The 144,179-nt window shown below is 40.2% G+C and overlaps 1 protein-coding gene across 2 annotated transcripts; it reads right to left on the bottom strand.

Moving 5' to 3' along the window:
* Nucleotides 1-43,707: 43,707 nt before the first annotated feature.
* EVA1A (eva-1 homolog A, regulator of programmed cell death) lies at nt 43,708-110,540 on the bottom strand. 2 transcript variants are annotated; one of them, XM_081265487.1, is made up of 5 exons: nt 110,412-110,540; nt 110,021-110,157; nt 86,740-86,825; nt 79,687-79,857; nt 43,709-45,104 (listed from the first exon to the last, which is right to left on the bottom strand). In XM_081265487.1, the coding sequence occupies exons 4-5, from the start codon at nt 79,784-79,786 to the stop codon at nt 44,731-44,733; spliced, it is 474 nt and encodes a 157-aa protein (XP_081121613.1). In that variant the 5' UTR covers nt 79,787-79,857; nt 86,740-86,825; nt 110,021-110,157; nt 110,412-110,540; the 3' UTR covers nt 43,709-44,730. The 2 variants fall into 2 exon arrangements, with proteins under 2 accessions (XP_081121614.1, XP_081121613.1); XM_081265488.1 differs by lacking the exon at nt 110,412-110,540 and having other exon boundaries at nt 43,708-45,104; nt 79,687-79,854; nt 110,021-110,380.
* Nucleotides 110,541-144,179: the final 33,639 nt, after the last annotated feature.

The raw sequence follows: 144,179 nt of genomic DNA, 5'->3' as shown, positions 1-144,179 counted from the left end.
ACCCACTAAGTCCTAACCACTGCTAAGAAGTCTTTCTCCCTACAGTTGCTGCATAATGCTATAAGTGCTCATTAAATCTAAGAAATTTTTAAGTGGCATGGCATTCATATACAGTTTAGCTGATCTTATGGGGAAGTTTCCACAGAGCATGCCGGGAAAAGTTCCATGAGACTAGCCTGCTAGTAAAGTTTCCTTCCAGAGTAGGGTTGGCACTAAGGGAGGTCTAATGTAGAAACCCTTTGTTTTTTTTCTTTGCTTTGCTTTTTAAAAATATTATTTGATTGATAAATCTTATTGGTACACACTATGGGGTATGATATTTTCAAATATGTGTACAATGTGGAATGATTTAATCAAACTAATTTTTGTTTGATACCAGGGATTGAACTCAGGGACACTCAACCACTGAGCCACATCCCCAGCCCTATTTGGTATTTTATTTAGAGACAGGATCTCACTGAGTTGCTTAGGACCTTGCCGTTGCTGAGGCTGGCTTTGAACTGGAGATCCTCCTGCCTCAGCCCCTGGAGCCACTGGGATTACAGGTGTGTGCCCCCATGCCCAGCTAATTAACATTTTTACCTCATTTTTTTAAATAGTGAAACATCTGAAATTTACTCTGTTCTTTTGAAATAGGTAATACTTTTTATTGATTATAGTTGCCCACTTTGAAGTAGATCTCAAAACGTGTTCCTCCTATTTAAAACTGTGTACTCTTTGAACAACTCTCATTTCCTCCCTCCCCACACCCCCCAGCCTTGGTGACCACCATTCAGCTTCTATGAGCTCAACTTTTTAGACTTTACACTGAAATGAGATGGTGCAGTATTTGTCTTTCTGCATCTTATTTTACTTGGCATGACAACCTCTAGATTCATCCATGTTAACACAAATAACAGGATGCCCTCATTTTTTAAGGCTGAATTGTAGTCCATTGCGTATATGCGGGTATACATATATATGTGTGTACACACACACTTGAGTGCACACACACACACACACACACACACACACACACACATTTTCTTTATCCATTGATCTGTTGATGGACCCTCAGGTTGATCCCATCTTTTGCTATTGTGACTACTGAAGCAATGAACATGGGAGTACAAAATCTCTTTGACATTTTAATTTTAGTTCCTGGATCTAGTTCCAGCACTGAGATGACTAAATCATAGGATACTTTTATTTTAGTTTTTTGAGGAAATGTCAGTTCATCTTTTTCTGATAACTAAAGAGGTAAGCATTAGAACTCTCCTCTGTCAGTGTGGGGATGTAACTTTGCCATATAGCAATATAGTGATGCATAGTTCATCACTATATTATGAATGGATAAACTCTGATATGTTTGTACAATGGAATATCATACAGTTGCAAAAAGGAAGACACCGTGTGTGAGTCACATGAGAGCTTGCATTGTTCCCAAAGACACTGTACTGATGGAGAGAAGTCAGTATCAAAAGGTTATAACATACACCCCCACTAAAACGTACAAGAATTGCCTTTTCTCCACATCTTTGCTAATACTTTCTCTTTTGTTTTTTTTTTTTTATAAACACCATTCTAGCAGGTGGTTTTAATTTGCATTTTCCTAATGATTAGTGATACTGAGCATTTCCCCCCAAATGACAAATATCTGAGGTATCCTATTTATTTTATTCCTCATGAAGATATATTCCACCCAGGGCCAGATTTTGAGAGCATCTCATTTATTCAGGACTATACTTCTCCCCACTAGTACACAAGATTAAAGAGGGAACTACCCTAGGGGTGTTCATTCATTTGCTTACTAATTTATACACCAAAAATAATAAATTTTAAAATTTTCTTCAGTGCAGCCAACATTTGCTGAGAAACCAAGTGAGAGAGAGAGAGAGAGCTACAGGACTTAAGGAGTCCACAGCCACATCAGGGAAACAGATTTTCCAATAAATACCATAAATTAGAGGCAGATCATTATTGGGAAATGACACCGAGGAAGGAGTGAAGGACAGAAATGGTATGAGGCAGCTTTGGGGGGGGATAAAACACGGGTTTTAAAAGATGAGAAGGAGTTTTCCATGTTTCCAATCAGGGACGAGCCATCTAGACTGAGGGGACACACGTAGTGCTCAGAGGTATTACATTGTGCAGCGGATTTGGGGAACCTACGAATTCTGAAGAGGCAAGCAGGAGAAGGTAAGCAGGTTGGGCTTTGCTCTGAAAGGGTCTGAGCATCTGGGTGGAGTTTTAAACAGACAGATGCCACACCTGCACAAATCTGTGTTTCAGAAACGTCAGTCTGGTGGCAACAGGGATGACTGATTACAGCTGGGTAAAATCTGATGGGAAAGAGGTAAATGAGGAGCCCAAAGCTGGAACCCAGGTGAGACGATTAAGCAGCAGTGAGGGTAAAGTCCAGAAGACACATTTAGAAGGGAAAATTGATTTCTTGGGAGGTTTAATGAAAGAGACCAGGATGCTACTCACATTTGCAATTTGGTATTCCAGATGCATAATAGAATAATGGTGTCAAGAGAAGGAGGAACATGAAGAGAGGAAGAGAAGAAATATTGAATTCAAGAGGGAAATGGGTTTTTTTTTCTATCAAAAAGACGAAGGAAATCAGCAGGATTACCTATTCTTGGAACAAGAATTTTATTTTGTCAACCTAGCAATGCCCTGATAATCTTGATTTATCTCTTTTAGTTTATGTGAAAGAAATAAGGATTAGAGAGGCAGGATGAGGAAACTGGAGACTTTTTAGGAGACTGGGAAATAAGACCTCTTCTAAAATATTCATGGTCAGTGTGAGATGGAGAGGTGAAGCCACATTGATAATGAACAGCCCTCAAAATGAAATGAAGACTGCTGAAAGAGGCCCTTGACTCTAAGCTCAAAGAAATGACTTAGGAAGTCAGCAATCTAATCACCATCTGTACATACGAGTAGGTTTGGGAGATTTTCGAAAATTTAAGAAACAAATGTCCTTTTGATTATGAAATTTCTGCTTGACCTCCAAGACTTGGTGTAGCATTAAGATCATCATTGTAATATGGAGTTCTATTTTTCATTTGGAAAATAAGGAAGGCTTAAGCCTTACTGCTCCTATAATAAGCAAAAAGACAAGAATGGCAAATCTGTAAGACTGAGTGGTAGAAATTTTATTTTAAAAGATGATTTTGCAATTTAGAATTTAAAAGGAAATATTGCTGCATTTATATTCATAAAATTTCTATTATATAAGCTGTCTTAAACAGTCTCAATTCATCAGCTGATATATATACATTTCTCATCCTTTCTATAAAAGTTCTGACCTATGCTCTAGATGTTGGGTAAATGCCCTGTCCCACTAGTTGAGGTGTATATTTGCCAATAATGTTAGTTTCTTATATAAATTCTATTTTATATGCACTATAATTAAATATTAAATAATCTGATAAAATGTGATTGCAAAAAAAAGAGTTGAATGTTTTAGAAAGACTATAGAGTCAAATTGTTTTAAAAAAGAATTAGAGGAGTGTGGGTGGGTGAGAGGGAGAGTGGACTCTCACCTCCTAGAACCTTCGCACCTGCGAAGTACTCTCTGACTACACTGCTACTCTTCCAGGTTCAGCATCAGGGCTCTCCTGGATTACCGCCAACAAGCTCCTAATTGATCCCTTCTTACCACAAAGTGACCTTTCTAAAATATGAGATCATGTGAGCCTCTTGGTGAGTTTCTTGATTCAAATTCTGTAGTTTCCCTTTGTCTTAAAATAACATCCAGCAGGGGTGGGGGCGCACCCCTGTAATCCCAGCGGCTCCAGAGGCTGAGGCCGGAGGATCACAAGTTCAAAGCCAGCCTCAGTGAAACCCTGTCTCTAAATAGAATACATAGCACCCCTGAGTTCAATCCCCATTACCAAAAATAAATAAAATAACATCCATACTCCTTAATGTAGTTTAAGGGTCCTGCAGGATTACCATCTAATTATGGCTCCAGCCTCATATCCCTAATCTCCTTTTAGGCTGTCAACCCTCATTCCGGGGCCACCCTAGGCTAGCTCTTACCTCCTGGGCTTGAGTACACTTTATTTTTCTTGGTACGTTCCCCTGCCCATTTCCATTTCCTCCTACCCACCAAAAAGTAGCTTCTTGTGGATTTCTCCCACTTATCCTATGATTCCCAACAGGGACACTGTTTCTACAAATCACCTTCATGAGCCCCCATCCTGCCCGGCTGGTTTAGATGCCCTTCTAAGCGTTTCCAAAATACCCCATGCCTACCTATCTATGGCACATTTCCATCTTGTGTTGTTATCTTCTTATAAGGGCAATGTCTTCTTCACTGCTATACCCCCAGTGCCTGATAAAGAGCCATTTCTTAATAAAGATATAGGGAGTGAGTGAATGAAGGAAGGGGTTCCTGCAAGCAGCCTGAGTCTAACAATGGAAGCTTTTTTGAAGGGCAACTTCATTACATTATTTATTATTTATTGCCTTCTTTTGTACTAGAGTGTTTAATACTCTGAAGCTTAAACTTTATTCCTGAGGCCTTGCAGAGGTATCGTATCCTGGAACTTCTCAGGATCTATTCCTTCTTCCTACATAAAAATAATGTGCTCCAGCACCCTCAGTTGGCTTATCATTAGTTCAGTCATGAGGTAACTTGTTTTTTATTTTATTGCCCTATCACAAAGCCATCTGTCATCAGTATTGTAGGGCATAGGATTTCATCTGACCTGAAAAGCTGTATTTTGTGAGAGGAAATGAAACATTCTTGCATTAATTTATTTAGCATGTACTAAGCACTTACTGTGTACAGCCATACAAAAGTGAGGTCTGTCATAAATGCTTTACTTATTTCTAAGGGTTAGGTATGGCATATGGAGAAGATGCTAAACAGTCTTTTGTCAGCTGGAAACTCAACCTTATTCTGAAATTTTTTCCATAAAGAGAGCAAATCAGCTAATCATGACTCCAGAGATAAAACAGCAGAGATGGGTGAGTTTTCATTGACCATACCTTAGTTCAGGTCCCCACCACTTGGCTGCTCCAGTAGCTCAGTAACCTATCCCACCAGGTGGTCTAAGCTGAGGATGCTGATGCTGATGATGCTGATGATGTTGATTATTATTATTTGATTAATTGCCAAAATGTAAAAATACAGATTTGCTTGGAATAAAAGCATTCCATGTAGCAATCACAGCTGAGTAAAACATGGTTGCTCCCTTTGGACAGGTCATATTCTTTCCTGTCCCCAGCCAACTGTTTCAGTCACTTACATACCTCCCTGTTGACTTTCAAGATTATGATCCTTTATGTATGATAAAATCTAGACTCACTTAAAAGTCCTATTCCACCTGTTTTCTGGTCATCTTTCCAGCATCTTTTCTTCTGTATTCCAATATTCTAGTTACTCTGACATGATGGAAAATGGTCACAATATACCCTACGTGTTCCTATCTCTCAATCCACATGCTGTTTCACTGTCTGGCCAATGCCTTTAATTAAGGACGTAAAAAAGAGCCACAGTGGAGAGAGAACATGCTGCAGGAAAGCTACAGAGTTTCTCACCTGACAAAGCATTAGAGAGACAACCCTGCATTAGGAAGCCACAGAAATGATCACCCATCTGTGCCAAACCTGTGCTTAGTCTGAATCTGTCATTGAATTTGCTTTAGAAAAACTTCTTTATTAGGAAACCAAGTGAAGGGCCCTGTAATCCTGCCTGGTCCTCAGGTTTTCACACCACAGCAATGAGAACACCTGGTGTCACGTTGGTCGTTACCACAATGGGTCATGGCAACACTTAGCTGATCACTCTGGCAAAGGAAAGCAGAGAAGGGGCAAGGTTGGTGAAAGTTCATCCTAGGGAAAGATCAACTGTATTGTAAAGCTTTTTTCACTTCAAAGAAGTAAATTATTTTCTTCTTCCAGGTAGAATGTAAAAACTAGTTTTCTTCATCCTAGGGTGGGCAGCAGTTCAGTGTCTGTCCAGTAGAGGGAGTGCTCCTACCTGCTTACAAAGAAAACACTCAATACATAGGAATATTTAGAGTTAGAAAAAAGAATAAGAGCTTGAAAAATGGTTTGACATAAAATCATGCCAACTAGGGGTGTTAGTGTCTTGAGGCCCATCTAAGATAACAGAAAAGTAGAACATCACCCAACAGGGAAGCTCCTAGAGATCCATCCAAAGTTCACTTTGGACCCAACTGCCTGGGTCACAGAAAGACAGTAACACATAGCCAGCCCAGTCTGGGGCAGAATGGCTACAGAAGGACCCAAGATCTCGTAAGCAGTTCAAACTAGTGAGATATAGATTTCTACCTACAGGAATGATAATGATGATAATGGTCAATCACATTATTTTGCTGTAGAATATATCCTGTGCAAACACACACACACACACACACACACACACACACACACACACACCCCAAAACGATTTATAGTGATAATGTCTTACCAGAACCTAGGTTTCTGAACAGGCATGACCTACAGAACACCACATCCAGTTTAAAGGAGGGACCCAAGTAAATACAGGCTCTTTCTACTCCAACCATAAGACTTCTTTAACACAGTTTCCGGATGAATTAAGCTAACCTCAAGGTGTCCCAAGCTAAGGTTTAGAATAAAAATAGGCTAGTGTTTTCCTAGTCCTTTCCTCCAAGGGGTTTAAGCCCTCATTTCAGCCTTCTAGGTCTTGCTTCTCTGATGCTGAATACAAGTGAACCATTAAGGAGGATGTCCAAGGAAAACATGCCCCAGAATAGCAAAGAGATCAATGCACCCACAAAGGTGGAACAGAGCTTGTCTACACTGTTGGGGCTACAGACACAATGCTTGAGGCTTACTGGGCTTTTCAAGGGCTTATGAAGACATAAGAAAAAACTGGATAGGATGGGGATGGGGTTGTAGTTCAGTGGTTGAGTGCTTGCCAAGCACATGTGAGGCACTGGGTTCAATCCTCAGCATCACATGAAAATTAAAAACAAACAAATAAAAAACCTGTGTAAACTCCCCAATGGCTCAGGAGGCTGAGGCAGGAGGATCATAAGTTCAAAGCCAGCCTCAGCAACTAAGCAAGGCCCTAAGCAACACAGTGAGACCCTGTCTCACTGTAAAATATTTTTTTTAAAAAAAATGGGGGGCTGGGATATGGCTCAGTGGTTAAGCAAGCCTGGGTTCAATCCCTGGTACCAAAGAAAAACAAACTGTACAGATGCTAAATTAGGGGGAAAAATGCCTGTGCAGTATTTGGCATGGCCCAGGATCTGTTCTAAGAGCTTCTCTTACACCAACTCATTTGCTCTTTAGCATAGTTCTGAAACTGTTATTTCCGTCTCCACATTACAGCTTGGGAAACTGAGGCACAAGGTAGCTAATTTCTCTGCTGGTAAATGGTAAGGTCAGGATTTGAATTTAAGCAACTGTTTCCTGAGTCCTTGATTCTGATCTCTAAGCCAGGACCCCTCTCTAAACAATATATCTTTTTTCAGAATCTGTAAGATGTAACATTTGGCCAAATAGAAAACTGTACTGCAACTCTACTCTTAAAGTTGCATATAAATTGCATTTATTAGGGATGTAGTACACTTTAGTAAAATTTAAATTGAAAGTCGAAAAGGTCAGGCCCTGAAAAGATTTTAAAGTGGCTCTGATCCTAGGTCTTCAGAGCTCCAAGGTTTTTGTTGAAGAACTTGAGAAAGTGCCAGAGAATCACAGGAAAGAACTCACTGCTGAGACTGAGGGCCTCTATGAAAATGCCATCTCTTCCTTCACAGCCTAATAACGTCCTTTCTGACCACTCTAGGCCAAGCATTGCCTAACTATTTCTACAAAAGATCATATAGTAAATAGTTCAGGTTTTGCAGATCATTAGCTGTTCATTGTAGCTACTGAACTCTGCCATCCTAGCGCTAAAGCACCCATGGCTAACACATAAATGAACTGGTATAAAACTTCATTCATGGGCTGAGGTTGTAGCTCAGTGGTAGAGCACTTTCCTAGTGCTCATGAGGTACTGGGTTCAATTCTCAGCACCACATAAAAAACAAACAGATAAACAAAATAAATGTATTATGTCCATCTACAACTAAAAATATTTTTTTAAAAAAACTTCCATTTATGAACACTGAAATTTGAATTTCTGTAATGTTCATATGTTAGAGAATATATTCTTCTTTTGATTAGTTTTAATAATTTCAAATTATAAAACCATTCTCAGCACACAGGCAGGCAGGCAGGCAGGCAGGTACCTGGGGCCTTGGTGTGCCTGGCTCCATCTCCTTGAAATCTGAAGGGGTGAGGACATAAAAACCAGGAGGGAGAAGCCTGAGCGCCACCTAGGGCCAGAAAGTCTACTTTCACTCCTAGAATAATGAGACATTTTGGTAAACTAAATTAACTGGCCTTATGGTTCTTAATCTAGAAGTAAAACAGAATTATCCAAGGTAGTTATTAAAAATAAAAATTTTCAGTCTGTACCACCAGAGAGTTGTGATTCAGTCACAGGCTTCGGTGAGTAATCTTTTATTTTAAAAGCATACCATTCATTGATTCAAGATGTCTTCAAGATGTGACTGGCGTACCAGGAAAGTATTAAGGTTTTGTACTAAAGTTTAAGAAGAAAACAATAGAATTGCTTTCTGAATTATTTTCCCTCAAAAAGAAAGAGCAAAACAGACAAAACAAGATTATTGGACTAGGAGGTATATGTATGTATTCAGTGGCAGAGCGCTTACCTAGCATGCATGAGGTCCTGAGTTTGATTCTTAGAGGGAAGGAGGAGGAAGAGAAATCAGTTTGTCCTATGAATTGTTACCAGCTCCCTCACTTGGACTATGTGTCAGAGGTGATGGATCACAAGCAATCCTTTAAGTTTCCTGAAAAAAAGAAAAAGTGGAAATCCTACAATGTGGAGGATCTGATGGAGGCACTTTTGCTTCTGTGTTTATTTTCAGCATGTTGAATAAAGAAGGGGCCATACCACCAGGCACAGGGGTGCATGCCTGCAATTCCAGCAGCTTGGGAGTCTGAGGCAGGAGAATCACAAGTTCAAGGTCAGCTCTAATTTAACAAGTCTGTAAGCAACTTAGTGAGATCTTTTCTCAAAATTAAAAATTAAAAGGGTTTCGGATGTAGTACAGTGGTAAAGCATCCCTGGGTTCAATCCATGGTATTAAAAAAAAAAAAGGAAAGAAAAGACCAATACCAAGAATAACTAAGACAATTTTGAAAAAGAAAAAAAAAGGAAACTCATTTACCATATTTCAAAGCTCATTGTAAAACTATCTAATTAAGACTGTGATAATAACACAAAATAGACAAATAGGTTAACAGAATAAAATAAAAGTATAAGATAGCACATAAGGGACACACATGAACCTGGAGAGTGGTATAAAGAAGCCTGGACCATTAGTAAATTATCCTGTGACAATCCTAGGGAAAAATTAAAATTATATCTTTATCTCATTTCATCAGTCAGTTCCAAGACGAGTAAAGTATGAAGAACAAAATTTTACAACTTTTAGAAGAAAATATAGAGTAATATCTTCTTGGTTTCAGAGTAGGGTAGGATTTCTTCATTATGACCCAAGAAAGCATGAACCCTAGGGGAAAGATTGATAAATCTGGCTTCTCCAAAATAAAAAAATAACTTACATTCAACATGAGATACCATGAACAAAATTAAAATTCAGCCCACAGACTGGGAGGTTTACAAAGCACATATCCAACAAAAGATTGTATCCAAAATTTGTAAATAACTACCACAAATCAGTCAGAACAAAACAAATCAATGGGGAGAAAGGGCAAGGAATATGAATGTGTGAAATATGAGATGGCTAATAAATAAATACGTAAAAAGAGGCTCAACTCACTAGTAAACAGGGAAATGCAATTTAAAATAACTGTGTTATTTCATATACCAGAGTGACAAGATTAAAATAGCTGATAAAACCAAGTGTTGGCAGGAAACAGGGGGACTAGGGAAAACTTTTGTTTGTGAATGTTGAAAATGTAAACTACAATCATTTTAGAGAAAGTATAGTAACATTTGGTAAAATTGAAGAGGCAAACACACAACAACCCCGAATTCAATTTATTTTTCTTCCTTTTTTTCTTATTTTTTAATTTGTTTTAATTAGTTATACATGACAATAGAATGCATTTATGCACTTTGATATATCATTCATAGGTGGGATATAATTTCTCATCTTTCCAAGTGTACATGTTACAGAATCATATTGGTCATGCAGTCACATATATACATACAGTAATAATGTCTGTTTCATTCTACTATCTTTCCTATCCCTACATTCCCTCCCCTCCCCTCCCATCACTTCCCTTTACCTAATCTGAGGTAACCCTATCCTTCTCTAGTGCCCCCTGCCTTATTGTGAATTAGCATTGCATATTAGAGAAAACATTCAGCCTTTGGTTTTGTGGGATTGGCTTATTTTGCTTAGCATGATATCCTCCAACTCCATCCATTTACTGGTGAATGCCATAATTTCACTCTTCCTTAAAGATGGGTAATATTTCATTGAGTATATATATATATATATATATATTTTTCTTTATCCATTCATCTATTGAGGGACACCTAGATTGGTTCCATATTCTAACTATAGTGAATTGAGCTGCTATAACCATTGATGTGATTATGTCCCTATAGTACAATGTTTTAAAGTTCTTTGGGTATAGACCAAGGAGTGGGATAGCTGGGTCAAATGGTGGTTCCGTTCCCAGTTTTCTGAGGAATGTCGATAGTGCTTTCCATAGTGGTTTAAACAATTTGCAGTCCCACTAGCAATGTATGAGTGTACCCTTTTCCCCCACATCCTCCCCAACATTTTTTGTTGTTATATTCTTGATGATTGCATTCTGACAGTAGTGAGATGAAATCTTAGTGTAGTTTTGATTTGCATTTCTCTAGTTGCTAGAGATGTTGAACACCTTTTCATATATTTGTTGATTTATTGTATTTATTCTTCTGTGAAGTCTCTGTTATGTTCCTTAGCCCATTTATTGAATAGCTTTTTTTTTTTTTTGGTGTTACGTTTTTTGCATTCTTTATATATCCTAGAGATTAATGTTTTATTGGAGGTGCATGTGGTAAAGATTTTCTCCCAATCTGTAGGTGTCCTCCTCATGGTATTGATTGTTTCCTTTGCTGAGAAGAAGCTTTTGAATTTGAATCGACCCCATTTATTGATTCTTGGTTTTATTTCTTGAGCTTTAGGAGTCTTGTTAAGGAAATCAGATCCTAGGCTGACATGGTGAAGATTTGGGCCTGTTTTTTCTTCTATAGGTGCAGGGTCTCTGTTCTAGTGTCTAAGTCTTTAATCCACTTTGAGTTGATTTTTGTACAGGGTGAGAGATAGAGGTTTAATTTCATTTTGCTACACATAGATTTCCAGTTTTGCCAGCACCATTTGTTGAATAAGCTATCTTTTCACCAGTGAATATTTTTGACAGTTTTGTCTAGTATGACATAACCATAATTATGTGGGTTTGTCTCTGTGTCCTCTATTCTGTACCATTGGTCTACAAGTCTGTGTTGGTTCCAATACCATGCCATTTTTGCTACTGTAGCTCTGTAGTATAGTTTAAGTTCTGGTATTTATGATGTCTCCTGCTTCACTTTTCTTGCTAAGGATTGTTTTAGCAATCTGGGCCTTTTATTTTTCCAAATACATTTTATGATTGCTTTTTCTATTTCTAAGAAGAATGTCATTGGCATTTTAATAGGAATTGCATTAAATCTGCATAACGTTTTTGGTAATATGACCATTTTGACAATATTAATTCTGCCTCTGCAGAAACATGGAAGATCTTTTCATCATCTGAGGTTTTCTTCAATTTATTTCTTTAGTGTTCTGTAGTTTTCATTATAGAGGTCTTTCACCTATTTTGTTACGTTGATTCCCAGGTTGTCTTTTTTTTTTGAGGCTATTGTGAATGGGGTAGTTTTCTTAATTTCTCTTTCAGTGGATTCATCGCTAATATAAAGGAATATGTTTGATTTATGGGTATTTATTTTATATTCTGCTACTTTGATGAATTCATTTCTTAGTTCTAGATATTTTCTTGTATAATTTTTTGGATCTTCTAGATATAAAATTATGTCATCAAGCAAATAGTGACAGTTTGAGTTCTTCTTTACCTATTTGTTTCCCTTTAATTTCTTTCTTTTGTCTAATTGCTGTGGCTAGAGTTTCAGGGATGATGTTGAATAGAAGTGGTCAAAGAGTACATCCTTGTCTTGTTCCAGTTTTTAGTGGGAACGCTTTCAAATTTTCTCCATTTAAAATGATGCTGGCGGGGCGTGAGAGCGAGGCGGCGGCTGCGAATGAGGAGCTGCGGTCACTGGGACCGTGTCTTCAGGTTTTCTTCACTTCATCGTGAATTGTAGCACATCAGACTACACAAGGTGTCTTAGTTGAAGTTTCATCAGTTGTAAAATTAGAGGATCACTAGGCAATGCTGAGCTGACGTGGATCTGGGGCGAACAGTCTGGGCCTCTCAGAACACACACTGAGCCCGGATCGGCTGAATTCAAGCTCCCGTTCGCCTGCTTCCCGCAGACAAACAGCTGTGACTCAGCACTAATCCATCCGGCTGAAACAACTGGTCGGCCCTTCTGATCCTACGGAGGTAAATGCCAACCGAGCCTTCATAGGTAGTGGCCAAGGTTTGAAACGGGGCTTGGGAGAGACAGTAAGGACCCACCCGTTGCATTGGTCGCCCGGCAAAGGGAAACGAACTGTCGCCATTTGCAAGAGATACCACCATGGCAGAGAACTGACGTCATCAGACTGCGGCGGAGGAGATAACTTCATTGAAACCTGCGGCTACAGGTATGTAATTCCCTAGCCTTCCCTCTCCACACATGGGGAAACCTTAAGGGCCCCTCCCAGCTCTCCCGTAAGGGCCCCTCCCAGCTCTCCCGTGAGTGCTACAGCCAGCCCGAGGGAATCAGAGGTGGTGCGGGACCCGTGGCTCAAAACTACCGCTCCCACCAGGGCTGACTGCTGAGGCCTCTTGCACCAGCTACCGGGGGCGTGGCTACCGGAGGGCAAGTAAAATTCACTGAGGATTCTCAGCCCCAAGCTCTACAAACTTAGGGTCTGAGGGAATGGCAAACTGGAAGAGTGTGCCCAGTCGTTCATGAAAACAGGGCTCCCGGGAGCACCAGACCTGGCGTGTAGCCAGTATTGTGGTGAGCGGCACCCGTGAGAGGGGCCTGGCTAGAGGAAAAGTGGGGAAGTGACTAGACACAAGAGGAGGCCCTAGGCACTCAGGATTGGAGACTCGCCCAGTCTGGGAGGAGCAGCTGCACAGTGATTGGTTCCCGCGAATTGACAGGAGAAACTTGGCCTGGTGGGCACAGCACCACCTACTGGAAGAGAAGTTAATCAAATTCTAAGACTGCATTTATTAGTTTTTTTTTTTCTTTTTTCTTTTCTCTTTTTTTTTGTTTTGGGTTTTTCTTTCATTTTAATTTTTCTTTCTTGTTGTTTTTTTTAAATTATTTTACAATTTTTTAAATTTTTTTCTTCTAATTTTAATTTTAACTTATTTTTTATATTTTTTTTAATATTTTTCTTTTTTTATTTCCTATTTTTTCTTCTTTTGTCTTTTCGTTTCTTTTCAATTTTATTATTCCCCATTCCTTTAATTCTACCTGCTTACTCTCATTCTCTTTAGTGACTTCTTCCCTTCCCTTCTAATACCATTCCTCCCAAGCATCAAATAAATTTATAGGAGTAAACAGTAACTCAGCAGTCAAACAGAACAAGAAGTAACATGAGCAGTTTCAAAAAGCAAGGAAGAAAAGGAGTACAAACAATGCAGGACAGCCTAAATATTCAGGAGGACCTAGAGTCATCAGAAAAATGGTCATATAAAGAACTCAAGGAACACCTTAGATAGACGGAATGGAACCTTAAAGAGGATACGAGACAGCAAATTCAAGCAGCGAAAGAACACATTGAAATGAATTACATAAATGGATAAAAGAAGAAGTTTAGCATCTTTATCAGGAGATAGAGATTATAAAAAATAATCAAACAATAATTCTAGAAATGAAGGAAACGATAAACCAAATTAAAAACTCAATTGAGAGTATCTCTAACAGAGTGGAGCAAGTAGAAGCCAGAACATCAGATAATGAAGACAAAATATATCACCTTGAAAAGAGTCTAGCCAACTCAGAAAGGCTGGTAAAAAATCACGAGAAAAACATCCAAGAGTTATGGGATAACATAAAAAAACCAAACTTACGAGTCATCCGGATAGAAGAAGGTACAGAGATTCAAACCAAGGGAATGAGTAACCTGCTGAATGAAATAATTACAGAAAACTTTCCAGAAATAAAAAAGGAAACAGATATACAAATTGAAGATGCATACAGGACACCGAGCACACAAAATTACAGTAGACCAATGCCAAGACACATTGTTATGAGGATATCCAATATACAGAACAAAGAGAAAATATTAAAAGCTACAAGAGAAAGGAGACAGATTACATTCAGGGGTAAACCACTAAGGTTAACAACGGATTTTTCATCACAGACACTGAAAGCAAGAAGGTCATGGAACAATGTATTTCAAACACTGAAAGACAATGGATGCCAACCAAGAATTCTGTATCCAGCAAAATTAAGCTTCAGGTATGACAACGAAATAAAAATATTTCATGATAAACAAAAGTTAAAAGAATTTGCAGCCAGAAAACCAGCATTGCAAAGCATTTTGAGTAAAACACTACACGAGGAAGAAATGAAAAACAATAACCAAAACCATCAGTGGGAAGTGCCTCGGTAAAGACAGAAGGCAAGGGGAAAGATAATCATGGAGAAACAAACTAAATTTTTTTTAAAAAAGGATAAATAATCAAACATGGATGGAAGTACAAACCATATATCAATAGTAACTCTGAATGTTAATGGCTTAAACTCTCCAATAAAGTGACATAGGCTGGTATCATGGATTAAAAAAACAAATCCAACAATATGCTGCCTCCAGGAGACACATCTGATTGGAAAAGATATACACAGGCTGAAGGTGAAAGGATGGGAAAAAATATACCACGCACACGGTCCTCGTAAGCAAGCAGGGGTGGCCATCCTCATATCGAATAAAATCGACTTCAGGACTAAGTTAATAAAAAGGGATAAAGAAGGACATTATATACTGTTAAAAGGAACCATTCACCAACAAGACATAACAATTATCAATATTTATGCACCAAATAATGGTGCTACGACATTCATAAAACAAATTCTCCTCAAGTTCAAGAATCAAATAGACCACAACACAATAATTATGGGTGACTTCAACACACCTCTCTCACCATTGTTCAGATCCTCCAAACAAAAGTTGAATAAAGAAACTATAGAACTCAATACCACAATCAATAACCTAGACTTAACTGACATATATAGAATATATCAACCATCATCAAATGGATATACTTTTTTTCTCATCAGCACATGGATCCTTCTCAAAAATAGACCATATATTATGCCATAGGGCAACCCTCAGTAAATATAAAGGGGTGGAGATAATACCATGCATTTAATCTGATCATAATGGAATGAAACTGGAAATCAATGATGAAAGAAGGAAGGAAAAATCCTACATCACATGGAAAATGAACAATATGTTACTGAATGATCAATGGGTTACAGAACACATAAAGGAGGAAATCAAAAAATTCTTAGAGATAAATGAAAATACAGACACAACATATCGGAATCTATGGGACACAATGAAAGCAGTTTTAAGAGGAAAATTCATCGCCTGGTGGTCATTCCTCAAAAAAAGAAAAAACCAACAAATAAATGAGCTCACACTTCATCTCAAAGCCCTAGAAAAGGAAGAGCAAAACAACAGCAAATGTAGCAGAAGGCTAGAAATAATTAAAATCAGAGCGGAAATCAATGAAATTGAAACAAAAGAAACTATTGAAAAAATTAACAAAACTAAAAGTTGGTGCTTCGAAAAAATAAATAAGATCGACAGACCTTTAGCCATGCTAACGAAGAGAAGAAGAGAGAGAACTCAAATTACTAACATACGGGACGAAAAAGGCAATATCACAAAAGATGCTACAGAAATACAGAAGACAATTAGAAATTATTTTGAAAACCTATATTCCAATAAAATAGAAGATAGTGAAGACATCGATAAATTTCTTAGGTCATATGATTTGCCCAGACTGAGTCAGGAGGATACACACAATTTGAACAGACCAATATCAATGGATGAAATTGAAGAAGCCATCAAAAGACTACCAACCAAGAAAAGCCCAGGACCGGATGGGTATACAGCGGAGTTTTACAAAACCTTTAAAGAAGAATTAATACCAATACTTTACAAGCTATTTCAGGAAATAGAAAAAGAGGGAGCTCTTCCAAATTCATTCTATGATGCCAACATCACCCTGATTCCGAAACCAGACAAAGACACCTCAAAGAAAGAAAACTACAGACCAATATCTCTAATGAACCTAGATGCAAAAATCCTCAATAAAATTCTGGCAAATCGAATACAAAAACACATCAAAAAAATTGTGCACCATGATCAAGTAGGATTCATCCCTGGGATGCAAGGATGGTTCAATATACGGAAATCAATAAATGTTATTCACCACATCAATAGACTTAAAGATAAGAACCATATGATCATCTCAATAGACGCAGAGAAAGCATTCGACAAAGTACAGCATCCCTTTATGTTCAAAACATTAGAAAAACTAGGGATAACAGGAACTTACCTTGACATTGTAAAAGCTATCTATGCTAAGCCTCAGGCTAGCATCATTCTGAATGGAGAAAAGTTGAAGGCATTCCCTCTAAAATCCGGAACAAGACAGGGATGCCCTCTATCTCCAATTCTATTCAATATAGTTCTCGAAACACTGGCCAGAGCAATTAGACAGACAAAAGAAATTAAAGGCATAAAAATAGGAAAAGAAGAACTTAAATTATCACTATTTGCAGATGACATGATTCTATACCTAGAAGACCCAAAAGGGTCTACAAAGAAACTACTAGAACTAATAAATGAATTCAGCAAAGTGGCAGGATATAAAATCAACATGCATAAATCAAAGGCATTTCTGTATATCAGCGACAAAACTTCTGAAACGGAAATGAGGAAAAATACTCCATTTACAGTATCCTCAAAAAAAATAAAATACTTGGGAATCAACCTAACAAAAGAGGTGAAAGATTTATACAATGAAAACTTCAGAACCCTAAAGAGAGAAGTAGAAGAAGATCTTAGAAGATGGAAAAATATACCCTGTTCATGGATAGTCAGAACTAACATTATCAAAATGGCGATATTACCAAAAGTTCTCTATAGGTTTAATGCAATGCCAATCAAAATCCCAACGGCATTTCTTGTAGAAATAGATAAAGCAATCATGAAATTCATATGGAAAAATAAAAGACCCAGAATAGCAAAAGCAATTCTAAGCAGAAAGTGTGAATCAGGCGGTATAGCGATACCAGATTTCAAACTATATTACAGAGCAATAGTGACAAAAACAGCATGGTACTGGTACCAAAACAGGCAGGTGGACCAATGGTATAGAATAGAGGACACAGAGACTAATTCACAAAGTTAAAACTATCTTATATTTGATAAAGGGGCTAAAAGCATGGAACGGAGGAAGGATAGCATCTTCAACAAATGGTGTTGGGAAAACTGGAAATCCATATGCAACAACATGAAACTGAATCCCTTTCTCTCGCCATGCACAAAAGTTAACTCAAAATGGATCAAGGAGCTTGATATCAAATCAGAGACTCTGCGTCTGATAGAAGAAAAAGTTTGCTCTGATCTACATATTGTCGGGTCGGGCTCCAAATTCCTTAATAGGACACCCATAGCACAAGAGTTAATAACAAGAATCAACAAATGGGACTTACTTACACTAAAAAGTTTCCTCTCAGCAAGAGAAACAATAAGAGAGGTAAATAGGGAGCCTACATCCTGGGAACAAATTTTTACTCCTCACACTTCAGATAGAGCCCTAATATCCAGAGTATACAAAGAACTCAAAAAATTAGACAATAAGATAACAAATAACCCAATCAACAAATGGGCCAAGGACCTGAACAGACACTTCTCAGAGGAGGATATACAATTAATCAACAAGTACATGAAAAAATGCTCACCATCTCTAGCAGTCAGAGAAATGCAAATCAAAACCACCCTAAGATACCATCTCACTCCAGTAAGATTAGCTGCCACTATGAAGTCAAACAACATCAAGTGCTGGCGAGGATGTGGAGAAAAGGGTACACTTGTACATTGCTGGTGGGACTGCAAATTGGTGCAGCCAATTTGGAAAGCAGTTTGGAGATTTCTGGGAAAGCTGGGAATGGAACCACCATTTGACCCTGCTATTGCCCTTCTCGGACTATTCCCTGAAGACCTTAAAAGAGCATGCTACAGGGATACTGCCACATCGATGTTCAGAGCAGCACAATTCACAATAGCTAGACTTTGGAACCAACCCAAATGCCCTTCAATAGATGAATGGATAAAAAAATGTGGCATCTATACACAATGGAGTACTATGCAGCAATAAAAAATGACAAAATCATGGAATTTGCAGGGAAATGGATGGCACTAGAGCAGATTATGCTTAGTGAAGCTAGCCAATCCCTAAAAAACAAATACCAAATGTCTTCTTTGATATAATGAGAGCATCTATGAACAGAGCAGGGAGGAAGAGCAGGAAGAAAAGATTAACATTAAACAGAGACATGAGATGGGAGGGAAAGGGAGAGAAAAGGGAAATTGCATGGAAATGAAGGGAGACCCTCATTGCTATACAAAATTACATATAAGAGGTTGTGAGGGGAATGGGAAAATAAACAAGGAGAGAAATGAATTACAGTAGATGGGTAGAGAGAGAAGTTGGGAGGGTAGGGGAGGGGGGATAGTAGGGGATAGGAAAGGTAGCAGAATACAACAGTTACTAATAGGGCATTATGTAAAATTGTGGATGTGTAACCGACGTGATTCTGCAATCTGCATTTGGGGTAAAATTGGGAGTTCATAACCCACTTCAATCTAATGTATGAAATATGATATGATATGTCAAGAGCTTTGTAATCCTTTGAACAACCAATAAAAAAATAAAATAAAATAAAATAAAATGATTCTGGCCTTGTGTTTAGCATATATAGCTTTTACAATGTTGAGGTATGTTCCCACTCTTCCTAGTTTTTCTAGTGTTTTGAACATGAAGGTATACTGTGTTTTGTCAAATGCTTTCTCTGAATCTATTGAGATGATCATATGATTCTTGTTTTTAAGTCTATTAGTATGGTGAATTATGTTTATTGATTTCTATATGATTCTGCATACCTGGAATGAACCCCACTTGATCATGGTGACTATCTTTTTAATGTTTTTGTATGTGATTTTCCAGAATTTTATTGAGAATTTTTACATCTGTGTTTATCATAGATATTGGTCTGAAGTTTTCTTTCCTTGATGTGTCTGTCTGATTTTGGTATCAGGGTGATATTAGCCTCATATAATAAGTTTGGAACGGTTCCGTCCTCTTCTGTTTCATGGAATACTTTGAGTAGTATTGGTGTTAATTCTTTGAGAGTCTTGTAGAACTCAGCTGAGAATCCATCTGGTCCAGGATTTTCTTGATTGGTAGGCTTTTGATGACGTTTTCTATTTCATTTCTTGAAATTGATTTGTTTAAATCCAGTATGACCTCCTCATTCAGTTTGGGTAGATCATATGTCTCTAGAAATTGGTCAATTTTCTATTTTATTAGAGTATAAATTTTCAAAATAGTTTCTAATTATCTATATTTCAGATGTGTTCATTGTGATATTTCCTTCTTCATCTTATATTTTAGTAATTTGAGTTTTTTCTCTTTCTGTTCATTAGCATGGCCAGAGGATTATCTATTTTATTTATATTTTTCAAAGAACCAACTTTTTGTTTTGTTGATTTTTTCAATTGTTTCTTTTGTTTTCATTTCATTTATTCCAGCTCTGGTTTTAATTATTTCCTGTCTTCTACTGCTTTTGGTTTTGATTTGTTCTTCTTTATCTAGAGCTTTGAGATGTAGTGTTAGGTCATTTATTTGTTGACTTTTTATTATTTTAATGAATGTGTTCAATGCAATAAACTTTCCTCTTAGTACTGCCTTGATAGTATCCCAGAGATTTTGATATCTTGAATCAGTGTTCTCATTTACCTCTAAGAATTTTTTAAAATTTCATCCTTGATTTCCTCTACTATCCATTCATCATTCAATGGTGTATTATTTAGTCTTCATTTGTTGTAGCAGCTTGTATTTTTTTATTTTATCATTGATTTCTAATTTCATTCCATTGTGATCTGATAGGATGCAGAGTATTATCCCCCCCCCTTTTTTTTGTATTTACTAAGAGTTGTTTTGTGGCGTAAGATATGGTCTATTTTAGAAAAAGAGCCATGTGCTGCTGAGAAGAAAGTATATTTGCTCATTGATGGATGAAATATTCTATATGTGTCTGTTAAGTCTAAATTATTGATTGTATTACTTAGTTCTATAATTTACTTATTTAGTTTTTGTTTGGAAGATATGCCCAGTATGAGAGAGGTATGTTAAAGTCACCCCTTATTATTGTATTGTGGTCTATTTGACTCTTGAAATTGTGAAGGGTTTGATGCTCCATTGTTTGGGGCATAAATATTTATAGTTGTTACATCCTGCTTATATATACTTCTCTTAAGAAGTATGAAATGTCCTTCTTTGTCTCTTCTGATTAACTTTGGTTTGAAATCTACTTTATCTGAGAATGAAACCCCTGCTTGTATTCAGGGTTCATATGAGTCATAAGTTTTTCCCATCCTTTCACCTTCAGCCTATGAATGTCTTTGCCCATGAGGTGAGTCTCTTGAAGACAGCATATTGTTGGGTCCTGTTTTTTAATCCAATCTGCCAATCTATGTCTTTTGATTAATAAGTTTAGGCCATTAACATTCAAGGTTATTATTGAGATATGATTTGTATTCCCTGTCATTATAATTTATTTCAGGCTTTTCATTTGTTTTAATTTCTAATTTGGTTGAATGTCCCTTTAATGTAGATCCTCCCTTTGCTGGTTTTCACTTTTTTTCACTTCATCCTCATGGAATATTTTGTTGAGAACGTTCTGAAGAGTAGACTTTCTAGTATGAATTTTTTAGATTTTTGTTTACCATGGAAGGTTTTGATTTCATCTTCAAATCCAAAACTTAATTTTTCTGGATATAAAATTCTTGGTTGGCATCTGTTTTCTTTCAGAGCTTGAAATAAATTATTCCAGGACCTCCAAAATTTGAGGAATCAGTTGAAATCCGAATTGGTTTCCCCCTATACATAATTTGATTTTTTTCTCTCACAGCCTTTAAGATTTTATCTTTATTCTATGTGTTAGTCATTCTCATTATAATGTGTCTTGGTGTGGGTCTGCTGTAATTTTGTACATTTGGGGTCCTGTAAGCCTCTTGTATTTGGCTTTCCATTCCATTCTTTAGGTTTGGGAAATTTCCTGCCATTAAGTCTTTGAAAAGATTGTGCATTCCCTTGATTTGTATCTCTGCTCCTTCATGTAGTCTTAAATTTGGTCTTTTCATGTTATCCCATAATTCTTGGATGTTCTGTTGATGGGTTCTTACCATCTTCTCTGCATGGTCAATTCTACCTTCAAGATTAGATATGTTTGAGGTTCTGTCTTCTAAGTGGTCTAGTCTGTTGGTGACTCTTTCTATTGAATTTATAATTTGGTTTACTGATTCCTTCATTTTGAGGGTTTCTGCTTGTTTTTTTTTTTCCTCCCAATTTCTTAACTCTTTCTTGAAGTGGCCTTTCACTTCCTGTTTTTTTTTTCTTTGATTTCACTCCTTATACTATCCTTTACTTCACATATCAATTTATGTACTATCTAAACTCCTTCTTGGACATTTCTTCTACTGAGTTATCAGTAGCTTCTGTTGTTGAAGCATCTGATTTGTTTGGGGTGCTTTTTCCCCTTTGTTTTTTCATGTTGTTAGTGTATTTTCCCATCTAGAAGTATGGATTTAAGGCAGCATAAATTCTACCCTGTAGACCTATAGTGTTCCCGAAGATTTCCAGTGCTTTATTTTAATGGTGATATCAATATCAACAGCATCCAGTGTACACAATATGTAGCCTTAATCTAATAGCTCCCACTAAGGCATCTACTGCTTTCTCATATTAAACCAAATTATGAGTTCAATAACTATCTATAGCACAAACAGAAAATTTGTTAAAATGGTTTACAATTTCAAATGGTGGATGAGAGAACAGAGGCAGTGTAGTATGTGATATTCATGAAGGAGGAAGAGTAAAGCTAGAAGCAAAAATTCATAGGAAAAGTGAAAGAGAAGATGACAGAGATTGGCTGTTGGTTGGAGAAAAGTTGGAAAGAAAATAGACAAGAGAAAGGAAGAATATGAACAAAGAGAAAAAAAGACATAATATGACAAAAATGCAAAACACCATTCATATGTCATTGACCTCCACACACTGATGCATAAAAACCATCCTGTTCCAAATATGGTAGGGAGATTAGTGAATCAAAAAACAAAATACATCTTGCTGGAAAGATGAACTGTCTCTGTCAGTGTTCAACAGATTCTCAGCCCTGTCTCTGACATCTCTCAGGATCACCAAAGCCAGATCAGCCCTCACAAACCCAGTCTCTATCCCACCAATCTGGGCTTCAGATACCTCAGGCTCAGCCATGTTGCAGTCCCAAGATCTCAATGCTGCTCGTATTATAGACAGACCACCAGGGATACACTCATCCAAAGGAGCAACCCTAAAACGTAGCAGCAGGACAAGGGCCACCGGCACTCTTAGTAGGAAGACCCCAGACTCCTCCAAACCCGCAGGCACCCCCACTGGAACTGCAGGTCCCAGCTGGAGTCCCTAGACAAGGCTCTTGTGGTGGTAAACCTGCTGGCACCTGGGTTCCAACTCCTGGCTGGTGTCCCAAAATGGATGCAGCCGTGTGCAACCAAACCTGGCGTCTCGCCCAAAGCAGTCCTCTAGGCCGTGGTAGCATCGGTAGTGGCGCTGGTTGTTGGCAGCAGGTAGCAAGTCGGCATCAGGGGCAGCTGCAGCTGTGAAGGCAGCATCACCAGGTGATCTCCGGGGGTCATCAGCAGTGTCAGCTTCAGTTGCATCCAGGGCAGAGGTGTCTTCTGTGGCAGCAGCACCCAGAAAGAAGACTTCTAGGCGACTTCAGCCTGGCAGCAGCAGAATCAGAGGCAGCAGCAATGGCGCTAGTGGTGCAGGTGGAAGTTGATTGACAGGAGATTTCCCATTCAGCGGCAGAGACCACAGAGGTAGCATCAAAAGTAGTGTCTGAGGTCACCGAGGCAACTGAGGCCCATCCCCAGAGAAGAGACCTCTGTTATGCAGTAGCGTCAGCCCCAAATTCAATTTCTAAGAATATACCTCAAAGAAAATTTCATTTATATTCCGAAATAAGGTATATCAAAGAATGTTCATATCAGTATTGCTAATAACAGCAAAAAGTTGGATAAATATGAATGTTTATGAGTAGAATAGATAACTAAGTTGTCTACTAGGAAGAACTTTTATGCAATAAAGTAATGAACTAGAATACATGGATACTAGTATGGATAAACTAGTGTGAATAAATCTCTAAAAACAATGATAATGAGAAAAGGCAAATCCAAAATGATACATACAGTTTTGTTTTATTTTTGTTTGTTATCAGGGATTGAACACAGGGGTGCTTAATCACTGAGTTACATCCCCAGCCCTTTTTAATATTTTATTTAGAGACAGGGCCTTGCTAAATTGCTGAGACTGGCTTTGAACTCACGATCCTCTTGTCTCAGCCTCCCAAGCTGCTGGGACTACAGGCATGTGCCACTGTGCTGAATTATATATAAACTGTTTTAAAGCAAGAACAACACAAGACATTGATGGATTTATGCATATGTGGTGAGTGTAAAAACCTGCAAAGGAATGATAAATTCAGTGTGGTGATTTCTAGTGAGAAAGAGAGATGGAAAGTGGGGAAGAAATACAAGGAGTCCTATCTGCATCTTCTACATATATAATAGGGCTCTGTATTATTTGTAATGTAATTCTGTGTACTTTCAGTGTAAATGAAATAGATTGTGATAAAGAGGTTTTAAAAGGAAAACAGAGTTATTTGTATGGTCATAAACCTTCAACCAAAAACCAGAATGGCAAAGCTTTTGTAGTGGATGGGAGAGACGGAAGTTTCAGATTTAGTTACTAATGAACAGATTTCAAGGAAAAGATGGCTGTCGTCTTTTCCTTGGGATCAATATACATCTTGGTTTGCTCACAGACAGTCCCAATTTATTCCTGTTGCCTGGTGTGTTTGTTAATAGTTTCCCCTTTCACTTTCAAAAGTGCCCGAGTTTGGAAGATCAAGGATGAGTTTCCCCAGCCAAAACGTACTTTCTTGTGCATAATGAGGCAGCCTGTGGGTACGGATATAGGACTTGATCTGATGAAGCTAGGGGGCTCATTAGAGGAGTGAAGAGCTAAACATGGGAGAAATTCAAAAGAGCAGCAATGCTACCATTAAGCGCATGCCTTAACTTAATGATTTTCTAGCCTTATATGCAGCTTGCTGTCAGTCCCTTCTCTTAACTGGATCAGAGTGGATTGGTATCTGCTACTGAGATTAAAAAAAAGGTTGGGATCCAGGATTTGGAGCATACTTGCCAACGTCCCTTTTAGCAGCTTGACAATGAAATGTCTATGTTAATTAGGAATGCTGGATTAGTGACCTGGCCCAAACTCTCATGTGAAACTATAGCTCTGGTTATTGACTAAACTGGATGCCAGAAAGTTCCTACTCTTTGGATAAGACATGCCAAAATGCATGTCCCTTCCTGAGACCTCATGCTGGTTTTTACTGGGTGTTTTAGTCAGTTTTTTTTGTTGCTGTAACTAAAAGACCCAACAAGAACAGTTGTAGAGGAGGAAAGGTTTATTTAGGACTCATGGTTTCAGAGGTCTCACTCAGTCCATAGAAGGCAGGCTCCATTCCTCGGGCCCAAGGTGAGGCATAACATCATGACGGAAGATTATGGCAGTGGGAGCCAGCTCACATGATGAACAGAAAGCAGAAAGAAAAAGAGATGGAGACAGAGACAAGAGACAGAGAGAGACCCCACTCTCCAGAAACAAAGTATACCCCTTAGCCACGCCCGCAAGGAACCACTTACTTCCAGCCACACCCCACCTGCCACCAGTTACCACTCAATTAATCTCATCAGAGTTTAATTCATTGATATGTTTAAGACTCTTAAAACCCAATCATTTCTCCTCCGAACCTTTTTGCATTGCTTCATACATGAGCTTTTGTGAGACAACCCACATCCAAACCATAACACTGGTTTTCTTCCTAAGAGGGTGGACAGAAAATTAAAGAAAATGATCTCAATCTGCAGTAAAATATATTAAGAAATACTACAGGATGATTTGTGTGTGTGTGCTGGGGACTGAACCCAAGGGTGCTTTACCACTGAACTACATCCCCAACCCTTTTAATCTTTTGAGACAGACTTGCTAAATTGCCCAAACTGTCCTTGAACTTTCAATCCTCTTGCCTCAGCTCCTGAGCCTCTGGGATCACAGGCATGTGCCAACCATGCCTGGCAAAAAATTCTAAATAATATGTTTTGGTTGGGTTTTAAGTTGTTATTTTGTTTTTTATTTTTATTTTTCCTCCTTGAAATGCATCCTTGATTTGGGGCCAGGGTTGCTGGATTTACTGTGGCATGTAATTGGGAATGTGACTCTGAGGCCCTGTGCAATAAAGGGTTCAGGTCACTGGGCACCAGCTGAGTCTGGGCAATGCCTCTTCAGTTTGAATTAATCCATTGGCATTGGATTCTTGAGGAACAATAATTGGATAAAATACACAGGCTCTTCGATATTGCTCACACCTCATTGTCTGGGAAACTAAGTATAACTGTTGATTTTAGAGATTTGATCCAGTTGGATCTTCTCATTTCCTTGTTTGGCTCTTTTTTTATCTTTTGAGGACTGGAAGAATATTAAACCATAAGTACCTTCATATCTCAAAGGCCTCTGAAAAAACTGGGGTCAGGCCAACAAATTTCACAGAATTATATGTCTTGTCATGTCCTAATAGAATCCTTTTGTCACTGGCCTGATACAAGGTGATTATCTTACAGGGGTGGTTTTCAACTTTCATTGACTATCAGAACCACTTGGAGAGGGCCTTTTAAATGACATTAATGTCCACCCTCACCCAGAACAATGAAAAGATAATGTCTGGAGAGGCGCTCTAGACAGGAGGGGTTTGTTATCATTTTCACAAGAGTTTCTAGGTGTAAAGTGACTGACTCTTCAGTATGCCTGGCACTGAGGCATGTCAGGAGTAAAACTAGGGAAGTCCTGAGCAAGTCAGGATTACCCTCAGTGGGCAAGACTCCCCACAAGTTGTTTGCTGGTGTTCGGTCCTACTGCACCTGGAAGGAGCAAACCACATGCTATCAAAACCTTTCCAGTGGTTCTCACATATGGTATTCAAAACCCTTGTGGATAGAAAAGAGAATTGTTACCTGGAACTTTCTAATGCTCTGGACTATAACTTAACAGAAGGATGTATGTAAGATGTTAGAAGAGGTAATAATCCTAACCCAACGAGACGGGGTCAAGATGAGCCAGACTAGATACAAAAGTCAGAGGGAAAACTCATGCAGTAGTTAGTTCATATCTACCCTGGGGTGCAGCCCTCTGCCATTTAGAATGGAGACTCTGTGATGGTTTGACAGGCACATGATCTCTTGTAACTTGAGAGTATTTTCCTAGTATTGGTATTTTCTGGGCATTGCAAAAGAAATCTCCTTGTTATGGATAAGTTAGAATCTCCTGTATCCACCTGGTGGAATTCCTAGTGTTGACCCAATCCCCTAGTGTGCTGGGGACTGAACTATCTCCCTAGCCCTTTTAATCGTTTGAGACAGAGTTTTGCTAAATTGCCCAAACTGTCCTTGAACTTGCAATCCTCCTGCCTCAGCTCCTGAGACCCCTAGTTTGTATGACTCAAAGTGCCAAAATTAATCCCTTGAGGGTGAACACATATAAATCAGGGCAAAGGATACATTTGTAGACACAGTTCCATTTTTCCTAAAAATGCCTCTTTGACTTGTTAAGGGATCTGAGTTGTACTATGATGGAAAAGAACCGAACTATGGGGGAAAAAAATCATGTAAGAATAAACTACATGAAGTTTTATTCAAATTTTCTTTGAACTGGATTTAAGATGCCACATGGCCCATTCCCATAATACAGATACTAATAAAGCATCCTGGCATTCAGAAAATATGAGCTATCTCCACCTCCATCTGGAAGGGTCTGTATTTGGAAGCCTGCACTCCTGGAAAGCAAAAAGCAACAGTTCTTGGGTTTGTGTCATATATTACCCTGTTTTTGTTCCTCTGTGCATTAACTCATTTGACCTTCTAGTATAATAGCCTTACAAAGGGTTATCATCTCATTTTACAGCAAGAGGCTGAAGCACAGAGGAAAAAAAAAATTGCCCAGAGCTGCACAGTCAAGAAGTAAAGAAGCCCAAGTTCATAATTCTGGCAGCTCCTGACTTCTGAGATTTACTGTTTACTGTCTCCTGCTAGTCTCCAGGGCCCTACCTCAACCTCAGACATAGAACATAGACCCACCAACAGAGAGTGAAGGGAGGAGGCACCGTGACCCGTATAGTAAATCTAATAAAAGCTTGAAATAATGAGAATGGGGTGGCAAGGAGTGAAGTCAGCTGAGGGAGTCTAGTCAGTCGTGGATAAAAAGATTATGGGATCGCACTGGTGAGCAGGGGTTTGTAGAAGCACCAGTCTGCACACTTGGGGAACTTTTGTTTCAGTTAGCAAAAGGAACAAAGAGGATGTTGAGTTTCTCCAGACCAGTGCATAGCCAGAGAGCAGACTTAGACCTAAGACAGAGCTCTTTCACAAGATGGAGAATAGTTTTGAAGTAGCAACAAGGAACTTGGCGAAAGAAGACCCCACCAGGTCCTAAGTGTTGTGTGACTTGGAGGAAGGAGGAGCCCAGAGGGAGAAATGGCATTTTGCAAGATATCGGATTTCCCTTATAACAGGGTGTGGAGGAAACACTCAAGGAAAGGGGAGAATGATTAGTGTTTTTATCTTATAACAGGTCTTCCAAGGGGCTTGGTAGAAAGCTTCTGTCTTAGCCCGTTTGTGTTTCCTAAGAGAATCCCCAAGACTGGTAATTTACAAAGAACTGAAACATTTTCCCACGGTTCTGGAGGTTAGGAAGTCCAAGATCAAGGTGCCAGCAGGTTCTGTCCATTGTCTGGTAAGGACTACATCATCCGGAGGGCTGTGTCCTCATCTGGTGGACTGCAGGAGGGGAAGCCAGCCAAAGTCTCACTGAAGCCTCTTTTATAATGGCCTTAATCCCATAAATGAAAGAGGGCCTCTCATGGCCTCTTATCGGCTCCATCTCCTAATACCACATGGCAATACCTGGAATTTGAAAGTGCCACATTCAAAGCACAGCACCTTGGAAGTAGAAGAGGAAAGACACTAGGGAGCATGTGGGAGATTGAGAGGCCAGGAGAAGCCACCAGAAAGCTTGAATTATGAGCATCTCTGTGAGACTCTAGGGACAGGTACTCCCTGGCTGGTTCAGGCAGAGTTCAGGGGTGCTACCATGAGGTCTTTGCATGCCCAGGCAAGGACTGGTTAGGGCCAAGGGAAGTTACTCTATCCTTAATTTCCAATGTGTGTTCTTTTCCAGGGGGATTGAAGGAGAGACAAGGAATTTGTGTGGGGTAGAGAAAGCCTGGGGAAAATGGTGCCTTCAGGCCACCCACCCACACACCTCAAGTTTCAAAAAAAAATGGGAGCAAGAGATGCAATAGGTTGTCTTTGTCCGTACTGTCATTCTTGTGAAGACAGAAAGCAAAAGATTTGAACCAGAAACTGGTATGAACCTTGGGCCTCCCCATAAAGTATGGCGCAGCCCTTTTCCTTCATCTCGAGAGGCCTGTCTGATATCCAGATATTTATGCTGGCAGGGGTGGGGGGTGTGCTCCAGGTGTTGGCTAATTCCTTGGCACAGGCATTTCTGTGGTGGTTTAAGGCAAAAGGCAGCCAAAGCCTTTTCCCTTTTAATAAAAGACAGAGTATGTGCTTTTGTTTTACTTTTTAACTGCTTCACAACTCAATATATTCTTTTTTTGACCTAAACATGAAACCTGACCTCATTCATCAATATTTTCCTCCCAAGCCTCCCTCAGCAGGAGCCCAGGTATGGTTTGTTGAAGGGAAGTTTCTCCAAGTGTGGTCTGAGGACCACCCACAGGATGGAGACCCTGCCCCATGCCCCATGTTTCCCGACCTCCCTGAAGTGCTCCCAGACACATTCTAGTTTGAGAATCACTTCTGGGATGTCCTGTTCCCTCTCATTCTTCATTGATTGCTCCTTATTTCCTCCGTGACCTTCAGTCATTCGCTTTCAAAACCCTTGAGAAAGTAAGGTCTACAAGAACAAAGGAATTTGTCTGTTTTCCTGGATGTGTGGTAGTTGCTTAATAAATATTTGTTAAGTAAATAAAATACTTTTTTGGATGCTTACTCTGTGGACTACCCGCTGGGGGTGCTGCAGCAAAACAGGCAGACACCAGGGGGCCCTCTGGGTATACGGCTTCTGGTACTTGGCAGGCAGGTTGTCAGATGACACAAGCAATGACTACAAAGTATCATGAGAAAATGTGGTGAGGATGATCATCAGGGTTTGTGGGTGTGACTCAGGAGATCCCTGAAGAAAGGGAGAATTCAGACACCCCTGTCTTTATTGCTCAGGTGCAATTATCCCTACTACAGACATGTGGGAGTCCACAGTCTCTCAGAGTACAAGGATGGTGAAAGGCAGGCTGAGATCTACTCTTGGGATCGAAGGGGAACAAAATGGTATATAGAAGAGCAATAGACTGCCCATGGAACAGGGGGGTGAGGGTGGAAGTCTGGAATGATTCATGTTTCATCTCAGCACAGGACAAAAATCTTTCCCAGTAGGTGTAGCCTTTTCCAGTATGTGCAGTAAAAGCCAAAAAGCATGACAAAAGGGGTGTGCACTGAGATTTACACACCATGGTGCACAGCAGCTAGACCGGTGGAAAGAAGACAGACAGACAGTGGGTGAAAAATGTGGCAGCCAGAAATGAGTCAGCTTCAGAAGGAGAAAGAGACCCAGACAGCAGGGTTTGTGTAGACCAGACACCCCCACACGCCACGTTCCCCTTTGAACATATGTTTACAACTTCCCTACCAGTGTGGTTCCCCATCTCTTTCTATGGACAGATTCAGTTCTCTTTATTTTTGAATTAAGAAGAAAAGTTTGATTTAATACTGCTGCTTTCCTTCTTTGGACTGCTGGATAACAAAAGTCTCCTCTGTTTTTCTCCATGGCTACTAGGGAGCTAAAGTCGATATCCAGTTAAAATAACAAGATTTTCCTAGGCATTGAGTCAGTTTGTTTCCTGTAACCTTCTTGGTTTAAAAAAAAAAAAGAAAAAGAAAAAAAGAAAAGAAAAGAAAAAAATCTATTTTAATAGCTGCAGTGCAATTGTTTTTATTCTTGAGAACTGCCATAAATTTGAGGGAAGTTTTAAGCAGATATAAATTATTATTAAAAAAAAACCCACGTGTCCTCTTTCTCCCACCAATTAATCCTTTAACTCTCCTCCTTTCTGCAGTCCCAATGCCAGAGAGTGGCCTTTCCCCATCTTCCATGATAATCTTTGTTGCTATCCACTGTGGTCACCAACACTCCTATGCAGCCTCTCCATCCCCTTCATCTTCTCCTTGATTTCCACTTGCTAGCCTGCTCCTGCCCTGACCCCTAAAGCTTCATGTTCATTATTCTTCCCTAACTCTGATGTCTCCTGGATCTTAGCATGTCACCATGGCATGTACTTCACCTGAGTAGAATTCGTGTTCCTTTTTTCCCACAACCAATTCCCCAGGAAAGTTGAACTTTTGGTTGGTGGGGAACATAGCTCAGAGATTCTTACCCTGCCCCTAAACCTTGAGTAGCTGAAATCAAGTTAGCCAAGGTCTTCCTTTGTCTTATTTCTTTTCTGCTCCTTGGTAAAGGCGTGCTCACTCATTCACAGCTGTCTCCTAAGCCCAGCATCGCTCATCCTGCTGTTTGACACTTGTGAGTCCCAAACCCTTTGAATCTTCAATTAGTTGTCACCACAATGTTATGATTCATTGCTCTCACTCTCTCTCCAGATTGTGGCTGTTTCTTTTAAGCAGCTCTTCCATCATGGTGGAAGAGCCAGCTTAGAACACACACAGATGTTGTCCCCAAAGCCTTGGCTCTGTGGGTGGTCCCAGCATTTTGTTCCAAATCCAGCCTCTGACCAAGGGAGGAAAGGGGAGGCAGGCTTGTTCCTCTGTTCCTAAAACTCAGTTTTCATTGGTTGTCAGTACTTCTACACACGGGTTATAGGGATTCTGCCCTCCTTTCCCCAAACGAAAAGACAGTTCTGGTTTTGTTGATGTCGTTGTTTTCCTTTTAAAAACCCTGGAAGACATGTGACTGTCTGTACGCTTGTGATATCTCTGAGTTCTCCAGTAGCAAAGAGGAACTTTAGCTTAGCCTGGTTTATCTAACACACAGCATAAGAGCCATTCATTCGATCCTTCTATAAACGTTTGCTGAGGAGGCTTTGTTCTGGAGCTCGGAATACAACAGTGAATCCCTTGTGGAGATTACATGCCAGCAAAAGGAGACAGACAATAAAACATGTATACATGATGTAATGTTGGATCATGCGATGTGTTTTGGAGAAAAACTTTTGGAGAAAATAATCTGGGATAAAATGACCAGGAAAGCCCCCTCCAAGGAGACTCAAATGAAATGAGAGATCCTTCCTCCTTTCCTTGCCCACAACTGACATCAATAATCAATAATTAAAGAATTGATTCTTTTCCAAAGCCTTACCACCCTCCACTCAGAGCTCCAGGCCGTCACTTAAAATATCCACCTGATATTAATATGTATGATTATGCTACTTTCCATCCTAATCCAGCAATTTCTTTCTTTTCCAAAGCAAAGAGGAAAGTGTAAAATAGAGAATGAATCTAAGGAACAGATTTTATCCATTATTATTTAAGTGCCTCATGATGTACAATTGATTGTCTCTTTCCCTTCTCTTGTCATACATACAAGATTGTTTCCATTCTATGGTGAAGTTTACTTTGTACATTTTGAGTTTCTAATTCAATTTCTGAACAGTTCATGGGATAGACACAGGGCTCTGCAGCTGCCTAGGTTGATCAGTCAGTCCTACCTACCAGTCTTAAATTGTGTGTAATATTATGACATGCAGGTATTCTGCTTTCAACCTGAAACACACTATATGCAGCAGGTTTGCCTTGATAAAATCCATTGTCATAAGTAAAAACAATGCTCATCCTCCAATTTTCTTTTTCTCCATTTATTTATTGAGTGGGGTGCCAGACAGGGTATTAAAGAGTTACTGAAACTGAGCCCCAAAGAACAGGGAGGACCCTGATGGGGAAGTGAGCAGCAGTGCATCCTGGCTGTAGGAAACATCAGAGAGAGCTTCTGGGGGGGGGGGGGGCAGTGATTAGTTCCTACTGGCTAGAGACTTGGGGATATTTACAGGCTTGGTGGGAAAGGTATACTGACGCTAATTTCTGGTGGGTTGAGCTTTAAGAATTGGCTAATAAGAGTGGTCATTGATCCTTAAGGCAAGGAAGATGTATGAATCAGAATGCGGTCGGCACTGTGCCTCACAAAAACTCCTCTGGATTGGAAAGCATAGTGTCTAATGCACCAGGATTTAGGTAGAAGGCTTTTGCAATGGGTTCATTCAAGATCAAATGTTGTTGAGGAACAAGGGAGAGGAGGCTATCACCAAAGATGGCTCTGAAAGTTGAAGTCTGAATTATTTATGTTTATGATATCATTAAAATTATAGAAACAAAACCAGTAACACTTGAAGAATATAGTTTACTTAATGTTTTTAAATTTAAATCTTGTTTAACAGAAACAGATGGGTCAATGGGGCTGTTTGGGTATGGATTGTTGACATCTATTGCTTTTGACTATTCTGCACACTATCCCTTTTTGCTCAATTTTTCTATACAGGATCAAGTGTCTCACTCTCAGCTTATTGATTGAAACTTATCCACAGTTTCCAAGGACTTGGGACTTCAGTAATCAGCCCTTTCCCCACATTTCAGTTACATCATAAGTTACAGGATAGTCAGTGTCCCACATTGGCCCTGTGAAATGCAACTGTGAGATTTTTATGGAACTACTGGAAAAGACACTTTGTGTCTTCTCTCTAGGTTGACTAAGCCAGTGAAGGCAAGCCTGGTACTTATGGGGGCTATGAAATGGAGACTGAATAGAAGGTCACCACACACACACACACACACACACACACACACACACACAATTAAAAGAGACAGGGTGGGGAGAGAAGAAAAAAGAGAGAGAAGGAAAAGGGAGGGAAGGTTTAATTTCATGACAATTAAATTAATATTGAATATTTCAGAGAGACGGAGGCAGCTCTGTGGCTATTTTCTCTAGATGCCAGTTTTCCCTCTATAACTAAAAGTTCTAGTTCTTTGTAGCTCTCAGTCTTTGTCTCATCATATTAAACTTTGCAAAACAGCCATTATATATGCTTTCTTATCTTCTCTGGAAGACTGTGGTAGGGGTCCTGATCCTATTTGAGTCTTTGGATCTAGCTCCAGCCTCTGCTTACACAGGAAAATATATGCCACCCCCCTCATTACTTAAGCCAGTTAAAGTTGTATTTCTGTCATTTCAATCAAGAAGATTCTGGTAAATATATTGATGATGTGTTTGCCTTTGAACATACATGAGAGTTTCAAGTTCCAGAATGTAATCTCAGTGGACTGGAGCTCAGAAGAGAACTTTTAACTAGGGATACATATGGGAGACTCAACGACACGAAAGAAAGTGATATTAAATTTCTAGAAGTGACTGGGATTCTCAAGAGAATGAATAGGAGAGAACAAAAAGCAGGATAACACCTAGTTACAAGTACAGAGACAGCAACTGGAGAGAGAAAGAGAAATGATCCTTGAGATTAAGTAACGGTCAAGTAGAGTGAAGACCGACATTGGAGTGGCCGCTAGAAGTCACTGGTGATCTTTGAGGTAGTGATTTGTAGGGTCATGCGTCTTAAAACAGTTTTAAGAGGACAAGATAGGACTCTCTGCCTAGATATAGAATTTTAGCTTATCCTCCATTGGCACTGGTATCTGATTTGAATAGGACACTATTGCTCATCTAAATTTACTGTGAATGTGTATTTACTTAGCCATTTTTGTATCATTGGGTCTTCATTTTTTCCCCAATATTGAATACTTTCAGGAAATGGAAGCAGCTCTGTGGCTATTTTCCCTAGATGCCAGTTTTCTCTTCATCACTGGAAGTTCTAGTTCTTTATAGCTCTCAGTCTTTGTCTCCTAGTACTATACATTGCAATTGTACACTTTCTTATCTCCTCTGGAAGATGGAGGTAGGGGTCCTGATCCTTCTGATACAATGAGCACTCAGTAAATACTTATCAAAGTTATGCCAGTAGAAATTCCAGAATCTATACCAAAGGGTCTTGGAGTGAATAAAAAGAGTGCTTTATAAACATTTTTTTCCATAGGTTTACTCTCATGTTCAACAATAGAATGTTCAGGTATAACTGCTTACTTATTTGCTTATTTTCACCAAAAGAAGACAGTTTTACTCCATTAGCAACTTCAAATAGCCTTTCAAAAAATAATTCAAAACAATGCAACTGGTATTGCTACTTTCTACAGCAATAACAACACCTCCAAAATTGCCTCCAAATTTCCAAAGAGTTTTTGCAAGCAAAAATTGAACATTAAATCATTCATTCAGCACATGTTTACTGAGCACCTACTCAGGCACGGTACTAGCAATGCTGAGTAAGATAAAGTAATTGATTTCATAGAACTTAGAATACAGTGGAGGAGGTGAGCAATAAAACAAGAAGTTACCAGCCTAAGTCCTTTAAGCATTGAGTGTATAAGAGCAGTGAAGCTCAATTAACAAATTGCCTGCCTTTTCATTTGCAAAAGGTCAAGATTGATTCTCAAACTTCTATTTCATATTCAATCAGGGAATACCAACAAACCTGCAATCCTTCACACTTTTACAGCAAAATGGGCATTCTGCATATCAAAGAGCACTTTGGCAGCACCCACTGCCTTCCTGGTCCTTAGATGATGGTTTCCATCATCTAGAAAGATAGTGATGATGGCTACATACATCTTGGGAAAAGGGACATTTGGGTCACTGTACCCACATATAATTTGGTGCACAAAGTTAAAAAACTATTTGAGTACTTGGACACAATTTCCAAAAGTAGCTTTGGGTCATTATGCATTTGTATGCCTATTGTTCATAAGGAACTTGAAAGCATGTACCAAGAAAACTTCAGGAATTCTGTGTTCTGGAATCTCTTTCAAGACTTTAAACACAAGTAGGAACTCACTCCAAATTTCAACTTTTAATGGTTTTGGAAAGCAGTCTCTAAACTTTGTTCTATGGATCTGCGGAGTTCAGGGGATGGTAGATGGTGTTCTGCAGAACATCATTTGAGAAATGTTGTCTTAAAAGATCTGTCTTCGTTTAGTGAACAGTTTCTGGAATTAAAGACATAATTTTGAATTCTAAACCCTGTAATAACTGCAACAAATAACTAGTTGGCAATGACAATGTGTGAAATTACAGAAGATATAATAAGCGGATGGATTCTTGGTTGGAGGGAAGAAAATTCATCTGAATTTAAGAAGCAGGTGGAGATAAACACCTTAGTTGGAAAGAAAATCACATGGTTTATATAGCCAACATAAAAATGCATTTTTAAATTTTTAAAGGCCCTCTTCTTCCTGTTCTTCTGCAAAAGAAGATGCCATTAGGTACGCATTAGATATCTGGGTGGAGGTCATTTGGAACCCAAGACTGACTAATGCAACCAGGTCCTTTAGTCATCTACTTCCCCTTGACATTTGGCTACTCTCCACTCTGCAATTCTCTATGCAACTGACTTTACAAGGGAGTTCTTCCTTAGATGTCTTTGCCAAGTGCCTTCTAAAACCACCACTCTGTGATTAGCTTGTATGTTCTACCCTCTGAACTTTCTCTCACTTTTATCTCTCCATTCTACCCAGTTTGACTGTAGCAACTCTTCTCTTTTGCTTTATTTTACCTCTATCACTTAAGGATGTTCTGAGCACTTTAGTACACACAGAAGAGAAATCATCCACGGGGAAAAAAACAGTAGGAATAGTCTCCTGGGTCCTGGATATACAGAAGTCTAACCCTATGAAGTGATAATAATGTGGTAAAGAGAAAATGTTTCTGCTTTCACATTCCCTTTCTATCAAAAGTCCTTGATTCACAAATGCACCCTTCTCATTCAAGAAATTCACTTGAGAATATCCAGATTCTGCTGGGCACAGTGGCATACACTTCTAATCCCAGAGGCTGGAGAGACTGAGGCAGGAGGATCACAAGTTTAAGGCCAGCCTCAACAATTTAGTGATGCCCTAAGCAACTTAGTGAGATCCTGTCTTAACATTTAAAAAAGAGTTTGAAATATAGTAAGTGGTGAAGTGCCCCTGCGTCCAATCCCTAATACAAACAAAAACAAATCAAGATACTGCCCTATTGGCCAATATTTTTCCCCCAAAACATATGCCAGGTTTGATGTCATAATGGACATCAAATATGTATATGGCATCCAAAACTCTTTATGAAAAGACTAGAGACTAAAGCTCCAAATGCAAGTTTTTAGCAACAAAAGAAAAAAATTTAATCACATGGTCTTTTTTTGCTTATATGGAGCTGGCTTTAAAATTCTGCGTCTGAATGGGCTCCGTAATATGTGCTCTGGCCTCAGGCCCAGAGAAATCTTTCTTCTTAGAGCCTCAGAGGTTCCTTGTGTTTTTCAAATGAGAGCTGGAAGCCAAGGTCATTTTTAACTTCACTGTCACCACCGGTAGACCCAAGTCTGGCATAATACTGAAAGAAAACCAAAACGGAACAGATGGCTAGGGGAAAAGAAAGACCTTCATATAATACTTCCTTCTCTCAGGGGCTGAATAATGGTTTGTCCTATAAAAAGGAGAAAAATGTGTCTGGGGGTCAAGTGTCTCAGACCAGATGAGTGAGGCCCAAGTGGTCTTGAAAGCAGAAGTAATAAGGGACACAGGATGTGACAATTTTGGAGACACAAGAGGCACTCCCAGGGGTTAAGTTTTAAAAGTTTCCTTTTATTTGTTCAACCCTTGAAGGACTTGAAAACTGATCATCAGTGAGGTTAAGAACAGTCAGCATAGTTCACAAAGAAACATGCATGGCTTCTAAACCTGCAAGCATTTTTTAAGACTCTCCATATTGAGTTGAAATTCCAAAATGCACTGAAAGCTCCACCCCACAGTCACATCTCAGCTTCTGTAGAGGAAGATGGGAGAGACTCTGAAATTGAAGGAGATAGAAAGACACATAAGATAGATGTTCATAAATAAGATATCTTGGCCAAAATCAAGATTTGGAACTCTATGGAACAGCACACCGCAACAGGCTCTATTTCTCATTCTCTGAGACTTTATTCACTGCCTTATTAATTAAAAAAAAAATCTAGCTGGTGCGATGGCACACACGTGTAGTCCCAGCTATTCAGGAGGCTGAGGTAGAAAGATCATGTAAGCCCAAGAGTTTGAGACCATCCCTGTCTAAGCCAAAAACAAAAAGAAATTCATGAAACTGACAAATGAACAAAAATATATTTAAGGAGATGCTATTATGAAACAGGTCCTGTATTCACAATAAGAAAGCAGAAGTGAACATCGTTCAGTACAGTTGTCAGGGGTCAAGAGTCTAGGACACAAAGACACGTGCAGAGAATCACATATAGAGGGAATATTCAAGAAATGGTGGGGATTCAATGGAAACATTTGAGTATCTGGATAGAAAAGAAATTCATGTCTTTTGAACTTAAAACAATACATAAGTTTTGCAAGTCTATAACTAGTGAAAAAATGAGACCATGAATGCAAAATTTCAAGACCTAGAAATTCCATCTGACACCATGAAGGCTGATCCACTTGGTGCTGGTTTTTAAATGTTAAATCCAATATTTAGACCAAGGAAATAATGAATCTTGATCTATAAAGACTGATTTGGGTTGGAAAACAATTAGAAGATTAACCCCCTTTGACCACAATTTTTAAAAGAAGGCCGTTTTTCAATTTGTGTAATCACAACATAGATTGAGATGAGAAAAGACATTGGAAAAGAGGCTAAGTTTGCTCTGCCCAGAGCAGATTAAGAGAAGCAAGTTTAGCTGCTCACAACTGCCACTCTGATAAGTGTGATGCTGAAGCTTTTCTGACACATGTGGTGACAGGAATGGGGGGAAGTACTGCCTGGCACACTTTACTTCAACAAAGCAGAATTTAAGATATGCGTACGTGTAAACAAATTTATTAGCATAAAAAGGAAGATGTACCTGAGTAACATATAAATGAATTTAGAAAATATTTAGCACAAAAAGAGGAAAGGCAAAGAGCAAGTCAAACTTTGAATCTACTGTGAATTATTGTAAAGAGAGATGGATGAAAATCCTTCATGGGCACAAGGTAACTGCAACTGAAGTATAAAAACATAAAAGTAGTAAAAGAAAATTATTACGAAATCAAGAGGGTCATTCTCTGTCTCCCACTCTTCTACCCATTCTTAAGACTCAGGACTTGTGTTTCCTCTATCAGGAAGCCTCCCAAGACATCTCTGGACCAGGCTAAGTATTATCTTCTGATTAACCATATCCCTGTGGGTTATCCTGATCTGTATAATTACCTCTGAAGCTTTGGGATCAATTTTACTCATGAGCAATGAGTTAGGAGTAAATCTGTTTAGAGATAAGGAGTTGAAAACTGACTTCAAGAGACTTTCCAGCTCTAGATTCAAAGATTATTTCATCAACTTCTCCTCACGTTATGTACCATGTGGATGTTCCTAGTCCACAAGTGGCCTTCTGTGTTGTCCCTCAGAATCCCAGGCTCCCTCTATTTTATGCATTTTATGGCTCCATTATCCTCTAGGGCCTCAGAATTCTTTGCCAGATTTTCTGCCTCCAGCGAGCAGAGAGAAAGAGAGAAGGTTGAGGATCCTGTGGAAGATTCTATAAGCCAAGCAATAGAAATGGCAAATGTTAATCAGGTGGGCTACACTCCACTGGGTGGGACTTTGTCACATGGCCACAACCAACCACAAGGGTAAATAGAAATCGGAGTCATCTATGCACTTTGGAGACTGAGGAAATAGGGTTAGGAGAATACATTACAGTTTTTACTGCAATTCAGTTAATGATTTTTTTAAGTATATGATGTGATAAGCTCTGTGCATCATTCTGGGGACTCAAGAAGAATAAGACAGACTTCCCACCATGAGGCACAGGCAAACAATTTCACAACAATGTGTGGTAAGACTAGTAAGGATAAATGCAAGAGATGTGCATGTATCAGTGTTCTCCAAAGGAACAAAACCAATAATCATACACACGAGTGTATGTATACATGTATATATATGTGTGTGTGGATATACATATATGTATATTTATGTATATGCATATACAAAAGAGGGGATTTATTAGATTGGCTTATAGTATCAGAGGCTGAACAGTCTCACAATGGCTGTTTTCAGGCTGGAGAGGAGGGAAACTGGTAGCTACTCCATCCAAGAAGCTGGAAACTCAGGATGAAAAGAACCAATGATATAGCCCCAATCTGAGGCTGAAGCCCTAGAAGCTCCCTGGAAAGTTATTGCTGTGAATCTGTATTCAAAGGCTGAAGAATCTGGAGTCTGACGTCCACAGGTGATAGCTGCAGCAAAAAGCTCACTGCTCAAGAAGAGTCAGCTGTGTGTGCAAGATTTCCCCTTCTTTGATTTTTTTTTTTTTGTTTTCTCCAGGCTCACATTAAGAGCACATTCAGAGCAGGTCTTCCCCATTCAGTTTGCTGAACCATGTACCAATCATCTCTGGAAACACTCTCTCACACACACACTGAGAAATTGTGCTTTATCAGTTTTCTAGTCAAGTTGACAACCAAGATTAGTCATCACAATGCATGACTTAAAGATTGGGAATGTTTGCTCTTTACTCATTGGTTTTCTATAAAGACTCAAAGAAATGGAGGTGCCTTGAATGGTCTCAGCCTTCTGACTTGGTCCTGTAACTTGCTTGTCATTAACTGACAGGAAATGTGGGTAGAGTTAGCAGGTCCCAGACAAGGTGAGTGAGGTTTAGGGATCATCTTAGTTCATTTTCTGCTGTTATATCAGAATAGTGTGCTATTGGTGAAGTATAAACAGAAGTCTATTTGACTTGTGATTCTATAGGATGGGAAGTCCAAGACTGAGAGTCTGCATCTGGTGAGCATCTTCTTGCCACATCATAACATGGCAGAAAGTTGACCACTTGCCAGAAAGAAAATGTGAGCAGGACTCATTCATTTTATCAATAACATACTACCAGAATAAGGTTATTAACCCATTCATTGGTACAGAGCCCTCATGACCTCTTCAAGTTCCCACATCTCAACACTGTTGCAATGACAATTAAATTTCAGCATGAGTTTGTAAGGGGCGTTTAAACCACACTAAGGAGTTTCCCCATAGTTTATTGTGCAACAAACCACCTCAAAACTTTAGTGACATAAAATCATCACCAATTTATTATGCTCATGGATTCTGTGATCTGAGACGATGGACAGGGCTTCAACTTCTGGGGCTTTGATTGGGAAGAGTATATGGCTGGGGACTGAAGATTTCATCACTCATTTCTGGGGCATTGGTGGAAATGACTGGAAGGCTGAATTCTGCATTGCATAATGTTTATTAGCATCCCTTTCTCTAGCTACTAAACTCCTAGCATCCCACCCACCCTGGAGCGACAACCAGAATGCCTTCCTGACATTACCAAATATCTCCTGTGAGACAAACTGTCACCTGGGGTTGAAGGCCAGTGGACCATTAACCTGAAACTTTGACAAAATAAAAGACAAATTTCAAGACATCAGCATGTAGGTGGTTTGTAGAGTCACTGCAATATATGGGATGTCTCAGGATGTGTGAAGTAAGAAGATCGGTGGTTCAAGGTTAAAAGAATAGTCCCATATTGAAGGGGATGAGAAAGGGAATGCAGAACATAAAGAAAAATTAAATGTAAGTATCAAAAGAGATAGTAGGAAGTGCAAAAAATGTCAGGATAGAGTGGTGTAGTGGCTACTGAGCATCCTCAGCATCCTGTCTCCACTCTTCTTAGCCAGGCCTATCTTCTTGGCCACCATGACTGGTCCATGGATGGACACTATACATGCTAGCCCTTCCCTGTGATTTCACATTCTACACCATGGAGAAAAGTGTTACTTTCCTCTTGTGTTCTTGCATTGGGATGATATAAATCTGGAAGTGTCTACAGTGTGTCCCCCGCCACCTGGCAGTGGTTCAGTTGATGCACCATGAGTTGACAAAGACCACAGTTCAGGAAGAGGGTCCTCAGGGGAGTTGGTGTGTGTGTGTGTGTGGAGGGGGTCATTTCTCATACCTTAAGAGAATTTCCTAAACTCTTCAGACAACTTACCCTTCCTAAAGTTTTCTCAGACTTTTGTCGCTAGTGAGTGCTTCTCTGTAGAATTTTGGAAAAGCAGAGAAATTGTACCAAAAGCATGCTTTCCATACTATCTCTGTCTCTGCTGACTTCTGAGCTTAAAAAAATGTGAAATTGTACCAAACACTCATACATGCAACCTGTGAGATGTGTGGAAGCTTGGAGAGTAGCAAACAATTCAAAATGCACTATACTGGTACAAGTGTGGGACAGTTTCATTTGCAGTAGAAGAAAATAAGACCAGCAGGAAAGAGAAGATGAGAGCTGAAAAAGAGCAACCTTTGATAGCATCTGAGCCCCTGGACCCAGTCCTCCCTAAAGCCAAATACAATTCTGCTCTTCAAGTTTTTGAAAAAAGTTTTGTGGTTCAAGGTTAAAAGAATATGCTCTTAAGTTGGGCATCTTTTGGTTGCAAATCTTATACAGAAACTGGCACCAGGAGTGGAGTGATAAAGCTAAAATGTGAAAGTGGGTAAGTCAAGATAGAGAAGGTTGCTGGTATCTTGTTATATGGAAGGAAGCAGCCAATGACACTGTTACCTAGTGTACTGTGAGCCTTAGATAAATGTCCTCAGCACCCTAAAAATGAGAACATCATAGACTTGGTAGAAAGATATCAGAATAATAGAAAAAGACAAGTGCCCCAAAGTTCTTTGCCCCTACTATAGCCGCTGCCTAGCAAAGATCATAATCCCTCCCTGCAACTGGATGAATCCTGGAGATCAAAGTACATCCTGACTATTCTACTTTCCTAAGAGGCAGAGACCAAGATAAATAATGTTAGTCAAAAGCCCAAGAAAAGGTGATGATTCCTGTGACTATTGCTAAAGACAAAAATTGGAAGGGTGAGAATCCTGACCAGAGATACTGACTGAAGATTTGGGGCATTGTTAATGGACAAAATGAGGCCAACCAAAATGCTGTTATCAAGTGAGTCCCCCAGGGTTTGAAGCAAACTGTATCATCCTCTTGGCAACCAAAGATTATGACTGTCATTAAGACAACCCTCCAAGCCCTATAACTGAGAGTGGATTTCTAAAGCAGTAGAGACCCCTTAGAGGAAGTCTCCTGACCATCCTCTTAGGCATGCTGACAAGGGCAGTAGAGATCCTCCCAGTAGCAAGGTTTTGGAGCATCTAGATAGGCTGACTAAGGAAGCTACTCCACAGCAAGAGAAGGGAGCTTACAGACAGACATAGATGCGGTTCATCTGTCTACCAGATATTGCTTCCTTCTCTGTGACCCATTACTAAATATGGTACAGTCTTTCCTCTTCCTTCCCCATCAACTTTCTCTCTCCACCTGGAGCCACAGCCTTATTTCCAACCTTAGATAAGTCTTCTGTTCCTCTAACAATAAACAACTATACTGCAAACCATAATGGTTAATTGGAATTGCCTACTTGATTGGATTAAGAGATGCCAAAGATTAAGAAGCTTCAGGTGTGTCAATGAGAGTGTGTCTAGGAATGATTGACATGAGGGATAACAAACTGGAGTGGAGACCCTCCCTAAGTGTGGGCAGCACCGTCCAATAGGTTGGAGGCTTGTATAGAATAAAAATTGGAAGAACAAGGAAGCAGCAACAGATGCAAGCTTGCTACTTCCAGTGATTGTCTAGGGAATTTCCAGAAAGTCTCAGACTGGGGTAGCCCTGTTGATCCCTCTTGTTCTGAGACTTCAGCATCTTGGACTGCACAGCTACTGGTACCTCCAGCTCCCCAGCCTGCAGATGATCACTGTGCACTATGCAGCTTCTGGTTGTGTAAGCCAATCTAATGAATCCCCTTTTTATAATCATACCTCCTGTTGGTGCTTTTCCTTTAGAGAACACTAATACACAACCATAACACATAGCCTACAAAAAGTGAAATGTCCATAATCCCTCAGGGACAATTTCTCCATTCTCATCCTTGTGGGGCCTGGCAAAAGTCCACACCCACCCACATAGAAGGATGTCATTAAAGCTAAGTGTCACCACAGGGACAGGCATGAATCAAAAGATTTTATGTAACATTTATTTTTTGATCCCATCCTAACTTTGGCTTCCATCCTCAGCTCCCATCTCCATTCTTTTCATAGGAATCCAAACGTTTTTTAAAACAACATGTTTAAAATCATGATTATCTGGAGTCACAATAAATCTTCTTTCCAAAGGGGGAGGAGATCACACAACTTTAATTCTTATGCAGCATTTTCAAATATGCATGTCAATATATATATTTTTATAAACTATTTAAAATAAAAACCCTTCATCCTTTGAGGTTGGCATTTGCTAGTTCACTGACACACACCCCCATAATACAATAATTCTATTCATTTTAATGAATGAGGTGGGAACTATACTAAAAAATAGGATTTTAATCCCTGAGGTGTCAGTTAAAATGGATAGAGGTTGCCATTGCAACTCAAGATTTTAAAAACTCAGCCTTAAATAATAAGCATGGATTATGCTCTCTGAATCAAAATCACCTCCACAGCATGGAGTCACTTAGAAAACTGCATTTTGGGGGGTTATATGCACCCTGATATCTCCAGCTCTATTGCTATGAGAATCTTTCCTTTTGTAAAGGAATAACATAGCAATCAAGTCTGTAGAAACTTCTGAGATCCTCAGAAATCAAGAGAAACCATAGTCCTGTTTCTCAAATCTCCATCCACATTGTTGGAGAGGGTGTTTCAGCACCATTCCAAGACCTGGAAATGGATGAGCCAACTTGATTTTTCTGGTTCTCCATAGATTAAAGAGTCAAACGGAGAAACCAGTCCTCCTGGCTAGAAAAATGGGCACATCCGGACTTTTCTCTGCTGCCCATGGTTAGCAGAGCTGGGTTCAGTTCCCTGTGCCCACCACCATTCCTGTAGACCCCCTCCCTTCCAGGTGGCTTCAAGAGGTTTTGGGGGTCCCGGCTGCTCCCCCTAGTAGTAGCGGTTCAGGCTCCGGGTGCCGGGCACCTCGGGCTGGCCGTTCATCCAAATCTCCCTGATGATGCGCTCGCGCTCCTCCAGCCTCTGGGCGCGCTCCAGCTCCTCCGCAGAGGTGAACACGTTCTTGTTCAAAGTCCTCTCAAAGCGGCGGTGTCTCCGCATGGAGAGGTCAGAGGCGGTGTCCGAGCTGCCATCCTCGCTGTCGCTGCTGTCACTGCTGCTCTCTCGGTCTTGCAGGAACTTCCTCTTGGGGCGCCGCTGGCAGTCTGTATGGCAAGAGATCCTCATCACCAAGGCAGCCAAGGTCAGGACCAGCCCGATGCACACGCCAGAGACAAAGTACAGAGCTGCTCGCTCAGGGTTTTCTGGAGGAAGAAGAAGAAAACATTTGAGAAACCACAGCTTCATGTGCAGAGAATAGATGGGACTCCTGCCCAAAACCTCTCACCTGGCCCCAAGCCTTGCTGGTTACTAATACTGCCCTCAAATTGACAAATCTATTAGTGTAGTCCCAATATTACTATTGACAAATGGTGAATCTAGAAAGGTTAAAGGATATATGGGATTATTTTATTCTACTTTCAACTTTGATCTGAAATTATTTCAGAATAAAAAGTTTAAAAAAGCCTAGTATAATGACCCAAAGGTATAATCCCAGCGGCTGGGGAGGCTGAAACAGGAGGATCATGGGTCCAAAGCCAGCCTCAGCAAAATGGAGGCCTAAGGAACTCAGTGAGACTCTGTCTCTAAATAAAATACAAAATAGGACTGGGGATGTGGCTCAGTGGTCGAGTGCCCCTGAGCTCAGTCCCCAGTACAAAAAAAAAAAAGTTAAAAGAAACAAAAACTATTTTAATATCTACTATATGCAACAACTGTGCTTAGGTGCCATGTGTTTAAGAGATATCTCTTTCTAAAAGCTCTTTTTAACTGTACACAAGTAAATTTTGCTCATAAATTTACTCGTGCAAACTTCTAAATTACCTTTTCATCACTGTGATGGGCAACTTCTGAGATACCCCACTTCCTGGTACTCATGCCATCCCTTAAGGGCTGGACTCAGTGACTGACTTATAAGAAATAGAATATGGTAAAAGCTGGTTCTAATACTAGATTATATAAGGCTGTGAGCTCATCTTGCTCATTCATATTCCCTCTGTCTTTCTGCTAACCTGCTTACTTTGATGAAGCCAGATACCATGTATGCACTGTCCTACAGAGAAGCCCAAGTGTCAAGGAACTAAGGGTGGCCTTCAGCCAATATTCTTCAAGGTACTGAATGGTGCCAACAGCTAGGTGGGTGAGCTTGGCAGGGAACCATCCCTAGGTCAAGCCTTACAGTGACCACAAGCCTCGCCTTGCAGGAACCTTGTGGGAGACCTTGAACCAAAGAATGCAGCTAAGCCACACTCAGGTTCCTGTATTGTTGTAAGTCACTAAGTTTTAGGTAAGTTAAGTTTTTACACAGCGGTAGATAACATATACAGTCAATCACACGTTTGCAATCAGCTTAAGCTTTTAAGAATGATCTCATCAAGTAAATTGAAAAAGAAAATAAGAATCTGAGGGCTTCCTTGGTGAGAGAAGAATGCAATTATTCTGTTGTTGAGCAATACGCTAAGCAGGCCCAGTGGTGACCCCAGTAAGATGTGCTCAATAGGAAGACAGCCTTTGAGTAAGCAACTGTCCCTCTGTAGGCACAAGGGAGAACACGGGAACATGCCTGGCCTGTATCATGGGACAGGCCATGGTCAAGCTGGTAGGCTCACGCTGGACATCAGCAAGTTAAATTTCCATATTCCAAATTCACTTGTAAGTATGAATCAAAATAGGTTTCCTTTTGTGGTTCTAAATAATACAAATGGGATCACAGAAGATGCATTTTTGCTTTTAAATATAAGAATATTTCTTAGAAAGATTTCCAGATCTGTGTATTTAGGTAAACAAAAGTTTTTAAATTAGAGCTTTATGGTTATTATATATAGCAGTGGGTTCATCCCGACAAACCCATATATGCATGGAAATCGATTTGGTTCATGATACCCTCCCTTTTTCCTCCCCCTTTCCCCTCCTGTCTTCCTTTTCCTCTCTCCTTCTCCTCTACTCTACTCAATTTCCTTTCATTCATCTATTAATTGGAATTTGGTTGTTCTTTTATGTAATTTATCTATTCTATTCTATTCTACTCTACTCTATTCTATTTTCCCTCCTCCTTTCCTTTATTTTACTATAGCTTCTGCATGTGAGAGAAAATATTTGACCTTTGAGCTTCTGAATTTGGCTATTTTCACTTAAAATTATATTCTCCATTTCCATCCATTTACTGACAAATGCCATATTTTCATTCTTTTTAATGGCTGAGTAGAACTACATTTTGTGTGTGTGTATATATGTCTCTCTCTGTCTCTCTCTCCATGTATGTGTGTGTGTGTGTGTGTGTATGGCAGTTTTTTAATCCATTCATCTATTGGTGGCACCTGGGTTAATTCCATAATTTAGCTATTATGAATTGTGCTGCTATAAACATTGATGGGGCTGTCATTGTAGTATGTTGATTTTAGATCTTCTGGGAAAATACCCAGGAATGGGACAGCTGAGTATTATGGTAGTCCATCCTTAATTTTTTAAATATTTTTTTTTAGGTGTAGATGTACACAACACAATGCCTTTATTTTTATGTGGTGCTGAGGATCGAATCTGGGTCCCAATCCTAGCCCAGCATCCTTAATTTTTTGAGGAATCTCCATACTGCTTTCCAGAGTAATTGTACTAGTATGCAGTGCCACAAACAATCTACAAGTGTTCCTTTCTTCCTACAACCTCACCTGCATTTACTGCTGTTTGTATTTTTTATAATTACCATTCTGATTGGAGATGAAATCCGAGTGTAGTTTTGATTTTAATTTCCCTGATTACTAGAGATGTTCAGCATTTTTTCATGTATTTGTTGGCCTGTTTTATTTCTTTCACTGAGAAGTTTCTATTTAGTTCTTTCGCTTATTTATTGATTGGGTTATTTGGTTTTTGATGTTAATTTTTTTGAGTCCTTTGTATATTCTGGATATTAATCCCCTATCAGAGGAGTAGCTGGCCAAGATTTTCTCTCATTCTGTAGGCTCTTTCCTCATGCTCTCAATCATTCCCTTTGCTGTGCAGAAGCTTTTTATTTCTGGCATCCCACTTATTAATTCCTGGTTTACTTCTTGTGCTTTGGGTGTCATGTTAAGGAAGTCTGTGCGAGTACCTATATGATGGAGTGTTGACCCTATGTTTTCTTTTAGCAATTGTAAGTTTTCTGGTCCAATTTCTAGGTCTTTGATCCATTTTGATTTGAGTTTTGTGCAGGCTGAAAAATTTAATTTTTCTGTATATCTAGTGTTCCCAGGACCATTTGTTTTTTTAAAGGCTGTTTTTTTCTTCTCCCAGATATATTTTTGGCACCTTTGTTAAATATCAGACAGTTATAATTTTGTGAATTTATCTCTTTTATTCTAGTCCACTGGACTTCATGTCCATCAATAGCTTTTTATTATTATTATTACTACATACTGTTCTGTAGTATATGAATTGTAGCATATGAATTGTTTCTAATTTTTCACAATTAGGATCAACACAACAGTCAATGTCTTTACATCCTTATACATATCTCTTTATTGCCAATGCAGAATTATTTCTATAGATTAGTTATCTAGAAATGGAACAGCTACATCAAAGAGCTTAGGAATTTTGAAGTTTTATGTATTCCAAACTGTATCCAATAAAAGTCCATATACAGCATGTTGAACCCATGTGTTAATAATTCCTCACTTCCTCTGAAATCCCTATTGAAATGATGGCAGTGTGTATAGATAGAAATAATAAGAAAAAAGAGTAGAGTGCAGAAGAAAACAAAAAAACAAGACTAGTGGATAAAATAATCAACAAATAGGAGAAAAGCGTAGTGAAATAACCTGAAACTGAATTCTACCAGCTAATATAATATCCACAAATGCAGAGAACCCAGTGAGCACCAGCCTTAGGATGCAAACAGTGCAGCAGGGATCCAAATCCACCCTGTTCCATTATAAAAATGAAGAACTATAATATAAATGGGAGGTGGGAGCTCTGGAAACACAGAGGCAGTGGAGAAGCCAAGATGAGATATGGGGGTCCAAGAAAGAAAGGTAGTTACTGAACTGAGAGTTGAAGGCTGAGGTGGGATAGCTATATGAAGATGGGGAAAAGTGTCCCAGGCAGAGAGAAAAGCATGAACAAAGGCACAGAGATATGAAAAACCACATATGTGTGGGAACAAATTATAGAATCTTAAATTCCACTTTTCTATGGCAACAACTAGCATATTGCTAGGTCTCAAATACCATTGGTTGATATCACTGTCACTCTCTAAACATCATAATATTCCAGCATAGAAAATAAAGAGAACCATAACTCCTCCCACTATAGATAATGTATTTCCAATTATATAGCCCTAAACTGTAATTTTACTACCAATTGAAATCCTCTCACGTACTGCACTTACTGTTGAGTAAACCATGTAAGTCTTGAAAAAGGGTGATGGCATTAAATCTTATTTCTCCATTTAAAAAAAAAATACCTTGCCCATTAGGATTCTTTTTATTCAAATACAAAAACTCCACTTTGTTTCTCTCTGGTTCCAGAGTGTTGAGAGATTTTTTTAAAACCAATTTTGATATTGTCATCTAAAATGATCTCTCAAAGCCAACCATTGGCTTCTGAAATGAATTTGCCTAACTCCCCACCCAAGATACACTAACTAGCCTGGTGAATGGTGAATGTGAACCTGAAATATATAGGGGGCCTGGTGGTCTTCAATAGATGTGACTTAACCTACTTATCCTGTGTTTAGCCCCGAGGTCTCTACCTCATCCACAAACTCACAAAACATCTCACAGACTCCTTCACTTCCTGGGACGAGTCACTCCAACACTGTCTGCCACCATCACAAATAGCCAACTGCCTAATTTTCCACCAGTTGTTTACATCTGTGTCCCCATCAGAAATGGATGCTTGGCAAAGGCAGGAAATGATATTTAAGTCTCTGATTTTCTAGAACCTACATAAATTATCCAAATATGTTCCTATAATTTCATGCAACCCATGACATCATCCCCCCCCACCCGCCATTTTAAAATAGTCTCTTTTTATTATTTCATCTCCTTCTTCCTGCCTTTCCCCACCTCCTTTCTTCCCTTTTGGTTGTCTTTGATGAAATAAAAGAAGCAAGAAGAGGTGGTGTGACTTCTAGATGCCTTGTGACAATTAAAAAGAACCAAGCAAACCAATCCAAATCTGTCCAGTTTTGGAGTCTATTAATCTTCTCATCATTTCCTGATGCTTTTGTGGAATCAGTATCAATGCTGATGTGGATCTGTCACACAGGAGTGTTGGGACAATCAGTGCTTGCAAAACTGACCAGCAAATGTTAATTTTGAGACCACAGAGAAGGCACCACTTCTACCCTTAGGTTTATAGTTTCCCTGAGGAAACAGTGACCTGGACAGCCTATGAACTTCACATCAATCTGCATTTATCTATGATTAGCTCATGTCGGCAGGATCCCAATTAACATGCACAAAGTGTAAAACAACAACGTACTATCTGATGACGGGTTGGAATGGGCCTGAGTCTCATCTAGATCCTGGAGCAATCTTGGAAATTCTTAAGCCCTTAGAATACACAGGACATGTCTTAGGACAAATAAAAGGCTGGGACTTGGCCTCCTATAATGGGGTGAAATCCAATGATTTGTCTTTCTTTTATAAAGTAAGAGGAGGCCTCTCTCCTTCATTAGTCAAATGACCTTAGTCATCTCCAACCTCATGGGAACCTCCAAGTTTGATAGGAGAAACAGGCACAGGATAAAACATAACTGGAATCAAGTGTGTCTGACTGAAAACCTGTGTGCATGTGGCACCCTGGGCAGGCTCAGTGAACGCAGAGCAGGTGAAAAGTCAGTGGACACAGGGAAAGAAAAACCAAACCAGGAAGAAAAGTTCAGTCCAAGGTGGGCTTCATAAGATCTAGTCCCAGTGAGAATTCAAAAATAAAATCCACTTGGACAAAGCAAAGTAAAAAAAAAAAAAAAAAATCTATTTTCTAGAAAAATCAGTTCTGTTGTTTGTTAAGACAAAACCTTCTCCAGAAGCCATTTCCTGGCTTGTCTGAGTTGTTCAAAGTTCTCTTGGAGCCTCTTTGCTCTAAAACAGGCTTGACTCTGCCTCAGAAATCTGTACCCCAACTGCAAACAGAATTGATTTTCTGCCACCAACTGCGTCAGACTGGAATAAGGTCATTGTTCCTGTAGCGACAGCTGGTCAGGGAACCCAGAGTCCTCCCTCTGTCCATATGTCCACAGCCCCATTAGGCCACTGACCCTGCCTAAGTCTCTGTGAGTCTGAAATGGCCTAAGCTTTACCTCACTGCTCTGGGCCTTTCTCTAGATTAGCAGTTTTCACAGTGCAAACGTGTGCCAAGAGGCAAACAGGCTAGATGATTTGGAAGAAATTAATTGTCAGACCTTCACTGGACACTTCCACTGTTCTTTCCTCTACTGGACCCACCTGAGAAAGCACTTGTTGAGGAGGGATGTGCTTACCAGTTCCACACCACCTCCACTGTGCACACCTCCACTGTGGCCCTTCTCCCATCCCACCCTTCTCAATGTGCCCTTCCCCCGTTGCACAAAAGCAAGACTGGCTCCCACACCCTGAACCTTATCACAGTGTGCCACCCCGAAGTACCAAAGTGGCCACCAAGGAAAATAACTCAAAATATTAATCTCAGAGTCAGGAAGCAAGCTGGGCATGGTGGTACATGCCTGTAATTCCAGTGATGGAGGAGACTGAGGTAGGAGGATTATTAGTTTGAAGCCAGCCTCAGCAACTTAGTAAGACCCCATCTCAAAATAAAAAATAATAAGGACCCAGCAGCTTGGGAGACTAAGATAGGAGGATTGTGAGTCCAAAGCCAGCTCAGCAATAAGCAACTCAGTGAGATCCTGTCTCTAAATAAAATACAAAATAGGGCTGGGGATAGGGCTCAATACTTGAGTGTCCCTGAGTTCAATCCCCAGTACCAGAATAATAACAACAACAATAAGGGCTGAAGATGTAGCTCAGTGGTAAAGTGCCCCCAGGTTCAATCCCCAATATATTTAAAAAAAAAAAAAATCAGGAGGCAAATGCCTCCAATGAATGGGCAATACATCCCTTTCCAACTTTGTTTCCATTCTTACTTTTCAACAAACAGAAGGAAGGCCTAATCAAGTTGTCAGCAGATAGCTCATTACAAATAATTTTTGATGACAGATCACTCAGATTATTGGCATACAGCATAAATTTAATTCAAAGACTTGAGTGATGTCATTATAATAAAACTCTTTCTGCTTCTATCTATGTATTTATGTGAACAAACTTTCTCAACAACCATGTCTATGAAATATGAAAACTAGAATTTTGACTGAATTTTGACTCTTTTAATGAGTGATATTTACCCACAAATAAATAAACTAATGGGGGACTCATCCATCTCAAGGGATGTACATCTGATAAATTTTAATTTTTATGATAAAAACTCCTTTATAACTTCCAATCTCATACAAAACACATCTCACATGAAATTCCTCTCCTTTTACCTCCAACCATCCAGGTTCTCTTTCCTTCTACCTGTCCTCTGCCCCTTTCTCCTTTCAATTGTTACCTTTCTGCCTGAGGTGTCCCCTCAGTCCACCAGTCACCTATGCCCAAGGCCCGGGGTCCTCTTTGACTCCCTCTTTTGCTTCCATTCCCTGAATCAATGAGTCTCACCCAACCCTCCCATTCTCACTGCCATTCCCAAGTCAGCTGGGTGACTCCAGCAGCTTCCCAGCTCGACAGCTGGATTCTAGTTCCTCATTCCTCCATTATATTTTGAAGATAGATATCAATGACACATTTTTAATTGTTCTCCTATTTACATAGCTTATCCCCCCCCCAACTCCCAAAAATTAATCTTTGTAAAAGCCCTCAAAATTCCAGTCTCCCATGACTAAATCCCAAACTACTTCATAAAAGCCTTTACTGCAGACAACCCAAGGGTCTCACTCTTGACCCCAAAACATATTATCTTCAGATTCATTGCTGATTCCTTTGTTGGAATGCCAGGATGTGGATCCTCCTGGGTCTTTTTTACCCCCCATGAATAATTAAGATTCAATAAAATAGAGCCCTCTCTCTTACATTAGCATACTTCTGCTCAAAGTGTCGTGCCTGGAATTCCCTGAACATGTAATACCCCTTTCAGCATTACAGAACATTCTACAGGAGTTTTCTTAGAATTCTACAAAGAATTATTTCATAATGAGTGTAAAAAAAATTAACAAGATGGGCTGGGGTTGTGGCTCAGTGGTAGAGGACTCGCCTAGCACATGCAAGGCCCTGGGTTCGATCCTCAGCACCAACTAAAAATAAATAAAAGATAGGTATTGTGTCCATCTACAACTAATTAAAATAAAAATATTTTTTAAAAAATTAACAAGAAAAAAAAATTAACAAGAGTTTATTGTGAAAATTCTCCTTTAGGAAAAGAAGAATTTAAAATAATCCTGAAAGGAGAATGGGAAAGGAGAAAGAGGACAGGAAGGTAAAGCAGGGGGATCATGAATTAAAATTTATTTCCATGTATGTATAAGTTTACTGGGAGGAACCCAATCACTATGTATAACTATAAAAATCTTTAAATTCTGATTTATTAATTATTTGTTTTTTGCTTTTTGGTGTTAAGTTTTTCAAGTTCTTTATAAATTCTAGATATTAATGCTCTCAGAAGAGTAGCTAGCAAAGATTTTCTCCCATTCTGTAAGCTCTCTCATCATATTCTGAATTGTTTTCTTGGCATGCAGAAGATTTTTAATTTGATGCCATCCCATCTATTAACTCTTGGCGTTATTTCCTGAGCCTTAGGGGTCCTATGGAAAAAGTTTTTGCCTGTGCCGGTATGCTTAAGTACTGACCCTATGTTTTCTTCTAAGAGTTGCAAATTTTCTTGTCTAATTCCTAGGTCTTTAACCCATTTTGAATTGATTTTTGTGCAGGATGAGAGATAAGGGTCTAGTTTCATTCTTTTACATATGGATAACCAGTTTTTCCAGCACAACATGTTTAAAAGTCTGTCTTTTCTCCAATGTATGTTTTGGGCACATTTGTTAAGAATCAGATGACTGTGGAAGTGTGGGTTTGTCTTTGGTTCTTCTATTCTGTACCACTGGTCTATGTGTCTGTTTTATGTCCATACTATGCAGATTTTGTTACCATAGCTCTGTAGTATAATTGGAAGTCAGGTATTATGATGCCTCCAGCATTGCTTTTTTTTTTTTTTTTTTACTTAGAATTACTTTGGATATTCTGGGTCTTTTGTTGTTCCAAATTAACTTTAGGACTGTTTTTTCTACTTCTATGATGAATGTCATTGGTATTCAATGGGAATTGCATTAATCAGCTTTTTTTTTTTTTAGAGAGAGAGAGAGAGAATTTTTTTAAAATGTTTATTTTTTTAGTTTTCGGCGGACACAACATCTTTGTTTGTATATGGTGCTGAGGATCGAACCTGGGCCGCACCCATGCCAGGTGAGCGCACTACAGCTTGAGCCTCATCCCCAGCCTAATCAGCTTTTAGTAGTATGGTCATTTTAACAATATTAATTCTGCCTATCCATGAACATGGTAAGTCTTTCCATCTTCTCATTTCTTCTTCAATTTCTTTCTTCAGTGTTCTATAGTTTTCATTGTAGAGGTCTTTCACCTCCTTAGTTGGATTAATACTAGGTATTTTTTTTTTGAGGCTATTGTGAATGGAACTGTTTTCTTGGCATATTGACTGTTGTTATATAGGGAAGCTATTAATTTTTGTATGTTGAATTTGTAACCTGCTTCTTGGCTGAATTTATTAACTCCAGCAGTCTTTTGGTGAAGTTTTTTTTTTTTTTTTGATCTTCTAAGTATACAATCATTTTATCTGCAAACAGTAATAATTTGTTTTTTCCTGTTCTATTTTTGTCTTTTTTTTTCCTTCTCTTGCCTAATTGCTCTGGCTAGAATATCTATCATTAGATATTAAATAGGAGTGGTGAGAGTGGATATCCTTGTCTTGGTCCAGATTTTAAAGGAGTTGTTTTCAGTTTTTCACCATTTACAATGAGTTCAGGTTTGGGTTTTTCATATATAGCCTTTATGATACTGAGGTAGGTTCCTTCTATCTTAAGTTTCTAAGTGTTTTTATGATGAATGGGTGCTGAATTTTGTCAAAGGCTTTCTCTGGTCACTTGAAGTCACTTGAGATGACTGATTTTTTTTTATCTTTAATTCTATTTATATGATAAACAGAAGAGCTTGGGATACTTCTTTACTTTCCAAATTGCTACAAATGGAATCACTCCTCTTCATGCCCCCTTTCCCAACTTTGGAACCCAAGAATGTTAAAATATGTACAGATATACATATGGCATACATGCATGCACAAAGAGATGGAAATACACAGGAAGGGAGGGGAAGATGAGAAAGGAAGAAAGGAAAGGAAGAGAAGGAAAAGTAAGATAGATGATTGATAGAAACAGAGTTAGATAGAACAAAAATAGGGCTACCATCTACTGAATCTTTGCCAAGATGCAGGATAATCCCCTTGTGCTGGTCATCAACTTACAACCATTACCATAATCCAAAAGAGCAGGTAAGTATTGTTAGTCTTGTTTAAAAGATAAAACTGGGAAGAGATATATCCATGCTTTCACCAGGATAAGCCAAGTATTTTGATACTAAAAATAAAAAAATAATAATAATTCTTGCTTTCACACCCTTGCCCTCACCCCACGTGTTACATACGCCTGACTTTGGAGAGCATTTCTGAACTCCATTTTGGAAATTGCTATTCTCATTCTAGCTTACCTGTCCCCACAGATCAGAAACATCCTCTACATACAGTATCCCAGACACAGACTCCCAGAGAAGCTCAGTAAAAGCAACCAATCCGGACAAGGGGCAAGGGAGTCTCCTGGATCTCACTGGGTCCTAAGCTGATACCTCAGGGCAGATTTTCATAGCTGATAAAATTTGCATTGCGCTTCTACATCATTTTTCTGCATAAACCAGAATCGTAACTCTCTGGTGATTGTTTTGTTCTTTCCCCCAATACTTGCTGCTCCAGGTCACTTCCTCTTGGCCAGTGATCCACCCTAGTATTGACCAGATCCAGACAGCTGTTAATTACCCAGGAAGCAGAGTGGGGAGGGCTATTGTGGGTTGTTTTCCCTTAATAAATAAAAATAAATGCATTGCTATATCTTGTTTCCTGCAGGTCATTGTTTTCATGGACAGGAAGAGGCCCTATGTGGAGGTCCTGGGGCTAATTTCATTTGCACCCTTGGAGGTCACATTATGCCCAGCAGGCTCTGCTGGAGTGGAGAGCAACAGTCAGCCCAGGCTGTGTCCACTCGTATCTGTGCAAGGGTAACCTGGGCTTTCTTGTTGACCCCAAAGTTTCTAATCCTTTGAGTAAAAGAGATTAAGTTTTTAAGTGGGCTTTAAAGAGAATAACAGGGCTTGTGTGGAACCAGGGAGTACTTAGCATAACCTCTTCTCTAAACACTTAAGAGATTATAAGGATGTCTCTATGGAATTCTGACCCATTCCTTAGGAGAGGGAAGATTCCTACCAGAGCTTGTGTCCTCTCTTCCTCCCCTTACTGAATTGTTCCTTCCCAGGAAGAAGTAGTGGAGAATTTCTGTCCCCACAGGCCAGCCATCCAAATTTCATTTCACCCTCTTCATCTTCTTGTCCTCACTACATAAACAATAAGTATCCCATGAGGAAGTCTCCATTTCCCTAACCCTCATGATACCCACTCACTTTTCTCCCCTACGCTGGGAAATTCCTGTCATTCATGCACTATGCTTTATATGAGTGTCCCCCAAATTCCCACGTGTCAGGGCTTGGTCACCAGTCTGTGGTGCTATTGAGAGGTGGTGGAACTTTAAGAGGTGGGGCCTAGTGGGAGGAATTTAGGTTCCTGAGAGGGTGCCCTTGAAGAGAATACTGGAACAGCAGCCCCTTTCTCTCTCTCTCTCTTTGCTTCCTAACCACCCCTAGGTGAGCAGACCTCCTGTGCCATGTGTTCTCACCATGATATACTGTGCTGCCACAAGCCCCGAACTACAGGGTCAAGCAATCATGGGCTGAAACTATGAGCTAAAATAAATCTTTCCTCTTTTTAAGTTGATTATCTTAGGTATTTTTGTCACAGTGATGGAAGGCTAACATACTCTGTGACTCAAGGGAGTCAGGGAGAAACCCTGACATGTTCTCTAATCCAGCTTTGTCACTACTGAAGTTGACACAGTGTTCTTCCGATGCTTTTCTAGTATGTGATTAATTAGCTCCTTCAATCTAAGCAACACTTTATGTAATTATATTATAATTGGTTATGTAACTATTATCTTTCCCAAATGATTAAGAGAAAATTGAATCCAAATGAATCGCTTTGGATTCTCAGAGCATCCAGTAGAGTGCGTTGCTCATGGTATGTATCTCAAAAATATTTATTGAACTAAATAAAGAATATAAAATTTCTAGAAGTTCAATTAATAAATTTAATACATGTGGATATATGTCTATGTATAGATGTTTGTATGTTTATATATGTGGATATGTGAGTATATATTTACATATACATATCATATAACATTAAAAAGAAGGGAATGGAAAAAAGTTACAAAATTACCATAATATGCAACTAGATATAACTATACAATATGTAGGACAGTGAAGTGAATTTTCTTCTTTTTTATTCGGAATTGCAGGTAATATTAAGTGAATTTTCTTCTGTTCTTTCCCTGTTGTATAAAAATGTAGATATTTAATTTACTTGGTTATAATCAGGGTATATATATAATTTAGAACTTTTTTTCTGGATATATATTTCATACAATGCATAACATTATTTATATCACTCCATAGTATTTCCCCAATCACACCAATAATGGCTACATGGTATTCCACCCAGTAAATACACCACAGTTTGCAAAAATGGTTTCCTACCTTTGGGTGTTTAGGTTGTTGAAAAAATATAATGATGGAAGATATATTTTTTGTATTTAATGCTATTTCCTTTTTGCCCATTTGTTGTTTATTTCCTTATGATGAATTCTCAAAAAGGAATCTCTGTGTCAAACAGGATACACATTATCATAGTTTTTAATACACATTGTCAAAAGTGATCCTTCAAAAGTGGTACATTAGTCTTCCATCAGCCATGTATGACAGCACTACTTTCACCAAACTCTCTTTCACAAAACCATATAATATTTAACATTGGGGATATTCCAATGTTAAAAATTTTTTTCAAACTGTATATTTAACAAAATATATTTATTCCACAAATTACTGTGAGTCTGCAATGACTTGGGCACTGTATAGAGGGCTAAGAACACAAAGGTCCTCAACCTCACACGATTCACAATATAGAGGAAATAAATAAAAGAGAAATGACAGAAATAAGGGTACTTTCTCAAATGTCCAAATTTGAGATTAACATCAATTGTATGATGGAGAGCTAGCTAGGCCTCCCTTATACCAAGCTTATAAGAAAAGTGATTTGAATTCTGGCCAGCTCCTATGTGGTGGGCACAGCTATGCTTGCAGTTACACATGCAGAGAATATAAGTTAAATGAAAACAAACAAACAAAAAAAAAAGAATAAATAAACAAATAGTCCTCCAAACTTTTGCATTGAAAAATAATTGTCAAAGACAAATGGCAAATCAGAAAAAAATTATAATATGTGCCAGAGACAAAATGTTAATAGATAAAAAGAATCTAGAAAGCTGGACGTGGTGGTGTACACCTGTAATCTTGAGACTTGGGAGGCTAGTGCAGGAGGATCACAAGTTCAAAGCCAGCCTTAGTAACTTAGCAAGGCCCTAAAAAACTTAGTAAGAACCTGTCTCAAAACAAAAAGTAAAAAAGGGCTGGGGATGTGGCTCAGTGGTAGAGCATATCTGGGTTCAATCCCTGTAAAACACAGACACACACACACACACACACACACACACACACACACACCCCACCAAGAAAGAACATTAAGAAAAAGACCATCAATAAAGAAAATACATAAAAGTTATCAACTCTTCACAGAAAAAGAAATACAAATGACTCTTCAACATATTAAGAGGCTCACTTAAAACGGGGATTGTCATGGTATCACTCACAAACCAAATCTGGCCAGTTCACTGTTCTTGTTTTACTGCAACACAGCTACATCCAGTCATTTATGCATCATCTGGTCTGCTTCAACAGAGTTGAGTTTAAAAGATTCTGATCCACAAAGCTGAAAATATTTATTCTCCAGGCCTTTATAGGGTAGTATCTGTACTTTTTTGTATTTACTAAGATTTGCTTTGTGGCATAATATATGGTCTATTTTAGAAAAGGATCCATGCACTGCTGAGAAGAAAGTGTATGCGCTTGTTGATGGATAATATACTCTGTATATAAGTCTAAGTCATTGATTGTATTATTGAGTTCCATAGTTTCTTTGTTTAGCTTTTGTTTGGAAGATCTATCCAGTGGTGAAAGAGGTGTGTTAAAGTCACCCAGAATTATTGTGTTGTGGTCTATTTGACTCTTGAACTTGAGAAGAGTTTGATTGATGAACGTAGATGCTCCATTGTTTGGGGCATATATATTTATAACTGTTATGTCTTGATGATGTATGGTTCCCTTAAGCAGTAATGAAATGTCCATCTCTATACCTTTTGATTAACTTTGGCTTGAAGTCTACTTTATTTGATATGAGGATGGAAACTCCTGCTTGTTTACGAAGATAAGCAGGAGTATATTTTATCCCAACCTAAAATGAGAGCTGAAATCAATGAAATTGAAACAAAAGAAACAATTTAAAAATTGACAAAACAAAAAGTTGGTTTTTTGAAAAAAATAAATAAAATTGATAAACCATTAGCCATGCTAATGAAGAGAAAGAGAGAGAAAACTCAAATTATTAACATCCATGATGAAAACAGAAATATTACAATGGACACTACAGAAATATAGATGATAATTTAGAAATTATCTTGAAAATTTGTACTCCAATAAAATAGAAAATATCGAAGGCATTGACAAATTTCTAGAGACATATGATATGCCAAAACTAAATCGGGATGATATACATGATTTAAACAGATCAATTTCAAAAGAGGAAATAAAAGACACCATCAGAAGCATACCAACCAAGAAAAGCCCGGGACCAGATAGATATACAGCTGAGTTCTACAAGAACTAACACCAATACTTCTCAAACTATTTCATGAAGTAGAAAAAGAGGGAACACTTCCAAACACATTCTATGAGGCCAATATCACCCTGATTCTAAAATCAGACAAAGAAAGAAAACTTCAGACCAATATCTCTGATGAACATAGATGCAAAAATTCTCAACAAAATTCTGGAAAATCAAATACAAAAACATGTCAAAAAGATAGTGCACCATGATCAAGTAAGATTCATCCCAGGGATGAAAGGTTGGTTCAACATCTGGAAATCAATAAATGTAATTCATCACATCAATAGACTCAAAGATAAAAATCATATGATTATCTCAATAAATGCAGAGAAAGCATTTGATAAAATACAGCATCCCTTCATGTTCAAAACACTAGAAAAACTAGGAATATCAGGAACATACCTCAACATTGTAAAGGCTATCTACGCTAAGCCCCAGGCCAACATTATTCTAAATGGAGAAAATTGAAAGCATTCCCTCTAAAAACTGGAACATGACAGGGATGCCCCCTTTCACCACTTCTATTTAACACAGTTCTTGAAACTCTAGCCAGAGCAATCAGACATATGAAAGAAATTAAAGGGATATGGATAGGAAAAGAAGAACTCAAATTATCACTATTTGCAGACAGTATGATTCTATACCTAGAAGACCCTGCACATTCCACCAGAAATCTCCTAGAACTAATAAATTAATTCAGCAAAGTAGCTGGATATAAAATCAACACCCATAAATCAAAGGCATTTCTGTACATCAGTGACAGAAATGAGAAACCAGGAAAATCACCCTATTTACTATAGCCTCAAAAAAATAAAATACTTGGGAATAAACTTAATGAAAGAGGTGAAAGATCTCTACAATGAAAAGTACAACACGTTAAAGAAAGAAATTAAAGAAGACCTAAGAAGATGGGAAAATCTACCTTGTTCTTGGATAGGCATAATTAATATTGTTAAAATGACCATACTATCAAAAGCACTATACAGATTCAATGCAACCCCAATCAAAACCCAATGACATTGCTCATAAAAATTGAAAAAGCCAAGCATGAAACTCATCTGGAAAAATAATATACCCAGAATAGCCAAAGCAATCTTTAGTAAGAAGACTGAAGCTGGTGGCATTACTATTCCCAACCTAAACTGTATGTACTACAGAGCAAAAATAACAAAAGCAGCATAGTATTGGCACCAAAAGAGACCTGTAGACTAATGGTAAAGAATAGAGTACACAGAGACTAACCCACATAACTACAGTTATTTTATATTAGACAAAGGTTCCAAAAACATACATTGGAGAAAAAAATAGTCTCTTTAACAAATGGTGCTGGGAAAACTAGAAATCCACATGTAACAAAATGAAATTAAATCTCTATCTCTCACCATGCACAAAACTCAACTCAAAGTGGATCAAGGACCTAGGAATTAAACCAGAGACCTTGCATCTAATGGAAGAAAAAGTAGGCCCAAATCTCCATCATGTCAAATTAGGCCCCAATTTCCTTAATAAGACTCCTATAGCTCAAGAATTAAAACTAAGAATCAATAAATGGGATGGATTCAAACTAAAAAGCTTCTTCTCAGCAAAAGAAACAATCAGTGAGGTAAATAGAGAGCCTACAGAATGGGAGCAAATCTTTACCCCTCACACACCAGATAGAGCACTAATCTCTAGGATATATAAAACACTCAGAAACCTTAACACCAAAAAACAACCCAATCAACAAATGGGCCAACGAACTGAACAGACACTTCTCAGAAGAGGATATACAATCAATCAACAAACATATGAAAAAATGTTCAACATCTCTAGCAATTAGAGAAATGCAAATCAAAACCACTCTAAGATTTCATCTCACTCCAGTCAGAATGGCAGTTAATCAAGAATACAAACAACAGTAAGTGTTGGCAAGGATGGTGGGGGGAGCACACTCATACACTGCTGGTGGGACTGAAAATTGGTGCCGCCAATCTGCAAAGCAGTATGGAGATTCCTTGGAAAATTTGGAATGGAACCACCATCTGACCCAGCTATCCCACTCCTCAGTTTATAACCAAAGGACTTAAAAACAGCATACTACCAGGAACACTGCCACATCAATGTGTATATCAGCAAAATTCACAATAGCTAAACTGTGGAACCAACCTAGATGCCCTTCAGTAGATGAAGGATAAAAAAAAAAAATGTGGCATATATACACAATGGAATATTACTCAGCATTAAAAGAGAATAAAATCATGGCATTTGCAGTTAAATGGATGGAGCTGGAGAAGATAAAGTGAAGTAAGCCAATCCCCCAAACCAAAGGCTGACTGTTTCTTGGATATGAGGATGCTGACTCATAATAGTGATGGTAGGGGGAGTATGGGAGGAATGGAGGAACTTTAGATAAGGCAAGGGGAAGGGAAGGGGCAAATGGGTAGGAATGATGGTGGAATGAGTTAGACATCATTACCCTAAGTACATGTGTGAAGGCATGAATGGTGTGAAAACACTTTGTGTACAATTGGTAATTTGAAAAATTGTGCTCTATATGTGTACTATGAAATGAATTGCATTCTGACATTGTGTATAACAAATCATAATAAATAAATAATTTAATAAAAAAGAAAAAAGATTCAAAGAAATGTTTATTATTTAAAGGATATATTTATTTTTATTTGTTAAAATTTTGAAAAAATACAGAATGATAATATATGCTCCTTAAAAAGTACCTTAAAGAAACCAAAATATATTTTTTAAAATCTGTATATCCATTATAGATGTATATCAAAACAAAAAATGATGAATATCAACTCCTTAACATACACATACACACATGTACACACACTGAAATATTCTTGTATTAGGATTAAAAAGGAGAGTAAAGGGGGTTTCCTACTTCCTTAAGCAAATATTAATCTATGCAACTTTCTTAACTTTTTATATTATCTTAAAATTAAGAATTTATTATGAACAAACTTTATTGGTTATCTTTCCTTTTTATTTATTTTTATTTGTGTTGGTTCTTTTTAGTTATACATGACAGTAGAATTCATTTTGATATATTTGTATAAGCATGGATTATATATTATTCTAGTTAGGACCCAATTCTTATGGACGTACATGATGGTGGGATTCACTATGGTGTATTTATATAAGTATATAAGAAAATTATTTTGGATTCATTCTACTATCTTTCCTTTTCCTACTCCCTCCCTTCTCTTCAATCCCCTTTGTCTAATCTACTGAATATCTATTCTTCCCTTCTACCCACTTATTATGGGTTAGCTTCCATATATCAGAGAAAACATTTGACTTTTGTGGCTTCTTTCACTTAGCATGATAATCTCCAGGTCTAGCCATTTACTTGCAAATATCATAAATTCATTCTTCTTTATAGCTGAGCAATACTCCATTGTGTATATTTACACCACAATTTCTTTATCCATTCATCTGTTTAAGGGCATCTAGGTTGGTTTCATATATATAATGTATTCAGCTGCTACAAACATTGATGTGAATGTCTCATTATAGTATGCTGATTTTAAATCTTTTGAATATAAAACAAGGAATGGGATAATTGGGTCAAATGGTGGTTCCATTCCTAGTAGTTTCTAAGCAATCTCCATACTGCTTTCCAGAGTGGTTGCACCAATTTGCAGTCCCACCAGCAAAATATAAATGTCCTCACATCCTCACTAACATATATTGTTCCTTATATTCTTGATGATTGCCATTCTGACTGCAGTGAGATGAAATCTCAGTGTAGTTTTAGTTTGCATTTCTCTAAGTGCTAAAGATGTTGAACATTTTTCATATATTTGTTGATCATTTGTATTTCTTCTTCTGAGAAGTGTCTGTTCAGTTCCTTTGCCCATTTATTAATTGGGTTATTTGTTTTTTTGATGCTAAGTTGATGTGCACATGGCAAAGATTTTCTCCCATTCTGTAGGCTCTCTCTTTATACTCTGGATTGTTTCCTTTGTTGTAAAGCTTTTTGTTTGATGCCATCCCATTTATTGATTATTGATTTTACTTCTGGAGCTATAGGAGTCTTATTAAGGAAGTTGACTCCTAAGCCAATATTTGATGTCGTTGACATTGTTGAAGTGTTGGGCCTACATTTCCTTCTAGTAGGAGCAGGGTCTGTTCCTGAGCCTAAGTTTTTGATCTACTTTTAGTTGAGTTTTGTGCAGAGTGAGTGATAGAGGTTCAATTTCATTCTACTACATATGGATTTCCAGTTTTCCCAGCACCATTTGTTGAAGAGGAAATCTTTTTTCCAGTGTATTACGATGCCTCTATCAAGTATGAGGTAACTATTTTTATGGGTTTGTCTCTGTGTCTTCTACTCTGTTCTATTGTTCGTCTGTTTTGGTGTCAATACCATGCTGTTTTTGTTTCTATAGCTCTGTAGAATAATTTAAAGTCTGGGACTGTGATGCCTCTTGCTTCGCTTTTCTTGCTAAGGATTGCTTTGACCTCTTATTTTTCCAAATGAATTTCATGACTTCTTTTTCTATTTCTATGAAGAATGTTATTGAAATCTTGATAGGAATTGCATTAAATCTGTATAGCATTTTTAGTAGTATGGCCATTTTGATAATATTAATTCTGCCTATCAAAGAACAATGGAGATCTTTAATCTTCTAAGAGTTTTTGGATATCTTTCTTTAGTACTCTGTAGGTTCATCGAACAGGTCTTTCACCTCTTTTGTTAGATTGATTCCCAAGATATATTTTTTTAGGTTATTGTGAATGGGAAGGCTTTCCTGATATCTCTTTCAGCTGATTCATCTTTGGAATATAGGAATACAATTGATTTTGTATCCTGCTAATTTGCTGAATTCATTTATAAACTCTAGAAGTTTTCTGTTGGAGTTTTTTTTTTTTTGTTAATTGAATACAACTTTATTCTTTTTTTTTCTTTTTTTTTATTGGTTGTTCACAACATTACAAAGCTCTTGACATATCATATTTCATACATTAGATTGAAGTGGGTTATGAACTCCCAATTTTACCCCAAATGCAGATTGCAGAATGACGTCGGTTACACAGCCACAATTTTACATAATGCCCTATTAGTAACTGTTGTATTCTGCTACCTTTCGTATCCCCTACAATCCCCTCTCCCCTTCCCTCTCTCTACCCCATCTACTGTAATTCACCTCTCTCCTTGTTTATTTTCCCATTCCCCTCACAACCTCTTATATGTAATTTTGTATAGCAATGAGGGTCTCCCTTCATTTCCATGCAATTTCCCTTTTCTCTCTCTTTCCCTCCCATCTCATGTCTCTGTTTAAGGTTAAACTTTTCTTCCTGCTCTTCCTCCCTACTCTGTTCATAGTTGCTCTCATTATATCAAAGAAGACATCTGGTATTTGTTTTTAGGGATTGGCTAGCTTCACTAAGCATAATCTGCTCTAGTGCCATCCATTTCCCTGCAAATTCCATGATTTTGTCATTTTTTAGTGCTGCGTAATATTCCATGGTGTATAAATGCCACATTTTTTTTTATCCATTCATCTATTGAAGGGCATCTGGGTTGGTTCCACAGTCTAGCTATTGTGAATTGTGCTGCTCTGAACATCGATGTGGCAGTATCCCTGTAGCATGCTCTTTTAAGGTCTTCAGGGAATAGTCTGAGAAGGGCAATAGCAGGGTCAAATGGTGGTTCCGTTCCCAGCTTTCCCAGGAATCTCCAAACTGCTTTCCAAATTGGCGACACCAATTTGCAGTCCCACCAGCAATCTACAAGTGTACCCTTTTCTCCACATCCTCGCCAGCACTTCTTCTTGTTTGACTTCATAGTGGCTGCCAATCTTACTGGAGTGAGATGGTATCTTAGGGTGGTTTTGATTTGCATTTCTCTGACTGCTAGAGATGGTGAGCATTTTTTCATGTACTTGTTGATTGATTGTATATCCTCCTCTGAGAAGTGTCTGTTCAGGTCCTTGGCCCATTTGTTGATTGGGTTATTTGTTATCTTATTGTCTAATTTTTTGAGTTCTTTGTATACTCTGGATATTAGGGCTCTATCTGAAGTGTGAGGCGTAAAAATTTGTTCCCAGGATGTAGGCTCCCTATTTACCTCTCTTATTGTTTCTCTTGCTGAGAAAAAAACTTTTTAGTTTAAGTAAGTCCCATTTGTTGATTCTTGTTATTAACTCTTGTGCTATGGGTGTCCTATTAAGGAATTTGGAGCCCGACCCCACAATATGTAGATCGGAGCCAACTTTTTCTTCTATCAGACGCAGAGTCTCTGATTTGATATCAAGCTCCTTGATCCATTTTGAGTTAACTTTTGTGCATGGCGAGAGAAAGGGATTCAGTTTCATTTTGTTGCATATGGATTTCTAGTTTTCCCAACACCATTTGTTGAAGATGCTATCCTTCCTCCATTGCATGCTTTTAGCCCCTTTATCAAATATAAGATAGTTGTAACTTTGTGGATTAGTCTCTGTGTCCTCTATTCTATACCATTGGTCCACCCGCCTGTTTTGGTACCAGTACCATGCTGTTTTTGTCACTATTGCTCTGTAATATAGTTTGAAATCTGGTATCGCTATACCGCCTGATTCACACTTCCTGCTTAGAATTGCTTTTGCTATTCTGGGTCTTTTATTTTTCCATATGAATTTCATGATTGCTTTATCTATTTCTACAAGCAATGCCCTTGGGATTTTGATTGGCATTGCATTAAACCTATAGAGAACTTTTGGTAATATCGCCATTTTGATAATGTTAGTTCTGCCTATCCATGAACAGGGTATATTTTTCCATCTTCTAAGATCTTCTTCTACTTCTCTCTTTAGGGTTCTGTAGTTTTCATTGTATAAATCTTTCACCTCTTTTGTTAGGTTGATTCCCAAGTATTTTATTTTTTTGAGGATACTGTGAATGGAGTGTTTTTCCTCATTTCCATTTCAGAAGTTTTGTTGCTGATATACAGAAATGCCTTTGATTTATGCGTGTTGATTTTATATCCTGCCACGTTGCTGAATTCATTTATTAGTTCTAGTAGTTTCTTTGTAGATCCTTTTGGGTCGTCTAGGTATAGAATCATCTCGTCCGCAAATAGTGATAATTTAAGTACTTCTTTTCCTATTTTTATGCCTTTAATTTCTTTCATCTGTCTAATTGCTCTGGCTAGTATTTCAAGGACTAAATTAAATAGAAGTGGAGATAGAGGGCATCCCTGTCTTGTTCCGGATTTTAGAGGGAATGCCTTCAACTTTTGTCCATTCAGAATGATGCTAGCCTGAGGCTTAGCATAGATAGCTTTTACAATGTCAAGGTAAGTTCCTGTTATCCCTAGTTTTTCTAATGTTTTGAACATAAAGGGATGCTGTACTTTGTTGAATGCTTTCTCTGCGTCTATCAAGATGATCATATGGTTCTTATCTTTAAGTCTATTGATGTGTTGAATAACATTTATTGATTTCCGTATATTGAAATATCCTTGCATCCCAGGGATGAATCCTACTTGATCATGGTGCACAATTTTTTTGATGTGTTTTTGTATTCGATTCGCCAGAATTTTATTGAGGATTTTTGCATCTAGGTTCATCAGAGATATTGGTCTGTAGTTTTCTTTCTTTGAGGTGTCTTTGTCTGGTTTCGGAATCAGGGTGATGTTGGCCTCATAGAATGAATTTGGAAGAGCTCCCTCTTTTTCTATTTCCTGAAATAACTTGAAAAGTATTGGTATTAATTCTTTTTTAAAGGTTTTGTAAAACTCTGTTGTATACCCATCCGGTCCTGGGCTTTTCTTGGTTGGTAGTCTTTTGATGGCTTCTTCAATTTCATCCATTGATATTGGTCTGTTCAAATTGTGTGTATCCTCCTGACTCAGTCTGGGCAAATCATATGACTTAAGAAATTTATCGATGTCTTCACTATCTTCTATTTTATTGGAATATAGGTTTTCAAAATAATTTCTAATTGTCTTCTGTATTTCTGTAGCATCTGTTGTGATATTGCCTTTTTCATCCCGTATGTTAGTAATTTGAGTTCTCTCTCTTCTTCTCTTCGTTAGCATGGCTAAATGTCTGTCGATCTTATTTATTTTTTCGAAGCACCAACTTTTAGTTTTGTTAATTTTTTCAATAGTTTCTTTTGTTTCAATTTCATTGATTTCCGCTCTGATTTTAATTATTTCTTGCCTTCTGCTACATTTGCTGTTGTTTTGCTCTTCCTTTTCTAGGGCTTTGAGATGAAGTGTGAGCTCATTTATTTGTTGTTTTTTTTCTTTTTTTGAGGAATGACCACCAGGTGATGAATTTCCCTCTTAAAACTGCTTTCATTGTGTCCCGTAGATTCCGATATGTTGTGTCTGTATTTTCATTAATCTCTAAGAACTTTTTGATTTCCTCCTTTATGTCTTCTATATCCCATTGATCATTCAGTAACATATTGTTCATTTTCCATGTGATGTAGGATTTTTCCTTCCTTCTTTTATCATTGATTTCCAGTTTCATTCCATTATGATCAGATAAAATGCATGGTATTATCTACACCCCTTTATATTTACTGAGGGTTTCCCTATGGTATAATATATGGTCTATTTTTGAGAAGGATCCATGTGCTTCTGAGAAAAAAGTATATCCATTTGATGATGGTTGATATATTCTATATATGTCAGTTAAGTCTAGGTTATTGATTGTGATATTGAGTTCTATAGTTTATTTATTCAACTTTTGTTTGGAGGATCTGTCCAATGGTGAGAGAGGTGTGTTGAAGTCACCCAGAATTATTGTGTTATGGTCTATTTGATTCTTGAACTTGAAGAGAATTTGTTTTATGAATGTCGCAGCACCATTATTTGGTGCATAAATATTGATAATTGTTATGTCTTGTTGGTGAATGGTTCCTTTTAATAGTATATAATGTCCTTCCTTATCCCTTGTGATTAACTTAGTCTTGAAGTCGATTTTATTCGATATGAGGATGGCCACCCCTGCTTGCTTACGAGGACCGTGTGCGTGGTATATTTTTTCCCATCCTTTCACCTTCTGCCTGTGTATGTCTTTTCCAATCAATGTGTCTCCTGGAGGCAGCATATTGTTGTATTTGTTTTTTAACCATGTTACCAGCCTATGTCGCTTTATTGGAGAGTTTAAGCCATTAACATTCAGAGTTACTATTGATTTATGGTTTGTACTTCCAGCCATGTTTGATTATTTATCCTTTTTTTAAAAAAAATTTAGTTTGTTACTCCATGATTATCTTTCCCCTCGCCCTCTGTCTTTACCGAGGCACTTCCCACTGATGGTTTTGGTTATTGTTTTTCATTTCTTCCTCATGTAGTGTTTTGTTCAAAATGCTTTGCAATGCTGGTTTTCTGGCTGCAAATTCTTTTAACTTTTGTTTATCATGAAAGATTTTTATTTCCTTGTCATACCTGAAGCTTAATTTTGCTGGATACAGTATTCTTGGTTAACATCCATTGTCTTTCAGTGTTTGAAATACATTGTTCCATGACCTTCTTGCTTTCAGCGTCTGTGATGAAAAATCTGTTGTTAACCTTATTGGTTTACCCCTGAATGTAATCTGTCTCCTTTCTCTTGTAGCTTTTAATATTTTCTCTTTGTTCTGTATATTGGATATCTTCATAACAATGTGTCTTGGCGTTGGTCTACTGTGATTTTGTGTGCTCAGTGTCCTGTATGCATCTTCAATTTGTATATCTGTTTCCTTTTTTATTTCTGGAAAGTTTTCTGTAATTATTTCATTCAGCAGGTTACTCATTCCCTTGGTTTGAATCTCTGTACCTTCTTCTATCCCGATGACTCGTAAGTTTGTTTTTTTTATGTTATCCCATAACTCTTGGATGTTTTTCTCGTGATTTTTTACCAGCCTTTCTGAGTTGGCTAGACTCTTTTCAAGGTGATATATTTTGTCTTCATTATCTGACGTTCTGGCTTCTACTTGCTCCACTCTGTTAGTGATACTCTCAATTGAGTTTTTAATTTGGTTTATCGTTTCCTTCATTTCTAGAATTATTGTTTGATTATTTTTTATAATCTCTATCTCCTGATAAAGATGCTAAACTTCTTCTTTTATCCATTTATGTAATTCATTTCAATGTGTTCTTTCGCTGCTTGAATTTGCTGTCTTGTATCCTCTTTAAGGTTCCATTCCATCTGTCTAAGGTGTTCCTTGAGTTCTTTATATGACCATTTTTCTGATGACTCTAGGTCCTCCTGAATATTTAGGCTGTCCTGCATTGTTTGTACTCCTTTTCTTCCTTGCTTTTTCAAGTTGCTCATGTTACTTCCTGTTCTGTTTGACTGCTGAGTTACTTTTTACTCCTATAAATTTATTTGATGCTTGGGAGGAAAGGTATTAGAAGGGAAGGGAAGAAGTCACTAAAGAGAATGAGAGTAAGCAGGTAGAATTCAAGGAAGGGGGAATAAGAAAATTGAAAAGAAATGAAAAGACAAAAGAAGAAAAAAAAGGAAATAAAAAAAGAAAAACATTTTTAAAAATAATAATAATAATAAAATTAAAATTAAAATTAGAAGAAAAAAATTAAAAAAAATTTAAAAAATTTAAAAAAACAACAAGAAAAAAAAATGAAAATGAAAGAAAAAACCCAAATCAAAAAAAAAAGAGGGAAAAAAAACTAATAAATGCAGTCTTAGAGTTTGATTAACTTCTCTTCCAGTAGGTGGCGCTGTGCCCACCAGGCCAAGTTTCTCCTGTCAATACGCGGGAACCAATCACTGTGCAGCAGCTCCTCCTCCCAGAGTGGGGAGTCTCCAATCCTGAGTGTCTAGGGCCTCCTCTTGTGTCTAGTCACTTCCCCACTTTTCCTGTAGCTAGGCCCCTCTCACGGGTGCCGCTCACCACAATACTGGCTACACGCCAGGTCTGCTGCTCCCGGGAGCTCTGTTTTCATGAATGACTGGGCACACTCTCCCAGTTTGCCATTCCCTCAGACCCTAAGTTTGTAGAGCTTGGGGCTGAGAATCCTCAGCGAATTTTACTTGCCCTCCGGTAGCCACGCCCCCGGTAGCTGGTGTAAGAGACCTCAGTTGTCAGCACTGGTGGGAGCGGTAGCCGGGAGTTCCGCGCTGCGGGTCCCGCGCCACGTCTGATTCCCTCGGTCTGGCTATCGTGCTCACGGGAGAGCTGGAAGGGGCCCTTACGGGAGAGCTGGGAGGGGCCCTTAAGGTTTCCCCATGTGTGGAGAGGGAAGGCTAGGGAATTACACACCTGTAGCCGCAGGTTTCAATGAAGTTATCTCCTCCGCCGCAGTCTGGTGACGTCAGTTCTCTGCCATGGTGGTATCTCTTGCAAATGGTGACAGTTCGTTTCCCTTTGCCGAGTGACCAATGCAACGGGTGGGTCCTTACTGTCTCTCCCAAGCCCCGTTTCAAACCTATGGCCACTACCTATGAAGGCTCGGTTGGCATTTACCTCTGTAGGAACAGAAGGGCCAACCAGTTGTTTCAGCCGGATGGATTAGTGCTGAGTCACAGCTGTTTGTCTGTGGGAAGCAGGCGAACGGGAGCTTGAATTCAGCCGATTCGGGCTCAGTGTGTGTTCTGACAGGCCCAGACTGTTCATCCCAGATCCACGTCAGTTCAGCATTGCCTAGTGATCCTGGGCGCTCATGCTCCGTGAGCGCGGACGCCTCCTCCGCGCAGGCCGCCGGCTGCCTCCCGCGCCCCGCGCCCACTGTCCGGCTGCCCAGCCGCAGGGGCTGGCATTTCCGGGGCTGGTGTCCGGAGACCCGAAGAGATGATGGGAGCAGAAAGGAGAGAAAGTGTCTCTGTTGGAGTTTTTTTTTTTTTGGATCTTCTAAATATAGGATCATGCCAGCAAACAGAGATCCTTGGAGCTCTTCTTTTCCTATTTGTATCCCTTTAATTTCTTTCTTTTGACTAGTTGTTCTGGCTAGAATTCCAAGGACTATAGAAGTGGTGAAAGTGAGCATCCTTGTCTTTTTTCCTGTTTTTAGAGGGAATGCTGTCAATTTTTCTCTGTTGAGAATTATGTTGGCCTTGGATTTAACCTACATAGCTTTTACAACGTTGAGGTATATTCCTTCTATCCCTATTATTTTCTGGTGTTCTGAACATGAATGGGTGCTTTTTGTCGAATGCTTTTTTCACATCTATTGAGATAATCATATGGTTCTTGTCTTTAAATCTATTTATGTGGGGAATTACATTTATTGATTTCTGTATGTTGAACCAACCTTGCATCCCTGAGATAAAACCTACTTGATCATGTTGCACTATCTTTTTAATGTGTTTTTGTATGTGATTTGACAGTATTTTAAATTAAGAATTTTTGCATCTATGTTCATCAAGGTTATTGATCTGAAGTGTTCTTTCTTTGATATTGGTTTCGTCTGGTTTTGGTATCAGGGTGATACTAGCTTCCCAAAAGAAAGAGAGAAAAAACTCAAATTTTTAAAATCTGTGATGAAAAAGAAAATATTACCATAGACATAACTGAAATATACAGGATAATCAGAAACTATTTTGAAAGTTTATACTCCAATAAGCTAGAAAATCTTGAATACACTGACAAATTTATAGAGAGTTACTACCTTCCCAAATTGAACCAGGAGGATAATTTCAAGTAAGGAAACTAAAGCAGCCATCAAAAGCTTTCCAACAAATAAAAGCCCAGGACCGGATGGATTCTCAGAATTCTACCAGATCTTTAATGAAAAACTAATACCATCCTCAACAAATTATCCCTTGAAATATAAAAGGAAGAAACTTCTCCAAATTTGGTGATATTTTTGTTAACAATTTACACATATTTTAATCCAGCAATTGTATTTTTGGAAACTTATTCTGCAGATCCACTTGAACATACAAGTCATGGTATTGATTACATCTTTGTTTGTTGTACAGATTTGAACCACTTGCTCCTAGCCATGATAAAAAGGCCTGGATAAAGGATGGATGGCCCATCTATACAATGGAATAGTATGTAGCTCACCAAAAGAATGAGGAAGGCCCCTCTCTGAAAAGGCTCCAGTTTGTTTGATATGCTACCTGTGCACAAGTTAGGGAAGGAGGTCACTGTGTGCTTATATTTTCCTAGATCTGCATAAATAAGTGGAAAGATCTGGATGCAGTGGCACATGCCTTTAATCCCAGCAGCTCAGGAGGCTGTGGCAGGAAGATGGTAAGTTTAAAGCCAGCTTCATCAACTTAGCAAGTCCCTAAGCAACACAGCAAGACCCTGTCTCTATTGTCTCTATATGAACTATTTTTAAAAAGGGCTGGAGATGTGGGTCAGTGGTTAAACACCCCAGAGTTCAATCCCTGGTACCAAAAAGAAAAAAGAAAAGAAAAGAAAGAATAGGAGGGGAAAAAAGAGCTCTAGAAGGATACATAGAAGCCAAGCAAGAACTCAAGATTAGAAATTGGATGGAGGGGGCCACTCTGATATGTCTTTTTATATTGTGGTTGTTGATACATGTTCGTTTACTGATTTATTGAGCATCTGATGGCTTCCAGGCACTATTTTACATTCTGAGGCTATAGAACAGGTAACAAACAAACAAACAAAAAAAGAAAGAGAAAATCTCTCTTCTCATGAGATTTTATATTTTAGTAGGGAAGATTAATAATAAAAAAATATGTAGTATATTAAATGATGATAAGGTGAAAACAGACAAAGTAGAAAGGTAAACATGAAGTGTTGAATGTGTGCTGGCAGAGGGAGGGAAGTAGAGTGACAAAGGCCAAACTCATTACAAGGTGACTTTTAAGGAAAAACCTAAAAGAATGGAAGAGGGAGCCAAGCAAATGTAGTATCAAATATAATTAAATTAAAATGAATAATTATTCCATTTATTCTTTCTAATAACTATACTTGAAGTTACTGATGGGGTTATTATTGCTAATAAGATTATTATCCGCATTATAAGATATTGTATTCTGGCTCCAACGGGTTTCTTTGCAAATAGTTAGGAAATGTGAACTCCTCTAATCCAAGTGCTGAGATAGAAGGAAACAAAATACATGTGGGGAGAGCCTGAGTGGGTAAGATACCTCCTATATGCTTAGGCCAACAAATTGAGGCTTTTCTACTGTTTGTACCTTAAAAAAAATAATCTATCAGTTAAACCCCACAAATGTGTTTGGATTTTGCTCCAGAGGTAATGAAGATCCACTGAGGGATTACAAAAAGTGAAAAGCACGGCATCATCACACCTGCAGTTTAGAAAGATTGTTTTGCTAGAAAATATGGACTAAGAAGCAGGATAGGAGTCAGGAGGGCCATGGGTGCCATTATGGCAATGCAGGCAAAAGAAGGATGGGGCTTGAACCAAATCAGTGATGATGGGAATAAAGGAGGAGATGTGGGGCCGTGAGGGGTGAATGAAATGACCCTTAATGAATTGATATAGACAGTGAATAAGACACATTAAAAGTTAAAAATCATATTTCTGGATTAGGTGATGTCCTCGATAGGTACATGTTTTAGTCAGCTATTTTGCTATGACCAAAGGACCCAATCAGAACAGTTGCAGAGGAGGGAAAGTTCATTTGAGGGCTCACAGTTTCAGAGGTCTTAGTCCATGGACAGCAGGTTCCATTCCTCTGGGTTCAAGGTAGGACATCATGGTGGAAGAATGTGGCGGAGGGAAGCAGCTCATGTGATGACCAAGAAGCAGAGAAAGAGACTCCACTTGCCAGATACAAATATATACCCCAAAGCCAAACACCAATTCTCACCTCCTCTAAACCACACCCTACCACTTCAGTTATCACTCAGTTAATCCCTAAATTAATACCAGGGGTATTAATTTACTGATTAGGTTAAGGCTATAACCCAATCACTTTCCCTCCAAACCTTCTTGTATTGTCTCACACATGAGTTTTGGGGGGGACACCTCATATCCAAACCATAAGAAAAAGAGGAGCATATTTAAAGAGAAGGAAAATATTCCATTCTAGGCCAGGTTGAATTTGAAATGCTTACAGTACATCCAAGTGGTAATTTTTGAGATATTTAAAATTGAGCTCAAGAAGTCAGAAAATATAAGTGAATGTTAGTTGTTTAATGTAGGTGTGATATAAGTAAAAATATCCTAATAAAATACATTACTTATTGTAAAGTAATATCAATGAGTTATAGACTACTTTAAAAATACAGCTAAGCAAAGGAAAATTAAAAATATACAGAGACATAACCATACAATCTTATATCTAGCACCCAGATATAAATTATAATAAAATGTGGTTACGTTTATATAAGGATATACACAAATAATGGGATTATTTAAATGGGATATTTATACAGAGCATATGCTCTGTGGTAATAGGTTTTTATCCATTCAACAGCACATCATAAAACATCTTTCTAGTTCAGCCAGACTCCGTAAGGCACGTCTGTAATCCTAGTGACTCAGGAGGCTGAGGCAGGAAGATCACAAGTTCAAGACCAGATTCAGCAACTTACAGAGGCCCTAAGCAACTAGCAATTTTGAGACCCTGTCTCAAAATAAAAAATAGAAAGGGATGAGGATGTGGCTCAGTGGTTTATCCTCATGGTAATATTTCTGCCTGATTGTTTCCTTGGAAGAAAAAATTCTTAATAGTGGGACTGCTAACTAAAATGTAATATTTTATATATATAGGTGTGTATAAAAAATATATGTCATATATATGTAAATGTACATATGCATATTTAAGGCTTTTGATAGATATTGCCAAATCTTTCTCTAGAAAAGAGAAAAATTTTAGAGAAAATCTCTAAAATCTCTAAAGAGATTATAGCAATTTACAATTCCTTAAGCACTATATTCAAGTACTCATTTTCCCACACTTTCTCCAAACTGTTAATATACTTAATCATACAGATCTTTAAGAATTGTATAAATAAAAATGTAAATTGCATTTTTTAACATTTTCCATTTATTTTCTAGAATTTAAACTGTTTACATTTTATTCTCAATTTGTATTTTTCCAGTTTTCCTTTTGCAAACTGCTAATTGTTGTCCTTCACCACCTTTTCTTTAGTAACACTTTTACCAATTTGTAAGAGCTCCTTATATGTTATGGACTTTAACCTTTAATCATTAATGCTACATTTTTTTCTTAAGTGTAAAAAATAAGTTTGTCACTTGTCATTTATCTTAAGTGAGCATTTTGGTAAGCAGAAAAGTTTAATTATTGGAATTATAACAATAATGATTTGAAATGACTGTTTCGAGGAACAAGGGTAAGAGGTATCCAGAAACAAATAGAAAAACTAAAGCACTTTGTGAAAGGCTCCACTGAGATGGGAGAACATGCATTTCTACTGGCTTTCACCTACAAACAGCAGCAGTGCTTGGTAACTTGGTTACCAAGAAGGAGAATGGGTATCCACATATCAACCCTGCATAGAGATTTAGAAAGTAAAACCAGCCCTTCCCTAAAGGAAATCTAATCAGAACCTAGTCCCTTCCTTTCCAAACAACATCCAGAAACATCAGGAAAAACGAAACAAGAGCCACCTATCAAAAATTTGAAACTCACTCAAATAGCACAGGAGTAGTTTGCTCTTGCAAATCATGCAGCATTTCCATGTATTTTTAAATGTCTCCTTTAATATAAAGAATATCAATCTCCAGAAATGGTCTTGAGGAGAAAGTCAGCCATCTTCCTAAACAGTCAACTTTAGAAGGGACAAACATCAGACCCTTCCAGACTCACATACCTTCAGTGTTCCTGTCTCCCAGAAGAATACCGACCCCTGAGACAGTGGCCCCAAACACAGAATGAAAACACACACACACACACACACACACACACACACACACACACACACGCGTAGAGAGAGAAAGTGAGCAGGATTCACTCAGGGTTTCATCTACTGGTTTAATTATAAGCTGGACAAAGGAATGAGGTAGTCATGTGTGTTAGCTAGTGTTTTGTTAAAGTAACAGACCGCATGGATAGGACAAGAAGCAACTTGCAGTAGGATTCTCCAGAGGAACAAAACCAGCAGAAAATGCATGTGTGTGTGTATGTGTGTGTGTAATTATAAGAGGGAATTTATTAGATTGGCTTACACTCTCAGAAGCTGAATAGTTCCCCAGTGGCTGTCTGCAGGCAGGAGAATCAGGAAAAGCAGCTCTTTTTCAATCCAAGAAGCTAGAAGCTTCAGAAAAAGAGATGCCAATCATTTGTCCCCATTTTGAGGCTAAAGTCCTGGAAGCCCCCTGGGAAGTGGCTGGTGCAAGTCTGGTGAATCTGGAGTCTGATGTCTACAACCAATGGCAACATTAAGAAATGTACCTGCTCAAGAAGAGTGGAGCGTGCCTGTCTGAGAACTTCCTTTATGCAACTCTTTTGTTCCTCCCAGACCCCCATCCTATTGGATGGTGCTATTATATTCCGGGCTGGTCTCCCCACTCACTTCTCTAACCCACATGCCAACCCTCTCTGGAAAAACCCTCCACAGACACATCTAGAACTGTGCATTACTCATTTTCTAGGCATCTCTCAATCCAGTCAAGTTGACAGTCAAGATTAATCATCCTATAACTAATGTACTGGGAAAAAACAGGAGGGGCCTTGAGACATCCAAGACCATGTACAGTAGAATAAGAACATGAAGAGACCTACAAGATCTTTTCCACCATTTTTTCCTGTCATACTTCTCATGATTGCTTCCAATCCACTTATTATATTTCCCTTAAAAACAATGATTATTTGCATCTTCCATATTTACCTTCATTAAAGTTTCACTATTCATTTCCTTTGCAACCAGGGAGTGTTCCCCATTTCAGAATTAATTTTCAGTCATCAAGTATATTTACTGGATCTAAAAAATTTCATTTTAGACATTCTACTTTCCATTTCCTTGCATTCTCTTTATTTAAAAAATTATTGATATACTACAATTATATGTAATAGAGGGATTCGTTGTTGCATATTCTAAAGTTTCAGACTATTTTTTTCTTTTTTCTCTTTGTGTCGCTGGGAAATGAACCCAGGACTTTGCACATGCTAGGCAAAGGCTCTGACCCTGAGTGACATCCCCAGGCCTCCCTGCATTCTCTTCATTTAATCTTAACCTACACTTAAAAGCAGCACTGTCTTCTTGCATCACAAACAGCATTTCATTCCAGAAGATGGGGTGGAAAGACAGAAAGTTAGAGGGAATAGAAAAACAGTACCATGTACCCTTTCATCCTTGACAAAAATCACAAGATACACAGTAAACACCAGGCCATTCAGTGAGTTACCACATTCAATGGTCACAACTCAGGGTCATGCTGACCAAAATGGAAAACTGCCAAGTACCTCCTGTGCTGAACTGAACTCCAAAGTCCAGTAGTCTGTTTGCTCTCACCAGAGACAATTTTTTTTTTTTTTTTTGCAACAGCTAACTTGGGACCTTAGAAAATCCAGACTCTCTTTCTAACACACCGCTACTTCATTTCGAGGACATCTTCACTGTAGAGTCAGGAGATTACCGTCCAATTGCTTATAAAAACATGATGTCAGAATTTTAAACATCTCTATTCTAGCTCCAGTGTCCTCTCTCCCCAATAAAACCTTGAAGAAAGAGAAAAAGTGAAATTCCTCTTATGTGTGGGTACCCAGGGAAGGAGACAAAAGGCTTCTGTAAGTAGGGTTAGGAGGTGACCAATGGCCTGGGATTCACTGAGCCAAGAACACAAAACCCTGGCTGTGAGTCACATGCGAACTCCATATCTCATCTTGCCAACCACAAAGGAGCCAGCTAGGTAAGCCCTGAGAAGTCCCCCTTTCTGTAGTCAGGTTCCACGTCATCCATAATCCTCTCACAAAGAGAAGCCAGGAACTTCCTTTACCAAATTTCCTTTGGTTCAGATTTGCCACTGTAAATAGAAATGTCAGGTCTTACACTTTAACTCGGGTCACCATGTGTGAACTCTGGCTAGAGAATCAGAAAGTAAAACCCAAAGGAAATTTCCCAAAGGAAATTTTATCAGTACCCCAGTCCCTTCCTTTTCATACAACATCCAGAAATGTCAGGAAAAACAAAACAAAGGCAGACTCTTAAAAAAATTAGAAACTCATTCCTTGTATATGAACAGTTTCAGGTGTCCAGAAATGATCTGGAGGAGATGGCCATCTTCCTAAGGAGTGAACTTTGCACCAAGAAAGAGGAAATATTGGATGCTTCTGGACTTACCTTCTGTCTCCCTCTCTCCCAAACACCTCAGGCAGCCCCCCAAAATGAAACATACATAAATACACACACACACACACACACACACACACACACACACACACACACACACGTGTAGGGCTGAGAACTGCATAGAAATCACCAGGCTAAGTTACTCAAAGCCTCTTTCCTCATCAGACTTGATGCACAATGACAGGAGCCAACAATAGGCCCCAGGCTAGTTCACTCGCTTCTGCTGAAAGGAAATTAAACATTTCCAGCAAAATAAAGCTCCTAGAACCAACCCTTCATCCACCAAATTAGAAAATGCCAATCTTCACTTCTAACTGGAAGACCTTTCATCTCAAAACTCAGCAGAGGCAGAGCCTTTGCTACATACAGTTCCATCGCATTTTTCTCCTAATATAAGATGAGAGATGGTCACCCAGGAAATAGCCCTGGACCAGGACCTAGGCCTCAGCCCTGACCCTGTAGAGAACAGGCACCCACCTGAGACAAAGGAGTAGGCTGCCAGGATGTTGCTGAGCAGAGCCATCTCCATGTGCTCCGCGATCACTGGCTCGGTGCTGTGGCTGAAGGGGAGCTTCATGCTGCATCCAGCAGACACTTCCCGGAGACGCTGCAGCTGAATCAACGGGGCCACACTCCTTCTCTTCTCTTCTGTTTAGAAACATAAAGTGAGGGATGAGGTACATTTGGCTTTCTAGGGACTGTGTTCCAAGTAGCCTAGGCTCAAGAACAAAGAGCCATCTTCTCAATGCCAGCCAACTTTCCCGGCCAGGAAGCCACAATGACCCAGGGTCTTGTCCTCTTTGTTCAAGCGAGCTTCTTGGTTTTCAAGGATGCAGTAACTCTTTATATCTGTTTTTCCCAGCCTTTCTCCTCTCTCTTCCCCATCTCACTACTCCCCACTTTAGCACATCCCTCTTACCTGTCCAAGTACTCTTTATTGTATTCTCCCTGGTTCACCTTTGAGGAACTATCCACTGGGTTCAAATCCCCATCACCTTAATCCCTCCTGCACTGTAACCCCAAGCCACAGTTTGCTCCTCTTCTCTTCTTTCCCCTGCACTGACATCTGTGTACCTTGATCAGTTTGCCTTATCCCTCAGGTCAAAAACTGTGTACCCTTGGCAGTGGGCCAGAGCTGGCTATCCCAGAGCTGGCTATCCCAGAGCTGCAAAAGTCATTTGAGTTCTAAAATATTCCTGAGAATTTAAGAGCTCAGCCGGCTCCCTGACCCCAACTCCATGATTCCGCCTATGCCTGTGCTGGGCCATCCACAGACGTGCACAGACCATCCACTGACAGAACTATCCCTCTAGGGGTCAGAACCGGGACAGAGATCTCAGGGTTCAGTGACACTGCCTTTGGCTGCAGGAGCACATCCCTTCCCCACCATGGTCCTCAGACCCAGCAGAGTCATTACCTAGTTCACTAGGCAAACACGTCCAGAAAAGCCCCTAAAGATGGAAGGAGAGAAATGGCAAGGACCCTGGTACTTGCATTTGAGGCCAGGGAAGAAACTTGGGCTCTCAGTGGATCACAGGGGTCAGTAACATGGGCCACACTGAGATGGCCTGGAGAGCTGAAATTCCACAGACGGATGGAGTAGGTTACAACAGAAAAGACAACTGTCACTCTGGTAAGCTCCAGAAGGCTTCAGGGAAAAATAAAACAAAGCTCAGATCAACAGAAACAACCACAAAAATCTGGGAGCCCCTGAGTGGCAGGATGAAGAGTGGGAGCTTCAAGGACTCTGAGAAGGGTCTGGCTACTGTTGAGAGACCTCCTGAGCCCGGGGGGCAGCATAGGGTCTCTTTCAACAGCCTTCTGAATTCCTAAGAGGTAGTAATCGGATGGTACAGGTGGAGGGTTAGAAATACCAGCCTGAGTTCAGCAGGTGTGAGGACCCCAGGATCCAGGAAGAGAATGAAGTGACTACACTCTGTCTCCAAGTGCAGTGAGACAAGGCTGTTTCAGATCCAGACCCTCCTGCCTGACCCCCGGAATGGTACATAGTGCAGATCTCACCTGTTCATGCCTGGAAGTGTTCAGCAGTCTCCTACCTTGTCTTTGTTTTGCTGATGCCTTCTTCCTGCTCAATCTCACACCCACTCTCACCCTGAGCGTCATCTTTCCACAGTACAAATATGATCACATCATTCTAGAGCACAACCTTTCAGCTCATCTCCATTAAGCTTCTTAACATAATATCCACTTCCATAATATCTGACACCCGCCTTAGCTCCTCATTTATCTCCTACCCAACTCAGACACATGTAGACACAGAGAAACTAGCTTGCTTAAAGCTCAGAAAATTCCAGATGATTTTCAATTTCCCATGTGCACCAAGCTTTTTTTTTAACCTCTCATGTGTTCAATCATACTCTTCCTTTTGCCTAAAATGCCCCTCTTCCCCTCATCTGTCTAGCAAATGTTTCCTTCAAGAGAGAATTCAAATATTCTATGGAAACCTCAAAATCCCACTGATTTTTTGGCAGAAACAGAAAACTTCACATTAAAATTCATCTAAATATCAAGGAACCCCAAAGAGCCAAAACAATCTTGAAAAATCTTCTTAATAAAACAAAAGAACAAAGTTGGAAGTCTCACTCTTCCTGATTTCAAAATTTATTGCAAAGTACAGTAATCAAAACAGTGTGGGGTTGGTACAAAACAGACATGGAGACCAATGGAACAGAATTGCATAAATAAACCTTCACATGTATGTTCAAATGATTTTCAACAAGAGTACCAAGACCATTCAATGGGGAAAGACCATGTTTTAAGCAGTGTTCGGAAAACTGGATAGCCATATGCAAAAGAATGAACTTGAACTCTTAACCCCCACCACAATAAAAAAATGAACTAAAAATGGATCAAAGAGCTTAATGTAGCAGTTAAAACTTTCATAAAACTCTTTGAAGAAAATAGGGAGGAAGCCATGGAATGATGTGATCATATTTGTACTGTGGAAAGATGACGCTCATGTTGAGAGTGGGTGTGAGATTGAGCAGGAAGTGAATTTCAAAATGATTTCTTGGATATGACACCCAAACACAGGCAACAAAAGTAAACAGAGGTAAATTGTACTCCATTAAAAGTAAAAACTTCTGTGCAGCAAGCTGGGCACAGCGGCACATGCCTGTAATCTCAGAGACTTGGGAGGCTGAGACAGGAGAACTGCACGTTTGAGGCCAACCTCAGCAATTTAGTGAGAACCTAAGCAATTTAGCAAGATCTTGTCTCAAAACAAAAAATTAAAAAGGGCTTGGGATGTAACTCAGTGAAGTTTCCCTGGGTTCAATCCCAGGACAAAAAAATAAAATTAAAAAAAAAAATCTGTGCATCAAATGACAAAATAGCATGAAAGGCAACCCATGGAATGGGAGAAAAGATTTGCAAATTATACATATGATAATACATATAATATATAATATAATATATACCCATTATATATTTTTTAAAATTCCTATAACTTTACAACCAAAAAAAAAACTCTATTAAATAATTGGCAAAGGTCTTGAACAGAAAATTTTCCATAAATATATAAATAGTCAATAAGCACATGAAAAAATGTTCAACATTACTAACCATGTAGAGGAATGGTAGGTATAGAGAAATTGAAACTCTTGTATACTTTTGCTGGGAGGGGAGGGGAGTAAAATTGGGTAGCTGTTATGGAAAATAAAGTGGTGATTCTTCAAAAAGTTTAAAATAGAATTATCATATGACTCAGTAATTCCATTTCTGTGTATATACCCAAAAGAAATGGAAACAGAGATGTGAATAGAATTTGTAAACAATGTCCAGAGTCGTATTACTCACAATAGCCCAAAGATGGAAGCATCCAAGTGTCCATTTACAGAGGAATAGATAAACCAAATGTGGGGCATACATATAATGCAGCAGTATTCACAGCCTTAAGTGGGAAAGAAAGTCATGCTACATCAGAGATGAACTTTGAAAACATTATGCTGAGTGAAATAAGCCAGTCACAAAAAGAAAAGTACTTCATGATTCCACACATATGAGTAATCTGCAGTAGCCAAATTCATAAGGATAGAAAGTGAAATAGAGGTTGTCAGGGATCAGGGGAAGTGGAGCAAAAAGAGTTATTATTATGGGGTACAAAGTGAAAAAAGTTCTAGAGCCAGGAGTGGTGGTGCATACCTGTAATCCCAGCAACTCCAAAGGCTGAGGCAGAAGGATCACAAGTTCAAGACCAGTCTCAACAATTTAATAAAGCCCTAAGCAACTTAGCAAGATCCTCTCTCAAAATAAAAAAAAATATATATTTTACTTTAAGTAAAGTACCCCTGGGTCTAATCCCTAATACCAAAAAGAAGAATGGGGGGGGGGGGGAAGAGTTGGAATGGTGGTGATGGTTGTAAAATAATCTAAATAAACTTAATGCACTGAACTATATACATAAGGTAAGATGGCAAATTTTATATAAATCCTCCCACAATTTTAAATTAGTAATTATTAATAATTTTAACTTGATAATTATTAATAATTACTATAATAAGGTGTTAGGTATGACAGTGAATTTTGAAGATTACTTCTTGTAGTGAATCCTACAGTCAAGTTTTGGTTTCCAGTTAATAGGAATAATAGCAGAATTATTTTTTAGTGGTATTAAAGTTGAAGTACATAAAATTCTAATTCACATCACATCATGAATATGGTTTAATTCGAAGTAAAAATCTTACATTAAGAAATTGGGTAGTAAGTAAGAGTAACCCATCACATTTATAGATTAGCCAAAAAAAAAACCCCATCATATTAATAGATGGAAAAACGTATTTGTGTTAAAATGTACTAAAAATTCATGATCCAAAAAAGATCTACCACAGTGAAGCTCTCTCTGAGCTCCCCAAATGCCTCTCTTTGGCTATCAAGTATCCAAATATTCTTCTCCTATCGTATCTATAATAGTACAATTGGAATTGCCAATTGACATGTTTGCCACCAAGTACCTAATATGATGCTTGATGAAAAGAGGGTCTCAAGAAATGCTGGCTGGCAGGACAAAAGGACAGATGAGTAAAAAGAGCAGTTAGGCTTGAGGTCTGTATTCCTAAATCTTTGAGGGCAGGTCTGACAGATCTGATTCTGTGTGGGCCACCAAGCAGCACTCCGTCAGGACTGTGAGAGGACCACATGTAAGCTAGACCCTCACTGTGGGGCAGAGACTTTCCCCACAAGTCTCCAAGCCCTAGATGCCAATGTAGAGAGATGCAGGAACCAGGGGAAAAAGGAAGGCAGATCAAAGCTGAGGAAAGACCACCTCAGGATGGCCCATCCTAAAGGACAGCCTCCTTGGAAGAGCCACCATGGTCCACATGGCACAAGCCAGCCAAAAGCAGAGGTCAGCACCTCTTTTCCATAAAGGGCTGAGAGCAACTAGTTAGGCTTTGAAGATCCTTAAAGTCTCTATCACAATTACTCAATTTTGCCAAGCACTCAATGAATGAGTGTGACTATCCAATAAAACCTTATTTACAAAATAGACAGTGGTCTCATTTTGGCCCACAGCATAATTTGCAGATGCCTGGCCTGGATCCTTATTGCTCAAAATATGATCCAAGGATCAGCAATATCCATATTATTTGGTCATTTGTTCAATCTGCATAATCCTGGGCAGCATCCCAGACTCACTGGATCAAAAATCTCCTAAGAGGCCCAGGAGAGTTTGGGAAGTACTGCTCTACAGGACCTTTGCGACCCCTTCAGCCTGAGCACTATGATGCCACACAGTAGCAGAAATCCCAGCGAGTTTCACTTAGTGCCTTCTTTATCAATCTCATCAGAGATGGGAGGGCTTGTCCTTACTAACCTGGCAGATAGCTCAGCTCTCAGCATTTACAGAGTACCCTGGTGAGAGCAGGGGCCAGAGGAAAAGACACAGCAGAGGGGAGTTTTAAGGGCAGCTGCGCATGAGACAGGCTTGTGGTGTTACAGAAGTGATAAACCCTAGAGCCAAATTCTACTCCCAAATCCTTCTCTCTGAGCCCTCCCTCAATAGAGAGGGACCTGCTTCAGGTAGCTCTAGACACTTCCCATGGGCAATTTGCCCTATAATTAAAACATCTCTGCATCTCCTACCAACATAAAGGTAAGGAGCACGAAGCACACACATACTGCCAAGTCCAACATTATCCTCAGTTCCTCTAGGAAGCTTCTAGTCACTGGTTGGCTCTAGAACAGTAGTTCTCAACCCTGGGGCTGTTTTGTCTCCCAGATGACATTTGACAGTACTTGGAGATCTTTTAGGTTGTCACAGCTACTGTGTGCCTGAGTGGGGGATTGATCCACAGAATAGGAGTTAGGGATGCTACTAAATATCCCACAATACACAGAACAGGCCCCTGATCCAAAAACGTTCATAGCACCAATGACGAGAAACCTGCTCTAGAATAAATATCCCTACTTTATTGACCAGCCTAAGTAATTCTCAGGGCTTTTGTTTCTCATGTGCATCACCAACACAGTGAAAAGGGTGGCCAACAGGGGCTGCTTAGCAACTCCCACTGCCTTGACCAGAGTAGTACAGCTCCAAACTCTGGGTCAGCAATGTTCCCAGTGACCAGAAGTGAGCAGGCTCTGGGTCACAATAACAAAGTCCTCCAAAGAATGCATCATCAACCAACACTGGCTCATTTTACTTGTTTATTTTTGTGTGGTGCTGAGGATCGAACCCAGTGCCTCACGCATGCTAGATAAGTGCTCTACCACTGAGCTACAGCCCCAGCCCAACACTGGCTCATTAATTAAACTGGAAAGCCACCTGGCACAAGATCTGATTAGGTCCTCCTCAGGACATGTCAATGCTGGGGACTATGTTGGCAGGAGTAGAATTATAACTATGCCATATATTTTCAAAGCGAAGGCTTTCCCCCAGTAATAACCCATTGTATTATTCCCACACCATTCTAGAGAAAAAAAAACATTTCTAATGAACACTCTAGGAACCAGCATCACAGTGCACTCTCTAGACAGCAGCAACCAAGACCTACCTTATTCTACAACAGGTTTCCTTCATCCATGGCCCAAAATTTCTTCACCTCCTTACTGATGAACTGCAGCACAATTGAAAGAAAAAGCTTCTTTCTATCACTTACATCCAAGAATCTTGTCTTCCTGACCACATGCTGCTCTCTTGATGAAGATGCAATAAACCCCGTCTTGTAAACACTTCCCCGTAGATTGAATGGCTAATTGGATGCATGGTGCGTTGTTCTTACTGGCTTTCGTTTTAAAGGTAACCTCATTCCCATTGCTGCAGATTTATATTCTCTGCAGCCTTGAGTCCACCCGTCTATACTGAATGTAATGTCTAAATGGCAAAGTATAAAATGAAATGTACCTGGAGAGAGTATATTTCATCTTATGTTTCAGTAGCAGCAGTGAGCATCCCCTGGTGTGTGAGTCCCATGCAGGTGACTATCTCACTACATAGCACTCAGGGGGTAGTAATCTCATTATTGCTTTAACTACCAGGGGAATGGTGTGCTGTCAGGAACAAAGAAGTACCTGGTAGGAGCAGATCATCCCTGTTGATGTTGGTTTCAGCCAGTAAAGGATCTAAATGTGGATGGTACCAGTTGACTTCTCAGACTCTGTAAGAAAAAAGAGGTGACACAAAGCCATCACATATCTAGAAGATCACATCATACCGTAGACCAGCTGTTGACATGAACCCAAGAGAGAAGTTCTGGTGGTGTTTGTCTTAATCTCTGGAGAAATGGGCAGCATTTCCTCAAAGGAGAAAGGCCATTGCCAAAGTTGAATCTGGAATGTGGATTAGACGCCCAGGGAAGCCAACCTCCCAAGGTCACTGCAGAAAGGAAACCAGAGGTAGAAGATCAAAGACATGTGCTTCCTCTTCCCTCTCATCAGCCAAAAGCCATTCAACAGCTAAAGAAGAATGCTTCTGGCCCTTCATCAGCAAAATTTGGAGGTTGACCGCTCTGGAACAGGAAGGGAGGGAATTTGGTTCCCAAACAGAATGCCCAGGTGAACCACGAAATGCAGACTCCTGCAGCTTTGTGAGTACTGGAAACCTATAAATGCTGATGTGTGTATTCCCACAGCCCGTTGCTTCTATCCTGAAGGCCTCCATTCAGTCCAGCTTGGGAAGCTTCTTTCTGTCACCAGCTTCATTTAGGAGTGTGTAGGGGGTAATGAATCAGTCACAGAGCTCGGGAGCATGAAGACTCCCTGCTCCACTTACACAACATATTCATCACCACCACATTCTACCAGCTCCGGCAGCATCTGACTCCTGCCTGTTTATGTCTCTTCAGATACTAATCTCAGCTGCTTCTGCTCCACAGAGAATTTGTGGTACCCTCCTAAGGCAAGAAATTAAAAGCAAGCAAGAAAAGGAAACTGGAGGCAGAAGATTGGTAGTTCTTTACAACTCATGCACCTACGTGCAGAAGCAGGCTCTGAGGGCCTTGACATGTGATTCTTCACTGATGAAAACCATCAAGGGCAGTCACTAGAGTCTGAGGGCAAAGACTCCAAAGGAAAAACAGAGAAATGGCTGAGCAGAAAGAAACTCCAATTTTCTCTCTAGGGCTGATAAGCACCTGCAGATGATATATCCACCATGGTAGCCTGCCAGTCACTGGGGCTTCCTTTGTTCCCACAATTTGTCCTTCAACGCACCACAGCACATCAATTCCAGGGACATAGTCTGGACCCTGACATCACCTAGAAAGGTTTTCAGCTCTGAGGCTGGAGCTGGGAACCCTTTAAGGGCAGGAACCATGTCTTAATTTCTCTCCGTTCCCAGAGCCTCCCACAGTAACTGTGCTCAGTGACGGCTGGATGAATGACTCACACTCAGAAATCCCACTTTTCAATCAGCACCTTTATCCTACTTCTCCACACGCTGAATCAAGGTCAGTGTTCTGCAACTTCTCCGAAGTTTCTTCTTTATGCTCATCAAGTTTATCATCCTCATCTTGGGCTCACTTGTCCTCCACACAGCCTGGCTACTCAACTGTACCATGCTCTGTGCTCCCCAGAACCCTTCTGCTGCCTTCCCTACCTGCAAGGCCTAATTCGCAAACCACTCCAGCCCTCACCTGCCTGCTCTCCTGCCCACCACCCAGGTGCTTCTGAAAAAAAATCATTTGTCCTTGAATTACAGCAAAGGTTGAGATTATGAAATCCACCATTCAAAGGCTTTGATATTGCTAAGAGAACCTACATGTATTCCTGAATCTCACTCTCTCAGTGTTCCTAGTTCCCAGAGAAAAAGGACCAAATGCCTCCTCTTTTTGCAAGCTCATTTCTCCATCCTCCCCTCTCTCTGTCTTCTAAGCATGTATACAACATATGTACATATGTGAGTACACACATGTATACATGTGTATGTGTATTTGTATGGGTGTATGTATATCTTTCACTCTCAAATACTTTCTTGTTCTTTCCCAGTCATTCTCTCAATCTTTCAATCTGACATTATCTACTATAAACTCATTTAATTGCCTCCACCCTTACATGATCTTCCCTTTGCTCACCACCCCTATAGTTCCTTGTCACTCACTCTCCTTCCCTTCAAAGCCTAACATCTAGAAAAGCCAAATATGCAGAAACTCACACTTCTTCATTTCATTGCTTCTATCATTCAGTTCTCGGCCTGCAAAAGTTGGCTTCATAACCAGCCTATCTACCAAAGTATCATTGATAAAGTGGCCGTAGTAAAGGAATCATGGTCTCCAGACCTCCTGCTGTGTGGGGTCTTGCGTCTCATCCTTCCCCATTCATGGTGGCTAGCACAGTACCTGGCACATAACTGCTTTGAAAGAAATTGTGTCACATGATGGGAGTCAAAATATGTGGGGTTTATACTGCCAGAAACAGGCTTTAAAACAGAACCAACAGTTTCTGAACCATCAGTGACATTTTTATAAGACACCAACAAGACCTCTGTCTTGATTTGAGCCTAACAGCTGAATTACAGAACCAGGGTTTGGACCTACTTTGGCCCCAGACAATACACACATGAAGGTCACAGACCATAGGAGTCCCAATGCCTGGAAACTTCACAAAGGATTGGACAGAGGTCAGTATTAGGAATAACTCACCCAACATTAGGAATGGCTCTCCTACCCTATAATGCCTTTTAGCCTGCAGATGGATGACCATCCTATCCAAGGCCAACACTGCTTGTCAATAAATATTTACTAAGCCCCACTGAAAATCATTAATTTATCTCTCATATGAGGATCCTGACTCATAATGGGGATGGGAGGGGAGCATGGGAGGAATGAAGAAATTTTAGATAGGGCAAAGGGGAGGGAGAGGAAGGGAGGAAGCATGGAGATAGGAAAGATGGTGGATTAAATTAGACATCATTACCCTAAGTACATGTATGAAGACAGACAGACACACACACACACACACACCTGTGCTAGAACATCTGAGAGTTTTTAAAAAAAACCCACACATTTGTTTAGCTGCTACCAACAAACTTAGAATATCCTTTGAATGACTCTAGAAGTGAATAAATGTGACCAGTAATAGAGAGATTTGCAATCTAGCTACATACAATGGAAACAAAATAAAACATAAAAGCAATGTAAGTTAACTTATATAGGGAAGGTTTGGGAAGAATAATGAAATACAATAATGAGTAGCAATGGGAAAAATCCATAAATACTCCATAGAGAAGTTAACTAGTCCAGGTAAAGAATAATGAGCACCAAAAACCAAGGGCATAAAGTAACTGAAGAGGCTAGCAACCCAGAAACCAAACCCAACAGGTACAGACAAACAAGCCAAAAGATACCCAACAAATACCTGCTCCCTTTAGCCAAAAGACCAGGAAAGGAGCAGTCTAACATGACAGGAAGCTTTTAGACAACTACTTTGTTCTAGCCAAACACCACAGGAAAAAAACTGTGACAACACCCACACCAGCAAAGCCTGAATGAGGAGTCTAGACTTCCACCCTTAAGAGACTGTATAAAAAGAAGCCCCCACAGTTCTGCCATATTGATGTCAGAGAAGGCCAAGGAGGGAGATGAGTCTTTCACCCACGACAGTTGTTAATGAGCCACCCTTTCTGGTAGTACCAATGGAGACCAGATGGGAAGCTCAGACCCCCACCCTGTCTTTGTCCATTTTGTGTAACTTTAACATAATACCACAGATCATGTAATTTATAATGAATAAATGTAGTTGTCTCACAGTTCTTGGTTCTAGAAAGAGCAATATCAAGGTGCCAGAATCTGGTGAGGGAATTTTTGCTGTGTCATCCCATGGCAGAAGGCAAAAGGGCAAGAGAGGGTGAGAGCGAGAGCAAGGGGCAGACTAAACTTGCTCTTATAGCAAATCCACTCACTAAGGTACTACTAACCCATTCACGCAGTAACGACCATCTATTCATGAGGGAGGAGCCCTCACAACCTAATCACCTCTTATTAGGCCCTATCTCCCAACATTGGTGCTTTGGGGAATCAAGTTTCCAACACTTAGTCATTAGAGTACACATTTAAACCACACACACCCCTACCCAGAAATAACTAGGTACCCCTCCCCTTCCTTGTTGGGGTATCAGAGGAGGCCTTGCGAAGAGTCAGTATTCTTATCACCATCAGTGTGGTCACAAGCCCCACATCAGAGGAGACCACTATAATACAGAATTCCCATCAAGCAATAATGAGGAGCCAATCAACAGAAGCCAACGCCAAGACAACAGAAGATATAATTATCTGACAAAGATTTTTAAATGCCCATTAATAAAAATGCTTCACTGATCAATTGTGAAGATCTTTGAAACAGATGAAAAAAAAACTGAAAGCCAAGAAAAAGTCTCAGCCAAGAAATAGAAGACATAAAGAAAAAATAAAATTATAGAATTGAAAATATAGTAACCAAAATAAAACACTCAGTAGACAAACTCCATGGCATAATGGAGAAGTCAGAGAAGAGAAATCAGTGATCTGAATGACAACATTACTCAACAGAGCAATGGAGAGAAAACAGACTAGGAAAAAAAATTAACAAAATCTTAGAGACCTACAGAATCAGGACAAAAGATCTGAAATTTGTGTTATCAGTTTTCTAAATTGTGTTGAACAGGCTAAGTAAAACTTTGATGCTCCTGATATGATTCTAAATGAATATAAAGAAAATACCTAAGATAATATAAGTTATAAATGGAGGAGGGCAGAGACACATAGATGGGAAGGTTCCTCATATTTCACTCAGACTGGTAAAATGACACCAGAAGACTGTGCTACACACATATATTGTAATACCTAGAGCAACCACTAAGAAAACTAGACAAAGACACACAATGGAAATCACTATAGATAAATAAAAAAGAAATTCTAAAACAAATGTTTAAGTGATACAAGTAAGAAAAGATGGAAAAGAGAAAACAGAGAAAGACCAAAACCAAAACTAAAAACAAAAAATCCCACAGAGGAAAAAAAAAAAGAAAATGACAAACTTAAGCCTGAATAAATAATAACTACATTAAATGTAAATGATCTAAATATACCAATTAAAGATAACTATTGGCAAAGTAGATCAAAAAACATGACTCAACTATACGTAGTCTATAAGGAACTAACTTCAAATATAATAATATGGGCAAAATTAATGAAAATGTTATAATATGTAAAAATTAATAACAGATAAAATAGATGTCATAACAAAAAATCACTAGATTCAATTCATAAACCTCTAGCAAGACTGACAAAAACAGGAATAAAGACAAAATTATCAATATCAGGAATAAAACAGGGACCTCACTTATAAGACCCTGCAGATGTCAAAAGGATAAAAAAGAAATACAAGAAAAACTCTACACACTATATTTGACAATTTAAACAAAATGAACTAGTTCCTTACGAAACACAAAGTATTACCACAATTTACCCATTATGGCAGAGATAATTTAAATAGCACTATAACTGTTAAGTAATAAACTTATAATTTGAAACTTAAAATTTATCCTTTTCCCCCCCTCCAAAAAAAAAAAAAAAAATCTCCAGACCCGGATCATTTCACTGGAAAATTTTATCAAACACTTAAACACTTAATAATACAAATACTATACAATGTCTTCCAGAAAAATCAAAGAGAAGGGAATACTTACCCATTCATTTCATGAAGCTGGCATGACCCTGATACTAATCCCAGGCAAGGATAGTACAAAAACGGGCAGGGGGTGCAGCTCAGTGCTTGTCTAGCATGTATAAGGCCCCAATACAGCAAAAAAAAAAAAAAAAAAAAAAAAAAAACAGAAGACTTAAAATCCTCAGGAATATAGACATAAAAAGTCCTTAGCCAGGTGCAATGGCACACACCAATAATCCCAGCAGCTCAGGAGGCTGAGGCAGGAAGATCACAAGTTCAAAGCCAGCCTCAGCAAATTAGCAAGGCCCTTAGCCATTTAGTGAGACCCTGACTCTAAATAAAATACTTTTTAAAAGCCTGGGGATGTGGTTCAGTAGTTAAGCATCCCTAGGTTCAATACTTGGTACCAAAAAAAAAAAAAAAAGTCATTAACATAGGATCAGCAAATAGACTTTAATAATCAATAAAAAATTTTTTTTTCTTATGACATTGACCATGTGAGCCTTATTCTCAGGATGCAAGACTTATTCAGTATTCAAAAATAAGTTGATATAATTTGTCATATTAATAAGACTAGAGAAGAAAAACCATAGTAATTGATGTTCACAGTTTTGGAGACTGAAATTCAAAACAGCATGGCACCAACCCTGGCAAAGCCCTCCTTGGCTTTACCACCTCATGGTAGATGGCACAAGAAAGACTGGGCAGCGGGCAAGAGGGAGAGCTCACGTGGGCAGACAGGAAGACAAGAAGCCAAAGGGCAGCTGGGGACAAACTGAAGTCCCAAGAGAACCACATGAATCCTTTGCAAGGGCACACCCCCAATGACCCAAGGCCTTCCCATGAAACCCTGCCTCTTCAAGGTTCCATGACCTCCCACATCGCCACACTGAAGACCAAGCCTCCACCACACGAACCCTTGGGGACAAATCACATCCAAGCCAAAGCAGTGCTTAATACAGGATAATTATAATTTTTATGTGCCAGTGTTATGTGATTGCACTTAGAACCGCATTTTCTCATCATTTTATATCTGAACAGATAGAAACACAAGCTGGGGCTCATGCCACATGGACTTTGCCAAGAGTGCTTACTTTTTCCAAAGGAGCAGCATATCCAAAAAATGTAAAAAGCAGCCCTGTCCTAAAGTTTCATTGTACAAAGCAAATGTTGAGTTTCCACAGCTGCTGGCTTCAGCCTACCCAGAGGGATGGTTTTAGTGAAATATTAATCTCTTGAGAAAGCCACACAGGGATAAGATTGCACCGTAATTCAAGCAGCATGTGCAAAATTTATTTAGTGTTTGGCTGGGAATGATTTTAATTATGTGAAGTTTTCAGAATAAGAAGAAAGTGATTGAAGCTGTTTGAATAAATCAGTGGTGAAGGCCCTGGATGCTCCCAGCCCTCACTCCAGTTTTAGTTTATTTCTGCAGTCCCCAAACCATAAACATAAAGGAAACTCCCATGGAACTGAATGCTAACACTGTCGAAATTAAACTACAACTAGCAGCCAAAACAACCAAGATAGGAGACACCAACACCAGCAACCCAAAGACTTCCAGTGTGCATGCAGGTCAAGTGTCCAGTCATGGATCTCTACAACCAGGATATGACAGAGGGATGAGAATTCAGAGAGATGAGAATCCTAAGGAATGTTCAAAACCTGAAAGGCAGGATGCAAGATGCATTCATCCAAGGACCCAGTGAATGGAAGGTGTAGGGAGTGTTGAACCCCTGCAGGACACCTCACACTTCCCAGGAGCCACTGGTGGGAATGAGGAGAGGGCCAAGGCTCAACCCTGAGAACAAGACAGAAACTGGGCACTAGGCCTTGCAGACAGAAGAGTTGAGCCAACCCTATGGGACTTGAAAATGATCAATGACCACAAGTTACAAAGTGTCCCCTAGGTTGATGAAGCAGATAATTAACCCAGGAAGTTATTTTAAAGACAAGCTTTCAGTCTCTGGGGTCTGTTCATGGACATTAGGGACATAATACCAGCCTGGGGGAAGGAGTTTCTGTCCCAGGAGGGCCTACAAAAGGCAGAACCTCAGAAAGGGAACATGTCTCCAAAAACAATCAAAAACTGGTCCTGTGAGTGAACCACATGGGTTGAAGATAGGCAGTAAGGTCTTGCAATCAGCCCTCGGTGGGCTCATTAGGACTGATGTCCTAAGATCTATGCTCATGACAGGGGACCCACTGAAGTATTTACTGCCTCAAGTCAATAAGCCTGGGCACTAAGGGGGGCTGGTCCTACTGGGAGAGGTGGGGAGAAAAGACCTATGAATGGAATCTTGAGAGCACCATGCAAGTGTCTACAGGAGAACAAAGAAACCAGGCAATAACTGCATGGAGTGGAAGACCATCACAACGTTCTTACCACACTGAATGCGAGAAGAATTACAGTCACCCCAAATATGAGCCTGAATACTCCTGACCAAGCCCCGTATGACATTTCCCTCTAGAATTGCACAGTAGAGCAGGACATGATGGCAGATATATGGATCCTTAATTGAGGACATTCAAAAAGATGTCCCACCAGATGCCATTTTATCCCTAACCAGCATCCTTGAGCAAAGGCGTCAGTCTGCTCTCCTGGGCCTTCTAGGTCCAGTATACCTGAGGCTCCTGCAGATATGGAGAACTCATAGAAAAAAAAAAAATGCTCAATAAAGAAAATGAAAATGGAAACAAGAAACATTCCTGGTCATCTGATTCTTTTCTATGCAGTTCCAAAAGTGACTTGTAAGGCCATTACCATAACGAAAACCAGAGCATAAGCCCAGGAGTAACTAGGAAGTCAACAGGGGGCTCAAAAAGATGGACTACAGGGAGTCTGGAAGCCCAGACAGCTCCCCCTCCACGGGAGTTGGAGGAAAGGGATGACTAGGCAGGGGCTGTGCTAACCTCCCTGGCAGGAGGGAACTGGGTGGATTCTTGGGTAGACATGCAGCTTGCACCTGAGACCTTCCGGATCCTTCCTCACCAGAGGGAGTTATTCCCACAGCCCCTCAGGACCTGCTCTGTGCCAATTCAAGTCAATTCAGACCTGACAAGCTGCTGAGCACCTGGGAAGTGGTGAAAAGCCCTGAGCTAGACAGACAGATAATCATCCCATGGCAACAGGGAGGCCATTCCAAACCCGCCCTGCCAAATGTCCCACTTGAGATCACAACTGTCTTATAGCTTTCTCCAGTACAGTGAGATCCACCTATTTCTTTCAAATGTTATGCAAACATTAGACTCAAATTACACTTCAAAAATATTTGGAAAAAACTGTAAATAGACACACTCAAGTGTGTTATACCAAATGTGAATAATAAAGGGCTGGAGTAGCTCAGGGGTAGAGTGTGCACTTAGAATGCACAGTGCTCTTGGTTCAATCCCCAGCCACAGAAAAGAAACAAATGAACAAACATACAAACAAAATGTGAATAATTACAGATTCCATTGATTTACAAGCCGCAGGCGAATATGCTCACGCCCACTTCAGAATCGAGGTGCTTCTGCCAAAACCATGAATACGTTTGAACACATATAGACATGTCATTAATTAGGAAATCCATAATTCCAAAATGTCTTTTAACAATGCAGATCCATGCAAGCCCTTTCATGCTGTACAACTGTACATGCAAGAACCCTGGCTTCCAAGTGTCACGTTCAGTTAAAAATGTCTGGCAATGCCCAGTGACTTCCACCAAGTGCACAGTCTTATAAAGACATAATGGTAAACCATATCGTAATAAGTGACCACATAATTGGCTGCATCATTATAAATATGATTGGTAGGTTCAATGCCTGTTGTAATCTGCTTGGCAGACCTTTACAAAGCTAAACAAGACCAACTCAGCAATGTAAGGCTACTCTGTTATTAGGTCTTCTCCTGTGACCGATGAAGTGTCTGTCAATGATAAAAACTGAACAACCAAAGTTCAGGCTCAACATGCCAAATTAAGCAGTTTTGTCATGTTAAAGGCTTTAAGTGACTACTGTAGAGCAACAGGCACTGAAGTTTCTGGAAATAAAAACTTAATGCCATAATAACATCTCATAACGACATAACTTTGGGAAGTACTTTCTGCCAAATGAAGACACAAATTAGTGGAAGAACCTGTTTGTCTATTTCTTCCAGTTAGATCCTTAAAATTAAGGAATGCGAACAACTGTTACATAGTGTTAGTGAGTCAAGATGAAAAACAAATTTTCCTATATTTCTCTTTCAAGTTTCTGTTTCATTGAAATCAGGATAGCCTATTTGCAAGGTAACCTGCTTAAAAATATTGTCACTTCCAATGTCTAGTTGTCACAACCTTGACCAGGTGGTACAGCCAATATAATACCCAGGGGTGCATTTGAGAATGAAATGCTAAGAGGTTGCACTCATCATCCCAGACCCTTGATTTCAAATTTTCATATTTATCATAACATTCTCATTAATGAGCTGTATGTAACCAGAATTATCAAATAAACTATATGGATAATAAAATGTGTCTTCTCTCTACTCACTAATATTCCATATGCTAATTCATTTAAAGAGTTTTAATGATAAAAAAACATTTGAAAATCGCTGCACTGTTTACTACATGGGAGAAACCCAATACACTAAGCAAGAGAGGGTAAAAGAAATAGATCATCTGGGCTAAAAGGTAGAAACTAGGTAAGAGTGATGTGCTCAGGCTAAAAAGAAATGCTTGTTGAACTCTACACCATGTTTAGCCAGAGGAAGGAGAAGTTGGGCTCCATTTTTGTGCAATGTGTCAAAATGCATTCTACTATCATATATAAATAATTAGAACAAATTTAAAAAGAAAAAAAATGCTTGTTGAATTCATCAGTGAAGCAGAAATATTGTGTCCCTGGCTTCTGGAAATGGGACAGGGGGAAATTTTGGCAGTGGAGAAACAGGGAAGGCCATGAAAGAAGGTCAGCCTTCCTAGGAGAACCATCTTCCTACAGACAAACAAGCAGAACAAAGAAGATGGTCAGGGTAGCCAAATGTGGCTGCTGACCATTAGGGCTAGCATAGCTGAACGGTAGGCACGATGTAAAGAATGCAATGAGCAGCGACATCTCTGGACTTGGGGCAGAGTAAAAGTGGTGACCAGACATGATGGCAGGGGTGGGGGACAAAGAAAAAGTTCTGCGTGGAGCACAGAACTCATTCACCCAGCCATTCTCTGAGGAGGCAGCTAGGTATCTTCTTAAGGGACAGAAGTTGTTACCAAAGGGGAGCACAACTTCACATTCCTAAGAAATGTTAAAAATTATGCCAAACGATGAGAAAATCCAGGTCATGACCAAGCACAATCTCTGGTGACCATCAGGTGACCTCATAGGGGGTGTGTGTTTTGCTGAGTCCCATGCCCACGATGTCCATAATATTTCTCCTTCACTGGATGAATCAGTCCTTGGAGCACGTTACAAACCATTTCTCCCCCACTGTCCCCTTCCTCGGCTGCTCTGAATTAAGCACTGGCTCCTAATTGTCCTCCCTACCTCCATGTTCTCCCTGCCTTCTGATCCAACCTTCACCAAGTCACCAGAAAATGTCATTCTATAGCAGGGGATGGTCGACTACAGCTCATGGGTAAACCCAGCCCACTGCTTATTTCGGTGTAAATTTTTTGTTGGAATATAGCCAGGTTTACTCATTTACATATTGTCTAAGGCATTTTGGACACTGTAGTGACAGAGCTGAGTAGTTGTGACAAAAATTGCATTTTGACCTACAAAGCTTAGAATATGTACTTTCTGGTCCCTTCCAGAAAACCATTTGCTGGCCCCTTAGTAACTTGTCACTCCCTCCAGTGACTTGCTTCTAAAAGAAAACCTGTTAACTGTGTTAGCTGGCCTGGCTCAACTACTGTCACTCATCCTTTGTCCTCTTTAAATACACCATGTTCCCTTAACTGAAAATACCACTACTGTCTTTTCCACATAGAAAAATTCTACCTATTCTTCAAGTTTGTTTTTAAATGTCCCTTTCTTTCTAAAGCCTTCCAGAACTGCTTTCTCAGCCCTATCCCAGGGTCACTTCCTCTTTTTAGCTCTCTTAAAACAATGTAATACTCCACCAATAAACAGCATATTGTATAGAACGCTAGGGGTCCACCTATCTATCACCTTCCCAAGTCACAACCAATCAAAACTGTTTTCTCTCATTCCCTCCTAGACCACCCTGTTCTTACCTACCACAGCACTTACCAAAGTATGTTTCTATGTATTTATCTGTGTATTTATTTCTCTAATGTCTGTCCTCTAATAATGGTGAGATTCAAGAAAGCAAGAACTAAGACAATCAGAATCACTATTACTTTACCATTGCCCAGCCTAGAACCAGCCACATAGCAGTTGTTCAAATTGTTGAATAAATAATTCACTGAATGACAAAAAAAAATTTTTTTCTTAAGAAATCAAATTTCTCGGACACTGCCTACTATCTCCCAGACTCTTCTGGCATCCTACAATCCAAAAGATTGGATGGGCATAAGTATCACTGATAGCTTAAATGAGGATTTTTGAAATATGGAGAAAGCCCTCTGGACTCTTTCTTGCAATCAGTGTGGAGCATGTACATAGACCTTAACCATGACAGGAAACCCATACCTGGTAGAATTGGAATAGTCACACACAGGATCATATATCTTCATGGAGTACACATTTGTGCTGAGCCATAGGGTATCCCAGATAAGCTACTTGTCTATCACGGAAAAGTTCAACAAGATACCTTCAGCTCCCTCTCTCTGTCTATAAGGAGAAAGCCTTGTCTGTCCATCACATGCACACTCAGTCAAAGGCACTCTGATTATGCCCCCATCTCAGTAATCAACCTGGCTGAGAAGGAGTGGGGAGACGGTTGGCAAGGAATGTCCTTCCTTGCTTCCCACAGTGTCCTCCAAGATCAAGAGAGAACCGCCAAGCTTAAAATGTGACTCTTGAAAGATGGTCTGTTACTTTTCCTGATACCTGAAGGCTCAAGATTTAGCAATAACTCATCTAAATTTATGCTACATATGAAAACTCTGTGTATGTGTGTACACGTGTGCATATGCATACACGCACGTGCACGCGCGCACACACGTACACACACACACATATCCTGAGGCCATTTCCTGTGTGGCCTTTCTGATTCAGGACAGTGGCTCTTTGGGAGAGCATCACCATAAAAGGCCCTCTGTGAAGGTGTTTGCATTTCACTGAGATGTTTCCAAGAAGAGCAAAGATGCCATTTCAACCAAGGCAACTTTATGAAGTTGGCAGCCAAACCCTAAATCTAGCCCCAAGCCTCAGGGATGTCGGTGCCATGAACCACCACAAAGCTGAATTTCTTAAGTCAAGCTATTAACCCTCTGTGGTATCTGCCTGTGTCTGAATTAAAAAATCCTAGATATCCTAAAACACAGAGATTGTCTTTGCTCCTAGATAAATATATTGTATCAGAGCCTGTTACAGCTGCATTCTCTAAACCTGGTTTCAAAGCATTCAAAAGAGAATGCCTGTCTTTCCCATCAGTAAGAATTTAAATGGCAGCAGTCAAATCATCCAGGGTCGTTTCAATCAAACCTCCTTATAATATATCTTCCATTTCCTACAAGATAAGCCACCCTGCTTCCTCCCACAGATTTGCCTTTGTCCTCAACCACCTTTCTGTTTGCTCAAAGGATTAGTCATCCTGTGTCCAGTCCAAAGCTGGTGTCCCCTCCCCACACCCTCACTGTGCTTTGGGTCCTCTTTCCCCCGGCCATGGCCTCCCACCATCAGTCTGTCATTCTTACCTTCTCACTGTCTACAGAGCAGACACCAATTCCCCAGCAGGACATGGAGCCCCAGCACACTGTTGTCTCAGGTACTCTTTCAAAGGCAAATTCAGTGAATGACAGGCTATACATGAATTTGATCATATCTGGATTGAACAAGTCATGATTCACCACTGGGCATTGCGAAAGACAGTTCCTCTGCACCACCTATCTGTGGCCAAAGATCTGAAATGCTATCCAGGTCTTCTTCGGTGACATCCAACTCTCAACACAGTAGCCATCCAGATCATGGGAAGGAACATTAAAAATGTGGAAAGGAAAGGCGAACATGGAGATACTTTCCCAGTGTGAATAGAGCATTTGTGGCCCCTCTGCAGGGCCTCCTCAGGCTGGTTCCTCTCCGTGTCAACTTGTGCAGGCATCCTCTAAAAACCTGCCTCTACCTAACACATGTGGCCATTGTCTTCTCTCTCTTCTAACTTCTATAGCGGAGCTCTGGAAATAATTGCCTAAGCTTAGTATCTCCACTGTCTCACCTTACACTTATTTGTTTGTGAGCCCAATTCATCTCTCAAATTCCTCTTACCAAGTCATCAAGAACTCCCTAATTCCCAGATCTATGGACGTTCCAGTTCATAGGGACAGCACATGACATGATGCTGTTAACCTCTCCCTCCTGAGTACTATTCTTCCACACTCCAACCTCTCTTTTCCCCCTGCCTCTCTGCATGTCCCTTTCATGCATTGCTTTCACTAGGTCCTCTCCTTTCCAGAGGACAGCATAGGACCCCCCAGGACCCTCAACTCTCAAAGGAGGCCAGCACAGACTCTAGATCCTGACCTCCTGGCTATAATTCGAGGTCCAAAGTTGTAGCTGTGTATTACAGGCAAATTACCATCTCTGTGCCTTAGTTCATTCAGCTGTAAAATAACAGTAGTCCTCCCTGGCAATTATTGGTGAGAGATGATTATACATAGAGTATTCAGAACACTTAATAAGCATTAGCCATTATAATTCCTCTAACCACACTCCATGACTCTCCTTCATGGACTGATCTACACCATGACACCCCTGCCTCTTTGTTAAGTTTGCTCATGAATCTTCTTCATGACTACTCCTCGGAACATCAAAAATCTACAAAACCATCTGCCCACAGACATCTCTCCCTGGCTCTCCTCAATGCTTCAAACTCAGCATGTCTGAGACTGAGTTCATCATCCTCTCCTACAAATGCTTCCTTCTCCTTCCCCCACCTCCTCCTCCATCACCTCTTCTAATGAATAGCTCCACTATCCTAACTGTGAGCTGCCCAGGCCAAAATACCATAGTCATCTTAGATTCCTGCCCCTCCCTTACTCCCCCAGCCAATCAGTCACCAAATTGAGTGACTTTATTGCCCAAGTATTTCTTGAGTGGGTGCCCGATTCTCCACCCCAACTGCCAGTGTCTATTATTTAGACCTTCATTATTTCTCACCTGGATGATAATAAGTAATGTTTTAATTACTAAAAATAATGCTGGCCACTAATATCATGGGCCATTATGGATACATCGTAGACATTTCACATCTTACACCCAGTATGACCCTGACCAACAGCCAAACCATCCATAAGAGAAGAATTAGAGACCCTGTTCTCAGAGAAGACAGAGGCTCAGAGAAGCATACTACACAACAAGTTGTAAAGAGATACTAAGGGGCAGGGAAGTAGACTGAGGCATGTCTGGCTCCAGACCCCAGGCTGCTTCTGCCACCTATGCCACCGTGGTATCTGATCATCATTTTTCTTCTCCAGTGTCTACTCTATTGCCAGATAGGCCTATTATTACAATGAAATTCTGACCCAGTCTCTCCTCTGTGTGAAATCCTGCAGTAGCTCCCCAGTGCCTCCAGAGTAGAGTCTTTAGCAAGGCCCCTCCTGCTGGGCTTAATTTGCCCCTTTGTGGATTCACTATCCTTCTGTCCAACCACACCTACCTACTTCCTTTCTTGAAGTACACTCTGTCTACTCACCTGGCAACCCTATCTCCCCAGTCCCTCTGCCTACCTTCCTTCCCTCTCATCAGCCTGGATGTCAGCATCTCCTCAATTCTTGTCCTCTTATACTCACCTGCTGTCCATGAGTTTAGGGGTCCCTCTTTGGAACACTCAGTGGCATTCTGGGATTGCCTCTAGTACTGCATTTTAGGGCAGATCAACTGCAATGATCTGGGTATGTCCCCAGAATTCATGTGTTGGAAACTAAATCCCTAAAGTCACAAGTTAATAGTATTTGCAGGTGTGGGGGGTTGATAATAAGGATTAGATGAGTCATGAGGGTGGGACTCCTACGATTGCATTAGTGGCTTTATAAGAAGGGGAAGGGAGACCTGAATTGGCAAGCTTGCTGTCTCCCCCATGCTCTCTCTCTATCATGTCCTGATCCAGCAGAAGACCATCACGAGAGGCCAAGCTGGGCTTTCAGAACCATCAACTAAATAAACCTCTTTTCTTTATAGAATACCCAGCCTCTGGTATTCAGTCATAGCAACAGAAAATGGACTAGGATAGTGTTCTTTGGTTGGGCACCTATTATATGTCAGAGTTCACGGTAGACTGTGGTATTTCGGGAATCATTAAGATACACGCTATCCTTCCAGATAAATTATTTTGGTGAGAAAGATGAGCAGCAAAACATTGTTGCAGCACCATCTCCAATCCCTTTGTCCTTCTGCACTGAATCGCTACACTCCTTGGGTAAAAAAACTCCTTGTTCATCTGTGTCCCCAAGGGCCTAGAACTATGCCTGGCAGCTGGGGGGTGTTAGCAAACATTGAGCTGTGAGTACAAAGGGTCCCCTCAAGGACACTCCTCACCCTGAACTTTCCTAAGGCCCTGAGGGTGGAATGCTGGGGAATGCACAGGCCAACCCTTCCTGCCCCTGTGGCAGACTTAGAGAGAGATTGAGGGATCAAGTCCTCACAGCCAGCAAGTGGCAGTGCAGACTCCCTCCCGATGTCCCTTGCACCCATCCACAGGTTCACCGTCACATCTCAGGGATCAGCAAAGGAGCCATTGTCAGAGGTTGGTCAGCCAGAGAGCATGCCCAATAGGGGACCTCAGGAAAGTAATTCGTGTGTCTGCCAGTAAGAGACCCCACGCACCCCTTCTTTGGGCTGCTGTGGGGAGCTCTGTCCTCCTGAGATGAGCCAGCAAAAGGACAGAGAGCCATGCTGTGCAGTATTTGCAAAAGTGGGGCTTTGGGAAGGTAATAAGGATTAGATGAGGTCATGAGGTCATGTGTGTGCCCAGGAAAGATGGTGGTAGGAAGCCCTCATGATCCCAGGTGTCCATGCAGGAATCAGCTCCCCTGAAGTCTGTTCCCTGTAGCCACTGTCCTTCTTAGTGACAAGCAGGAAGGTATGGGGTGGGGGGGGGGGACACTTTGCCCACAGCAGGTGTTCTGAAAAACCCTGTTTCCTGGCAAGTTTATGGCAGCTTCTCTTCTGAGCATTTCCTCCTCCTCTCAACGTGGAGGACAAAGTGCAGGCCGCCCTGGTGATCAAAGACGGGGTGAGTGGAGGAAGAAGTCACAGAGCCCCAGAGTGGATAGCTTCTAACTGCCCCTAGACATCAGGGAGGGGAGAGAATAAAGGAGGAAGTGGCTGCCCCTGCCCTGACCACAGCAGCCCAGACTCCTCTACCTGGGTGTTTAGAAAACAGCTTTTCTAAAAGCTTCTTTGATGATCAGACCTTACCCCAAGACTGCCCAGGGCAGTGGTGAAGGACTCAGGATCAGTGACTGGTTCTGATTCTGGGTGGGCCTGCCTTTTAGTTGTGGGTCTGTCCCTCTTTCCTTCTTAAAGGATCAATCCAACAAAGGCAGCGGAAGCCCTTGGCATCCACCTCAAGTGCCACTATGAGAATTGACCACTAGGAACTACCCATGGGACCACATTCTCTGGGGGAGTTGGTCCCCAGAAGACAGCACCCTTCTCTCTGCCTCCATTCCCTGATCCCTGGCTGGACTAGGCCTTCTTCTGCACCCATCTGAATCTTCTCCCCATGGCCCTAAGGTGCTGTGCTGTTCTGTCTGTCTGTCTCTCTTGTCTATCTCCCCACGCAGGCTGAAGGTGGTGACTGGGACTTCCATGCTAACACATTCACTCACTCATCTATCACAAAGCATCTCCTATGTGCCTGAGGATCACTGTGAACAGAGTGATGTCACATCAATTATCCAATCAACAACCCCGGATACCTATCATCTGTGGGGAATTCATGTAATGAAAGTACTTGCAAAAGGTTTTAAGCTCAAAGAAGAACTGCAATGCGAACACAATTCCCAGGAAATATGTCAGTCCTGATAGCATCTGATCAGCTAGATCACAGGCTGAATTTTATGTAAAACAGAATCTCTCTTCCTCCTCTCTCTCCTCTCCCTCTACCTCTCCCTGTCTTTCTTTCTCTCCTCCCCCCTACCCCCGCACTTCTTTTCCCCCTCCCTGTTTGCCTCTCTTACTCTCTAAATCTGGAGAAAGTCAGCAATTTCTTAGCAATTTATACAGGCTTTTCCATGCTCCAAATGTCATTGTTCCAAAGCCTACTCCCTGGAGGGGCTATCCGCATGGTTCATCAGCCAGGGCTTTGAAAAGGAAACAAAACCACCACCCACAACCACAGTTTTGTTTTGACTGTGGCTTCTCTGCTTATTGAAGACAGTGTCCCTCCCCGGCCCTGGACTCTGGCCCCACAGCCCTATGAGGAAACAAGACCGGCAGAGACGGGAGGCAGAGGCGAGACTCAGAGAGCTCAACACACCTGAGCTGCAAATGTCCCCTCCACTGTCTCCCAACAGGGCAAGAACAGACTCTTGGATTGCTGAATGGTCCAAGTCACCTCCCCAGACACACCTCCAGCCTTCCAATCCCCCAGTATACCTCAACCTCTGCCAGTCCCTTTCTAGACTTTTCTCCTCCATACATACTGTTTCTTGTCTGTTACACCCTTTGACCACCAGCCATTCAAAACCCAGCAAGCTCCTACTTATGCATTAAGGCCCAGCTCAAACAGTCTCTTGCGATGGCATTTTGGATTCCTCCAGCAGACTGATAGCTGATTCCTTTGTGCTCCCAGGTCTCTGCTCAGATCTGTCACTCTACTGAAGACATTCTGATAACTGTTCACATGCCCATTGAATGTCATGGACTGTGACCTTGATGACATGGACCAGGTAGGTCTTCATGGTCGCAGGCATCCAGCGCAGAGCTATTGTTTGTACTGTATATCAAGTCATGCTAACACCTCAAGATTCTACCAGCACTCTAGCCTGAGACCAAAATACCCCTTACTGTTCCAAATAGGATTTCACATCAAGTCAAACAGCAGATATATTTCACAGAGAACATAGCTCAAGACCTAAAAAAGGGCCAAAGGTATCTCCCTGGAACCAGGAGTCAGCTTTCATTAGAAATCTGCCTACTGGTCAGTTAAGTGGAGCCACTCAAGTTGGCAGCCAACAAGGTGTGACATCAGAGGCCTGCAGACCAGGCAACAAGCCTGATACTCCCACCCTGTCACTTGTGACCAGTTCATTTTCTGAGCTACACTGTAAAAAATCTCAGTGTATAGACAAGTGATGCCCAAAGGTTTTGGATCTTTCACTCCAGTCACTACCATCCTGGGGGAATTTGTTTTTCAGATTGGCCAGCTGGTGACCAAGGGGAGGGGATAATACCAGGAGACAGTGAGTATGAGGCCTGAAGGGAAAGCCAATGCTACAGGGGCATCTGCAGAACCTCAGATGTATCCGTGGACTCGTTTTCACCCTTTTCCACCCTTCAAAGTGGTCCTGCCAGTGCCGTAGTGCACGCCTGCAAACCCAGCAACTCAGGAGGCTGAGGCAGGACTCCAAATTCAAGGCCAGCCTCAGCTACTTAGTGAGGCCCTCAGCAATTTACTGAGACCCTGTCTCAAAGTAAAAAATAAAAAGGGAGGTAACTCAGTGGTTAAGTGTTCCTAGGTTCATTCACCAGTGCGTGCACCCATACACACACACACACACACACACACACACACACACACACACAAAGTCCTTACTGGAGTCTTTCCACTATCTATAACAAAACTGTGAGTCCTTGCATATACCAGGTGACCTCATCCCACTGAAGTGTGGGGGAAAAATCTGCAAAAGCAAGCAAATTCAGAGGAATTACAGCTGTGTAAGACAGCTGCAGAGAAAGTCAGAGTGCACAAATGTGCAGGTATCTGTGCAAGGCAGCCCAGTCTACAGAGCAAGTGGCCCAGGGAATAGCAAGAGGGGGCTCAGCTTTCAAAGCCAAGGCTGCTTTTAGGAAAATAAGATTAAGTTAGTGAAGTGATCAGCTGTAACCTAGTATCCAATGTCACATATAACTCACACAGGGTCGAAACCTGGTTCTCCAATACCCCATATGGGTCATTAGATCCCTTGAACAAGTTTTACCTTGAATGGATCAACATTCCTCCTAACACTTGGTGAGAAGCTGTTCTCTTGCATCTAATTAAGTACAAGGTGAGACAGCTGGGGGGCTTATTCATCCACCCCCACTCACTGATTGGCTTCACCATCTTTAATCGATGTACACTGTAAAGGACACATGCTTGGTAAAGACAAAATCAGGGTCATGAAGTTCCTGACCCCATGTCCACACCTCTCTCCTCCAAGCAGGGGTGTTGACTCCACCTCTACCCCCAAAGAGATAATGCTGTTCTAGCTCTGACTAAGCACACTTAGGCTTCATTTAGCATTGAGGTCAGTGGTGCTGGCCCAGCCTGTGACAGACTACCTCAATGTCCTGCCCCTCTGTGGCTGTGGGGAAGGCAAGGAGAGGAAAGGAACAGGAGTTATATATGTAATGGCACAGCCTTAGATCACAAGTGTGATATAGATGAAAACCCAGAGAACTTAGGCTCTCATTAATGCACTCAACACATCTCAGCTCACATGTACCAAGTGCTTACTATACACCCAGCACTGGATTAAGACCTTTACCAAAACAGTGTTAAGAGTGAGTGTTCTACAATCCAGATATCTATGCAAATCCTGACCCCACCATTAATGAATTGTATGATGGTGGACAAGCTACTTAGCTTCTCAGTGTCTCCATTTCTTTTCCAATAGGACAATATCAATACTAATTTTAAAGAGACATTATAAGGATTGAGTAAAAACTCATAAAATGCTAAACTTAAACCACAGAGTAGGCACTTAGTACCAAGATGAGCAATTATGATCCCATTAGTTAGTTATAGTAGTCTACAGAGAAGGCAGAATATTTCTTCAAATTTTACCAATAAACCTTTGAAAGACTGAGTTAACTTGCTCAAGGTCACAGAGTTAACAAGTGACAGAGCTGGGAAATGAATGCAGGCAAATAGACCCCAAAGCCTGAAAGTGTGCTCCCCGCCCCCCAACTGGGAACACAGCACTATGCAAGGTTCAAGGTATATAAAGACCAGTTGAGAGCTAAGCAAGAGATCTCTACATGGTGGAGTACACACTGTAAGAGAGTTATTGAATGAAAAAAAGATGGAATGGGTAGAGCAGCAGGGAGCAACAGAATTGTCTTAGAAAGCATCATCCTTAAGGAGACTTGAGTTCTAGTCTCAAAGAATGGTAAAGAATTTGCCAATCAAGGAGAAAAAGGAACCGTCCAGAAAGTAAGGCCAAAAGAGCAGTGAGTTAGGAGATATGGCAGAAGCACAGAGAAAGTGACAGATGTGAGGGTGGGAGGGCTGGCTAATTTCAAAGAGCCATGTGTACAAAGTCAAAGGTTATATTTTATTTTGTAAAGACGATGATTTTCCAACCTGGACAGAGGAGTCACCTTTAATGCTTGAAAAACACCTGCCAATCCATGTTCTTTCGGACCAATAAGAATATGAGCCAGTACAAAGAAGAATGAAATTATGTCACTTGCAAGAAAATGAAGGGAACTTGAGAGGATTAGGTTAGGCAAAATAAGCCAAACTCAGAAAGTCAAGGATTGTATATTTTCTCTTCCATGCAGAAGCTAGAGAGGAAAAATGAAAGGTGGGGATCTCATAAAAATTAAATGGAGACTAGTAAAGGGTAGGGGGAGAGATGTGAGAAGGGAAAAGGAAAATAGTGGGGAAAGATATTGACCAAATTATATTGTTACATTGTGTGCATATATGAATATGTAATAATGAATTCCACTATTGTGTACATTATAATGCATCAATAAAAACATTGAAAAATTTCTTAAATAAAGCAAAACAAATGAACAGAAAAGAGTATGAGGCAATAGAGTAGTATGTTCTGATTTGGCTTAGTAACAAATTCTGGTTCTGGAATGAGGGGAGATAGGAGGTCAGAGACCGGTATGATCAGACCAACAGGAGCAGATGAAAGGATGAGAGCTGGAAATAATGGCACTCTGTGACCTGATACATTAAGCTAGGGTTTCTCAACCCACACTACTAATATTTTGGAACAGACAATTCTTCCTTGAGGGGTGATGGGCTGTCCTTTGCAACATGGAAAACTTAGCAACATCCCCTGATCTCTCCCCACCATGTGAATAGCATCCTCCCCACTTAATGGTAATGGTTAAAATGGTCTCTAGACATTCATTACCAGATGTCTCTTGAGGGGCAAATCAAAACCCCAGTTGAAACAACTGCTTTAAACCCTATCATCCCAACTTTACCCATGAGAAAATCCAGTTACAAAAAGTACAGAAAGGAAGGCATCGGCATCCGCTGGGATTCAAAGGCTGGTGGTATGGTTCCAGGACCTGTCCTGAGCCAGCCTTCTGTGGCAGAATTATAGATTTGGTGACAGGCTGGATGGCAGGGAAGGAAGGGATGAGAAAGTGAGATTCAGCTGGCCACTCAATTGCAAGGATGTCTGAGTTTGAACAAAAACATCAAGACATACTTGTTCAAAAAGGGAAAAGCCTGGTCCCCCGTGGTCTGAGCAAGCAGGAGGCGACTCAGATGGTATAGAGGAACCCTCTACCGCTGGACTAGGTTTTGTGTATAACACTGACGATCTGGGATCCAAATGCTGGCTGGGCCCTTTCCAAACTGTGTGGCCCTGGGCGATTACTTAATCTCACTGCATTTCATTTCCCTATTTGTAAAAAGGAATAGGAGACCCTATTCATAGGCTTGATGTGAGAGTTCAGGCAGTTGGAGCAAAATGGAAAGTTACCGCTGCATGATCGATTCTGCCCCCTCTTTCCGAACCTTTCCTTTACCTCTGCGTTCCATAGAGCCCCATATCGTGGGCACCCCCGAGTCGGTGAGACCCCCTCACCCGCAGATTAGCGGTGTGGAGCTGACTGCACCCCTCTCCACTAGCAGAGCATCCTATTGAGGCTTTAGGGGGCGCCAACAGCCTTTTCACTCCTCAATGCAACTCTGATTTCAGGGTCGGTGGGTGGGGGTGCGCCCAACGCGCGCCAGGAGCTGGGTGCCTCCAAAACAAGCCAGGTAAATAATTCAACTTGATGACACTTAAATTTCATGCAGGTAAACCCCGGGTAGGCCTGAGGTCAAAGCCAGTCACTGTCGCGGGGCGGATGGCTCAGCCCTGCTCCCGGAGGCGGAGGAGAGAGGCGCCCAGATTTGGAAAGGACTAGGAGTCCGAAGCCAGGCTGCAGAGATGGGGAGCAAAGAGTTGTTTGATATCGAAAAAGAAACGTGTGGAGCAAAGGGAGCAACAGGGTAATCGTAGGAAGAGGAGGAAAAGGAAAAAGAAAGAAAAAGAAAATGCTAGGAAGCAAGTGATCCTGGGGGACTCAGCCTACAACACCTGGGCAGGGGTTCGAGAACAAAGCAGCAGTTTCAGGTCCTAAGTGTTCTGGGTGTTTCCGAAGAGGGGGCGCTCGGGAGAAGCCGGGGCCCGCTGGGAAAGCCCGGCACCCTTGCGCCCTGGGCGCGCTCCGGGGCGCCGCTTACCTTTGCCAGGACCGCAGGCGCGCACTTCCGGGGGCTGCACTCCCGGCGCTCGGGGGCTGAGCCGGGGCACCCGGAGCCGATCACCGAGGAAAGGACGCGCGACAAAGCACCGCTCGGGTTTGGGTTGGCACCGGCGCCTGGGAGAGAAATCCCGGCCACCCGCACGGGTCGGGCCTGAGCTGGGCACACGGAGTCCCGGCCTCGGGGCTCACGGACAACTGTGCTGAGCCCCGCAAACACTGCAGGAGCCCGAGTCCGTGGGAGGAAAAGGTTGTCTCATTTCCTTCGGTCTCTCCCCTCCTCCATCCCCTCGGCTCTGGACCTGCCCTCCCTCTCCCCCGCCCCCTTCCCCAAGCCAGCGGCCCATGTGGGATCTCGCAAGACAAGAAACCTGAACGGCAGCGGCGCGCGGCGCCTCCCTCCGCGCCAAGTTAGTTTGCGTTCCCAACTCCTGCCTGCTTCCCCGCGCTTCCGACAGTCTCCAAAGCCAAGAGACTCCCCAGCGGCTGTCCCCACCCTGTCCCGAACCTCCCAGCGGTTCCCCCTTCTGTGACAAGCTCAGTTTTGGAAGCAGACCTCCACGCTCTTGCCAGCATCCATCCTCCCATTTCTGTCCTGTCGCCTGCTTTGAACCGTATTAAAATACCCAACTCAGACAGGAAATAGCCACTTACTTTGTTAAATTTGATCAACTGTATTTTTTTTCCCCCCGAGTGAAGAGTTTAAAGCCTGATGCATAATCTCGAAGGAATGCTCATTTTTATGGGAAAGAGAGCAGCTGAAGCCTTTGGCCTTGCTCATTCAGGTTTGAGGTTTTGTTTGTTAAATTCGACAAGTATTTATTAAGAATCTGATGGGGCCGAGCTCCGGTGTTGGAAATGCAGAACCGAAACAGGTCACAAATGCAGGGAAGATGAGATCCACGGATGCTGTCATGGGTCGGGGAGTGGGTGAGCTTTCTGCTGAGTGAAAATAGACTGGGCAGAGGCAAGAGGGAAAGAGCCCCATCAGGAGGCAGTACAGCAAAGGACAGAGGTTGTGAATGATCTTGAGAAACAGGGGAAAATACTGTAGGATGAGTCCATCAAGAAAGGATAGGAGCTGAAGGGGGCAGTACAGTAGAATTCTGTATCTGATGAGGAAGGACTGTATGGGGTGGAGATGTGGAGAGATTGAAAGAGGGCAGGAGAGAAGTGACTCCCAGGACTCTGGGTGGAGTAACAAGTACCAAGTGGTTGACCAAAATCTCAGCACCAACTGGACCTGCTACTGGAAGTGTGGTCCAGGAACAGACAGTACTAATAGAACACGGAAAACTTACTAGAAATGGAGATTCTCAGGCCTTCCTTGATCGACTGAATCAGAATCTGCATTCTAACAAAATTTCCAAGTGATTCAAGGATTCAAGCGTGCCTTACAATTTGGAAACATTGTTCTCAAGACCACTGACTATAGACCTCCATTCCCTGGCTTTATATTAAAAACACCTGGGAAACTTTTAAAACCACTAAGAATCCCCAGCTCCACCCACACAAATACTTAATTAGTCTGGAGTGGGGCTCCCATATCAGTATTTTGGAAATGCTCTTCAGGTGATCTGATACAGAGTTGAGAAGCAACTAGACTTCTCAAGAGCTACTCCATTTAACTTGACACCTTGACTTGAAAGGAAAACAGCACCCGTTTAAATGAAAGCGAAAATACGAGTTATCCTGCTCTCATGAAGAGACAGACAAATCAAGGAACCAGGTTCTAGCCTCAGACAATCACTAAATTACTGTCTTGAACTTGGGTAAGCTCTTCTCCCTCAGATGCACTTTCCTTATCTGTAAAAAGAACACACACTTGACTGACTCCAAATTCCATAGCCCAGCATGCAAAGTGCCATCAGCAGAGCACTCCCTAACTCACCAACTTTATCAGCAGGCAGCTGGAGAGGCAGCTTCCAGAGTCAGATTTCCTGACATAATGCTATGTTTGCCAGCCCAGGACACAACCAGCACCAGTATCAGAGTTCAGAGATTTGTGCCCTGAGCATAGGGCCACACACAACTGGTGCTCAGTAAATGTATGATGAATGAATGAATGAATGAATGAATATATGAATGAATATGGCACAGTTGCCAGTGGGTGAATGTAGAATTGCTAGGGGGCCATTTGGCTCTAGACTAAGTTCTTGTGACCACTGGTTCTGTTCATTTCCTCCCCCCAAGCTGGAGAAAGGATCCTGGAAGCACTCAGACCCAGTCTAGCTTTAGATGTAAAGTTACTCTGACTACTAAGAACTGGCAATATATGTTAAACAGTACACATCAGCCATTGGGCTCAGTATTGTTTATTTATTTATTTATTTTAGCAGTGCTGGGACTTGAACCCAGGGCCCTGTGCATGCTAGGCAAGCATTATACCACTGAGCCAAACTCCCAGCCCCTGAGCATCCTACTTTATAAACATTGCCTTATTTTTGTTAAAATGAAGCAAATGCTGTGGAACTTTTGAATTTCATCACCTTTTAGGAATAACAGGTATGAAAGAACTAGAGCTTCCATATAGGGTAGCCCCTGCCTCTGTTGTGGAGCAGAACATCGGTGCATCTGTTGCTGGCCAGAGAGCCTCCTTAGGGCTCCTACCCATCATTCTCCAGAGCAGGCATTCTTGAATGGAAACAAATCTTGAAAGAAGTGACTGCTCCAGGATCCTACACAGGCAGATGCTTGCAGGGGCTAAGTCAGAGGATCTGTGGGCTATGACTGAGTCTTAGAGGAAGATCCCCTCAGGAACTGGGGATGTAGCTTGGTGGTAAAGTGTTTGTCTGGCATGCATGAGGCTCTGGGTCTGATCTCCAGCATCACAAAAATTAATACATAAAATTTTAAAAACACTAGTCAAAGAGGAAATCATACTGGAAATTTAAAAAATATATTTTTTTAAAAAAAGAAGACTCCTCAAAGTACCCACTTCCTGGTTGTGTGTGTGTGTGTGTGTGTGTGTGTGTGCGCGCACGCGCATGTACCTCTGCCTTTATGGAAAGTCTCAATTATAGATACAATTATATCTTTTCATTTTCACAGCATCTTGATGGGTAAGTACTCTTGTTCTCTCTCATTTTATAAATAACACTGAAACATGAGGTGAACCTTTCTTCCTAAAGCCCAAGTTTCTTAAGTTCAGTCTGCTGCCTCCATTGACCTCATCCACCACCACCCTTCCCACCTCCTTCCAGGGAGGAAGAATCCTCATTGAAATTCACTTGTTATGGTTACAGGTCATTGGAACTCTCAGTAACCTATTTCCTCACCTGTAAAAGAAAGCTCCCTTGATTGCGTTTTTATTAAGCTACTGTGGCAGCTCCACACCATGTTGCCTGAGAAAAGATCAGAGGAGATAACCCACAGACTAAGAAAAACTGAAAACACTGGGTGATCTATCCCAAGATGATAGGTGTGGTACTTCCATGAAAGCACAACTATCATGAAGCAGCCAGCTAATTTCCATCCCTAGAGGAATAACAATAAAGAAATACCGATTAAGACTCCCAGTTAAACCAGGTATGGAGACACACACCTGTAATTCTAGCTATTCAGGAGGCTGAGGCAGGAGGATCACAAGTTGGAGGCCAGCCTAGGCAACTTAGTGAGACCCTGTCTCAAAATAAAGAATAAAAGGGACTTGAAAATGTAGCTCAGCAATAAAGTATAGTGAGTTCAATCCTCAGAATTACAAAAAAATAAAAAATAAATAGATAAGACTTCAGATTAGACAGGAGGAAGGGACACTAAGCCCCTATGTTAGACCAGGGCAGATGCTTAGTGGCTGCCTTATGAAGCCGCTCCACCAGGCCTTGCAGGGTTTGCTGGGATGGCCTTCAGGGCAGAAGTAGTCAGGGAACAGAAGATGAGTGGGAAGGCACAGGATAACCCAGGCAGAGCAGAGGAGGGGTCCATGTGCACAGTGTGCGGCTATGGTTCTAACCAGAAGTGGGGGACTGAAAGGGGTTCATGGCAGGAAACCAGGATCCACAGCTCAGGATCCATGCCTGGGTCCAGGCTCAGGGCTGTGATCTGGGGCTGTCAGAGTGAGAGCCTTATTGATGTGGGCAGATGGTGCCAATAGGCTGGGCCTCCCTGAAGAGTCCACAGGGCTCTCAAGTCACTGGTGATCAGAGCAGGGAACCACCATCCCTCATCTGGCCAACCCATGAAGAACATCTAGACCCATGGACCCCTTAAGTTCATACAGAGGAAGCATGGTAGTTCAAAACTCAATGAGAGTAGGCTGTGGCTTTCCCTCAGAGGCTCAAATAGCATGAAGATAACAGCTAATGGGAGGATCACTACGTCCATGTCATCATGGGCCCTATTGATCAGCTACTGTTAGACATGACCCCAGCCACAATTCTGCTGCTTCTATTTCCAAACTTCCATCTGTGTTTCCATGACAGCAATTTGATGATTTGACATAAGCTCACTGGGGCAAATTTTTGCTAGTTTTTGCTTCAAACAAAAGCACAACCCCAGACTTTATCATCATTTTACTGATGAGCAAACTAGGGTCTAAAATCCAAAGGTGAATCACACACACACACACACACACACACACACACACACACACACAAAAGCAGAGCTCCAGCTGAATTACAGTGAGACCTTTAGACCATCATGAATCACCCAAAAATGATGAGCTGATGAAGGGACCACAAGATGCCTACAGTGAGATATGTCCAGAAATGTCCTCACCCCAGAATCGTGTAGACATTTATTTATCAGTGCAATTCAACATATCTGTCACTTCCTGGAAACTGCCTGCCCTTCACAGAGAACTGTCCTAGATACCATAGGTAACCTTGCTGCATATTACACCCGATCTCACCTGGGAAGTGTGCTCAGATTGCAGGATGAGTTCCAGACCAGAACAACTGAGTCAGAATCTCTAGGGTAGAATTTTTTTATTTGTATTTGTATTTTTTAATGCTTTACAGGTAATTCATACATGTAGTCAGGATGCAGAACCACTTTTTTTAGGAAATGCAGAGAATAAAACCTAAGTCCTCACAGATAGAGGAGATTATAAATCAGTAAGGAGTTCAGTCTAGGAATGGGTTGTTTCCAAAAATCATCAGGAAAAGGAAAACACCAAAATTACTCCCCCATCCAAGGCATATTAAGCAATGCCAGCAGAGTTCGGTGGAGCATCCCTGTAATCACAGCTACTAGGGAAGCTGAGGCAGGAGGATCACTAGTTCCAGGCCAGCCTCAGCTACTTGGTGAGATCCTGTCTCAAAATAAAAAATCTGAAGGGCTGAGGAAATGTAGCTTAGTGATAAAGCACCCTTGGATTCAATCCCCAATCCAAAAAAGGAGACAATGCCAAATGGACAAAAATACCTAGACTTAACCTCTGCTTTAAAGTCAGAGTAACCCCCACATAGTCAAGGGTAGGGAATCTGGTTCCACCCTAGGAAAGTACAAATGATTGAAACCAGAATCCATGCCTGCTTCTACTATGGCACTGCTATTTACAAGAAACCTTCAAACTTCCAGCTCTTATTAGTTCCAGAAGTAGTAAATGATCTCCAGGAGTGCAGGAGCAAGGCAGTCATGTAAACTAAATAATGAGGGACAAAGGAAATTGCCTCATGGCCCAATGAGAAGCTAATGGATGTGCAGACAGAGACACCAATGTGTCACCATTAATGATGTCACTTTAGGAAAAATCAAGAGGCCAAGATTTTTTTTAATGCTTTGCCCTGCGGTAGTTTCATATCTATTCATCTTAGCCAAAGTGATCTTGAAAAGAAAATGTACACTTGTTTAAAATGTTACTTTGAGGAAAGCAGAACAACTGATCTTTCTCACCTCCTTCCTTTCTCTCTCTACCTCTTTCATTTTTAACCAATTGATTCATCTCTGCCATTACATTCCTCGGCAAAGGAATGGGATTTCTGTTAAGGCCCATGGATGGTCATTAACTAGGTGGCCTTTAAATCCATTCATCCCATGACTGTGTTCTGAGTTGAAGCTGGTCATTTGATAGTGTTGGTTACTAACACCTCCCAGACACCAGAGGTCAAAGAACACAGCACCCCTTATTTACATCCAAACTTCCACCGATTTTTCATAAAGTCTGATGCCTCTAATCACCAAATAAATCAACATTTACAGTTGTACCTTCTCTGAGGTGGAGATAACCAAATTATAAAAACTACATCCTCCATACTTCGTCTTTCTTTCCAGGAACACCATTTAGAAACACCATTTAGTTGTCAAAGACAACTTTTAATAGGACTAAAAGTTCCAGGGAATACGAACTACATGGCTACACCCCCACAATGCCCTAATCACATTCCCTACCTTTCTTAAAAAACAATCTTCCACCGGGCGAAGTGGCACATGCTTGTAATCCCAGCAGCTTGGTAGGCTGAGGCAGGAGGATTGCAAGTTCAAAGCCAGCCTCAGCAATGGCAAGCTACTAAGCGACTCAGTGAGATCCTGTCTCTAAATAAAATACAAAATAGGGCTGGGGATGTGGCTCAGTGGTTGAGTGCCCTGAATTCAATCCCTGGTACCCCCCCCCAAAAAAAATAATCTTGCCCAAAAGGATGAAATTGTGAGAAGAAAGCATGAATTAAGCATTGACTTTATCTGCTCTATTTCAGAGTGCAGGCTTATCTCATTGAATTATTTGCCAATCAGAGGAGGAGAGATCTGAATACTCTTGGTTCAATGACTTTATCTTCTTGCTTGGAGTAATAGAGTAGAAATCAAAATATTTCTCTATCCAGTTGCTGCCCAGTACAACATTATTTCTGATTAATGATAGGTTTTAAATCAAAACATTTCACCAGTTAAACCATAAACATTGCTTAATATAAATTTTTCTTCTTTTCTTTCCCTCCATGTTTTTTGTAAGGAAATTCTAGTGCCCAGGGTTGACAGCCCCTCTACTTTCTTCATCTTGGCTAACAAGGTTAAATAAGCAGAAACTTAACATTAATAAATCATCTGTGTAAAGCAGTCCCTTCCTAACCAACAGGAAGCTACCGTAAAAAAGAGAGGTTTCAATTACAAAAAAATGAGTCAATGAAACTATTTAGCATGCCTAGAGAAATTGCTAATACTTCTTCTTTAAGAACATGCAAGCTAGATCCCTAGTCATAATATACATGGTCCATGAAGTTGTCAATAAGATAAATATCTATGTCTATTTTATGTTGGAAATACCATTGACTCATAAAATTGAGATACCCTGCTACACTTTAGTCCTATGCCCTATCAAAAAGCTGCCCATCTTATACAGAAAGCTATGCATTTAGAACAAAAGGAGGTGCTAGAGTTTGGAATAAAGTATAAATTTAAATCAAAGCAGCTCAACCTGACAGTATAACTGATCTGAAAACTGAGCCCTATTTCAGTGTTGCATGATAAGATTACTTGCAATTCTCCCAAATTCCTCAGAATTAGTTCCATAACTCTGCAAAATCTTGGTCTGAAAGATAAATGGGCATACACAGCTCAAGACAAATCATCCCAAACCTCTTGATTTCCTGTAGGAGTGCAGACTTACCAGAACAGATAACTGTGTGGGATTCTGAAAACCCCACAGCGCATACATTTCGGATTCATAAAATTTGCGGTAGCAAGGGCTAGAGCAGACTGTCCTTAGGCTCAGGTGTGCAAGATCTAATCAAACTAACTGGTTAGCAATGTCCAAATTGGGGTGATTTCCATTCCCAAAGGAGCACCTGCAATCCGTAGCTGGTGAGCCTCCTCTGTGGATGCATCAGACCAACTTAGGGACCTACTGGAGATGTAAACAAGGAATCTGAGATTTTGATCCTAAGATCAGATAATAAATAAAAGGCTGATTCATTTACTTCACCAAAGCATCCCTCCTTAGGAATCCTTTAAATTATCAAATCTGATTAATATGTCTATAGTATATAATTGGTGAGTCATTGATTTATTTTTAATGGTTTACTCCCTGGCAGCACAGGATCTACTTGTAATGAGCTGTGCAGGGCAACAGAGCTTTCACACGGATGAGTGACTTCAAGTCCCCTGGGCACATGGGATTCAGGTTGGGGTCTTCTCTGTGCTTCAAGCCCCTGCTTGCCAGACCTTTCTTCCTCAGCTTCACTTCCTCCTTCCTCATCTTTAATCATCCCACTGTCTCCTTGCCCTCAGCTTTGAACATGCCTGAACCCCTCATCCCCCATCATTTAAAACATGTTAAATGTCACTATGGCCAACTGCATGGAAGTTCCTGGAAAAAAAAAAAACTACAAATAGAATTACCATATGCTCCAGCAATCCTCCTTCTGGGTATTTACCCAAAAGATTTGAAACCAATTTGTCAAAAGATGTCTTCCCTCCCATGTTGATGGCAGCATCGTGCACAATAGCTGTGATACAGAATCAACCTAAGTGTCCACCAGCAGATGAATGGATAAAGAAAAGGTGGACCTCGGAATACTATTCAGCCTTAAAAAAAGAAATAAAATTCTGCTGTTACTAAGAACATGAAAGAAATTAGAGAATCATAAGCTAAGTGGAAAAAGCCACACAGAGAAAGACAAGAACTGCACAGCCTGTCTTACGTGTGAAATCTAAAACAGCAAAGGTCACCAAGGCAGATATTAGAATGGTGGCTACAGAGTCTTGTGGGGGGAGAATGGGGTACAAACTCTCAGGAGGGATAAGGAGTTTTTTCCACTTCTATTGCTCAGCATGGTGAATACAGTGTATTGTATATTTGAAATTGCTAAGAGTAAATTTCAAATGTTTTCATCATGAAAAATGATAAGCATTTGAAGTGATGGATATGTTAATTAGCTTAACTATCCCACATCATGCTCATTAACCACAAGGTCTCCATCTATACAGTTATAATTTGTCTATATAATAAAAATCAAACAAATAAAATATGTTAATAAATTATTGCATAGACTTTTCATATTTTTAGATATTTTTTGCATCTTTATTTTTTTTTTCCATAACAAAACTTCTCAGACAAATGGATGTCTTTCTTCCCTAACCACCACCACTTTCTGAACCCTCATTGGATCCATAGCTCATCATGGTAGTCTAATTTTTGTCCTGCCTGGAACTGCCTTCATTAAATCATCAGTGGCTGTCTCTGTGTTTCCATCTGTCTGCATTTATCTGTGGTGCTCTCAGCCTTCTTCACACTCTCCTCCCTTCACTTCTGCATTTCCCCATTTCTGAGATCCCCTCCCACCTCCGAGATCATTCCTCCTTTGCAACCTTCTTGCACTGACTTTGACTCATAACAAATGCATCTGTTTGATCATTAAAATATCTCCAGGGTCAAGTGAAGCCTCCTTAGCATAGAATGCAGAGGGCTGGCTCCTACCTGCCTCTGTATCCACTCAGTAACAACCTGTCTTATGCTTCAGCCACGTCAGTCTCTGTACAGTTTCCCCAACACGTAATGCCATTTCATGCTCTGTACCTTGGTACAGTATGTTCTCGACTCCACCCCACCCCCCTGCCCCTGTACTTCTCTGAAGAATTCCAGATCATCTCAGAACAAGGTGAACAATTCCAGGAGGTCTTCTCTGTCCCCAAATAGAGGCAGCGGCAGGGATCCTTTCTAGGTCTTCAGTGGCTTATCTCCATCGTAAAGCTCTGTGCTATGTGGCCTCACCCAGATCTGAGCTCTGTGCTTCTTCATCTTTCTGTCCCCAGAGTTTAGTACAGCACCTGCTACATAATGAGGGTGCAAGAAACATCACATTTATTTTGTTTCTCTAAATTGAATTTAATTTGCTCAGGGCGCTCTACTCACTGTAATTTCAGTCTTTATTGGAGCATATCCCCTCCCCAGGGACAAATGGAGGCCCCTGGTGACTGGCAAGATATAGAACATGCACAGAAAGCTCTCCAGATTCTGTCTACATGGTCACCACATCCAGCTTATTGTCCAAGCCTACATGGAACCATGAGGCAAGTTCACCTGAGGATCAAACCTAGATATTTTTTCCACAAGGACCCTCAAGGCCACAGTCCTTCATGTTTAGTTTGCTCTACCCCACCTCTACCTCTCATCTCTCCCAGCAGCCCCCGGGGTGGGTGCCGTGGGAAGGCAGAGTCCAGGTAGTCACACCTCATGGACACTGTCATTGATGCCACACTTCCATTTTTAGGGGACTTTCCTAGTCTCTCCTCAGGCTGTGCATCCTTAGAAATGCAAAGCCTCCCTCCCACCTCAGCCCAGAGCAGCAGAATTCCCCTCAATGAATGCAGCCAGCCAAAACACAGATAGGAAGAGGAATCCTTCTCCTACTAGAAAGTCTGTTTTCAGCCCTTCAACAAAAACTCTCACAGAAAGATGAGGAACACAAAGCACTTGCTATCTCCTGGAGAAAGAAGAAAAACTATAGCCAAGAGAACAAAACTCAAATATCTCAGAAAATTATTCTGCCATACAACCATCCATGAATTTAACTATTTATTTAAAAGCAGAAATGCCCATAAAGAACCTGCGTGGAATTGTTTTTCTAAATACACCTCTAGGACGCTGGGAGTAGTGGCACACACCTGGTCTCCCCCAACTACTCAGGAGGCTGAGGGAGGAGGATCACAAGTTGGAGGCCAGCCTGGGCCACCTAGTGAGACCCTATCACAAAATAGAAAAATTAAAAGGGTTGGGGATTTAGCTCAGTGGTATAGTGCCCCTGGGTTCCATCCCCAGACCAAAAAAAAAAGAGAGAGAGATAGAGAGAGAGAGAAAGAGAAAGAAAAAAAGATATCTCCACCGGACATCCTTCCTCACTCAGCCCCACCCTCCTCATGTCTTGCCCAGAGAGAGGCTGAAAGGCCCAGGATGCCCAATCTGTGGCCCAGGAAGGCCGCTCACATGGCCGAGTTTATCCGAGCTGCTGACCTGGGTTGCTGACGCAGGGCATTCACAGCAGCTGCGCTAACCCACTTTCTCCCATGGGTGATTTTAATCTCTTTAATTTTTGCCCAGCCTATGAGAAAACTGAAAGCATGGTTGGGAGAGGGCGGGAGATCGGAGTTACAGGTCATGAGCTGAGTGGCAGCTAAATCCCGAGGGAGGAAGCGAACGCAAGTGTAATCCTTTCAGGAAAACAAGTATTACTGGAGAGGAGAAGGCTGCCAATGTAACTTTGTTCCAAGAATAAATAGCACATTTTTCCTCAGTGTTTGCTTTTCTCTCTTTGATCCCCTCGAAACCCTCTGGAAATGCCTGGGCAGAGATTTCTGTCCCCTCTGAGGCTGGGGAGAAAGAGCCGCTTGAGATTCCTCAAATAAAGGCCTAAGTGGGGGCTCCCGGGTGGTGCTGGAGCCACCAGGCCCGTGGAAGCCGGGAATCCAGATGTTTCAGTGAAGTTTAATCACCACAAATATGCCACAGTGTTTCCAAACATGCTGTCATGATGCCCGGAAGCTGTTTAAAATGGAATAATAATGGATAGCGTCTATTTGACCAAAGCCACCGGGAGTCATGGGAGTTGGAAAATAAGAAAGAAAAGGCAAAGTTTGAGCGAGTTAATGTTTAGCTTTGGTCCCAGGCAAAGTCCATGCCTGCACGCAGCGGGGGCTCACGAGAAGATGCCCTCTTATGGTTCAAGTGCTTTAGAAACCACAGTCTGCAGGTACTAACACAGTTTCTTCTTTTCCCAGAGAGTGTCATCTCCAGGGAGCTGTGGGCAGGGCAATGCAAGGAAAGGGCTTTGACATCAGACAGACCTGAATTCGATTCCGGTTCTCCACTGAGTGGTAGTTGTCAGTAGGGCAAGTTAAGTACTCTGCTTCCTCATCTGTCATCTGGGAATAATATCACCAATTTATAGGATGAGCATGAAGAACACATGAGATGAGGGAGGCCTAAACACTTGGCATCACGCTTGACCCCAAGTGTTCAATAAATGTCAATTCCCTTCCACCACTACCTCCCCCACGGCATATCATTCAGCTCAGAGAATACCAAGCAGTGATTAAGGGGAGAACTTACACCAAGCTTAGGCATGAAGCCACGAAGTATAAAACCCACTCCGTGGGAAATGATGTTCAAAAGGAAGATTCAAACCTGGAAAGGGCCAAATGACAGGCCCATGTGATGTCATAAAACTACACATGAGACTTTGACGGATGATGGCCAGTTCTGACAAGTCAGTTTGGGGATCTCCCAGAGGATAGGGGCATCTGAGGAAAAGCTTTATGAGGGTTGGGCATTCTCTGGGACAGAGAGAAGAGGAACAATTAGGTATATTTGGGGAGAGCTCATAGACTTATCTGACTTAAATAGAAACCCCTTAGAGGATTTGGGGTGGGGGGAAGATTCTAGAAAGGAAATTGGAAAATGGGGTGGGTTTAAAGAGGGTGGGAACATTTTTTGTCACCCCTTCTTCATTGTGAGATAGAGTGTGCTTCTACCCTTGAATCCATCCAAGGCAAATAAAATGTAGCAGATGTGATACTATGTCAATGTCTTAGCCCATTTTCTTTTGTATAACTAAATACTAAAGGTTGGGTCATTTATACCCAAAACGGTCTACAAAAAAACTATTAGAACTAATAAATGAATTCAGCAAAGTGGCAGGATATAAAATCAACACACATAAATCAAAGGCATTTCTGTATATCAGTGACAAAACTTCTGAAACGGAAATGAGGAAAAACACTCCATTCACAATAACCTCAAAAAAAAATAAAATACTTGGGAATCAACCTAACAAAAGAGGTGAAAGACCTATACAATGAAAACTACAGATCCCTAAAGAAAGAAATTGGAGAGGAGCTTAGAAGATGGAAAAATATACCCTGTTCATGGATAGGCAGAACTAACATCATCAAAATGGCGATATTGCCAAAAGTTCTCTATAGGTTCAATGCAATGCCAATCAAAATCCCAATGGCATTTCTTGTAGAAATAGATAAAGCAATCATGAAATTCATATGGAAAAATAAAAGACCCAGAATAGCAAAAACAATTCTAAGCAGGAAGTGTGAATCAGGTGGTATAGCGATACCAGATTTCAAACTATATTACAGAGCAATAGTAATAAAAACAGCATGGTACTGGTACCAGAACAGGCGGGTGGACCAATGGTACAGAATAGAGGACACAGAGACTAAACCACAAAGCTACAACTATCTTATATTTGATAAAGGAGCTAAAAACATGCAATGGAGAAAGGATAGCATCTTCAACAAATGGTGCTGGGAAAACTGGAAATCCATATGCAACAAAATGAAACTGAATCCCCTCCTCTCGCCATGCACAAAAGTCAACTCAAAGTGGATAAAGGAGCTAGATATCAAATCAGAGACTCTCCGTCTGATAGAAGAAAAAGTTGGCTCCGATCTACAGATTGTGGGGACGGGCTCAAAATTCCTTAATAGGACACCCATAGCACAAGAGTTAGTAACAAGAATCAACAAATAGGACTTTCTTAAACTGAAAAGTTTTTTCTCAGCAAGAGAAACAATAAGAGAGGTAAATAGGGAGCCTACATCCTGGGAACAAATTTTTACTCCTCACACTTCAGATAGAGCCCTAATATCCAGAGTATACAAAGAACTCAAAAAATTAGACAATAAGAAAACAAATAACCCAATTAACAAATGGGCCAAGGACCTGAACAGACACTTCTCAGAGGAGGACATACAATCAATCAACAAGTACATGAAAAAATGCTCACCATCTCTAGCAGTCAAGGAAATGCAAATCAAAACCACCCTAAGATACCACCTCACCCCAGTAAGATTGGCAGCCATGATGAAGTCAAACAACAACAAGTGTTGGCGAGGATGTGGGGAAAAGGGTACTCTTGTACACTGCTGGTGGGACTGCAAACAGGTGCGGCCAATTTGGAAAGCAGTATGGAGATTCCTGGGAAAGCTGGGAATGGAACCACCATTTGACCCAGCTATTGCCCTACTCGGACTATTTCCTGAAGACCTTAAAAGAGCACACTACAGGGATACTGCCACATCGATGTTCATAGCAGCACAATACACAATTGCTAGACTGTGGAATCAACCCAGATGCCCTTCAATAGATGAATGGATAAAAAAATGTGGCATTTATACACCATGGAGTATTACGCAGCACTAAAAAATGACAAAATCACGGAATTTGCAGGGAAATGGATGGCACTAGAGCAGATTATGCTTAGTGAAGCTAGCCAATCCCTAAAAAACAAATACCAAATGTCTTCCTTGATATAATGAGAGCAACTAAGAACAGAACAGGGAGGATGAGCAGGAAGAAAAGATTAGCATTAAACAGAGACATGAGGCGGGAGGGAAAGGGAGAAAAAAAAGGGAAATCACATGGAAATGGAGGGAGACCCTCATTGTTATACAAAATTACATTTAAAGAGTTTACGAGGGGAATGGGATAACAAACATGGAGGGAAATGAATTACAGTAGATGGGGTAGAGAGAGAAGATGGGAGGGGAGGGGAGGGGGGATAGTAGAGGATAGGAAAAGTAGCAGAATACAACAGTCACTATTATGGCAGTATGTAAAAATGTGATGTGTAACCGATGTGATTCTGCAATCTGTATTTGGGAAAAAATGGGAGTTCATAACCCAACTGATTCTAATTTATGAAATATGATTTGTCATGAGCTTTGTAAAGTTGTGAACATCCAATAAAAAAAAATAAAATAAAATAATAATAATAATAATAATAATAATAATAATAATAATTAAAAAAAGGTTGGGTCATTTATAAAGAATAGTTATGGCACCAGAAATGGTAGCACACGCCTGTAATCCCAACTCCTCAAGAGACTGAGGCTGGAGGACAGCAAGTTCCAAGAGAGCCTCACAACTTAGTGAGACCCTATCTCAAAAGAAAAATGTAAAAGGCTCCCTCACCCTGTCTTGATCTGTGTCTCTCCCTCTGCTCTCCCTCAACCCTGCACTGCAAGGAAAAAAGGGGTGAAGATTAAAGGAATGGGGATGTAGCTTATTTGGAGAACACTAGTCTAGCATGTTTTGAGGTTCCATGTTCAATCCCTAGTGTTGCAATTAAAAAAGAAAGAAGAAGAATTATTCATGGCGAAAGGTATCACATGATAAGACAGAATCAAACTGGCTTCTGTACAGAAGCAGTTCCATGAAAACCCAACAATTCATTAATATATTGATCTATTAATAAATTAATCCATTCATCAGAACAGAGCCCTTGTGTCCCAGTCACCTCCCTAAAATCCCTCCTCCAAATACCTTTAACATATGAATATTCCTAACACATAAATTTGGGGGACACACTCAATCCATAGCATTCCAGCCCTGGCCCCCAAAGTTAATGTCCTCACATGCAAAAGGCATTCATTCCATGCCAATAGTCTCAAAAGTTGGAACTTATTTCAGCACCAATTTAAAACTCCAAAGTCCAGTCTCATCTGAATTAGATCTGAGTGCCACTCAAAGTATGCCTGCAGCAAATGCACTCCAACCATGAGACTGTAAAATCAAACAAGTTATCTACTTCCAAAACACATGGGATAGACATTCCAGTTCCAGAAAGGAAAAATAAGCAAAAAGAAAGGAGTGACAGGCCCCACATAAGTCCAAAACCCAACAGAGGAAACCATGTTAATCCTTAAAGCTCCAGAATAATCTTTCTTGACTCTGTGTCCTGCTTCCTGGACACACTGGTATGGGGATCAGGGCCCCCAAAGCCTTGGCAGTCCCACCCTTATGGCTGTGCTGGGCTCAGCCCACACTTCAGCTCTCTCCATTCAGTCTCATGACAGCTGTCCCCACTGGTATTGCATGCCGGTTGCTCTATACTGCTGGGAACTCAGAGTTTGTCCTGCCCCTGAGGCTCCATTAAACACTTTTCTGGTGGGGACATTCAACAGCAACTTGGACCCTCTTTTCACATGGGCATTTCCCTAGTAGAGGCTGTCTCTGATGATTTCACCTCTATGGAAGTTTTCTGCCTGGCCCCCCCAGACTGTTCAGGACATCCTTTGAAATCACAGTGGAAGCTGCCATGACCCCACAGCCCGTGTGTCCTGCATGCCTGCAGGATTAGCACCATGTGGACCTTGCCAAGGCTCATTGCTTGTACCCTCTGGAGCAGAGGCATGAACCACACATGGACCTGCTTGAACCATGGGGTGGTGCGATCCTGCCAAGGTTTACAGCTTGTACTTTCCAGAGCAGTGAGTTGAGCTGCACCTGGGTCCACTTTATCCACAGCTGGAACATGGGTGGGGAGCAGACACTCAAGGCAGTTCAGAGCAGCAAGATCTTTTGGTCCCCAAGATCTTAACATTTTCTGAACCTGTGATGGAAGGGGCAGCTTCAGAGATCTCCAAGATACCCTGGGGGCCTTTTGCTCATTGGGTTAAGAAATGCCACCTGGCCCCCTTTATCTGTGCTCATCTCTTTGGCAAATAAGTCTCTGGGCCATACCTCCTTTTCTCTCCCAATCTCTGCCCATCAAAGCCACTTCTATATTTTCAAGTACCCTGATTGCAATGATCTACTCCAGGTTCCAATTTTCTGTTTTCCTTTGTTTTTAACTGAATTTCACAGACTGGATAATTTATAAATAATAGAGGTTTATTTAGCTCATGGTTCTGCATGCTGGGAAATCCAAGAGCAAGGCACGACATCTGCTCAGCATCTGGTGAGGGCCTTCCTACTGGGTCACAGCGCAGAGAATATATCACGGTGGTGAAAGACGGAGACAAACTGACTTGTAACAAAGCCACACCACTGATAACCCATTAATCCACTAATCCAGGAATGGATTAACCCACTCTTGAGAGTATAGCCTATGTCCCATAAATCTCACAATTACTTCCTAAAGGCCCCTCCTCTGAATACCATTAACATATGAATTTAGAGATTAAGTTTCCAGTATATGAATTTGGGGGACACACTCAAACCAGAGAGGCCAGTTTCAGATCTAGCCTTTTTAAGGGAATCAGTACCTTTTACTTCCCACTTTTTGGGACTTTTGTTGTTTAGGTGCTGCCTCTTAGAACCTAGTCACCATGCTGTGAGAGACCCAAGCCACATAGAAAAGCTACATCTCTAGACTCTCTGTTCAAAAGCCCATTCGAGGGCTGGGGATGTGGCTCAAGCGGTAGCGCGCTCGCCTGGCATGCATGCGGCCCGGGTTCGATCCTCAGCACCACATACAAACAAAGATGTTGTGTCCGCCGAGAACTAAAAAATAAATGTTGAAATTCTCTCTTTAAAAAAAAAATTCTCTCTCTCTGACTCTCTCTCCTCTCTCACTCTCTCTTAAAAAAAAATTGAGTATGTTTCCCAATTCCTATTCTTCTTCTTCTTTAAAAAAAAAAAAAAAAGCCCATTCGAACTAGCCAGATGCAGTGGTGCATGCCTATAGTCCCAGATACTGGGGGTGCTAAGGTGGGAGGATCACTCCAGCTCAGGAGTTCAAGACCGGAATGGACAACACAGAGAAACCCCACCGGCACGGTGGCACATGCTGTAATTCCAGTGGCTCAAGAGGCTGAGGTAGGAGGATGGCGAGTTCAAAGCCAGCCTCAGCAAAATCAAGGTGCTAAGCAACTCAGGGAGACCTTGTCTCTAAATAAAATACAAAATAAGGTTGAGGGTATGGCTCAGGGGTTGAGTGCTCCTGAGTTCAATCCCAGGAACCAAATAAATAAATAAACAAATGCCAGCCCCCAACTGAGCTCCCAGTCAACAGATAGTAATCAGACCAATTCTTGCAACATGTAACCATGTCTTGCAGATCCCAATCCAGTCAAGTCCCCAGATAACATAGGCCGATTTGACACCATGTGAAGCAGAACACCCAACTGATCATGGTGAACTCACAGAATTGGGAGGGATAATAAAAAGGCCCTTGCTGTTTGATACAAATTTGGGGAGTGGTATTTAATATAATAGGTATTTAAAGCAGGAAAGGATTTGTCAAGGGAACTGAAAGCCAAGTTCTGTATTTATTATCATCCTAATCATCATAGAAGGCATTAATAAGTAATGACTTATGTGCCAGACACAAGGTTGTAAGTTTTTACATACTTTTAAATCTTAACCTGCTTATAAACCTGTGAGGTAGATACTATTATTCACATTTAATAGGCAAGAAAACTAAATTCTAGAAAAGTTTTAGAAATTTGGTCAAGATTATACAGCCAGAAAAAGAGTACAAAGGGGAATCAAACCGAGTACATTCTGACCACTCTTTAACCTGCCATCTTCTTTGTGTAAGAACAAGGAAAGGGGCATGCTGATAATCATAGAGATCCAAATAACTCTTCCAGTTGGAAATTGGCAATCGGCTTGAAAAACCACGCTGCCTGGGCTTGTCAGATAATTCCAGGTGAGTAAATGTCCATGGGTTTAATTCTCACTGTTCAGTGACTATACGGGTCCATAAATAAAACAACTTGGGACAAATAAGAAGGGAAAATTTATCTGTGAATGTAAAAATGTATTAATCATCCATTTCTGCACAACCTCTCCCCGCCCGCCAGATTTAGTGGCTTATAACAATAATCATTTTTATCTGTCATGGTTTCTGTGGATCAGTAATTTGGGAGAGGCTCAACTAGCTTAGGGCCTCTCAGGAGGTTGTAGTCAGATGTTGGCTGGGTCTTAAGTCATCTGAAGACTTGCCTAGAATTGCAGGTCCGCTCCAAGGTAGCTCACTCACATGGCTAGCGATTGGTGCTGGTTGTTGGGAGCTGCCAGTCTTTATCAGGTGTGCCTCTCCTGCGGGCCATCTCAATGTTCTTATGGCTTAACAACTGGCTTCCCCCAAAGCAAGCATTCTGAAAAAGGCAGAAGCCACAGTGCCTTTTAAAAGATAGCCTCAGAAATCACACACCAAACCTTCCACTTCATTTGGGTTATACAGGCCCACCCGTGTGTGGAAGGGAACTCCACACAGTCATACGCATCAGGAGAAAACAATAAATGGATTCTTTTTTTTTCTATCTGGGAAATATTGGGGATTGAACACAGGGCCTCACACATGCTAGGCAAATGCTCCACCACTGAGCTACATTCCTCATTGGGACCACCTTGGAGGTTTTTAAAACTACTCCAAGTATTGTAGACTTGAAAGTAGGATATTTGACTATTTTATATGTGTCTGTAAGGGTAGGGAACAAAGGTCAAAGAGGCCATTTGTGAGGATCCCAGCCTGCTTCACCAACAAAAGAAGTTTTGTAGCACTCACTTAGAAGCTGTTTCAAGTATCAGAAACTTTAAGAAACTCCTACCCTCCTACTTTAGCCAGCTGCTCTGGAGTAAGAGATTCTCAAGAGGCCACTGTTGGCTATCTCAGCTGCCTGCAGTACCAAAGAGGGTCATTCACATGAGAGTAAATACCCCAAAGTGCTAAGAGCCTTGTATCCGTATGCCTTCTGCCTCAGCCAGCAAATGCTCTCAGACAGTGTGGCCTCTTGCACTCCTCTGCTTTCCACACTCAGGCAAATACCTCTCATAGACATGCTAATCTGGGATCACAGAGATAAGAAGGTTCTGAAAATATCATTCCTGACCTCTGCTTGGTGATGCAGGAAGCCAATGTAAGCAGGTGGTGGTGATGGTGAGCTGAGCCTGGGTAATCCAGCTCAGATTTGAGGAAGTTTTCAATGAAACTCCCTCAAATGAAACATGCATTATATTCTGCATTTTGGCTTGAAATTCTCCCTTCTTCAAAGACAGTTAAAAAAAACTGTAGAAAAAAATATGAATAAGATACAGCATAATCCCAGACAAAATAAACACTTCCATGAGTGAGAAAGTAATGAACAGGGGTTGAAGCTATGAAGCTATGGTTCCAGAAATGAGCAGATGGAATTCTGTTCCTTTAGGGATTTCAAGTCCTGGAGGGTGATGGTATACAGAAGCACCTTTTACATGACAGGAGGTTAGATCTGTGCTCTCTCCTGGAAAGAAGAGTACTAAAAGCTGAAACTATTGGTTAGGACTATTGTTATCAAAAGGGTGTCCCTACCCTATGCCCTGTCCAAGTAATTGTCACCCATCCCCAGCCTAGAGAAGATAAAGATCTTACAGGTATTATCTCCTCACTAAAATCTACCATTTTTTTTTACATTAGTTTCATTTTTAAAACTCCTTCCCCAAATTGTTTCATTAGATTTGCCAACATATTTTACTGATATTTTGCTCCTTGTTTCTTACGTCCCATTCCTTCCTTGTGGATTTATGTCTCTTCTTACTAAGGTACATCCTTTAGTAATTCTTTTTTCAAGAGTCTATAAAAGCCAGGCGCTGTGGCCCCAGCCTGAAATCACAGCGGCTCAGGAGGCTGAGGCAGGATGATCACTAGTTCAAAGCCAGCCTCAGCAACTTAGCAAGGCTCTAAGCAACTCAGCAAGACCCTGTCTCTAAGTAAAATATTAAAAAGAGCTGAGGATGTGGTTATCAGCGGTTTGCGCCCCTTGGTTAAAACTCTGGTACCACAAAAAAAAAAAGAGTCTATAAAACATGAACTCTTCAAATTTTTTTATTTCACAAATTATTTTATCCCCACCCTTGCATTGAAAATTTGGGCATAGAATTCTAGGTTTACAATGATATTCCTTCTTAACTTCAAAGACATTATTCTATGTCTTCTGGCATCTATAGCTATTAATGAAATATATTTTGTCAGTCTAATTGTTCTATTTTCTATCAACTTTTAAGAATCTCTTTCAGGTTCCACAGATTCCATTAGTATGTCTATTTCTGAGTTTATTTCATCCTACTCGATATTCTGTATGTTCTGAAGTCATAACACTCACGTTTTCCTTTAGTTCTGACATTTTGTTATGATTGCTTTATTATCTTTTTGTTGTTGTTATTGTTGTATGTTGTTTCCTTATTTTTTTAACTTTATATTCCCTATTTAATTTGTATTGGAACATTTTTGTTTGCCTTCCATTTATCTCATCCATATATTGTTCTATCAGATAAGACAAGATTTATTAAGGGAATTGGCTCCCAGAATTATGGGGGCTGAGAAGTTCCATGCAAGGCCTTCTGTAGGAGGGAGTGGGGCGGGCAGGAGGGAGGATTCACCTTCCCTTTTCTAGTTTTTGTTTTTGGAGGGCAGCTTATTGGATAGTGCCCACCCATATTAGAGGCAGATCTTCCCCACTCAGTCCACCAACTCACATGCCAATCTTCTCTGGAAACATCCTAACAGACACACCTAGAAGTGATAATTTACCAGTTCTCTAGTATTCCTTAAATCCAGCCAAGGTGACACCTAAAATTAACCATCAGAGCTTTTTAGAGCTTTCTGTGATTCCTACCATGCTACAGTATATCCCAACTCACCAATTATCCCTGAAGAATTTCCAATGCACAGTTTATATCATATATTGATTTGTATTTTAAATTTCAGAAAACATATTGACATTTCCAATATTTATGATACTCTTCTCCATGTCAAGATTTTTTGCATATTCGGGATTCACATCTAAAATATTTTGTTTCACAATTCCTTGTGACTGTATGATCAATGTGATTCTGCAACCTGTATACTCAGAAAAATGAGAAATTGTACCCCATCTGATTCAAATGTTAAAAAAAAAAAAGACTTTATCTCATGAGACTTCCTTCAGGTTCAGGGGAGAGGCAGCAGTCTGGTAGTTTCATAGGATGATTTTTCAGTCATACTGCACAGAGTTCAAACCCTGCATCCACCTCTCAACAATTGCATAGCCTTGTGAAAAATCACTGAGTCATTCTGGGCCTATTTTCCTTATCTGTACAAATGGGATAAGTGAAGTATCTGGCCTCAAATTGCTCAAGCAAGGATTAACTGAAATTGTGTGTACCCAGAATCTTGCAAGGAGTGGGATACATAATTAGCTGTCAATGTATGCAGCATTTACTATTAAATTTAAATAGGTTTTGAAAAAACAATCTCTTTAATGTGATTACGCATTTACATTTGCTCAGCTTCTGCATGTAGAACCATGGGGAGAGTTAAGATCAGGACAGCTATGGTCAGGACAGTGCCAGCCAGCCCTGACAGGCAGGGAAGACACTCTCATTCCCCACTTTCCTGTTGATTACCAATCTGTTTTTCTATGCCCCCAAGGTCTAGTCATGGGAGGTGGGGTATTGGTCAAACTGCTCTGACCCCTTGGCCCCAGCTGTAGAGATTAAATAAGCTGCTGAGACTCAAAAAAATCAAAATAAAATAAAATAACAGGTTGGCTCTGAACTTGCAATCCTCCTGCCTCAGCCTCCCGAGCTGTTGGGATTATAGGCATATGCCCCCTCACCCAGCCCAATTCCTTGTACTTTTAATAGATATCATTTTGAGCCTGTTAGATACTGTATTCACTTATTTAATAGCCTATTACATAGGATTTACTATGTGCTCAGTATATGAATTCCTCATAACAATTCTGTGATGGTACTCTTGCACTCTTCATGTTATAGATCAGGAAACTGAGGTGTAGAAAAATAACTGAGTGAAGGTCAGTTGTCCAGAGAAGAGATTAAAATAGAGAAAGAGAGTTTGAAGGAGGAAGTGGAAGACATTTGGCACAATATTCTTATCAAATTAACCTATACATTCTATGTTATTCTAATCAAAATTCCAAGAGGCATTTTTTTAAAATAGACAAATAGATTTAAGTTGCTTTAGGGAAAACAAAAGTTGTAGTCAAGACAATTCTGAAAAAGAACTAAAACAAGGAATTTGAAGTAAAAGTGATACAGTCTTACTATAAAGTAAGATAGTAAGATAGTAAGCAAGTATGACAGCAACAACCCAAAGACGGATGAACAGATGGATGGAATGAAGAACCCAGATGCAGCTTAAGTATGGAAGAGTCGTTGGTATAAAGCAGATAAGACAATATAAATTATTGGGAGAAAGACAGAATATTTAATAAATGGAACTAAGGCTACTTGATTCCCATATGCAAGTTCCCACAGATAAAAAATACCTCCGGATCATCATCTCACTCCATTTTAAAGAAATATTTTAATTTTAGAATTTAATCTTTTTTATTGGGGGGGGGAGGATACTGAGGATTGAACCCAGAAGCACTTTACCACTGAGCCACACACCTAGCCCTTTATATTATTATTATTTTTTTATTGTGAGTTGCTTTGTTGCTGAGGCTGGCCTCAAACTTGTATTTCTCCTGCCTCAGTTTCCTGAGTTATTGGGATTACAGGGGTGTGACACTGTGGCCAGCTAATTTTTCAAATTTTTGTTTGCTTTTAGAGTACTGAAATTTGAATCCATGGGTGCTCTACTACTGAGATTTGTCTCCCAACACTTTTCTATTTTTCACTTTGACGTGGGATCTCCCTAAATTGCTAAGACTGCCCTCAAACTTGCGATCCTCCTGTCTCAGCCTCCTGAGTTCCTGGGATAACTGGTGTTCACTATTGCACCCAGCTAAGTCATTCTTTTAAAATAAGTATCTATATGACTTTGGAAAAGAAAGGAACTCCTAAACAAGACACAAAAAGCAGACATTATAATACTTTAAAATTAGTTTGTCTATATCAAAACTAAAATTCTGTATAACAAAGGCCACTATTTAAAACCTTTGTGTTTTTTAAAAGGATAAAAAAAACAGTTTCAACATATTTAAACAATAAAGGATTTGTATGCAGAAAATACTTCATTCCACAAAATAAGAAAAAAATCAATGCAATAAAAAAATAGAGGGGTCAAGCAGTTTTTCTTCTTTATGTGCACAGTACATAAATGGATTATTAGCATAAGAAAATACTAGTAACAGGAAAACAAAGTGGAAAATAACACAGCTTTCATTTAACATTTCTCAACAAGACAAAGCTGAAAGTCTGACATATTTCTGTTGGCCAGGATGGGGGAAAACAGGAATTGTTAAACACTGCCAATAGAAGCATGATTTGCTCATCACCTTGGAGACCCATTCATAATAATTGGAACCTGGAAGTTGGCAAGTCAGAAATTCCAAGCCCATGTTAATGCTTCAGAGGACGTCCTGCACTGTACATTAGAAAGCAGAGCAATGCTCATTTCAGCTCTGTTTGGAATCATAACATTGAAGATATCCCAAATGCAAATCCTAAAGAAAGCAGATAAATATTGCTATGTAGGTATGATAGAATACCATAATAATTTAAATGACTGCATTGTATTTTTGCATAACAACAAAAATGAATGTCATCAATGAAATGTTGGGTGGGTATGAAAAGTTACAAAAACATGAAACATATATATGTGTACCATAGGATACCATTTATATAATTTTACAAAAAACAATTTAGTATTGTTTTACACATATAGTATATGTGTATTTATATCTTGACATGACAAATTCATGATCATTCTTGCTATCAGGAAAAGAAGGAGGTGAATAGAATTGGGAGGTGAGCAAAACAAAACTCAGCTTTATTGTAGTTCTTCTTAAAGAAAAATATGAAGCCAGGAATGGTACCACACACCTGTAATCCCAGCAGCTCAGGAGGCTGAGGAAGGAGAATTGCAAGTTCAAATAATTTTTTTTAAGAGAGAGAGAGAGAGAGAGAGAGAGAGAGAGAGAGAATTTTTTTTAATTTTTTTTTTTTTTTTTTTTTTTTAGTTCTCGGTGGACACAACATCTTTGTTTGTATGTGGTGCTGAGGACCAAACCCAAGCCACACGCATGCCAGGTGAGCACGCTACCGCTTGAGCCACATCCCCAGCCCTCTAAATAAAATTTTAAAAAAGGGGCTGGAGATGTGGCTCAGTGGTTAAGCACCCCTGGGTTCAATCCCTGGTACCAAAAGGGAAAAAAAAAATGAAAAAGCAAGCGTGATAAAATGTTGTCATTTACTAATTCTTAAGAGTTGGTGTTGTAGACTGAATGTTTATTTTGCCCCCAAAGTCACATGACAAAGCCTAACCCCCAATGTGAGGTATTTGGAGTTGCAAACTTTGGGAGGAAGTTAGGTAATGAGGGCTGAGCTCTCAGGAATAAGATTAGTGCCACGTGTAGATTGGGTCTGGTGGGTCCCCCAGAAGCCCATGTGTTGAAGGCTTGGTCCCCCATCCATGGTGCTATTGGGAGGTCTTGGAACATTTAGGACACAGGACCTAGTAGGAGGAAGTGAGGTCACTAGGGGTGTACCCTTGAAGGGTATATTTGGAGTCTGGCCCCTTCATCTCTCTCTCTCTTTGCTTCCCAGCCCCCATGACATGAACAACCCTTCTCCATCAAGTGCTCCTGCCATGATGTACTGTGCTACTGCAGGCCCAAAGCAACAGAGTCAAACTACCTTGGAATGAAACCTCCAAAATTCTGAGCCCAAATAAGCTTATCCTCCTTTTACATTGGTTAACTCTGGTATTTCTTCACAATGTTGGCAAGTTTACTAACACAGTGCTCTTATAAAAGACCCTCCAATCTGGGTGGTGCCACACATACCTGTTATTCCAGCAACTCAAGAGGCTGAGGCAGGAGGACCACAAGTCCAAAGCCAGCCTCAGCAATTTAGTGAAAGCTTATCTCAAAAAGGGTGACTGGGGCATGGTGGGGGTGGGGGGCTGTTGATGTAGTTCAGTGGTAGAGTACATATTGGTTTAATCCCTAATATTGCAAAACAAAAACAACAAAAATAAAAAACACTCAAGAGATCCTCCTATCCCTTTCACTACATGAGGACATGGTGAGAAATAGGAAGAGGACTTTCACAAGACAATAAATCTGCCAGTACCTTAATTTTGGACTTCCCAACCCCCAAACTGTGAGAAATAAGTTTCTGTTTTTTATAAAACAGATGTTCACAAGGTCGAGGCCAGCCTCGAGACCCTGTGTCAGACACAGAAAAAAAAAGAAGATTGAGATTGTAGCTCAGAGGTTGAGTGTACCCTGAGTTCAATTCTCAGTACTGAAAAAAAAAAAAAAAAAAAAAAAAGAAAGAGAGAAAGAAAGAAAGGCTAAGAGTCAAAAAGAGTAGCACCAAATACTGAGGTTGGACTTATGCAGAATCCCTAGTTTTTCAGAGAGAAAACAGTCATTGTGGAGTTAGTGGCCCTGAGCTGGTAAGAGGGCCTCAAATCCTGTGAGAGCCCACAGTAAATGCTGTCAACTGCTTTTAGGAATCTTCTTGCCTCCAGAGCCTTCTTCATAGACATGTCAGGTGAACCCAAGTACAATACTTCAGAAAACCTCAACAGGGCATACAGGAGAGAGTTAAGTGCTTCATAAAATTTTCGGCCATGCTAACTCTGAAATTGGCTGAAACTGGCTGAATTCCTTTAGGCTCAGGATCCATAGAAGAGGTTTTTTTTTTTTTTTTTTTTTTTTTAATTCTAGCAAATGCTCAGCCCCAAGGGACTTCATTATGTAATCTGGATTGTTTTCAAACTCTTTCTATACTAAATTCTAACTCTAATGGTGCTGGCGGTGGTAACTAATACCAATTAAGTGACATTAATTCTCCATGCCCAAATCTGTGCCATGCCAGTTGGCTGAAAGAATATGCAGAAAATAATCAATAATTCTCCAGAAAAATAATGAAAGTGGATCCTAGGAGTTCAAGCAGATGCAGTCTAGAATGTATTAGTGAAGATGAAAATGGAAATAAGTGAGAGGTAGTGTTTGTAGTGATTAAGCACATGGACTTTTTGAGTAGGCTGGTTTTAAAGGACAGTGTCACCGTCTCAGACAAGAATAATCCTGACAATTTATTTAACTTCTTTGAGCCTCAGTTTCCAATGTAAAATGTAGATATTAAGACTATTTCATATGATTTTTTTATGAAGATCAAAAGGGATGGGCTGGGGATATAGCTCAGTTGGTAGAGTGCTTGCCTAGCATGCACACAGCCTTATGTTCAATCCCCAGCACTACCAAAAAAAAAAAAAAAAAAAAAGATTAAAAGGGATAATTGAATGAAAGGAATTTGGCATTGAATCTGTACATACCAGTCGCTCAATAAAAGATAATAGTGATGATTTATAAGCATTATTCAATGCTCGTTAGAGATTGGGAAAGATTTGTTAATGATTGTTCCTAAATAAGTTTACTTGTATTTTCATTTGGTTATGAAATTTGATTAAAAAAAATAAATGAGGCAAATACCTTTCATCCTAATCTGTCTGTATTTAATTGAAGCATTTGGCAGATTCTTTCATTATATCATATATCTAAATAATATCATGGTGTCTATGAGGAAAAATCTTTAATTCTGAATAATCATACTGAACTATTAACTATGTCAGTCTTGAGAGTGACCAAAGTGTTTGTGACCAAGGTACTGCCTGTTTAATATAATTATTGTTGTATCAATTCATAGTGATATACACATTTAAGTCCCCATAAAATTAAAATTATCTTGTCAGATCAGAACCATCTGTATTTTATTGAAGATAATAACTATATAACTTTCATTATCACCTCCCTTAAGGATAAAATTTTAATTAGATGTAATTTCCCCTCAAGAAATAAAGTATTTAATTAAAAATTAAAATATTCAATTTCTCTCAGGACTAAGGTTTTATTGGGTAAGACTGAGCCTGGGAGAGCCACACCATTGTATTGTCCAAGATTTTTTCCCTACTCCTTCCCTTGGGGAATGCATGGGTTAAGACAGAGTAGATTAAGGAATTTTATTCAAATAAGCATTCATGCAAGTAAAGAGAGATACAGCTGCTCAAGGGTTACTAGAGACAGGACGACCGAGTCTCAAAGCCAAGTGTTGAAGATGGAAGCCAGATGCGGACGAGGTAGTGGAAATTCTAATGTGCTCTGTGTCGGTGAGACTTCAGGAGTGTGGTGTCCAGTTCTAGCAACAACCACCAGTGAGGGTCTGCCAGACTGCAAGAAATCAGAATTGTTATGGTCTGCCAAACATCACACGAAGAGCCAGATCACATGAGGAACCGGGTCATAGAGAGAAAACTCAGGGGACTTAGAAACTAAAGAAAAATAAATGTATGCAGAACTTGATAATTACACTAAAATACTCAAAGAGAAAAGCAGGGGGGAAATTGTGACTCGAGAATGCACCCACAGCCGGGTTTAGCGGCTCATGCCTGTAATCCCAGCATCTCAGGAAGCTGAGGCAGGAGAATTACAAGTTCAAAGCCAGCCTCAGCAACTTAGTGAGGTTCTAAGGAACTTAGCAAGACGCTGTCTTTAGGGCTGGGGCTGTAGCTCAGTGGTAGAGTACTTGCCTCACATGTGTGAGGCACTGGGTTCAATCCTCAGCATCACATAAAAATAAATAAATAAGCAAAATGCAGGTATTGTGTCCATCTGCAACTAAAAAAAAAAAAAAAAGACTGTCTCTAAATAAAATATTAAAAGGGATAGGGATGTGGCTCAGTGGGTAAGCACCCTGGGTTCAATCTCTGGTTCCAAAAAAAAAAAAAAAGAAAGAAAGAAATGCACCCACAATAAGGCTGCCTTCTATGAACTGAAGTAAGAGAAAGACATTTTTGGTAGCAAAATAAGATCCCCAAACCATGTCACTCAGCTATCATTCTGAATCAACTACTAGTCACTGTATTCTAAAAGTTGAATCCTAAATGTAATATAGTATTCTTGATTGCATCCTAGAACAGAAAAATTCATCAGCAAAAAAAGTGGGAAAATTTGAAAAGAAAAGTCTGCTTTAGTCAATGTATGCAACTAGTGTTGATTTCTTAGTTTTAGTAAGTGTGTCATGGTTATGTAAGATGTATATTTGTATTTCTGGTTTTCTCCCTTAAATATCTGAACTTTAAGTTGGTGAGACTTCTGGAGTTTTGGATGGCAAACCACCAGTATAGGATAATAATTTTAAATATATTTTAAAGTCATATATATATAAAGATTCATTATATCACTATGTATACCAATGAAAATCTGGAAACTAAAAATGATCAACAATATAAGAGTTGTTAAATTATGGAACACATCTATGATTAAATGTCTCAAAACTATTGCACCTACTTACAAATTAATACAAATTAATATTAACATGGTGAAAAACTTAGAATATAGTGTGAAATTTAAAAGCTAAATATCATTCTGAGCTGCTATGCTACATAAGTGAATGAAGAAAAAAGTTAAGGGAAAAAAGTGGTATTTGAAACTAATATGCATTTTCTTTTCTTTTTTTCTTGGAACCAGATATTGAACCCACAGGCATTTAACCGCTGAGACACATCCACAGCCCTAATATGCATTTTCTATAGATTTTCTTTTTCTCTATGTCTGCTGCTTTCTAATAAGCTTATATTACTTTTATAATTAAAAAAATCCATAAAAAGATGTGAGTTAGTTTCATTACATAAACAGTTTAAAGGTCAAAATCTCTTCTTTTCTCCCCTAGGCTTTGACTGACTATAGGTTGTTAAAAGACTGAGAATGAAAATCAAAAGATTGCATAACATCCAAGAACTCATAAGGATTTTTTTTTTAACGAATATGGACTATGGCTAAATCCATTAGAGCCTGAAAGAAACTGTCTTTGTGCTTCTAAGCAGTGGCTTGGAGGCAAGAAGGCCAGCAAGACAAGAGTGTGCCAAAGACATCTCAGCTGGAGACGAGTGTACTGTACACAAGTACAGAAAACAAAACCAGTGGGGGAGGGGTTAGAATTTGTCCCTGACCTTGGACAATAAACCAAAATTGCATTGTGGTGCAGACAAATGTTCATAAAATAGGTGTGGCAATAATCCAAGCTGAAAAGCATATAGTTAAGGGTGGCATTTATCCAGAGCAAAGATTTTAAGTCTCATTACCCAAAAATGCTTTATGCAACCGTCAAGTACAGAGGAGAGAAAAATTCAAGTCAAAGCTGTCATGCCACAGGCAAAACACAGAACACGAAATGTCAGTGTACAGTTATCAAAGAGCCTTTGCTTGGAATTCCTTCCTCAGGAGGGTTCCTTACAGAATGTGGATGAAAAACCTGCTGCACACAGGTGACAGAGAGAGAACCATCCCATGTAGCCTGGGGATTGGTGAGCTCTGGTTTGGCCAAATGATAGCAACACTGGTGCCCATCTTGCAAGACAGTCCTTGGCATTTAGGAATCCTGATCCTGTGACAGAGCCCAGCCAAGAGTCAGAAACATTCCAAAGCACTTCATCAAGCAGGGCATGTCGTTTTTTCCAGTCATGGACTACATATGTGTGTACACTGTATATTAAGTTTTAGTGTTTGTTCATGAACAATATAGAATATTTTTTTTAGCTCCAATACCAAAGCAAATCAAAACACATTTCACAAACTGTTGCTTTTACAAAACATTTACAGGCCTAGTACTAGTCTTGGTTCAACTTTGGTCAACTTTTGGTTACGGAATTCATATCAATAAGCTAAAGTTATTATCAAAACTATAGCATACACTCATGGTTTAGTCTAGGATATGCAGATCCTTGTCCCAAAACTCCAGAATTGTGACTTCTTCCTGGTGGATACAATATACTTTTAACCCAAACATCCACACTGTTAGTGATACTCTTTGGCCGTTTTGAATATTCTGTGATTTCCATCCTACAGCAGCTTTTGAAGTTTAAAAGAATGATTCAGACACATTTAAAAAACAAAAAAAAAAAAAGAGGACTCTTTTCTGATTTAAAAAATTCTGTGACTTCATTTCTACCAAATACCTAAAATTTCCACAAATCTGTATTCACAGTGAACTAGAAGAAGTTCCATAAAGAAAAATATGCCCAGTTTGAATTTGAATATCTCCACATTTGTCAATAAATTAGAGGTCCTCTTGACTTTCCTTCCAATAGTTTCAAGGTTAGTGTGTTCAAATGTCTTGTCACCTCATTAAAGATATGACTCTCTGAGTCATCAAGAACCTAATAAATGAGTTCTCCAAAGGTATGTTCATTTCCTAAAAGCCTTGACCTTAGAACAAAGTTCAACAACTTCCTCTGACTTCTTTCTTTTCTATTTCAAGTTATTATAGTGTCCCTCATTCTGGTGATGGTGAAGGAAAGCCAGCTCTGCTCATGTTTTCTGTCTGATTACATAGGAAAATGTTACCTAACACGCACAGGAGAAAATTTGTGGACAGAAGATTAATGGAAGCTGGGGTCACCCATCTTCTCTGTTGATGTAAATGTAAATGTCAGTTCTTTTCATTGTAGTTGCTCATCTTGAGCATGTGAACCAAGCTTTTCTTATGTAGTGTATGTTACTAGGGTGGAGTGCAAAGCCCAGCAGGTATAACCCCCAGGATCAAATAACACAGTGGTTGAAACTCACTCACTGAGATATCAAGTTGATCTTTTTGATCCTTTCCCATTCACACAGATGGGATCAGAAAACAGAGAGGCTGGACTCCTTGAAGTAGGTAAAAGAGAAAGGAGAAATTAAAGGTTACTTGCCAAGGCCCAAGTTCATTAGCAGGAATTCCCCTGCCCACCTGCAGCAAGGCCTAGTCAAGAAGTTGCAAGGGCACATATTTGTCATGGGCATGAGCAACTTAGAAAAATATTGCCCCTGAGCCACAAGCCACAAGCCAAGGCCGCTCTGTGTGATTTATAATCTGTTTGTTTCCACTTAGCTCAGCCAGGTTTGTTAGAGGACAGTTTTGTTCCCAGAGGATTCAATAGTGAGTGGTAGCTGTAGAAGTGTTGTGACTTGAAAATCAACTTGGATATAAATATGTAAATTATATTCAAACACAATTGACACCTGTGGCTCATAAGTCAGGATAGGGCCTTTGGGGAAATTCCAGTAGACAATACTGCTGCCAGAGATTAATTTGAAGATAGATTTTATTTTTTACCTTGTCCAGTTTCTTCCTTATACTTACCTATTTTAGCTTAATTAAATAATCAGTGCAACAAAACTATGCCTAGATGAGAATTTTGTCATTAATGAGACAAACCTTCCAATTGCTTTTTGCTCTTTCTTGCTCAGAAGAACATTTAACATTTTGGAAGGATCAGAGTGAAGAGTGCAATATAAATTAGGTAAGATTAGGTTCAAGATGACTGGCTAAGGGTGTAGCTCAATGGTAAAGTATTGTCTAGCTCTAAAGAAGCCCTGGGTTCAATATCCAGAACCAAAAAACAATTTTTTTTTGTAAATGGCTGACGTCATACATGGAACCTGTCACATCATTCCAAATTCTCAGAAAGGATAGCTTATTCTGGAAAATACCCTCAGTGGACCAGAATTCAGGAAAAATCATTAAAACATTGACATAGATAGGTTTAAACTAAAGAAGAACACCATAACACAATGCGTACAGGAAAAGGCACCTACAAAATGTGAAGCAAAATCAGGGCACAGTCTCTGGGGAGAGGCTGTATGAGCCAGGGACCCCAAAATCACTAACAGGGTTACTATTCAAGGTCCCATAATAAAATCCACCTCCTCCTTCCCATCTTTCCACTCTTCTACCCTCACCACTTGGATCAGGCACCAAGCAACAAAGCTGTCTATACTTAGATATGGCAATGAGTTTGTCTACTTGAACAGAGAGCAGTCTGTTGCCCTTGGGCTACTGACCACCTCCTGCAAATATGAGTAGTCCTCATGCCTAAGAATCTAACTAAGTAATATAGCTGGCCTCACTATGCACACTGTAGTACAAGCTCTGGAGCATGGAATGTCTGTCTCTCCTGCCTGTTACCTTATTCTATGCATGCTTGCAAGCCGGTAATGTATGCATAGCAGTTAAGAAGGAAAAACAAAAAGCGTCACTCACAATCACAAATCATGAAATGGTTCAGGAAAGCTAATATCATTACAAAGCTTAAACTCCTAAGCTCAAAGAACAGAAGAATCTTACTAATGGGAAACAAAAGTATTGAGGCAAAGCAGAAAAAACAACCATGAAACAAAGTTGAAAGAGATATAATCAGGGCTGGACATGTAACATAGTGGCAGAGCACTTACCTAGCACCGGTGAAAACCTGGATTGAATCTCCAGTGCTGAGAGAGAGAGAGAGAGAGAGACAGACAGACAGACAGACAGATAGACAGACAGACATACTCAGAGAAAATAGTTATGATGAATATGTAAAGAACTCCAATGAGAAGACAGTGAGAAAATGAGAAAGCAGCCATCTACAAGCCAGGAGGAAGGCCTTCACCAGAATCCAACCATGCTGGAAACCTGATCTTGAGCCTCCAAAATTAATGAAATAAATACCTGTTACATGAAAGAAAGGAAAGGAAGAGGAGGAAGGAGGAGGAAAAGAAAGAGGAGGAGAGCAAACAATGCAATAAGAAAATGGAAGAAGGGCTGGAGTTGTAGCTCAGCGGTAGAGCGCTTGCCTCATACATGTGAGGCACCAAATTCGATTCCTAGCACCACATATAAATAAGCAAATAAAATAAAGGTCCATCAACAACTAAAAAATATTTTTTTAAAAAAGAAGAAAATGAAAGAAGATTTTAAAGCAGTAATGTACAGAAGATAAACAGTTTAGCTGGCCTGGTGGTGCACACTGGTAATTCCAGCCACTTGGGATGCTGAGGCAGGAGGATTGAAAGTTTGAGGCCATCATCAGTGACTTAGCAAGACCCTGTCTCAAATCAAAAAATAAAAAGGGTGGAGATCTAGCTCAGTGGTAGAGCATTCCTGGGTTCAATCTCCAGTATTATAAATAACAATAATAATGATAATAAATAAATAAAAATGAAAAACAAATAACTTAAGATCTATACTAATTGGAAAAGTGAAAATTTAAATGAAACATTTTTGCCTTTGAGATAAACTCTTCTTAATATAAAATGATGGCACAATAAGGGGCAATGGTCTCAGCCACTTTGGAGGGAGATTGGAGAGTATCTTTAAAAGTTTCAGATTCTTGACAAAGCCATTCCATTTTCCTGTATTAATTCTAGAAAATAATGACATATGTAAAGATATTTTGGGCATGTTTTTTTCAATTACAAAAATCTTAGAAATAACCATAATGTCACCTGATACAGTGGGGCATGCCTGTAATACCAGCGGTTGGGGAGGCTGAGGCAGGAGGATCTCCAATTCAAAGCCAGCCTCAGCAATGGCAAGATGCTAAGCAACTCAGTGAGACCCTGTCTCTAAATAAAATATAAAGTAGGACTGGGGATGTGGCTCAGTGGTTGAGTGTCCCTGAGTTCAATCCCCAGTACAAAAAAATAAAAGAAAGAAATAACCATAATGTCTATTCGCAGGGAAATTATTAAATTCTATGGCATATCCATATTACATAAAATAAACAGAAAAAATA

This window comes from Spermophilus citellus, assembly GCF_964194105.1.
Source record: "Spermophilus citellus genome assembly, chromosome: 13".
Classification (NCBI taxonomy): domain Eukaryota; kingdom Metazoa; phylum Chordata; class Mammalia; order Rodentia; family Sciuridae; genus Spermophilus; species Spermophilus citellus.
This window is presented reverse-complemented; position numbering and strand designations above follow the sequence as displayed.

What these genes read in the sequence shown, in the direction of transcription:
- EVA1A (XM_081265487.1), bottom strand. Translation starts at nt 79,786, where the DNA reads ATGAAGCTCCCCTTCAGCCACAGCACCGAGCCAGTGATCGCGGAGCAC. An exon ending in AGCCTACTCCTTTGTCTCAG is followed by an intron (nt 45,105 to 79,686) that starts GTGGGTGCCTGT and finishes TTCTTCCTCCAG; the next exon opens with AAAACCCTGAGCGAGCAGCT.